The following is a 120,587-nucleotide window of genomic DNA, read 5'->3' as shown; positions in this document are numbered from 1 at the left end:
TCTGTAATATCTTCAAAAATATTCATAGAACTATACTAAATGCTTAATATATTTAAGGTACGTGATTCGATAAAGATTAATTTAATATTGCTTAAAATCGCTCCGGAAATAAACCATTATTTCTCGTAAAAAATTAAGTATAAAAATTGGATTTATTTACGACATCACCTCAGAAACTTCTAAAATAATCAGTATAAGATTTTAAATTAACATGGTTATTTTTATTACTGACAGTATTTAAAACGGGATATTTACCATGTTTTTGAAGCTCGATATTTCGACATTATCTACGAATGTCTTGTTCACGAGAAGAGCAAGGGCTCCAACATATGAAAATAAAAAAATATGGTAAATATCCCGTTTTAAATACTGTTAGTAAAATAATCAGTGTTTCTCCACTATATTATGCACGTAATCTTGACATAGTATAAAACAAAGTCGCTTTCTCTGTCCCTATGTCCCTTTGTATGCTTAAATCTTTAAAACTACGTAACGGATTTTGATGCAGTTTTTTTTAATAGATGGAGTAATTCGAGGGGAAGGTTTTTGTATATAATACATAGACAATATAGTTAAGTAACACTGATAATCTTAAAAGTTTCTAAAGTGATGTCGTAAATTTATACATTTTTTGCGCTTACATTGTAAACGCTGGCTGAACCCTACGAGATAAATCAAAATAATGTACTTCAGTATTGTACACCTTAAAAAAGTCTTCAAAAAAGGCCGCGATGGTATATGTCTCTTAGGGATTACCCACATTGCACCCGTGCGAAGCCGGGGCGGGTTAGTATACACATAAACCTTCCTCTTGAATAAATCTATCTATTACGAAAAACCGCATCAAAATCCGTTGTGTAATTTTAAAGATCTAAGCATACACAAGGACAGACAGACAGCGGTAAGCGACTTTGTTTTATACTATGTAATGGTGCATAGTACCATTATTTGCGTGTACTATAAAATAATATTGAATTAGTCATTTATATTAAGACCTTTTTCGAAATCGTTCCTTAATGCAACTTCTGTGTTTAGTGGAACGTCATCGTAATGGGGGGACTGGGGATGTTAAGTGGGTTGCTTATTTCACCTAAGTAAAGTGTTTCATAAAATCTAGCTCGATCAACATTTATGTACACTTACAGACTAGTCACGCGATATGGCTTCGCTTGTTTTGTTAGAAGATTTTTTTTACAATACGGTTCAGAAGTTTCGACGTACCGTCGGTAGATTCATAGATATGTAAGATCAGCAAAAGAAACAATTTTGTGGTTTTTTTTTTTTATTTTATATTTAATTATTAATTTATTTTATTGTTAAATTAAATTAATATGTATTATTTATTTGTCAATTATGTTCGATAGTCTGTATATAAATGTACACATCTACGTAGTTTAAAACGAAGTCGCTTCCCGTCTGTACGTTTGGATCTTTTGAACTACGCAATGGATTTTAATGCGGTTTCCATCAATAAACAGAGCGATTCAAGAGGAAGATTTGTGTGTATAAAAGCATATTATAGTAGCCGAGAATTACAACTTTCCTAGCCGGAAAAGATATACATTTTTTCTTTTTATATTTGTAATTTAGTATAAAATTTGTATATAGACACTCTCGACCTTTCTCGATGTTGACTTTCGTCATTCGGATTTCTAGAAATTTTGATAATTTTAAAGAGAAAAAGGATAAGTTTAAAGAGTCTGCTTGAATAAGGAATATTTTGATTTAGATTTTTTGAAAACTGTTTGCAGACGTCACGGCAGCCGCGAGTCATTTGCTGTTCGTTATTGAAGAGTTCCATCATCAGATCCTTAAACATTATACACTAAAAACGAAAATAGGCAATGAATGCCTAAAACACCATGGAGAATCAGTAGTTTTAGAACAAACGACATACATACGTACTAATCGAATGGATTACCTCCTTTTTTCAAGTCGGTTAAGAACAGAAGCCGAGTTGATTACTCCCAGTCACCCCCTCGACATGTCACCCCTCACACATTTCATCCCCTTAGCAATAAATATTAGCAGCACTATTATATTACACGATATGTAAACGACTTCGATTTAATTTCAAATTTCATCAAAATCGTTGAAATAGTGACAGACAGACCTACAGAGTTACTTTTGCATTATTAATATTAGTATATTTGCACTCGTACTATGAGTAATTGATTATGTTTAATCGTAAAACCACACATGAAAACAAAAACAAGATTATTATAATTCAACGAATATTTATGAGCCGAGATGGCCCAGTGGTTAGAACGCGTGCATCTTAACCGATGATTTCGGGTTCAAACCCAGGCCACTGAAATTTCATGTGCTTAATTTGTGTTTATAATTCATCTCGTGCTCGGCGGTGAAGGAAAACATCGTGAGGAAACCTGCATGTGTCTAATTTCAACGAAATTCTGCCACATGTGTATTCCGCCAACCCGCATTGGAGCAGCGTGGTGGAATATGCTCCAAACCTTCTCCTCAAAGGAGAGGAGGCCTTTATCCCAGCAGTGGGACATTTACGGGCTGCTAATGCTAAATTCTTTTCTTAGAAATACTTTTAACCTACAGCAGTTATCGTGGGCGAAGCCAAGCGCAAGAGTAGTATAAACATTTTTCAAACGCCAGTGTTTGTGGTAAGTGCGTTGGACAAGTGTTAAATTAAACATTTTTCAATCTCTCTATAAACTGCTTAAAACCACAAAACTTGATATGAATATTTTTCTAAAGCACCTATCGTATATTGATACTTAACTTTAACGATTAATAAATTAAACTTAATTAAAAAAAAAATTACATTAATAAATAGAGCATATTATTTAATACAAGATTATATTGATGATAAAAAAGCGTGGAGATAATACTTGTTGACTTCCAGGCAGGATGTATTATTACACAGTATAAAACAAAGTCGCTTACCGCTGTCTGTCTGTTTTTTAGATGGATTCAAGAGGAAGGTTTATATGTATAATACATGCACAATATAGTAGAGAAACAATGATAATTTTAGAGGTTTCAAACGCTGGCTGATATATCAAAATAATGTGTAACAGTATTATACACCTTAAAAAGGTCTTCAAAAAAGTCAAAGATGGTATATGTCTATCTCTTAGGGATAGCCCACAATAACCATTTTTTATCGTACATTTTTAACGAAAAATAACGACATTTTAAGCAAAACAGCATTAATCCTTATCCAATTAAGTGCCTTAAATACATTGTGCATTTAATATAGATCAATACGGCCCTTTAGAGCGTGTAATTTAATTACAGATTTAAAACGCAGAGACAAAGCGGCTTGTATTGTCTAACGACTGAAAAACTGTGAACGTTGTGAGACATTCTGCAGTATATTAGTATCACCTGCACCCGTGCGAAGCCGGGGCGGGTCGCTAGTTATATATATATAATTGTATTTAACTAACATAATGTATTTCAAATGGAAATGAGTACTGAGTTTGTTGCCGGTTCTTCTCGGTAGATTACATTGATCTATGTACTTAACATATTTCTGTAGTATGACGATTCTAAAGTACTCGTAACAGTATATCGTGATCTTACATAATACATCATATAACTTAACGAAATTTATGTTACTTTATATCTTATCTTCCAGTTAATACTTTGACGTTAAACTAGTAAAAGTTTCAATGAAAACAAAACCGTTAAACAGACACGGGTTTACGAGTTCAGAAATGCTGAGTGGAGTTATCGAAATTCGTTTCGTTTTTATCTACATACCCTTGAACATAAATTCCAGACAGATTATGTACGAACGCTAATCGTGGCGTCTTTGCTTGGACGCAATTAAAAAAAAAAGTGCGTGTGTTCGTCTTTGCTTGCATGAATAAAACAAAAATAAAGCGTGTATTTGTTTACGCGCGTGTAAAGTTCTACTTATCCGGCAGAATTGAAAACACTTTTGGTACCTATGTTAGTCCACAGCTGGACGTAGGCCGCCCCCAAGGCGCGCCACTGAGCCTGATCTTCGACCCTTCTCATCCATGTTCTACCAGCCGCCTTCCGTACATCGTCGCTCCACCGTACCGCAGTGCACAAACTGCCGTTTGTTTTTTTATACATTTACTTTAAAAAAAAACTAACCTAACCGATGTTGGTGCATTCGTAGTTTTTTTGTTATGCGGGGCGTTAAAATGTATAATTACCAATTTATAAACGAGCATAATCATACATTCTTTTTAATACATAATTGTTTACAGAATCGGAATTTCGATTTAACGGGGAAACGCAGCTGGCATTCTTGCCACCATACCACGCGGTCACGAATTTTAAAGTAACTATTTTTTAAGTACGGTAGCATGCGTAAGCGATCCCGTGGTGATCCCCCGTTAAGTCAGAGTGGGACTGGTTTTTTAGCGGGTATTCCGGCACCTTCAGCGCCGGCAAGCCCCACATGCCCCCCCCTCAAATCATGCGGGGGAAACTCGTAAAGCGTTTTTCCAGCGAAAAATTAAAGTTGCTGCTATTATTATATATATGTATACCTATATATATCGTTCATTAAGTAACAATAATATAAAATTTATATTAAATATATAATACAAAATCATTTTAAATATATATATATACGGGAGCCCCCTTTAATAGATATTTTATTCTGTTTTTTAAGTATTTCTTGTTACAGTGGAAACTATCACGGTTCATGAGATACAGCCCGGTGACAAACGGACAGCGGAGTCTTAGTAATAGGTTCCGTTTTATCATTTGCTTACGGAACCCTAAAAAACGAGCCGCGGTATTAATTGATTTAAATAAATATTATTATTATTCCCAAACAAATAAACCTAATCTAATTCCGTCCTTAAAAACTTCACGTAATGAACACCGCCGTCAAATCTCTTAAGAAGTACGTTTATACGATTTCGTTATTATATTTCATTAATATAGTATTGCTATCTGTTTTTTTATCATATTTATGTCTCGTTTGATATTTACATATATATACTAGCTGAACCAGCGGCTTTACCCGCGCGAAATTTGTAAATCACGAACTTCCTACCCCCGTTTAACACCCTTAGTGGTGAACTTTCGGAAAATCCGTTCTTAGCGGATGTCTACAGCCTATAAGGAACCTATCTGCCAAATTTCAGGTTTGTATTTGTAGTAATTTCTGAGATTTCGTGATTGAATCAGTGAGCGGTATTTCGCTTTTAATATATTTATATAGAAATGGTAACGTAATGTATGTCTGTCAGAACATAAATTAACTGTAAAAAAAAATGTATTTTTTTATATATACGCGGGCCGGTAAATGGGCCACCTGTCGTTAAGTGGACACCACCGCCCATAGACTTTGGAGCTGATAGAAATATCACCCACCACTTACTTCGCAAATGCGCCACCAACCTTTGGAACCCAGATGTTATGTCCCTCGTGCCTGTAGCTACACTGGCTAACTTCAATAGTCTTAAATACAGAGTATATTAGTAAACCACAAATAATCTTTAATATAATCTTGTATTGAGTAATATGCCTTATTTATATTATTTATATAGATGAGATAAAAAAGCCAGGGTCACGTCTTCCAAGAAGACGACAAGCTCGAAGTCCAGCGGAGATCTCCTGATGTTTTGTAAAAATATAAAACGCCAAAATTTATAAAAGCAAAATGTAAAATAAAGGCGTGGATGATGTAAATTAAATAAAAATAATTAAAAAAAAAATATGCCTTATTTGTCAATGATTGTTTTAATTTAATTTTTACACGTATAAGATATATCTGTACTAGTCAAACACAAAATACCTACACATACACATATTTAAAACGATTATAAACACAACTTAATATGAATATTCAGTGGTTACTCGGGTTTGAACCCGCTATCTTTAGTTAGAGCCGAGATGGCCCAGTGGTTAGAACTCGTGCATCGTGTAGATGTTTGTTTGTTTGGGTATAATAATAATATTTATTCAAAGCAATTAATACCGCGGCTCGTTTTTTAGGGTTCCGTACCCAAATGCCGAGATGGCCCAGTGGTTAGAACGCGTGCATCTTAACCGATGATTTCGGGTTCAAACCCAGGCAAAAACTACTGAATTTTCATGTGCTTAATTAGTGTTTATAATTCATCTCGTGCTCGGTGGTGAAGGAAAACATCGTAAGGAAACCTGCATGTGTCTAATTTCAACGAAATTCTGTCACATGTGTATCCACCAACCCGCATTCTAGCAGCGTGGTGGAATATGCTCCAAGCCTTCTCCTCAAAGGGAGAGGAGGCCTTAGCCCAGCAGTGGGAAATTTACAGGCTGTTAATGTAATGTAATGTAATCTTTAGTTATTGTTCATAGGTTCGGCACACTGAGCCTTCTCTCTGTACTAAAGGTAACCTGCGGCTTAACTCGTGTTAAATGTATAAAACTTTACCTATAGCCCACAAACCGTTACCAATTATAACCCATCGAGGGTTTAATTAAAAAAAAGTAGCTCATATCCTTCCCCGGGATTTAAGCTATATGCGTACCCAATTTCATCTGAATCGATTCAGCATTTTAAGTGTGAAGAGGTAGGACATGTGGGTAAAGCCGCCAGTGAGAGCAAGTCGTATTAGGTGCTGGACAACCTATTTGCCTGCCTCGTTGGTTAAGTGGCTAGATATATGAACACAGAACCTGACTCTGGGTTCAAACCCCAGAACGAACCGATTATATGTTATTGGGTTCTCTGGTAAAAAATCTCAGTACCAGTATGTTTGGAAGTTGGAAGTGTATACCGTGCCTCGGAAAGCACGTAAAGCCGTCGGTCCTGCGCCTGAACTCGAATCTTGCAGTCCCATCGAATCTTGAGAGTGGGAATATAAGGAGCATCTTTCATCACGCACTCCTGCACAATAATACGTCTATGTAGGCTGGTCTTCAGATTGATAACCCTGTCCGAAATCGGTCACGTCATCATCAGCGTACAAAATTCCGAAACGATCAGTTCGTTTGTTAAGATGTAAAAGTCTAACAGACAGACTCACTACTGTATATATAATATTAGCGAGGATAATGGAAGTTATTTGTCATCATCATTCACTCCTTAAATTTCGAGGAATGTTCCCGAATTTCAATAAAGGGGTAGTCGATCGGAAAATTGTTTCAATGCTGTGATAATATTATTTATGATTCGACTATCAACGCGTCCTTGATCCTTGATCTTGCTAACAGGACCCTACGTACCCTATTTGACACCAATGATTTGCTCGCTACGGTAACAATGACCACTCTAATAAAAAAAACTACCGAAAGCACCATTTTGGGTCACAGCCTTCAAAATTATCGAGTATTTTTCGTTTGCGATTATTCGAACAGCGATCACGTGGCGCCTGTCAAAGAGACAGAGAGGGTACCGCCGGTTTTTAGTGGATATTCTGGTGTACTAAGGCACGTGATAAGCATCTTGGGTACTGGCGAATCTCACATATCCTTACTTCATGTGAGAAGGGAAAGATAGGCGATTATTTGATAATTAGGATAAACAGACAAAGTTAGTTAGTTAAATATTAAAGAAGAAATATGACGTAGAGAGAAAGAGAAAGCTTTTATATCGACCATCTGATGGTAAGTGGTCACCACCTGTAGATATTGGCGCTACTAAAAATATTAATCATTCCTTACAATACTTATGCGCATCTAACATTAGGGGCTAATGTTTATTGTGCCTGTAGTTACACTGGCTCACTCACCCTTCAAACCGGAACACAACAGTAGTAAATATTGATGTTTGGTGGTAGAATATCTGCCCATCAGATTGTGGGCTAAGACGAAGAGGCTTCATATCGATCTTGTAAAAATTACAACAAGTCTAATGATTTAGATCCGTCTTATTGTTCACTTGAGACATTAAAAATATATTTAATTAAATTAGTTTGAATATTTATCCTAAATAAATGTTAGGGTTAATTTCTATGTATAAATTATACTGACAAAGATGTGAACAGCTCGAAAAAAACTAGTCTCCATCATCTGCTGAAAACAGGATTTTTGGAAAATTTCGGGTAGAAATTGGAAACTTAGATAGCTTTGATTTTTATTTTGTAGTGCGCTCTGTCTATATCTGAATTATTTATTATTTTAATAGATGTAACATAAAATAATTTATTAGGAAATTGACATTTAATCGTGAAAATCTTCATGAATAAATTGTTTCTTTGAATCAAATATTAATTTATACATTGGGCGTTGTGTTAACATCGAATTAGAGTCAATGAAGCAACAACGTCTTATCTAAATTCATATTATTTAAGGATAGACTCCCTAACTACACCGACACTTTATTTTAGTCAAATACTAGCTTCTCGTCCCGGATTCGCACGTATATAACTCTATTCCAACCGTAACAGGAAAAAAGCCAAACAAACAACATTTGACAGCAACATTGACGCGATATCATTGGTCGAGTGCTTGATTAGTCTATGATATTCACTATGGTTTTGTGAAAAATTGCGTTTTGAACGACGAAACCGTTATCGGAATTTTGGAAGTAAAACTAAAGTGGATATAAGTAGTTAAGTGTAATAGTGTCGTATTATAAATAAAGATATATTAATCATAAACTCTCAGTAGTGCACAATATAGCCGAGTTATTAGCGAATCGCATGAAATACGTAAATCTAAGGTTTGTTTATCTTTATTCCTACTTCCATTCAATACCATTTTTATTTTTAAACAGTTATATACAATTCGAGTTATATAATATATAGAATCTTACTTATGAGATGACGTCCGACAGAGATTACTTAGACTTACTTGGTGGTAGGGCTTTGTGCAAGCCCGTCTGGGTAGGTACCACCCACTCATCAGATATTTTTTCCGCCAAATAACAGTACACTGTATTGTCGTGTTCCGGTTAGAAGGGTGAGTGAGCCAGTGTAATCACAGGCACAAGGGACATAACATCTTAGTTCCCAAGGTTGGTGGCGCATAGGTGATGTAAGGAATGGTTAATATTTCTTACAGCGCCTTAGTCTATGGGCGGCTGTGACCAAAAAAAGAGATGTATGGAAGAAGACATGCTGCGCCGACCCCAAGTAAATTGGGATGAGGGCAGGAGGATGATGATGATGATGATACAATTTGTAGGCAGAGTGCAGAACCGTCTCAAGCTATGATTGGGGCCCTTGGTCTCCTTTTGGTAGATATTTACTACCATGTACAAATACTTTTTGTATGGCCAGGCCTTAAGTATAGTTTTAAATAAACGGTACGGTAATTTTCGTAAATTCGTAGGAATCTGATTGGTTGGACAATCTTATGGCTATTTTATAGTATATCTATTTCTATCATGAAGAGCACGTCTATCTTTTTTGCACTAAACAAAAAAGGTTGAAATTTTAATACAAGGTAAGTTATAACTATTTACACCTTCTGTCCAATTTTCAACCATCTAACAATTTCTTTCACAAAGTTATAAGCAAAAACGCTTTTCACCCTCTCAACCCCTCAGCGTTCACCCCAGAGGGTTGAACATTTTAATTTGTTATTATTCTAACGTCCCAAACCACATATCAAAAAATCAAAATGATACTAATTACTTGACCTTCACGGGCTTTATTGACTGGCCTAGTCGTCAATAGCCTTTTTTGATATATATATTAGTTATTTCTTACAAATATATACGAAAATTTACAGAGCATACAAGTTGTTGGGCCCTCTCAGGATGGGGTCCTGGGCACGTGCCCTATGTGCCCTTTGGTATGGTAATGGCAGAGTGTAGTCCCCCTGATGATTAGTAATAACTGGAGAGACATTTTCTGTTAATAGATAAAAACTAAACTTCTCGTTTGTTCAAAAGATTTTTTAGGAATTTGGAAACCTATGACAGGTTTTGTTTTGATTTCATCGTAGGCAAGTCACTCGTCTACATTTGGCGATGCATGAAACCTTATTAAATAAAAATTTTAAAGTAAAATATTTCAGTTAGAATTGGAGTTTGTCGATGGCAATTTACTTTAATTTTGTTCACGGTTTTCATTTTTTTTCTTATACAGCCGTAGCGCTCTCTACCCGGCTAGTAACTTATTCCGTTCTCTAAAATTAATTATTTGTTAAATCGTAACAATTCAGTAAATTGCAATCAAGCATCCTCTGTAATTTTCTGCACATACGGCTGGAGCTCTTCAAAATGAGACCATAATATTTTATGTGCAGCTATCGTCCCATAATCACTGGGACCAAAATCGGCCTACGCTATTAATATATGATATTTAATATATACAAACAATAAATAATTACCATACATATCACAAAATTGCCGTGCTGGTTATGACGTTCAACATCACACACATTTGCTAAATTTCCCACTGCTTGGCTAAGGCCTTCCTTTGAGGAGAAGGTTTGGAGCATACTCGACCACGCTGCTCCAATGCGGGTTGGTGGATTTTGGCAGAATCTCGTCGAAATTAGACACATGCAGGTTACCTCACGACGTTTTCCTTTACCGAGCACAAGATAAATTATAAAAACAAATTAAGCACATGAAAATTCAGTTGTACTTGTCCAGGTAACCCGCAGTCAAAATGTGTTAAGTGTCTAATAATTAGTGGTATTATACGCGGTATTTGCCCATCTACCTACATATATAATAAAAAAAAACAATGCTTCACCAACCGTAGGAATTTAATAAATGGCTTGGAGTTCAGTCCGCGCTACTACAAACCGGGTTGGTGGATTCATATACCCTATCAATATTTTTGCCGAGATAAATAAATAAATAAATATTGGACAATATCACATACATCACTCATACAGAGTGATGTATGTGATGTTGTAAGTAGCTAAAGCACTTGTGTTATGGAAAATCAGAAGTAACGACGGTACCACAATAATACAAAGCTGGCGGTAGAATATCTAATGAGTGGGAGTTAGGTACCTGCCCAGACGGGCTTGCACAAAGCCCTACCACCAAGACATAACATCTGTGTTTCCAAGATAAGTTTGCGATGAATTTCTTAGTTCTTATGGTTATATCAATGGCGACTTCCGTCACATAAAATATGGCAGAATTCATCCGACACATGCAGGTTCCCTCACGAGTCGTACACCTCGGTTTGAACCAACGTCCCTCGGTTGTGATGTAAATGTCTTTAGACAGATTACCTTTTCTAAATAAACTTATTTGTAAATATGAAAAAAAGCCATTTTGAATATGAATTGTTTGTTTTTTTTTTTACAGTCTTTTTCTCTTGTCTTTTGAATTGATTTTCGATTAAAATGTCTTTCCATGTTTAAAGTATTGTTGCTTAGCGGTAGAATTTCTAATGATTGCATTAGCATTAGCAGCCCGTAAATGTCCCACTGCTGGGATAAAGGCCTCCTCTCCCTTTGAGGAGAAGGTTTGGAGCATATTCCACCACGCTGCTCCAATGCGGGTTGGCGGAATACACACGTGGCAGAATTTCGTTGAAATTAAACACATGCAGGTTTCCTCACGATGTTTTCCTTCACCGCCGAGCACGAGATGTATTATAAACACAAATTAAGCACATGAAATTTCAGTGGTGCCTGCCTGGGTTTGAACCCGAAATCATCGGTTAATATGCACGCGTTCTAGCCACTGGGCCATTTCGGCTCATCTCATCTAATGATTGGGTGGTACATAATCAGGCCTACCAATGATGAGATATGTTTTCACATAGTAAGTTACGATTTAATTTTCATAGATAATAGAAGGCAATTTCTTGGCGAGTTTATGGTGCTGGACATGGAATAATTTATCACGTATAGCTTTCATCATTCTTAGCTTTGAAAATGAAGGAAAACCACACTCATTGACTTGTATTAAACGGGCAACGTGTACAAAAACAGCGGGACTTCGAACAGAGTCGGGGAGCCTCCGAATTAATAATACCGATATATGACTGCGTGCATTTAAAAATATATTATATGTTGTTGAGTAGCATACAATTTCGTATTTATATGTAATCAATTGAATTATGTAAACTGTTGCTATATACAAAAGTCTAAATCTAGTACTAAAATATATAGTTTTAAATTGTTTGTTTATTTTCTAAAACTTTTTCTATTTAATTATTAACAGGATAATTTTACAATTTAAAATAAGTATAAATTAAAATATGATGTAAAAATCTTTTAGTATCAAAGCGCCACTCCACGCATGCTCCTGTTCTTCAGAGTCCGCCCGCCCAGAGTTCGCTTATATACCGCGACTCAGCAGTCCCGCTGCATTCCGTGTTCGACTCCCGGACGAGGTAAGTCGATATTATAACTTTATTATAAATTAAAATAAGTCGTTTTTATTTTTATCAAGTCGATATAGCACACTGGTTAGAATACGTGAACTTAGTCGAAATTACGAGTTCAAATTCAGGCGACCGCTGCTGAATTTTCATGTGCCTAATTTGTGTTTATAATTCATCTCGGCAAAATATTGATAGGGTATATGAATCCACCAACCCGGTTTGTAGTAGCGCGGACTATACTCCAAGCCAATTATTAAATTCCTAAGGTTGCTATCAATATAAAAATAAATATTATATATTTATCAATAAAATATATAATATATACTATCAGAAGGTAGACAGTGTACAATTATTGGTATTTATAAGACGATTCATACCTCGCAGCAATCATATATGCAGTCAGTAACTCTAGTCGTGAATTTTAAACACAATACAGGATCCCGCAAAGCATTCAAAATCAAAATATTCTTGATTAAAGTAGGCTCATATAAGCTCTTTTATATCATGTTACTGTGTCGACCCAAATGTAAAGAACCGGCAAAAAACTCAGTAGTTACTCCTTTTCAACATTTAAAAATACAGTCGTGTTAGTTAAGTACAATTATATATGTATGACATGTCTCCTGCGTGGAAGTCGACAAGCATTAACTCCACGCTTTTTTATAATCAATATAATCTTGTATCGGATAATACGCCTTCTTTACCGATGTATTTTTTACAAACGATTTCAGTTTATGAAACGGCATACATTAAAAATGTCAAAAATACTTATGTTGGCAAATTCAAAATAATTGTTAAATATTGGTTGTGTGCGAAATGTTAGTATACGATTAGTGAGTTCGTGATATGATATCAATATTAATATTGATAGAATAGGGTTGGTATGTAACTTGCAGTTAACTTGGTGGTAGGCCTTTGTGCAAGTCCATCTGGGTAGGTAATCATCGTATATTCTACGGCCAAACAGCAGTACTCAGTATTGTTGTGTTCCGGTTTGAAGGGTGAGCCAGTGTAACTACAGGCACAAGGGACATAACGTCTTAGTTCCCAAGGTCGGTGGTGCATTGGCGATGTAAGGAATCGTTAATATTTCTTGTAGCGCCTTTGTCTATGGACGGTGACCTTTTACCATCAGGTCTTTGCTCATATGCCAACCTATAATATAAAAAAGTTCTAATTAACTCTACATCAGAAGTTTTGGTCAAAATAGTGAATGGTCTTTTCGAGAATAGATGTAATCATGCAATGCTTAAAATTTAACGTTCTGCACCATGAGCGTGACATTTTCTTGAATAGAAAAATCTCTCTACAATCTTTACATTGTATAAAACAAAGTCGCTTTTTCTATCCCTATGTCCCTTTGTATGCTTAAATCTTTAAAACTACGCAACGGATTTTGGTGCGGTTTTTTTAAATAGATAGAGTGATTCGAGAGGAAGGTTTTTGTATATAATACATAGACAATATAGTTAAGTAACACTGATAATTTTAAAAGTTTCTAATGTGATGTCGTAAATTTACATTGTAAACGCTGGCTGAACCCTACGAGATAGATCAAAATAATGTACTACAGTATTGTACACCTTAAAACGGTCTTCAAAAAAGTCCGCGATGGTATATGTCTATCTCTTAGGGATTACCCACATTGCACCCGTGCGAAGCCGGCGGGGCGGGTCGCTAGTAAATGATAAAATAAATATAACTTATTAAGCTTATGAAAATTTCTAATAATTAAATTTTATATACAAACAAGTATTACGTCTTTACAATAAAAATAAAGAAATATGACGTTTATTTTATTAATCAAATAAAATTATTCCGTTTCAATTTACGTAACGACTTACCTAGAATTTAAAACGACTTAATGTTGAACGCAATTAACGCATCAAGTTACTCTGCAGTGTTGAATATAATATCTTTTTGACGTGACAGGACTCCAGAGTCGAGATACGTCACGCTTCATTCTTTAACAGGTTAACTGACTATTCAGCTGATTGTGTGGTCAACCTAATTTAGGTTTAGGCTAATGATAATAATTTAGACGATATGTCAATTTTGGTAGTTTTTATGTTATCCTAGTGTTAGTACAATAAATAATACCAAAAAAATAAACTATGGACAACCATCACACCGTCAAAATGACACGGATATTATAAATCTATTCAATCGATAATCAAAATCAAAGTATACTTTATTCAAGTAGGCTTTTACAAGCACTTTTGGAATCGTCATTCAACAAACTATTTAAAGTGAAGCCACCTCCGGTTCGGAATGTAGATTCTACCGAGAAGAACCGCCATGAGAATCAGTAGTTACACTTTTTCAACGTTTAAAATACAGTCATGTTAATTAAATACAATTATATATGTATGTCATGTCTCCTGCCTGGAAGTCGACAAGTATTAACTCCACGCTTTTTTATCATCTATATAATCTTATATCGAATAATATGCCTTCTTTACCGATGTATTTTTTACAAATGATTTGTATTTATGAATCGGTAAAGTTAAAAATATCTACGGAATTTTATTATAAAAACGGATACCTTGCCCCAAGAAGGATTTATTGGTCTTGTCCTTTGTGCCTGTTACAATAATTCGTCAACAATATCTAGCTCAGTTTATTAATTTAACTTGTGCAAAACAAAAGAAGTAAGCCAAAGGAGCCGGGTTTATTATTTCGGAAAAAGCATACTGTCATGGCGCCGCGTACACCAATAAAGCTATATGCTGTATAAATGTTTTAGATACGTGCGAAGCCGGGACGGGGAGCTAGTATTAAAATAAAGTGTATTGGTATAGTTAGGCAGTCTATCTTTAAATAATATGAATTTATATAAGACGTTGTTGCTTCATTGACTCTAATTCGATGTTAACATAACGCCCAATGTATAAATTAATATTCGATACAAACAAATTTATTCATGAAGTTTTTCACGATTTTCTATTTCCTGATATATTATTTGATGTTACATCTATTAAAATAATAAATTATTCATACATTTGGATAGAACGAACAAAACAACTTAAACAAACAAACCAACTTAATTAATATATAAGAATATCTGATGAGTGGGTGGTGGTGAGTGGGCTTGCAGAAAGCCCTACCACAAAGTGAATACCTATAAATAATCAAAGCATTATCGATTACTATCTCTAAATATATAGATGATTTGATGACCAGAAGCGGGGTCCCCCTCCTGAAGCACTCACAGTACACAGTAGTGGGGGTGAAAGGTCTCTTAAAAGACTTTCATACTAAGTTAATCCTCCAAATTCTATCACAAAATTAAGAGGAATGAAGTTGAAATACCATTGGAGCTGTGACGACATCAATCCTCCAATTTTATGTTCTATCTGTCTGGTGGTCGGGAACCCTCAGTGCGTGAGTCCGAATCACACTTGCTCAATTTTTTTAGTATAGACATGTAACTGAGTATCTTTTTCCGTACTGAACTCAAATCAAATCGATTCCATAATCTTCAGTTAAAATCGTTATTAGGGTTCCGTAACCAAATGGTAAAAACGGGATCCTATTACTAAGAAATTGCTTTCTGTCCGTCCGTCTGTCAGTCACCAGGCTGTATCTCAATAACCGCGATAGGTACACAGTTGAAATTTTCAAAAATAATTTATTTTAACAAATACTAAAAACAACAATAAAATAAATATTTAAGGGGGGCCTATATAACAAACGCGATTTTGTTGCCTATATTTGCTCGATATCAATAAAAGTATACCTACCTCCCTGTTGTTTGCCTAGTCAATGGTACGGAACGCTTCCTACGCGAGTCTGACTCGCACTTAGCCGGTATTTTTCTATCCCCTGAGCAATATACAGTTTATAAGTAAGAGAAGCGGCAAGCGGCAATTAAAATTAACAATCGCAAGATTTTAAAACCGTCGTCGTTTTACGCGACACTGTTCAAAGAGAATGTCTTTCTCACGACAGACAGACGAAATACATTAAAAGTGACGTTTACAAGGGTTGATCTTGCCTACGAGGCAGAATTTATTTTAAATTATAACGTACTGTATCTTTGCTAATGTCAGGGAACTTTGACAACCCTAGTTTTATAACGATAGAAGTTGAATCCTTTATAATTATAAATATATAAAATTATATTTTGATACAATAAAAAAGGCTCTTGCCACCATCGACGTTCCCGCTCTTACAGAGCCTCGTGGAATTAGTCGTGATGATGGTAGGAGACCTGATGGATTGACATTAGTTCCCTGGGAACGAGGACGGGCCCTTGTGTGGGACGCTACATGCGGTGACACGTTGGCAATGTTAAGAGCTGTTGAAGCAAAAAAGATCTTGTCTTATGACAAATTACTTTTTTATTCCATTTGCTGTGGAAACACTTGGCCCTTGGAGTATCGGTGCAAAAAGCTTCATTAAAAGTATAACACCACGCTTATTGCCTCCACTGGTGACAGGAGGGCTGGTTCGTTTTTAGCCCAGAGGATCGGAATTGCGATTCAACGGGGAAATGCTGCTAGCATTCTTGCCACCATTCCACGCGGTCAAGATTTATACAGTTACCATTTTTAATTCATATTTGTATATATTTAAGCACTTAATGTTATCCATTCTTATGTTAATAAATTTAATTGTTATAGCACACAAACTTACAATTGGGTAACTTGTACCCCCTTGTAGGGAGTAAAAAATAATTACCCAATGGCCTTCCTTGGGGCTTAAACTTACTACGTAACTAAATTTAATCAGAAATTCTTCTTAACCGATGATTGCGGGTTTAAACCCAAGCACCGCTGAATTTTCATATGCTTAATTTGTGTTTATAATTCATCTCGTGCTCGTTGAAGGAAAACATCGTGAGGAAACCTGCTTGTGATTAATTTCAACGAAATTTGCGAACATCATATGTGAACCAAGCTCTCGACCAATGATATCTCGTCAATTTGCTGTCAAAATTTGTTTATTTAGCTTTTTTCCTGTTATGATTGGAATATAGTATATGTTCGTCTTCGGGACTAAAGCTATCTCTATAAAAAACGTCATATATAAGCGTGAAGAGGTAACATAGTTACTTAGACATTTATTATATTGATAAAGATGAAAATTACTCTTGTGGCGTCAATTTCAAAACGGATGTAACTGCGAAACGACGCTACTTATAATATTAAAACCTTTCTCCAAAAGGCGCTGTATCTTCTGATATCAGTTTTTATGTATTTTGGACTAGCGACCCGTCCCGGCTTCGCACGGAGGCAATGCTACAGAATGCCTTTATATACAACGTTCACAGTTTTTTCAGTCAGTTCAGGACCATATGGATCTATATTAAATGCACAATGTATTTAAGGTACTTAATTGGATAATGATTAATGCTGTATGGATTAAAATCGTTTCGCTAATAAGGCGTTATTTCTCGTGAATTATAAAGGATTAAAAATGGTTATTGTAGGCATACATCGCGAGCTATTCTGAAGACCATTTGAAGGTTTTCAATACTGTCGTACATTGTTACGATCTATCCCTTAGGGTTCAGTCGGCGTTTACAATGTAAGCGCAAAAAAATGTGTTTATTTACGACATCACATTAAAAACCTCTAAAATTATCAGCGTTTCTCTACTATATTGTGCATGTATTTAACATATAAACCTTCCTCTTGAATCACTTTGTCTATTAAAAACCGTTGCGTAGTGTTGAAGATCTAAGCATACACAGGGACAGACAGACAGCGGGAAGCGACTTTGTTTTATACTATGTATTCATTATAACATATACATATATGAGTAAGCATTACGAAAACACGTTACCTCGCTCATTATTACGGAATTACATATATTCAATATAGTTAAGTACGTTTAACGTTAACGGAATTGAATTTATGACAATTGCGATTATTATACGCACTTCAGTCATTACGATAATAGAATTATCGTGTAATAATACGAAAAGTCGTAAAGAGACAATTTCGTACACTAGACGACAATTTCGGGGAGGGGCGGGTAGTTTGGTGTAATCACACGGTACTTTTATAAATACGTACGTATCAATGACGCTTAAATAATAACATTATCGGGTGTGTCGCGTCGTGTGCTTAAGGCCACTGCTGGGATAGTTCCGTTGATTTTAAGCTTCTGGAGGCCTTTGGGCAACGAAGACATAGGTAATTTATAGTCCAAATAATTTACTTTAGTCGATGTTATCAATAATTTGTTGAACGGAACCAATTCGATTATTTCAATGAACATATCCTTAGCCTCTAATACGGTGTTTTGTCATATTTTAATAGTGTAAGCCGATTTTTGTCCCAGTGATATATACTCGTATATGGGACGATAGCTGCTCGTAAAGCATCAGTCACGGTCTCGTTTTGAAGAGCTCCAGCCGTATGCGCTGAAAATTAAAGAGCATTCATGATTGCACTTTACTGAATTGTTACTATTTAACAAAGAGTTAATTTTGGAGAACGAATTTAATGGCCAATTAGAGAGCGCTTACTACAGATGTAAATCGTGTGAACTGACGTCGTCGTACGATGAAATTAAATAAAAAAAAAAAAACACTGTCATAAGTTACGAAATTTGTAAAATTCTGTTGAATAAACGAGAGTTTCACTAGTACATACAATGATTAAAATCGAAACTATTAATTTTAATTAGTTCTTTAATAATTTGTTAAACTTTAATTGATATCATTTTATTTGGCATAGTATTTAAGACTTGACGCAAATAAGTATACGTATTTTTTTTTTATAGTTATCTGTGGCGCGTAATAATTCGTCGATTGCGAGTTATTGAGAAATATATTCGCTGGGGAATTGTTCATCAAGCTTTAATGAATTTATTTCGTCAACCTGATCAACTGAAATTACAATAATTATGTAAATATATAGAATTAGTTTTTAGTTGTAGCTCGCGGCTTTCTTTTATCGGGTTCGTAGATATGTGTTAAGCATAAAAAAGTAGCTTATATCAATCCTGAAGTTCAATAGAGAGAGAGATGGAGACAGACAGTCCCGGGACTGTAGGCAAGAATGCCTACTACACATACACTTTGGTTGTAAGGCTTTGTGCAAGCCCGTTGGGTACCACCCACTCATCAGATATTCTACCGCCAATCAACAGTATTGTTGTGTACCGGTTTGAAGGGTGAGTGAGACAGTGTAACTACCGCCAACCTATAACAAGGTTGACAAGCAAGCAAATTACACAGTGCTTACCCGGGTTTGAACTAGCAACCTTCCTTAGAATTAAAATTATCTTAACCCGTGTCATCTCGGCTTCATTTAAATCAAGATCTCATCTGCTTAACATTTATACACTAATATTATACATTTGTTATCTGTTTGTTTGTTGGTATTTCAAATAGTATTAATATATAATGGTTTACCTGGTGGTAAGTGGTCACCACCATGGACGCTGTAAGAAATATTAAAAGCTGGGGTTACCTATTTGGGAACCGATTACGGTTTTTGTAAGACATTCTTCTGAAAAATTAACTTTTTTTTCTTAGAAAATAAATAAAATGATATATACAGGGAAAGTCAAAGAGTCCCGTGAAATTAAGACGTCTTGGGTTACGAAGTTAAACACAAATATCACGAACTACAATTTGATTATAAAAGTAGAGGGAACGAGTTCGTTCATCTGTAACAGAACTGTCTTAACAAGTTGACCTTTGATTTCTGTAATTGTTAAGTGTTTAAATATATAGATATTTACTCTTGGACCCTTTTAAAAGATAAAAGTTAATTTAACTTCGTGATGTTGTTCAACATTTATAATGGGTTAGAGGTCTTCCAAAAGCATTTGAGAATTATTTCACAAGATATTTTTCTATTGTTTGAAAATCAAAGATCTAATGAGTCATACCAACAGAAACTCAGTAGTTACTAAGTTTTAAACGACTTTAAAAAAGGGGGAGGTTCTCAATCTGTTATTTATACTGTAATCCGTAATAGTCAGTATTATTGAGTACTGATTTAAAAGGTGCCTGAACTATAACACAAGGGATATCTCAGTTCCCAAGATTGGTGGCGCTTTAACGATGTTAATACTGCACAGATGTCTATGGGCGATGGTGACCATTTACCATCAGATGCCCTTTTCACCATAGCTAGGCCATAATAATATATTTAAATTTATTCTGAATGTTTTGGGAACAGTAAGATTTTATTAAGGCAATTTTTAGACGGATTTTTATTTTTTTAAATACACAGAAACAATTAGTTAAGTGTGTATTAATTATTTGTTGTTCACGGAAGTACTAGCGATCATAAATTGGTTTGTGTGTTTGTTTTTTTATCATAATATGTTGAAAACGTATTCATTTACTAGCAACATTTTCACTAAAACTGATTTTATGTATGGCAACAATATTTAAAATAATCTTTATGTTAATAAAAAAATAAGCTTTAAACATTTTTACATTACATTACATTACATTAGCAGCCTGTAAATTTCCCACTGTTGGGCTAAGGCCTCCTCTCCCTTTGAGGAGAAGGTTTGGAGCATATTCCACCACGCTACTCCAATGGTTGGTGGAATACACATGTGGCAGAATTTCATTGAAATTAGACACATGCAGGTTTCCTCACGATGTTTTCCTTCACCGCCGAGCACGAGATGAATTATAAACACAAATTAAGCACGTGAAAATTCAGTAGTGCCTGCCTGGGTTTGAACCCGAAATCATCGTTTAAGATACACGCGTTCTAACCACTGGGCCATCTCGGCTTTAAACACTCATAGTAAAATATACTAAATTTGAATACTAGCTGGATATGCGGGTTTACTCGCGTGAAAACTATACCTATAGGACACAGACCTTTACACAATTAAACCCCACGAGGAGTGCACTAAAAAAGGCCATGTCAAATTACATCTGAGCTCGTTTAACCGTGAAGAATTAACGGACAGATTTAATATTACTATAGATATGTCTCCGTTGTTATTTTAGTAAAATGCATTTCATAGACAAGGCATCACGCAGAGCGCTACGATTTTAAACTAAAGATACAAGACATAGTATTTAACAATGATATTAGTGTTGTGTTAGAAGGTATGTTTATGTTATACTAGCTCCCGACCCGGCTTCGTACGAGTACAATAAGCATAAAACATTTACATCGTAAAAATATTATATATTGACACGCAGGATATCTCATATACATATATAATTGTATTTAACTAACATAGCTACTGAGTTTCTTGTCGATTCTTCTCGGTAGAATCTGCATTTCGAACCGGTGGTAGTTTTACTTAATATAGTTTGTTAAATGACGATTCAAAATTTCTTGTTAAAGCCTTACTTGAATAATGTATATATTTTTTTGAACCGTAAAAAAATTATGAAATTGTAAGGACAGTTTGCATGAAGGAGCTGGTTTCTGAATCGCGCTAACGTTTGGTTCGCTCCGATATATATAGGGTCTCGACAGTTAAAATGGATAATGACATTTTTGGAGCTCTGTTGCAATTAAAAAGTTATATTAAATGTCAACCGGAAGTACGGAAGTGGTTTTTTGGAGGGTGAGTGTACGATTGGTGTACGCGGCGCCGGGAAAGCCCCCCAGTCATGGTATTACCGACACCTTAAACAAACATCGTTGTATTTCAGCTTTTTTTTTTTAATTTAAGTTTTCAAATATGACCATTTCAATGTAAACTTAAATAAATAACAGTCAGTTACAATGATAATTTTAAAAAAAAGAAGATATTTTATGTCTATAATATATGTATACAGTATTTATTTTAAATAGTTATTTTTTCCTTTTATTTCAGATTCGCCATTTTGATTTTCAACAGTCAAGCTATCAACTTTTCCCGCTATGTCCGTCTGCCGCGTTTCGTTAATGCTCTTAATCGCATTATGCGCCTTGGATTGCTGTCTTACAGCCACAGTATGTATACATTTTATTGTATCTTAAGAAATTAATATTATAAATTATTAAAGATTAGAAATTATTATTATTAATAATAAGAAATTAACGCTGGTCACGTCAATAGTCTAAATTTGAATGAAGTGAATCTATGAAGCGCCTACATTTAAATAATTATAATCGACCATTTATTAAAAAGGTCACTGTTTAACTAAGTTTTAGTTATATACCAAGAAAATATTATAAAATTCATCAAGAATGCAACTGACAGTTGAATTTTATTACCACCGTGATAACCAAGATGGTTGCCTCTTTCTTTTTGCACGTCATAAAAGTGACGTCATTTCCTTGATCACGTCACTCAGCTTTCGTTCTACGATACAATAATATCTTCAAATTAAATTAAGCCTGTAATCTCGTCCGCACCGATCAATCTCCATCGTGTCTTCTCCATCGCACGTGACATTGGCGAAATAATCTGTACCGTCTTGGCACAAATAAAAGTCAAAATTAAAAAAAAAATACAATTATATTATATTCTTAAAACTCTTTTATTATTAAAGATTAAAATTACAGCCGAGAGCGTAATGTATAGAATATTTGAACCTTATTAAAAGATGGCCAATTCAAATACAGATCGAAATTTAACGTTAAGTCTGTGTTTATAATACATATCTTGTTCAACGGTAAAGAAAAATATCGAGTGGAAACTGAGATGTGGAAATTCTGCCATACCACCACTATCCATCAACCCGTGGTTCAAAAGGCTCACCGTCAAAAAATGGCTACAACCCCATAATCATCTGCAACACCAGCCGATAGAAAGTTTAGGCTCTTTTTCTGAAGGTTCTCAAGTCTTATCGGTTACTATATTCAAGAAACGACTCGTTTTCTTTACGGACAGTATGCACTATGAGATCAAGTGAAGAAGACAAAGCAGGGTAAAAGTCTTAAGGTGACGTACTATAATACTAATAAATTTAGCAGTCTCTAAACTAGTTAGCCAATCACGCAAAAACGGCTGGATAGATTTGGATGAAATTTCGAACATAGATAGCTTAACACATAGGCTATCTAACATACTGCAAAGCTAGTATGCTAGATAGCCTATCCGTAAGCTAAACGAATCGTTTTGAATGTAGTAGTCGGATTAATAAATGACTTATAACTGCTCTCGTTTTTGTTTTGAATTTTTCGTAAAGTTAACATCGTAAGTCCGATATTATGAATTCGAATCATAATGGAAGCTACTATGACTCTTGGGATACCTCAATGACGTATTTGGTTTCGTGTTTCCAGATCCCCAGGTCTTACGACCCTCGGCTCAGTGATGATGTTATCCTGACAGCGAAGAAGAGGCCGTTCTGCAACGCTTTCACTGGTGACAATTTTACAATTGATTTGACAATTTGAAAGAAAGTTATATCGAATCAGCTCACATTGCCATAATACCAATATCCTAAAAGCCACCATATGTTAAGTGGTCACCACCCCCCATTGATATTGCCACTGTAAGAAATATTAACAAATTCTACAACGCCAATGCAACACCAATCTTGGGAACTAAGATGTTGATTTGACGACCTCCGTGGTCGAGTACACCGGTTTTCATGGGTACGCCACTCTGAGGTCCCGGGTTCGATTCTCGGCCTAGTCGATGTAGAAAAAGTTCATTAGTTTTCTATGTTGTCTTGGGTCTGGGTGTTTGTGGTACCATCGTTACTTCTGATTTCCATAACACAAGTGCTTTAGCTACTTACATTGGGATCAGAGTAATGTATGTGATGTTGTCCAATATTTATTTATTTATAAGATGTTATGTCCCTCGTGTGTGTCACTCACTCACAATTCAACTCAAAAGACAAACACATTATGTATTGCTGTTTGGCGACAGAGCACCATCACACGGGCTCACACAAAGCCCAAACACAACACACATGCACAGACAATCATCATGAACTTTATGTGCTTAATTTGTGTTTATATCTCTATTATATTTCTTCTGTTATATTAAATATATATAGTTAGAAGTGACATGAACTCGTTCTGGATTTTCTGGATGCCTCGGATTTTCCGTTCCACCAGATTATAAGACTTAAGATGGGCGGATCTCCCTTGTTGAAATCCGTGGCTGAATATCATCATTTGGCACTTGGCAGGTGAAAACGGCAGAGATTTGTTATTTAAATGTATATTTATATTTCCAGGCTGTGGACGCAAGCGTTCTCAGACCATCCCCGGAATGCCAGTCCAGGAACTATACAGGCAACGTCAGGTAAAACGAGTTTATTAATTAAGAAAAAAAAGCATAATTAAATATTTTTTCTATTACATAGATAGCGGTGGTGACTATTACCGTCCGTAATAGTCAGCACCGATCATAGACATTGACGCAAGTAAGAAAAATCATCTTGGAACTAAGATTTTACGTCCCTTGTAACTGCAGTTACACTGGCTTACTCAAACCAAAACACAAAAATACTGAGTATTACTGTTTGGCGACAGACTACCTGATGAATGGGTGGTACCTACCCACACACAAAGCCCTATCAATTAAATTGAATTCAAATTCATTTAAAAATTCTTATTTAGATTTTGGAATATATTCCGAAAATTATTCCGAGACCAAAAATTATGTCTCCGCGTCAGTTAGTGGTTTAGTTTTCACGAATATTGAAGTAGAATTTAAAAACGAAGTCACTTACCGTCTGGACGCTTGGATCTTTTAAAGTGCGCAACGGATTTTAATACGATTTTCACCAATGAACAGACAGATTCAAGAGGAATGTTTATATGTATAATACATACTATTATAACGAAAAGCACAGTATTTCAAGTTTCCTAGCAATAAAAACAAGCATTTTTGTGTTTATGTTTGTTATTCCTTATTTTTTATATTATCGGTGGATATTGACGATTATATACACGATTCAAACATTTTCTAGTTCGGAGACGACGACATGATCGCGCCCATGGACTCCGATGCGAACGCCATCGACGAACTGTCCCACCAGATATTAAACGAGGCGAGATTATTCGAAGCGATCCAAGAAGCCAGCGCCGAAATCGCGAGACGGAAACAAAAGGAACTGTTCAATTAAAGAGGCAAAGAAGAAACGAAATGGCCGAATTAAAAAAAAAATAACGAGTGTATTTAATGAAAAGAAAAGATGAACCGTAATGACTCTTATATTTTGTATGTTAAGGCTTATAATCAAGCGAAGTATTTTACTTACCGTAGCGTTTGATGACGTTTTAAGGCGCCATTTTGAATGTTTCGGCGCGTCAATTTTTTATGGAAAAATATGCGCTATCCGTTAAATAAAATATACTCAAATTTAGCCTAGGAGGTGACATTATTAATTATTGTATATATTTTTTAATTAATAGAATATAGTTACGTAATTATTTAATTTTAAAATCAATGAAAATTTTCACCAACGATTATTATTTAATATTTTTAATACATAATTAAATTACACCCGTAGTTTAAGAGCTATATTTGTTAATAATTGTTATTATTTTAAGAAATATTGATGTTTAAATCGAGATAATAAACCATTCTCTCATAAATTATTTATTTTTTATTAACACATACTCATTTAAAAAAAATAACATTTACAATTATAAGAACTTAATAAAACGATCTTAACTAGGTTTTCTTGTATCATTTTAAAATAATTTTAAACAATGTTTTACTCGATTCGTATAAAAATATATATCCGAGAATCAATTTTCCCGCCATGACGAGTATCTGTCAACGTTCATTTTACTGTTAATCTTAATGTTTTATAGACAAACTGACATATACTCGTCAGTAATATACAGATAATAATAATTAATATAATATTTAATTAAAAGTAATACATTCTAATTTAGTCGACGCCATCGTAAAAACATCGGTATGGCTGTATATTTACTACATTTGCCTTTAATATTTTGGTACCCAAAAAAAATATGTATGTCAACTTCAATATACCATTTAAAACGGCTGCTGTCATTGGTTTATTTACAAATTAAAGCTATTCGATGCATCAATTTCATTTGCTTGAATAAAATGTTCAAAGTCGCTCAGTATGAGTCCTGACAATTCATCTTCGATGAGCTTGGTTTTTGGTTTCCAATATTGAACGTTTTTAGACAAAAACTGCAAAACAAAACGATTTTTTACAAAACTTAGCATTAGCAGCCCGTAAATGTCCCACTGCTGGGATAAAGGCCTCCTCTCCTTTGAGGAGAAGGTTTGGAGCATATTCCACCACGCTGCTCCAATGCGGGTTGGCGGAATACACATGTGGCAGAATTTCGTTGAAATTAGACACATGCAGGTTTTCTCACGATGTTTTCCTTCACCGCCGAGCACGAGATGAATTATAAACACAAATTAAGCACATGAAAATTCAGTGGTGCCTGCCTGGGTTTGAACCCGAAATCATCGGTTAAGATGCACGCGTTCTAACCACTGGGCCATCTCGGTTCACCACCCACTCATCAGCAATATTTTGCATTGTCGTGTTCCGGTTTGAAGGGTGAGTGAGCTAGTGTAACTACAGGCACGAGGGACATAACATCTTAGTTCCCGAGGTTGGTGGCGCATTGGCGATGTAAGAGATGGTTAATATATCTAACAGCGCCAATGTCTATGGGCGGTGGTGACCACTTAATATCAGGTGGTCCATTTGCCGGTCCGTCTGCGTATTACATACATAAAAAAGTCACTGTTAATTTGTCTTCAAGCGTCAATAGCGCAATAGACTGCCTAGCGATGTAAAAGTCGCAGGATCGATCCTGACCCCTTGGGCTATTGTCCCCACTCCTAACACAAATGATAAGCTTAAAAGGAGAGGTAAATAGGAACATTAGTAATTATTTTATTAATTCGGGGCGTTGCTAGTATTCTTTAAAAAAAAAAACTCGACACGGAAACACAAAATGCCACACACCTGCACTGTGTCCGGACCCCTTTTCCTCCTCAGATAGTTGAAGCAGCAGGATCTGAAGTATCTCGTGCCGCACGCTGATGCACACTCGCTCCCACACGAATCGCATGTCAAACCAGCCGTTAGCAAACTTCCTATAAAAATAAAAAAATCATATACAGTTCCAAAATGGACTCACTGGCAACTTCCCAATCATTTTATTTATTACTAACTTAAAATAATAACTTTATTATAATTCTATATGTAATTCTAAAATAAAAGCCCAAAGTTACTCCTTATTACATCAGCTATTTGCCAGTGAAAGTCCCGTCGAAATCGGTCCAGCCGTTCCAGAGATTGGCCGTAACAGACAGACAGACAAAATTTTTATAAAATGTTATTTCGGTATATGTACCGTGTACATACATATGCATTTGTTTAAAACGTTTATTATAATATTACAAACAGACACTCCAATTTTATTATACGTATAGGAAAATTCCTGACCACAAATTTTTGGGGACATCTTGACCATTATTGTCTTGACGACCTCCGTGGTCGAGTAGTGTGTACACCGGTTTTCATGGGTACGCCACTCCGAGGTCCCGGGTTCGATTCCCGGCCGAGTCGATGTAGAAAAAATCATTAGTTTTCTATGTTGCCTTGGGTCTGGGTGTTTGTGGTACCGTCGTTACTTCTGATTTCCATAACACAAGTGCTTTAGCTACTTACATTGGGATCAGAGTAATGTATGTGATGGTTTCCAATATTTATTTATTTATTTATTTTATTTATTGCTTATTTAAACCGTTAAAATATTCATCTTGCTATTGACATGGTTTCCTTGTCCTGTAATTACATCGAACTGAGTGTTGAGATACGCAAAGCCGTAGGTTCAGCTAGTTAACTAATAAATACGAAAAATTGATTTTCGATTGCGTATCATCACGTGCAGACTAACTAAACGGAAAAATCTTACTTTTAATTATTTGTAATTACAATAAAACTAAAAAAAAGAAAAAACAAAAGTAATCTGTAATTTTAGTAAAACATCGACAGAATTCAAAATTATAAAAAAATAACGTTTATTGTAAATTGTAAAATAATGGCTCAATTAAATATATATTTTTTTTTAATAAACAAACGTAAATACGTTTTTTTTCTTTACTACAACTAAAAGGTTATATATCTAGGAAAATACGTGTAGTTTTAATTTCGTATCGCGATTTTTTTGTTAAAATTCAACAGTGACTTCATTAATAGTGACTTTGGTTTCGGTTTAACTAAGAGTGCGATGTGCTTGTTTATAATTAAAGTAATGTCGTTTAAGAGTTTAATAATTATTAAATAAATTTATTCAGTTTAAATTGATGTCACAACTTACCAAGAATTTAAAACGACTTAATGTTGAACGCAATTAACGCATTAAGTTACTGTTTGGTGTTGAATATAATATCGTTTTGACGTGACAGGCATCCAGAGTCGTGTGATACGACATAGTATATTATTTGTATGTAGGGATAAACTCCGGAACTTGAACGGAGCGTGGAGTTAATGCTTGTTGACTTCCAAACAGGAGACATGACATACTTATATAATTGTATTTAACTAACATGACTGCATTTTTAGCTGTTGAAAAAGAGTAACTACTGAGTTTCTTGCCGGTTCTTCTCGGTAGAATCTACATTCCGAACCGGTGGTAGCTTTACTTTAAATAATTTGTTAAATGACGATTCAAAAGTGCTTACGTAAAAGCGTACTTGAATAGTTAGTTAAATTTAATTATATATGTACATATACCTATAATACATCCTGCCTGGAAGTCAAAAAATATTAACTCCACGCTTTTTTATCATCTATATAATCTTGTATCGAATAATATGCCTTCTTTACCGATGTATTTTTTACAAATGTATTGTATTTATGAAACGGCAAAGTATCCATATTTATCCTTATAATTATGACACGATTCAGAATAGGAGACATAAATATTTTAGTTTCGGTATATCTTCGCTCGCTCGTCTAAGCATTATGTTACAATACCCACGACATGTACAATGAAAGTGACTAATTTAAAAAAAAATGACGTGTAATTGCCCATAAACAATGGCGAAGATGTTATGTCCCTTGTGCCTGTATTTACACTGAATCTATCATCCTTCAAACCGGAACATTATACTAACCAAAAGACAAAACTTACCAATCAAAATAAAAACAAAAACTGTTGTAAATTTAAACATGATAATGCAATAACAAAACGCAATACAAGATGGCCGTCCGACGCTCGTCCGCACAGTGAAGTTAACACGAAGTTTTCCGTTTTTATATTAAAGCTGTGTTTACTTTAAGTAGGAATAGAGACTAAAATGTTTATTTAGAGGTTTTATTTCACACTAGTGATCCGCCCCTGCTTCCAATACTAAATATACTACAGAATGTGTTTATATACAACGTTCACAGTTTTTTAAGTCAGTTCAGGGCCATATGGATCTATATTAAATGCACAATGTGTTTAAGGTACTTAATTAATGACGTATTGCTATAAGCCATTATTTTATTTCTAATTATCCCTAAGAGATGTAGCACCAAGAACTTTTTTGTAGTCTTTTTTAAGGTGTACAATACTGTAGTACATTATTTTGATCTATCTTGTAGAGTTCAGTCAGCGTTTGCAATGTAAGCGCATATATCACATTGGAAACCTCTAAAATTGTCAGTGTTTCTCTACTATATTGTGCATGTATTATACATATAAACCTCCCTCTTGAATCACTCTATCTATTAAAAACAACCGTTTCAAAATCCGTTGCGTAGTTTTAAAGATCTAAGCAAACAGACAGACAGCGGGAAGCGTCTTTGTTTTACACTATGTAATGATATCTAAGTGTCGCTTAAGAAAAATAATGCTTAAAATATTCGTAGTTTAAAATGGCTGGAATGGAAATCGTCGAAAGCGATTCGTTTTATAATACCTTTTAACACACAAACGATCCATGATTATATACGAATACAATTTAAAACATTTTGAATATTTTTGTCTAACCTTTAATCCTGTCGTATAACCGTATTGACCCACGAAATAATTATCAACTCTGTGTTAGATAACGTCTGAAAGTAACGGAACTCATTTCATCAATTTACGGTACTGTACGGAATTCAGTTTTTTTTTTTTTTATGGCATTGGTTTGTGGACGAGCATATGGGCCACCTGATGTTAAGTGGTCACCACCGCCCATAGACAAAGGCGCTGTAAGGAATATTAACCATTCCTTACATCACCTATGCGCCACCAACCTTGGGAACTAAGATGTTATGTCCCTTGTGCCTGTGATTACACTGGCTCACTCACCCTTCTAACCGGAACACAACAATACAGAGTACTGTTATTTGGCGGTAGAATATCTGATGAGTGGGTGGTACCTACCCAGACGGGCTTGCACAAAGCCCTACCACCGAGTATTCTAGAAGAAACTTGGCAGAATTCATAGTTACAAAATTTATGCTTGCAATATATTCTTGTATGGTGTAATGAGCTTTATCTTAATTGTTGTCATTTGCGACTTAGGTGTTGCCCACTCGCGTTTTAGGGGTTGGTCGTCAGATTTGCGTAAAAAGTAGCCTATGTACCTTAAGGTTCGAGCCACAGACATACAGACAGACATCAATTCAACTCCTATGTAACCATAATTTGTCATATGTATTTAATGGTATAAAACAAAGTCATTATCGTCTGTTCGTTTGTTTATTTTATGTCATATGGAGGAGGATCTACAAATGGGCTACCTGTTGTTAAGTGGTCACCACTGCCCATAGACACTGGCGTTGTTAGAAATATTAACTATGACATAGCTAATGCACCACAACTATTGGAGCTAAGATGTTATGTCCCTTGTGCCTGTTACACTGGCTCATCCTTCAAACCGGAACACAACAATACCAAGTACTGCTGCTTGGTGGAAGAGTATCTGATGAGTGGTACCTACTCAGATGGGCTTGCACAAAGCCCTACCACCAAGAAAAGTTTGTGTGTTACTTTTATAGGTCGAATCAAATTCCGTCAAACATTCAGTCAAGTCAAATTGCAGACTTCGATGGCCTGTGAAATGCTTTTTAAGGTAACATAATTGCCGTAGTCTTAACTATAAGATAAATATATGTACATGAAGGTACCAGCAAATCAGAGGTTCCAAACACTGTCTGTATATAATGCGTGACTAATGACAAAATACCTAAAATTATTACCACGACTGATTTACCAAAAAATTTACATTGAAATTATTTCGATACATAATATTCATTGTTAGTTGTCGCCCGGGGGCTAATGGCGGATAAGCAAATGGACCACCTGATGGTAAGCGATCACCACTGCCCATAAACAATAGCGCTGTAAAAAATATTAACCATTCCTTACATCACCAATGCGCCACCAACTATTGGAGCTAAGATGTTATGTCCGTCGTGCCTGTAGTTACACTGGCTCACTCACCCTTGAAACCGGAACACAACAATGCAAAATATCGCTGCACGGCGGCAGAATATCTGATGAGTGGGTGGTGGTGATTGTAAAATATTATCTTTTATTGGGCGATTATTTAGATTTTGGATACTGTATATATCTACGCGGAACTGTATTAATAATTTTATTTTCAGTAGGACAACCAACAGTATATACGATATCATATAAAAAAAAAACATTTAAAAATTAACTTGTCAAATGTTCTACCATTTACTACGACAAGGTTGTATATTTATTTATATATTTACGAAACAAATATCAAGATATTCAGGTTGACTATAAAGATGTATTAGTATAAGCTCAGTCAGTTGATTCTGTATGTCTGTCCGCATTTGTTGAGTGGGTGGTAACCTACCCAGACAGGCTAGCACAAAGCCCTACCATCACTTTGTCCATTTTGTTTTTTTAGTGTCAGCGTTATTAACCTTACTCGTTGATGGACCACGGCAGAACACCAACAACTTATTAGCAAAACTAAAGAACTGTTAAACGTAACCTCTTTAATTATACAAGTCACATTTTGTTTTTTATCTGAGGGTATATTCATGTTGAAGTGATAACTTCTTATCGAAGCGTAAATCGCTTCGTTACGTAACTTTTCTAATTGGAGTTATATGTATTACGATTTAACGTTGTGTGTAGAACCTTATTTTACCCTTGCAAAGCCGGGATTGTTAGCTAGTAACGACATAAGTTAAGCCGGACGATATATTGATTAATTTAATTAAATTAACATTAATAAATAAGACATATTATTTAAAACAAGATTATATAGATGACAAAAAGCGTGGAGCTAATACTTGTTGACTTCCAGGCAGGATGTATTCTATATATTTGTATTTAACTAACATAATTGAGCCGAGATGGCGGAGTAGTTAGAACGCGTGCATCTTAACCGATGATTTCGGGTTCAAACCCAGGCAGGCACCACTGAATTTTCATGTGCTTAATTTGTGTTTATAATTCATCTCGTGCTTGGCGGTGAAGGAAAACATCGCAAGGAAACCTACATGTGTCTAATTTCAACGAAATTCTGCCACATGTGTATTCCGCCAACCCGCATTGGAGCAGCGTGGTGGAATATGCTCCAAACCTTCTCCTCAAAGGGAGAGGAGGCCTTTAGCCCAGCAGTGGGAAAATTTACAGGCTGCTAATGCTAATGCTAAAATGATACTAAAAATGTACATACTCAAGAATTTTAACTAAGAATAATATATATTTTATAATTAATAATATAATTTATTAATAAATAACCTTTCCTTACATAATCATATTAATATACATAAAATACAAGTGATAACCGAAGATTTTCTCGAGTTAAATTTCAAATATTAAATAGTTCAACTTAGATTCGTTTAAGTTATCATCTATCGGATAACCCGAAACGCACACATATATTTTTTAAGCCGAAGAAAGAAAATATTAACAGCACCAACAGTGGTGCTAATATGGGTTTACGTCGTAAGTAGGTAGGTCACATAGCATGGCATATCGATAGACTAAAGAAAATTATATGTTAATTAACTGCTGCTAGTTTTTTGTACGGTATATTTATATAAATTGTATTTATCACTCTCGAAATTAATTAATAACGTTTTTCTTTATTGGTTAAGTTAAGAATTAAAGTAAAACAATACAGTAATGTTAGATAATGTTATAACAACGTTACCGGATCCAGCGTATCCAGAAGAGAGCTTAAATTTCCCACCAGTGTTATCTTTTTTTTTTTAATAATAAGATTTATTTAAAAAAACGCCTGGAATTAGACTCGGGTTCCATCACAAGACACTAATTGTGAAAAACAGCATTGTAAATCTGTTAGTTGAAACTAGCGACCCGCCCCGGCTTCGCACGGCTGCGATGCTGATACTAAATATACTACAGAATGTCTTACGACGTTCACAGTTTTTCAGTCGTTAGACAATACAAACCGCTATGTCCCTGCGTTTTAAATCTGTAATATCTTCGAAAATATTCATTTAAATTTATCTGTAAATAATATATCTGTAAAGTAAATATTGATCTATATTAAATGCGCAATGTATTTAAGGTACTTAATTGGATAAGGATTAATGCTGTATTGCTTAAAATCGTTTCGAAAATAAGCTATTAGGTATATCTCGTAAAAAGTAAAGGATAAAAAATGGTTGTTGTGCGTTATCCCTAAGAGAAAGGTCTATAACATTGCGAACTATTTTGAAGACCTATTTAAGGTGTACAATACTGTAGTACATTATTTTGATCTATCTCGTAGGGTCCAGCCATCGTTTGCAATGTACATTGTGCATGTATTATACATATAAACCTTCCTCTTGAATCTATCTAAGATAAAGATAAATATACTTTATTGTACACCGAAAAAAAAAAAAATACAAGAAGCAACACAACAAAATAGAAAACACTGTACAAAAGGTGTACTGGCGGTCTTATCGCTAAAAGAGCGATCTCTTCCAGACAATCTTTGGATAGAGGACATTGAATACTCTAATACAATATACACAAACATAACGTATCTACATAACATACATACATACGATTAATACATGTTTTATATAACATATAAATACGTGTATAAACAAAATAATACATATCTATCTATTAGAAAAAAACCGCATCAAAATCCGTTGTGTAATTTTGAAGATCTAAGCATACACACGGACAGGCGCGGGAAGCGACTTTGTTTTATATATGTAATGAATAGTATCGTAAGCTTACATCAATATTTATTCGGGAATTGGACATTGTTTTACACGAAATTACAATGAAATCATAAATTCTCATTAAAATTTATTAATAATATTCTATAATATAAATTATGACATGCTTTTAAATAGTTAAGATTTTATATCTCTCCAGCAGTGGCGTAGCTAGGTGGGTAAGGGCCCCGGTGCATAGAAAAAGAATCGGGCCCTCGCCCCCTCTTTAACGTATATTTGCATTCAAAATTATAGATAGTAATAAGAATGGGATACAGGATACAGTGAGTTGAACATATTAGTAAGTTAAATCCATACTTCATCTCTATTCAAAGCTCTTTTCGTAGCTTAGGTTAGAGGGCCCCCAGAGCTCAGGGGCCCTGGTGCACTGCACCACCTGGCCCTACGATAGCTACGCCACAGCTCTCCAGCCGTTTAAGATACAAAGTCTTTTAAAAGAACTAACAAAGTCAAAAATATACATTTCTAACTAAACTCTATATACAGTTTGAACATTATATTGCAGCCGGAGAGGACCATTTATGTTTCGTACGCTTGCAGTCTATTTTCAAACATATCTTCATAGGGATACGGCTTATAATCCCCTGGCATCATGCTCCATATATCAGGGACGTCATCGACGGCAAAAGACCTCGGCTTCAGATTATCAGTCCAGTCGTGGAAATTATGCGGCAGGAACTGTAAACCAAACACGTTATGAAATCTTTTGGTGCATTTGAAGTATGACCAGCTCGTACGCCTTGATACTTGCTAATGACGTCATGACTCACTTCCATTCCTTAACTGCACTTTACTTCCTAAAATAAACTTTCGAGCGAGCCCGTATCGGTTTGAAGGGTTAGTGAGCCAGTACAAGCACGAGGGACATCTTAGTTCCCAAGGTTGTTGGCACATTGCGGTACGGAATGGTTAATATATACAGCACCAAAGTCTTATTGGGGGTGATAAATATTAAGTGTCCCCTTTGCTCGTCCATTTATCTCTACATTAAAAAATGGACATGATTAGATTAATTCACCTTAAGGGAGTCAGGTCCTCGCTTCTTCCTCAGGTAGTTGAAGCAGCAGGATCGGAAATGTCGTGTACCGCACGCAGACGCACACTCGCTACCACAAGAGTCACAAGAAATACTCGCAGCCCATAGCGAACTACCTGCAGGAGACAATCAATATTAATAAACTTAAAGACGTCTAACGCTTCTGAATTATCATCTTACAGAATTACCTTAAAATCAAAATATACTTTATTCAAATAGGCTTTTACCACGTTTGCGTTTCATTTACCGGCAAACATCTCTTTTTCAACATTTGAGAAACATCATGTTACATTACTTTACATAAACAGCCTGTAAATTTCCCACTGCTGGGCTAAGCTCTCCCCTCTCTTTGAGGAGAAGGTATGGAGCATATTCCACCACGCTGCTCCAATGCGGGTTGGTGGATGGATGTGGCAGAATTTCGTTGAAATTAGACTCATGCAGTTTTCCTCACGTTTTCCTTCACAGCCTAGCTCGAGATGAAATTATAAACACAAATTAAGCACATGAAAATTCAGTGGTGCCTGCCTGGATTTGAACCCGAAATCATCGGTTAAGATGCACGCGTTCTAACCACTCCGCCATCACGGCTCCATTATGTTAGCTAAATACAAATATATAGAATACAGCCTGCCTGGAAGTCAACAAGTATTAGCTCCACGTTTTTTGTCATCTATATAATCTTGTTTTGAATAATATACCTTATTTATTAATGTTAATTAAATTAAATTAATCAATATCGTCCGGCTTATGTCGTTACTAGCTAACAATCCCGGCTTTGCAAGGGTAAAACAAGGTTCTACATAAAACGTTCAATCGTAATACATATAACTCCAATTAAAAGCCATTAAAGCTCTCAGTCGGCATGAATTTTTCGACATAATCAACAACCATCGCCATATTTGAAACGATTTAATCAAACCCACAGTTAATTATACAACTAAAGCTCGTGGAAATCAGGTGAATCTAAGTAGTTTTTGAGATTATCAAATCAAATAAAAAATGTACTTTATTCAAGTAGGCTTTTACAAGCACTTTTGAATCGTCATTTAACAAACTTTTTAAAGTAAAGCTACCACCGGAAAGTAGATTCTACCGAGACGAACCTGCAAGAAACTCAGTAGTTACTCTATCGCTTTTAGAAATACAAACAGACGCACGTACATCGTTTTGTAATATTTAGTGATTATTATAAGGAATAATAATATTCCTATTTGCCCTCCATTTAAGGTAAAAGCTTGTGTTAGGAGAGGGGACGAACATGGCCCAAGAGGTTGGGATCTTTCCTGTAACTTTTTACATCGCAAACCATTGAATTATTATTACACGCTTATTTTCTTGTTATTCTAAATTCTATGATAGTAATGCATGGCGCTGGAATAATGGGATGTACCATAAACACGGTCCCATCAGTGAAAACCACTGGTGTACTTTAAAATTAATAAAATCTCTTCCCTCTTCCCTCTTTTGTCTTAGTAATGATATTTACCTTACGTAGTCCATATAAACGATTTTTGGTAAACCAAATAAAAACAAAAGTAAAACTTTTATAATACGTTCAACGGTTTTTCTTCCAGCAAATATGGCTCTAATTTGGTTCCATTTTTAAATATAAGAACAGTGACAGTTACAAGATACTTAACACATATTAAATAGCTAATAATTGACATATTTGAAATGGATAACCACGTTGCAAAGCCGTGTTATACTAATAAATTTAATATCAAACATTTAATATGAACATGAAACAAACAGTACACCGCCTTAAATCGATCAACATGCACGCTAACATATTCATGCATATCTAGATTCTAGAACATTCCACTTTGGAATACCTGTGTCGGAGTCTCTGGACGAGGCGGCTTCTCTTTTATAACGCCTAGATTCAGCCTGCGACCATGTCGCTGGCACAAAATAATATTAATATCAATTTAATAACAATTAATGAACACAACGTCAAAATGTCCCACAGCTGGACGAATGCCACTTGATACAATAGAAATGCCATCACCGCAATACAAAATTATTAATATGGGCATTAAATACTTTTTGTACTGGGTTCCCAAATATGTGAGTTTATTTCTGAAACTGCCTGGGGGTAAATGTTTTAATTCTAGTTATAATTTTTTGGAAAGACGGACGGTCGTGTTTGCCGCCAGTTTGTAGTGGTCACCACCGCCCATAGACATTGGTGATTTAAGAAATATGAAACCTTGGGAACATAGATGTTATGTCGCGTGTGCCTGTAGTTATACTGGCTCACTCACTTTTCAAGCCGAAACAAAACAGTACTAAGTATTGTTGTTTAGCGGTTGATTATATGATGAGTGGGTAGTACCTACCCAGATGGGTGTACGAAAAATACGAAACTCTTTACAAACAAATGTTTAATTGTTTTTTTATAGCTAATTATAATAATTAAATATTGTTATTCTTACCAACGAGCATTAAAGATACAATTGCGGCTAACTTCAACATGATTCGAGCAATAACGAAACGCTTCACAAGATGGCTGAACCAGAGCCGCAGACGAAGTGACGGTTGGATAGAGATACCCCTTTTTATAAGAAAACTAAGTTTGTTTACTACGTAGGAGGGAGGACGCGTTTTAAATATTTATTCAACGATATTATTTCACCCCTATAGGGATGATATTTTTTTCAAATTATGATATATTGATATTTATACTTACATATAGCCTTTTCCAATGTAAGTAGGAAAAAAGGTAAGCAAACCGTAGATTTACGTATTTCATGCGATTTGCTAATTGTGTGCTAATAAGAGTTTATGTTTAATGTATATTTATTTTTTATACAATGTTATTACACTGAACCACATATTTATTAAATATATATATATATATATATATCCCGGTGAGTTTCTTTCGCGGGTTCTTCTCAGGTCCGAGGTGCTAAATTCCGAACCGGTGGTAGATTTTTGACTATCAATAAGCAAGTGTAAGCACTTCTATATTGAATAAAGATTTTTGACTTTTTTGACTTCGACTATTATTATTTCCACTTTAATTTTACTTCCAAAATTCGGGTAACCTGGTTTTAAAAACACAACTATCCATTAATATGCAAGCGTTCTAACCACCCTGCTATCTCGGCTGTATAAATTTCTATCAAGTATATTTTGTGTTTTTTTTTTTGTACACGCCAGTGTGCATGTCGTCAGCCAAGGGATAGACCAAGGCCCGCGCAGGCTAAGACCCGGCTGGTAAACATCACATGCATACTATAATAAATATAATGCCTCTTTATTAAATAAAGTATTTAAAGCAATTAATATTACTTATTAGTTTTGCTAGAGATTTTCATTCTTACATACATACACGGGTCAATTTAAAATAGGTCGCAGAAAAAGTGACAATAAATTTTGAATTCTGAAAAAAAAAAATAATGTTTGATTTAAGAGTTGAGGTAATGACATGATTTACACGGTTGCCCGCGATCTTTTGCGTATATTTTCAGGATTTTACGTGATTGAAACTAAAGTCAGGTGAAAATTAAAAAAACTCTGTTGCCATCATCATACAATTATAATATAACCTCACAGATTATCTAAAATCATTTAAAAGTAAACACTACACGCCAATTAAAATATTAAATACTGTTGCTTGCGAAAATAATAGTAAAAAAAAAAAAAACGAAAAATTAAAGTTTGTATATGTAACTTTACACTTTAAATATGAAGCTGATTTTTTTTTATATGATAGGTGGCAAACGAGCAGGAGTCTCAGATTAATAATAAAAGTTAAAGTAATTTAAAAATATATACTTAGATTTAAACGCAAAACAATCAATATAGAGACAAAAATAAAATCAAAACTCTATTTCGTAAGACATACATTCATTTAAGCTTAATTTTAATTTTATCTTTATTAAAATATTAAGCAAAAAGCTTAACCGCACAGACGGACAAAATCACATCTACTAGAATGTTTTACGTATAAAATATACAAATTAATTTTGCTAATATTGTATATCAAAGATTTATAATCTAACACTTTCAAAGTTTTTCGATGAATACGTTAAAAATTGATGGAATACGGAACATGTATCGAATTTATAATTACTTAATGTAACTTGCTGTTACGCTTTTAAACGTCGCAACGGTTTATTGCTGGGTAGTATTCGAACCTGTAAACCCCTTTAGGGTTTGATTACAGGTTCGAATCCCAATAGTAATAATACGGCCTCCGTGGTCGAGTAGTGTACACCGGTTTTCATGGGTACGCCACTCCGATGTCCCGGTCGATTCCCGGCCGAGTCGATGTAGAAATAGTTCCTTAGTTTTCTATGTTGTCTTGGGTCCGGGTGTATGTGGTACCGTCGTTACTTCTGATTTTCCATAACACAAGTCCTTTAGCTGCGCCGAGGGTCCATCGACACGGATCCGTGATATACAATGACAATATCATGTCATTGAATTTATTATCGAAATATCTCGATTATACGAATTTAGCGGATATATATGTATGTCGTCGAATAAAGAAAATCATATTTTTTTTAACGATCTCTAACTATGGATAGGGGTCTATTGTTACTCTAGACCTGCACGAAATTATTAATATATAGGTACATTAAATACGAGAATATTTAGCTTATTTGAAATAAAATCAAATCAAAATATACTTTATTCAAGTAGGCTTTTACAAGCACTTTTGAATTGTCATTTAAAAAACTATATTAAGTGAAGCTACCACCGGTTCGGAATGTAGATTACTAGATTCTACCGAGAAGAACCGGCAAGAACCTCAGTAGTTACTCTTTTTCAACATCTAATAATACAGTCGTGTTAGTTAAATACAATTATATATGTATGTCATGTCTCCTGCCTGAAAGTCAACAAGCATTAACTCCACGCCCTTTTATCATCTATATAATCTTGTATCGGATAATATGCCTTCTTTACCGATGTATTATTTACAAAGATAAAAATGTCTGCGGTATTTGTAATAATAATGTTAAAATTCTAAGTTTTCTTACCACTGAGATTTAATAGATGTTATATCTATGTTTTCATTGTGTAAATAAGGCAAGAGTTCTCTCTCAGTACTATTTGCTTGTGTATCGGTTTCCCTTTGTCTATACCAGCTAAGTGTTATGGGGTTGAAGTGCCTTGAAGTTATACCGACTATAACATGTTTGGAATGACTTACATTACATACATTCAACCTGTAAATTTCCCACTGCTGGGCTAAGGCATCCTCTCCCTTTGAGGAGAAGCTCTTTGAGCATATTCCACCACGGTGCTCCAATGTGGATCGGTGGAATAATCAAGGAAAAGTCAAGGAAAATATTGACATCACTGCGAGGGTTTGTTAAATATATTTGTTGGAGAATTATTATCCTGATTTATTGAAATTATACTCTATTCCAACCATTTGACAGCAAATTGACGCGACATCATTGGTCGAGAGCTTGATTAGTCTATGATATTCACTATGGATTTGCGAATTGACGTTTTGAACGTTGACGAAACTTATCAGGATTTCGGAAGTAACATTAAAGTGGATATAAGTAGTTAAGTGTAATAGTGTCGTATTATAAATAAAGATATATTAATCATAAACTCTCAGTAGTGCAGAATATAGCTGAGTTATTAGCGAACCGCATGAAATACGTAAATCTAAGGTTTGTTTATCTTTTTTCCCACTTCGATTGGAACAGACTATACAGTAATATTTATAAATAAAACAATTATATATTTATTATTATTTTATTAAAAAAAAAATATAAAAACAATAATGTCGTCTATACCTTATTTACTATTTTATATAAAACAACCTTTTATTGACTAATTCTAATCCGCTCAGCTATCCCACGCGTGGGACAAAGTCTTGGGAAGACGTGAAGCTTACTCTAAATTACTTGCATCTGGGTAACAACCAAGCATCAGATATCTACCGCCAAATAGCAATGCATAGTGTTGTTGTGTTCCGGTTTGAGGTGAGTGAGCCAGTGGAGGTGAGGTGAGGGACTTTTGTTTAATGATTTAGGTGGTAGGTAGAAAGGTAGTTCACCACCGTCCATAGACAATGGCGTTGTAAGAAATATTAACCATTCCTTACATCACCAATGCGCCACCGACCTTGGGAACTAAGATGTTATGTCCCTTGAGTTTATAGTTACACTGGCTCACTCACCCTTCAAACCGGAACACATCAATACTGAGCACTGATGTTTGGTGGTAGAATATCTGATGAGTGGGTGGTACCCAGTCATTAGTTTCCAAGATAAGTCTGCGATGAATTTCTTAGTTCTTATGGTTATATCAATGGCGACTTCCGTCACATAAAATATGGCAGAATTCATCCGACACATGCAGGTTCCCTCACGAGTCGTACACCTCGGTTTGAACCAACGTCTTTCCGTTGTGATGTAAATGTCTTTAGACAGATTACCTTTTCTAAATAAACTTATTTGTAAATATGAAGAATAAAGCCATTTTGAATATGAATTGTTTGTTTTTTTTTTTACAGTCTTAATCTCTTGTCTTATATAAAATAATTTTAGTCACAATTGAGCTATTTTTTTACATATTTTTGTGGCAAATTAAATTAAAATATTCAGAAACGAAACTATTTTTTTTTAATTTATGAATTAACATCGAATATACAATCTGTGGCGCGTTCAGGGCCACACGATGGACTCTATCCACGGCACGTAGGCCGCCACGCGCGAGTAGATCCCCGGCTCGCCCGCCACGCCGCACGCGCGCCCGTACGACGTCACCCCCACCACCGTGTACATGCAGTGGATCTGTTTGTGCTTCAGCTGGAGGGGGCCCCCGCTGTCCCCCTGGCGATTCAAATCATCTCATTAGGGACTGTCAAAGCTGAGTCGAATAAAATAGTGACCGACTGTTGGCCAGTAAGTACACACTAGTAAAGTATGACGTTCGGCGTGTGTCAGCCGTAGCTGTCACACACCAAGATAATAAAGCTGGCTCGTTCATTTTAGTTTTTTTGTAGTGCGTCACTATCTTTTTTTTTTAAATTTATTTATCCATTTAAAATGACAGTACAATATTTAATATAATGATAGCAGCTAAAAAACCACTAAGGTTTATACGTGTGCCATCAATAGTCTACACTATAAATTTACACATTTAAATACTATCGCTATACTACAGATCTAAATACGTACATACACACTTAAAGTAAATCTAAAAAATATTGCTTCAGTTTATACCTAATGTTTTTATTTGAAATATTATAACATAGATCTGAAGGTAGTTTGTTAATTAGTCTGGGAACAATATACTCGGTAGTCCGCTTGCCATACATATTGTTTGCACGCTGAGTGTGAATCCGATTCGATATCTAGTATCTATATATAAATAATCTTAGTAGGAAACCCTCTTAAACATAAAAATATTTTTTCAAATCGGTTCATAAATGGAATTCTAAAGTAACAAACGTAAAGAAAGATATAATTACGAATTGAGAGAAAAAAAACTTGCCAATCCAAACAAATGTCCTTATCATGTTGTTATTTCTTTTTTAAATTAAATCATCACAAAATGTTACCAGTTAAATAAAATTGAAAATTATATTAAAACCCATCAATAGATCAAACATATTTCTCTCTTATGAAATTCTCATGTGCTTAATACTATTATATCTAGACATAGAAACAATGTAAATGAATTAACTTTGTACATTTTCACCAAAAAATCGTTCACCAATGAATCTAAATATTCATTCGTCAAGTCGACTCATGAGAGGAAATGAATCGTTACGTTACAGAGTTGAATTAAATTTAAATCTACCATCAGAGAAGAACCGGCAAGAAACTCAGTAGTTACTCTTATCCACCATTATAATTACAGAGTATGTCAGTAAGTAAAGAGAAATCTAGAAACGCGGTAGCGTGTCAGCCAAGTTCTAGTATTAGTCTTTATGTTCTTTATATTAATAGCGTAAGCCGATTTTTGTCCCAGTGATTATGGGACGAAAGCTGCACAAGAAGATCGGTTATGGTCTCATTTTGAAGAGCTCCGAGGATTCTTGATTGAAATTTACTAAATTGGCTATTTGATTGATTTTTAAAATCCATTTTATATTATTTAGTAGAGTTTAAGGAACCTAGTAAAAGTTGTTTTTTTTTTAAATTCTGGTACAGATATCCTGAAAATATCAAATTATAAATTCCACATTTAAATAGCGCGCAAAAACGCTACTACTTTGACAATATGACGCTGCAATAGGGTCGGTGACATCACTAGCCTGTAATTTGTGGCACATATAATCCACATATAGTAGGCAAACGAGGTTAACAAGCAACTGACGTCATCGTAAGCCCGACCAATCAGGAGAGTATTGTGTCACGTGACAAACGTTTAAAAAAATGCATTTGTATTTACGGATTTTTGAATAAATTAATTATTGTTTAACTTTCGTTAATAAATAACCATTTTTAAACTCATAATATATACTGATTACAATAATTGACACTTTATTTTGGAACTGTCAAATAGCGTATTGTTACGATTTAATTATTTAATTTTAGAGAGTTGAAATAAATTACTGGACGGGTAGAGAACGGTAGAGAACGGTAGAGAACGGGTAGAGAACGGACGGGTAGTATAACCTGTCAAAATTTTGAAATTCCTTAAAATCTGTTGGATAAACACGAAGTATCGCGGGCGACCCACTGGTATGTTAAGAATAAAGGAAATACTTTGAGGTGCTCGACGAAACAATGATTTAAATACAACTATTAAACATCGCCCCCTACCGGTTAAAACTATATCAATGAAATATCCAAGATGAACTCTTGATTCTTGATTGATTCTGTATTACTAGAATAGTATTCAGAACAAATAATTTGTGTTTATAATTCATCTCGTGCTCGGCGGTGAAGGAAAACATCGTGAGGAAACCTGTATGTGTCTAATTTCAACGAAATTCTGCCACATGTGTATTCCGCCAACCCGCATTGGAGCAGCGTGGTGGAATATGCTCCAAAACCTTCTCCTCAAAGGAGAGGAGGCCTTTATCCCAGCAGTGGGACATTTACGGGCTGCTAATGCTAAAATTCAGAACAAATAATACAAAATTATATAGATGATAGAAAGACGTAGAACTAATACTTGTTGACTTCCAGGCTGGATATATTTATATATGTCACCGTAGAATTATAAATACCGTTAGATTATAATCTATCTCGCGAGATTGTGAACCGTAACATACTGCTTATAATTTAACGCATTACTTTTCGTTAGATTATAATCTATCGAAGTGCGTTATTTCAATTAAATTATAAACAACAAGGTAACCTAACCGAAATATCATAAACTATGAAAATATTTGACGTTTTCGTTAAGTTCACAATATTTCGGCAGTTTACAATCTCGCGAGATAGATTATAATCTAACGGTATTTATAATTCTACGGTGATATATACATGTATAATTTTATTATTTATTAACTGTGTATTTTAAATATTGAAAAAGAATAACTACTGAGTTTCTTGTCGGTTCTTCGCGGTAGAATCTACATTCCGAAACCGGTGGTAGCTTCACTTTAAATAGTTTGTTAAATGACGATTCAAAAGTGCTTGTAAAAGCCTACTTGAATAAAGTATATTTTGATTTTAATTATCGGTATGTCTTTTGACTACTTAGTGTTGTGTGTGTCATGACTAAAAATTTCTCATTTATCAGATTTCCCTGGAAATAATTACCTGACAAGTGTCCTTGGACATGTTCTTGTCGCCGTAGCATATTTGCGTGTTCTCATCGAAGCCGTTGCGCAGCTTGCGCTCCGGTGGGAACATCTCTGCGCATTCTGGTGTCGAGAACTTCTCCAGAATTACCTGAAACGCACAATTTGAGGGCTGAAACACATACAAAGACGAGATGGTGCGGTGGAACGACGAAAATAAGTTCAAAACTTAAGGCAGTCGTGTAAATGATCTTATCGCCTTGGGAACCGCCAAATTGCAATGCTTGGTTTCGTTGTGTTCCGGTTTGAAGTGATTAAATATATAAGCGAATGGATGAGCGGAAGAGCGAATGAGGCACCTTCTGCAGCTGGTCGGCGGTGGCGCCGCGGTTCTGCGTGGCGCCCCAGCCCGCCGCCTGCGCGCGCCCGTACGCGTTGGGCGCGCCCACGTCCAGGCACGCCGGCACCGCCAGCTCGTCCAGCTGCATGCTGCGCACACACACACACCTACATACGCCTGCCTCTGTCTGTCTGCCTACTACTGTCTCCCTCGCACATTAAGTCTCACTCACGCCCACACGTACACATTTATTCTATTTGATTTTTAATCGTTCTATAAAAGATGGAGTATTTCCAGACCATTGGAAAAAAGCTTTGGTGCTCCCAATCCGTAATTACAGGCCAATTTCATTACTTTCAAGAATAGGCAAAGATTTCGAAAAGTTAAAAAAGGCACGTGCTTTCCGAGGCACGGGAGTGCACAAACTTTCAACTTCAAACTTGTTACTGAAATTTTCGACGGAGATTCCCATCATTTTAGTTATGTATCCAAAATGGTTTTTAAGCCCTGGACCTCATGATCTTATAACTAGTTACTTTACCGACGAGACACTAAAAATCTTAAAAACAATGAGCCCAATCCACACATACAAGCCTCGTCTCACGAGCTTCGACGCGAGTTTGCCGCTGACGTCACCGCTGGCAGCGGACCAAACGTCTTTTAAATCCAAAAGGTCGCGCTATATATTCTAATCACACAGCTTACTTGCATATTGGTAATGAGACTCTTCGATTTGTAACGACATCGGTATACATGACACTAATTTCGCCGCAATTATTTCAAAGTCATAAATAACAGGGGGGGGGGGTCTCTCAAGGCACGGTAGGCAGACGTCCGGATAAAGCCGGACATAGTTATGCTTTTTGCGTGTCCGGACAAAGTAAACGGTGTCCGGTTGTTAAATATATAATGAGATACAAAATCTTCAATAATGTAGGGTTTCCTGCCAAACTAAATAGTTGGCCTGTCCGGTTATTAGATTTGACGACCTGGCAACCTTAGCTGGAGGTAAAATTTCGTGTCCCAAATCCTGATAAGCTCATCACACTTACTCTCTATCCGTCTCCAGTAGAGCGATATCGTTGTACTTCACCGGTGGAAGGTACTCTGGGTGCTTGATGACGTTTCGGATCTTGTAGAAGCGGCTCGGATCCAACGGATCGGTTCGTCTCAGGACGCCTGTTCTGGCGTATTTCACTTTACCGCTGAAATTAAAAAAATAAACATGTATATCAAACTCAAACTATTAACATATTATTCGATACAAGATTATATAGATGATAAAAAGGCGTGGAGTTAATGCTTGTTGACTTCCAGGCAGGAGACATTACATGGATATATAATTGTATTTAACTAACATGACTGTATTTTTAAACGTTGACAAAGAGTAACTACTGAGTTTCTTGCTGGTTATTCTCGGTAGAATCTACATTCCGAACCGGTGGTACCTTTACGTCTATAAAATGACTATTTGAACGTGCTTATAGAGGCCTTTGCTTGAATAAAGTTTATTTTTGATTTTTACGGAGGACTCTGTGCAATTCAGACGTACTTCGCATGACTCAGATATACTTGGCGGTAGGGGTTTGTGCAAGTCCGTCTAAGTACCACTCACTCATCACATGTAGATGTCGATGTAGAAAAACTTCATTAGTTTTCTATATTGTCTCGGGTCTGGGTGTTTGTGGTACCGTCGTTACTTCTGATTTTCCATAACACAAGTGCTTTAGCTACTTACATTGGGATCAGAGTAATGTATGTGATGTTGTCCAATATTTATTTATTAAATGGATATACTGAAATATGTCGACGCTACCCAACGGGCGAACCAAGTTGGTCAAGGGGGCGTCATTGACGCGCAGGTTACGTACCCTCAACGTCATAGCCGACAGGGTAGATTTGTTTTGTTGCAGCCTGAGTGAACTCACAACTATAGCCACTTGGACTATGTCATATATAACGTAGATACTTATTTTAAATATTGTTAAACCTGCTGTAATGTCGAATTAGGACAAAAATGTCCTGTAATGATATGTATAGTTTTGTATTTGTAAATAAATAAATTATGTTAATTTTATTAGCATTAGCAGCCTGTAAATTTTCCCACTGCCGGGCTAAAGGCCTCCTCTCCCTTTGAGGAGAAGGTTTGGAGCATATTCCACCACGCTGCTTCATTGCGGGTTGGCAGAATACACATGTGGCAGAATTTCGTTGAAATTAGACACATGCAGGTTTCCTCACGATGTTTTCCTTCACCGCCGAGCATGAGATGAATTATAAACACAAATTAAGCACATGAAAATTCAGTCGTGCCTGGGTTTGAACCCGAAATCATCGGTTAAGATGTTTTATTCTATGTTAATTTGAGAAATTATAATTCTGTACGGTGGTTTTAAAAATGTATACATATAATAAATCTAATTTGTGTTTGTTACGTGTGGTGTTATATGGTGACCATTTACCATTATGTAATTCAACAGTCTGACAAATTAAAAAAAAAATGGGCATATCCCAAATCGTAGGAAAACTCACTATTCCCTGCTGGAAGTGCAGTGTCCCGCTGTCAGGATGAACCGTTCGCTCAATAACGTCCCCCCACACAGCCAAACCATCACATCCTCCTTTTCGTAGCCCAACAGTACCTGGAATGAGAAATTTATCCCCAATCATTCTTCTGAAATAAAATTGGCCTACTGTAAGCGCTTGTTTTAAATGAACGATCTCTATTAAATGGGAATTTTTTATGTAGATATTTCAACTTGAATCTTAGATTATTTATATTAGTAGATAGAGTGTGGTACTACAAAAGAACTAAAACAAACGAGATCTATCTTGGTGTGTGACGGTTGACACTCGCCGAACGTCATACTACTTTACTAGTGTACGTGTACCAATCATTGGACATTATTTTTTAACGATGCGTTCTCAGCTTTGAAAGTCTATTTACACACACAAATATATTTAAGTGAACGCTAATAATTTGAAGTATAAATCTCTTTGCTATCATACGTACCATATGAGGAAATTCCTTATATGCAGCAGGAACACCACCAACGATGAGGTCGATGGCGTTGTGCTTGCACTTGTTACCTCTACCCATTGAGCCAATTAGGGCCACCCCCTTTTCGCAAGGGTAGACTAACTTATGCTGGTACTCAATGCACTCTGAAAAGATTAATTCGTTATTGTCATTACAGAAAAAAACACTTAGAACTTCTAAGTTAGGTACCGTTTTATAGCTACGAAAAGTAAATTTTTCGGACTATAAGATTAAGGATTCTTACTTGGTGGTAGGGCTTTGTGCAAATCTGAGTAGGTACCACCCACTCATCAGATATTACACCGCCAAACAGCAGTACTCAGTATGTATTGTTGTGTTCTGATTTAAAGGGTGAGTCAGCCAGTGTAACTACAGGCACAAGGGACATAACATCTTAGTACAAAGGTTGGTGGCGCATTAGTGATGTAAGGAATGGTTAATACTGCTTACAGCGCCATAGTCTGTGGGCGGCGGTAACCACTTACCATCAGGTTGCCTATATACAGTCCGCGTACCGACATCATAAAAAAGGACAGACATCGTGAGGATACTTAAATGAATCAGATAAATTTTGCTTCGCATGTATTCTTCACGTACTGGAGAACCTCGGTGGAATTAATTCTTCTTAAATAAGAGAGAGAGGATTTGCCTAATCAATGTCCTTCTCAAAGATACAGACGAGACGTTGAAAAAATAAAACAAATTAGAAGATCATTGGGGGAAGGTCGATAACGTAACGTCACTTATACATCGTGATTTTACACGATTAAACGATTGAGAGCCGAGATGGCCCAGTGGTTAGAACGCGTGCATCTTAACCGATGATTTCGGGTTCAAACCCAGGCAGGCACCACTGAAATTTCATGTGCTTAATTTGTGTTTATAATTCATCTCGTGCTCGGCGATGAAGGAAAACATCGTGAGGAGACCTGCATGTGTCTAATTTCAACGAAATTCAGCCACATGTGTATTCCGCCAACCCGCATTGGAGCAGCGTGGTGGAATATGCTCCAAACCCCCTCCAAACCCTCTCCTCAAAGGGAGAGGAGGCCTTTATCCCAGCAGTGGGACATTTACGGGCTGCTTGTGTTATGTTATGTAAACGAATTGTACCGTAGACCGTTTGCACATTATTCAATTGCATAATTCAGAACAATACCTATTTCGAACAGATAAAAATATTCTTTGTAAAATAATTTTGAGCAATAAAATTTGCTGCTCCTCCACGTACCCCGAGATCATCATGATCATTCATTTTGGTCCAAACGCGTGACAAAAATGTTCCCATACTATGTTTGACATTGACGTTTGACGTTTGGCGATTGTCAAGCGTAGCTGTCACGCACACTTATTTAATAGACGGTTGTTTTTTTTCGCTTGCGTTAGCTTTGGTTAACACACGTGTTAGTGAGATATCTGTGTTTTCCCAATAACTTTGTGTGATTCTTTCATTAATTTTCAGTGCAAATAGTTCGATTTTATGGTTTTTGGGTTTTACTAACATAATTCGGTTACGGTAAGTGTTATTTTTTAGTTTTTTATTATAGATAAAGTATATTAGTTTAGTTACAGTAGTTAGTTTATAATGGATGTCGATCCTCCTCCTGAACCTCCCGATCCTGGGGGCTCAGAATTACAAACTGACCTCTCATCATCCTCCTCTCGCAAACGTTCCGGGGATAATTCCTCATGTTCTCTTGTTTCCTCCTCTAAGAAAACAGTAGTCCACCCTACTACCGCAAGTCCTTCTATTCAAACTGTGTATGTAAATCCATCCTTCATCGATGGCCCTAAAAGTTATACAGATGACGATAAAGGTCCCTTCATAGTTCACGTCTCTCGGGAAGTTGCTGATCCAGCTGCTGGTATTTCGATACGAGCCATTAAATTCGGACAATTCTTACATAATCACAAGATTGGCTCAATTGTTAATGATGGTGTTAAAAATGTTGGTCGCAATAAAATAGAAATACAATTTTCATCAGCACAAGCGGCAAATAATTTTATTAAAAACCCAATATTAGATCTCTGCAAGTATAAGGCTAGTTTACCCACATATAACGTTACCAGAATGGGTCTAATAAAAGGCATACCAGTGGATTGGTCTATGGAGGATCTCTTGGAGTCAATTGAGCTCCCTCATGGATGTGGGGATATAATCAAATTGAGACGTCTAAACCGCAAGACTTTTAATGAAGGAGTTGTGTCCTGGATTCCAACTCAATCGGTTGTTATAACTTTTAAAGGTCAAACCCTTCCTGGTAAAATCTTTTCCTACCATACATCCCTCCCTGTCGAAACCTATAATCTCCCCACTATAATATGCTTGAACTGTTGTCGTTATGGCCACATTAAGACTCAGTGTAGATCCACTCCCAGGTGTTTTAAATGTTCCCAATCTCATACAGGTGAGTTGTGTGAGGTTGTTAAAGATAATGCTACATGCCTACACTGCTCTGGCAAACACTTTGCCACAGATAAAGATTGCCCGGAGTTTTCGCGACAGCACTCTATTAAAATTGTAATGTCTCAGGATAATGTTTCTTACATGGAAGCTGCCTCTCGCTTTCCTAGTGTCCGTAGATCCTATGCAGAGGTAGCAAAAGAGTTGTTCTCTGTTCCCACGTACATCCCAACTAACCCTGGTCCTTCTAAGTCCACCCCCTGTCCTAGTAAATCATACAGACAAACCATTGTCCGCTCTCCCTCCCCTAGACTTCCTCAAGGGAAGGGGTATGATAAACATGCCCATCAAGCCATAGTTGGCAATTGCCCCTCCTCCTCTCCTAATGGTTGTGCCTTAAATGTTGCTAACCCGTCCCCTCCTAATAATAATCCTAACTTATTGGAACTACTCACAAAAATCCTCTTAAATATCCTCAGTACATGCAATGAAATCCCTTTACCGTCCAACGTTGCCAATGACCTAAATCAATTATTTAACATCCTCCACAATGGCCCCAATCAGATTCCTTCAATGGAACTGCAAAAGCGTCCGTCCTAAGAAACCTGAACTCCTCTCACTTATTAATTTGTATAAACCTGTCATTATTGCCATCTCTGAGACATGGTTGATTCCCGGTTCTCGATTTCGGATTCCAGGTTTCACCTGTTTGAGGGATGACAGAAGTGATGGGTATGCAGGTAGTGCCATCTTGATCAGGCACTCCATTCCCTTCTCCCAAATCCCCTTACCTCCTTTTAGCCAGCACATCAATGCTGTAGCTATAAAAGCCTTCAACATTTCCTTTTTATCTATTTACATTCCCCGTCCTACTCCTTCACTTGCTCCTGAGTTACATTCCATTTTATCTTCTCTCCCAAGCCCTGTTCTTGTTATGGGGGATTTTAATGCCCACCATACATTATGGGGTTCCTATTTCTGTGATGGATTTGCTCCCTTGTTGGTGGATATCGCTGATGATGTAAATTTTTGCATTCTCAATGATGGTTCGCCTACTCGTAGAGTTTATCCTAATCAGAATCCTAATTCTCCTGTTGATTTATCCCTAGCATCTCCCTCCCTATCCTCGCAAATATGTTGGAACATCCTTCCATCGACATTTGGAAGTGACCATTTCCCTATCCTTCTCTCATTAAACAACAGATCCATTGCTCCTACCAAATCATCCCCTCTCCTAAAATATAGACTTAAGAACGTTAACTGGTTAGCATATTCTAACTCTGTTGATGTCATGTTGAACTCCTCCCTGATTTTGTAAATGGTGAAAATGCTGTTGCATACTACGAACTTTTCCTTAATATTATCAAATCCTCCGCTGATACCCATTTTCCACAAAAAAATATTAATAAAAAGATTTGTTTCTCCCCACCTTGGTGGGATGAAGAATGTAATGCCTTGGTCCAACAGAGATCTGAAGCCGAAGAGTCATATACTGCATCTATGACTACACAGAATTTCATCAAATATCAGCGTATAGATGCCAAAATTAAAAAACTATTTTCTAAAAAGAAAAAGCAGGGTTGGATCAATTTCTGTGAATCCCTTAGTCCTCGGTCTCCCCCTCAAACAGTTTGGAGAAATCTTAAGAGATTTCGCCGCTCCCTCAATTCAGAAAACCTAAACGCCTATAATCCGTCCGAATGGCTTAATGATTTTACTACCAAACTTGCTCCTCCCTTTGTACCATGCCAAGATAGTTTTATAAACTTTACTCCAACCTCAGTCTCAGATGATATGGATAGTCCGTTTACACTCTCTGAGCTACACACAGCTCTAAATGGACTTAAGGACTCGTCACCAGGGGAAGATGGCGTGCCCTACTCCTTTATAATAAACCTCAGTGATAAAGCTAAATGCGTCTATCTGAATATAATTAATGCTTTTTTCTTAACAGGAATCGTCCCGGAATCTTGGAAGTCGCAAATTATTATTCCCATACTCAAACCAGGAAAAAGCCCTTTGGATCCAAATTCCTATAGACCCATTGCTTTATCGTCTACATTAGTGAAAGTTACTGAACATCTCCTAAAAAACCGTTTGGAATGGATAATGGAAAGCAGGAATATTCTCTCACCCTCTCAATTCGGCTTTCGAAAGGGTTTGAGCACTCTTGATAGTCTCAGCATTCTCACGACAGACATTCGAATAGCCTTCTCTAACGGAGAGTACCTTGTGGGTGTTTTTCTAGATATTTCTTCGGCATATGATAATGTTCTTCTTCCGGTACTCAGGCAGAAACTGCAACAGCTGAGTATCCCTCCGAGGATTACTCATTTCATATGTAATCTGCTATTTTGCAGATCAATTACAGTTAAACATCAAAATTGTATTCTCCCCCCCAGATTTGTCTGGAAAGGTCTCCCGCAAGGTTCAGTCCTCAGCCCTCTGCTTTACAGCATTTATACCCATGATCTCGAATTGTCTGTTAACAACTTTTGTAACATTCTTCAATATGCCGATGACATTGTTTTATATCTTAAATCTTCTTCTATTCAAAATTTAACTTTGCGATTAAACTCTGCTTTGCATTATCTTGACCTATGGCTCTCTGACCATGGCTTATCTTTATCAATAGATAAGACCCAGGCAGTTGTTTTTACTCGGAAAAGACTAATTCCTGTCTTTGACTTGGTTTGTGGGGATCAACGAATCAACTTTGTCAACAAGACGAAATTTCTAGGCATAATACTCGACAACAAACTGAACGGAATTTATCACTCTGAGCATATTATTAAAAAATGTGAAAAGGGCATTAACGTCCTTAGAGCAGTCTCAGGAGTCTGGTGGGGAGCTCACCCCTATTCTCTTAAACTACTGTACAATGCAATAGTTCGTAGTCATTTAGACTATGGACTGTTTGTCTTAGAACCCCTAAATAAAGCCGTTTCTGATAAGATTAATAAAATTCAATACAAATGCCTTAGGATAATGATAGGAGCTATGAAAACTTCTCCCACTAACGCTCTGCAAGTTGAATGTGTTGATCCTCCACTCCAACTGAGAAGACAATTTTTATGCGACCGTTTTGTGGTAAAATCATTACAGTTATCCTCTCATCCTCTCTGGTCCCGTTTAAGCGAATTGTCCCAACTCTGCGTTGGGGCGAACGCCAAAAGTCCATCCTTACTATTAGACAGTTTTTTAAAATTTACGAAACTCCCACATCCTATCTTAAGGTTCCAGTCAAATCCTCTTTTTTCCACTCCATTTAGAGCTCTAGTCTATAATCCATCTATTATCACAGATCTTGGTCTTATTAAAGGGGCCCCTGATTCAAATTCTAAATTTCAAAGATTTTTTAATCAAAATTGGTCAAATCATTTACTTATATTTACTGATGCCTCAAAACTATCCCCTGATAGCTGCGTCGGCTCAGCCTGTTGGATCCCTAAATTCAAAATTGTCCTTCAATTTAAATCCCCTCCTGAAACTTCCATCTTTTCTGGTGAAGCGATTGCGATTTTGGAAGCCATCCTTTTTGCCCACTCCCATGACCTCAGAAATACGGTAATTCTGACAGATTCTTTGAGTTGTCTGTTGGCAATTAAGGAAAATCCGTTTCGTAGTAGGCGAAAATTTTTTATCATCTTTAAGATCAGGGAGGCATTGTTTTCCTGTCATCAAAAAGGGCTGGAAATATCGCTTGCCTGGATACCAAGCCACTCTGGTATATCCGATAATGATGCAGCAGACTCGTTCGCTAGAGCTGCTATTACAACTGGCTCTCTTGAACATTTTAAAAATTCATCTCAGGACTTTTGTGCTCTAGCGAAAACTTATCTGGATAAATCCTGGAACTCTATTTGGAAAGTTTCATCAAAATCTAAAGGTAGATTTTACGCATCTCTACAACCAGATATTCCAAGGCGACCTTGGTTTTCTCTTCACAGGCAAGCTAATCGTTGGGTCACCACAACTATCTGCCGACTACGCCTTGGACATGCATGTACTCCCATACATCTTTGTAAAATTAGAGTCAGAGATCACTCTTTGTGTGAATGTGGCCTAGACGAAGGTTCCTTATCCCATATACTGTTTTCTTGCCCCAAACTCCTCCATCCCTTATATGACGTTCTCCCTCCTAAAGCTCCTCGCCCTATTAATGTTCAATGTTTGTTAATGTTTGTGTTCAGTCCATTTTGTAAATTTTTATGTAAATATATTGAGCGTAATAACATTAAGTTGTAAATATTTTTGTGTTTGTTCATATATGTTATCTTAATAATAATTTATGTTTATCTAATTATTTATTATTGTGTTGTTTTAGGTTATGGGCTAACAGAGAGTCAACTTCTATTATGCCTTCAAATTAAATTAAGCCTGTAATCTCGACCGCACCGATCAATCTCCATCGTGTCTTCTCCATCGCACGTGACATTGGCGAAATAATCTGTGCCCTCTTGGCATAAATAAAAGCCAAAATTAAAAAAAAAAAAAAAAAAAAAAAAAAAAAAAAAAAAAAAAAAAATAGACGGTTCTTTGCATCAGTTATTTTGTAATGTACACTATATAGATATTAAAACAATTCAAGGATGTCTCATGTACTTACTGTCCCACGCCTTTTGACCGGTCTTTTTTGCCGTCATGTTGGCAGGTATCGCTTCGCATCCGTCTTGTGAAGCGTCTGCATCACCATTCATTACATAGTCATAGACCGGTGGTACATATTCTGTAGACGGATTTGGTCTGTAATGGAAAATAATCATTGAGACTTCTTTTTTGGCGTATTGGGGAGGGGGGGGGCCGTCATTTATAGTATATGCTCCGTTGCTATGTATTATTATAATAACAGGAAAACACACTTGGTGGAAGAGCTTTGTGTAAGGCTGCGTAGGTACCACCCACTCATCGGATATTCTAATACCAAAGAGCAATACTTAGCAGGGATAGTATGATGTCATTTCGGTTCTGGGTGTTTATACGGATACGAAATTAAACGGATAGTTTCGGTTACGGATATTAAAAGAAAACATTCTATATAAGATATTATATAGTCTTAGTTATAATCACAGAAAAAACGAATAGCTTGAAAATACAATTACAGTGGACTGGCAGTGTCGGGCTATCGAATTTGTCGGATTATAGAGTGCTGCTTTAACCTATAGTCCTGAATTTTTTTACAAAAGATTACTTTGTAATCCGGCAAATTACAGATCCAATGATTCAGATCAAATTATTTGTGTTACACTCTAAAGTAATAATCTATATCCGCTTTCGCATGTCAAAATAAGCAATCAGAAACAAAACAAAAAACGCGTCGAGCACAATAGTGGTGCCGCGTACAAGTTGTAACCTTGAGCTGGTCATGAATAACGGACAGTCCTCGACTTACGACGTTTTAAGACTTACAATGTTATGGCACTATTCCTCCGCAACAAGTATTTGATAGCAACAGTTGCTATGGTATAACCGTAAAAGCCCCACTGTTGGCCTATTTCAAATCAAATCAAATCAAAACGTACTTTATTCAAGTAGGCTTTTACAAGCACTTTTGAATCGTCATTTAACAAACTATTTAAAGTGAAGCTACCACCGGTTCGGAATGTAGATTCCACCGAGAAGAACCGGCAAGAAACTCAGTAGTACTTTTGCCTATATATGTTATAAAAACCTGGATCTATAGGTTTCCATATGATATAACTCACCTCTTAGTACTCGTAGTGGCAACAGGTGGTCGGTAAGTAGTTGGGTTACGCTTTTCCATACAGCACACAATGGTTTCGAGGCCTAAGAACGAACATACCTTCAACAAGAACAAACATACAATAAATAAGTTTTGCATGAGATAAATTAATACTTAAATATAATTGAAAACGCTAATTTAATAATAATGATACATTCCATTTTGAAAATATCATTGTACCTTCATTAAAGAACAACACCTCGCCTTATTGCCTCCACTGGTGACAGGAGGGCTGGTTCAATATTTGCCCAGAGGATCCGTATTGCGATTCAACGGAATTCTGCTAGCATTCTTGCTTCCATTCCAAGGTCATGATGTACAGTAAATATTTTTAATTCTTATTTGTTTATAGTTAAGGCCTTAATAATTATTTTGAATAAAGGATTCAATGTAGTGTACAAGTGCGTTAACAAACATGCACTTTCTTAATCCGGGATGGCATCCCGACATGTTTGGGGAGTTCTCAGGCAGAGTATCATCAGATTTACGACCTTCCCGAGACTCGAGCTCAACGAGAAGAACCGCATGAGTATTATATGCATAAAGGTACCACCAGCTCGGAATGTAAATTCTACCGAGAAGAACCGGCAATAATCTCAGTAGTTTGAACGGACTTGACCATGTGAGGCGCTTAGTCGTCACGAACGACGCTTCTCGCTTAAAATCGCCTTAGAACGCAATGCAACGCACCTTAGCAAGTCGATTTATTTCGTTTTAAGAAACACACTCGAATGATGTTTATCAAAAAACCGGTTAAGGAGATACGACCTTCTAAATGTAATAAGTTTTATCAACGAATGTTTTAAAGCGCCTCGCCTCAAATTGAAATAAGAAATGGCATCGATGGAATCAAAATAAACTTTATTCGAGAAGACTTTATGAGCAGTTTTGTGTGCTGTAAATAAGGTAGTAAGTATCCATCAACCCATACACAATGGCGCTGTAAGAAATATTAACCATTCCTTATATCGCCAGTGCGCCACCGACCCTGGGAACTGAGATGTTATGTCTCTTGTTCCTGTAGTTACACTGGCTCGCTCACCCTTCAAACCGAAACACAACAATACCGAGTACTGCTGTTTGGCGGTAGAATATCTGATGAGTGGGTGGTACCTACCCAGGCGGACTTAGACATAGCCCTACCACCAAGTAACCAAACCTAACCTATGTACATCCAAATTCCCAACCTCTTCACAAGAACGATTGCGCAAGAATTCCCAATGGATGGAGTCTACCTGCCTACCTTTAAGTTCAGCTATATTGCAATACACATGACCTAAGGCTCCAACTATTAAATTGTTTAATAGGATTAATTCTGAATATATATTCTACATTGAGAGCTGGTAGGAAAACTTTGTATAGCTAAAATAAACAAACCATAGATTTAAGTATTAGATTTAAGTGTGTACACCGGTTTTCATTGGTAGGCCAATCCGAGTTCGATTCCCGGCCGAGTCGGTATAGAAAAAAAAGTTCTTGTATGTTGTCTTGGGTCTGGGTGTTTGTGGTACCGTCGTTACTTCTGATTTTCCATAACACAAGTGCTTTAGCTACCTACATTGGGATCAGAGTAATGTATGTGATGTTGTCCAATATTTATAAAAAAGAAGTTATCCATGCGATTTGCTAAGGGACCATTTATTTATTACGTAAGACGATTAAGGGGGGGGGGGGGGGTCGACCATGCCTTATGTTTTCTTTCAAGGGGGTGGGAAGGAGTCTCGATAGTTCTTACGTAAGATCAAAAAAATGCGCAAAGTTAAAAACATTAAAATTATACGAAAAAGGTTCGATTGTCGAGGTTCGCTCGGATTTTCGCTCGGAGTTTGGATAGATTTCGTAATAAGCGAAAATAGTCTTACATAATACATGAAGGGTCCCTAATAGCTCAGCTATATTGTGCAATACTACCGGTTCTTGATTAATATCTTTATTTATAACTAGTAACCTGCCCCGTCTTCGCACTGGTGCAATTTATTAATAAAGAAAATGATATTCTTTAAATATAATGTATACCCGAAAACCCGCAGGATTAATTTAGATTTGTACCAGTGATTTTGTTATGATTGGTTTAATTTTTACGGAGTATACACCTTGCATACAAACAAACAAATAACTCTTTACAATATTGATATTTCAATACATTTTTTTTTTTAGAAATCATCGGTTAAGATGCACGCGTTCTAACCACTGGGCCATCTCGGCTCCAATACATACTGTTGAATTATTATTTTTCCTGTATATCAACGAAGTGGTATTTTGCGTTTATAAATTACATAGATGTTACACGCACACATAGGAAACTGGAGGGGGATCATGAGAGTGTATGAAGGTATCATGCGTTATCGGTCACAGTATACGAATCGGTCTTAGGGAAGGGCAAAACATATCGATACCGTTTTTTAGAAAATAATCCTTAGATATATGTCAATATTTTTTAACTCAAATGATAGTATTTGATAATTTTATACAAATTCTTTTATGTTTTGTATTATTTATGTTACGTTTAATTAAATATTTGACTCGTACTAAAGATATTTAAATCAAATCAAATAAATCTTTATTTGGACATACACGTTGTACAAATCATTAACAAAATAATATAAAGTAACAAAAGACAAAAATAATGTGATGGTAAACCAAATTGGTAAACCACTCAGCTTGTGTTGAAACCATTGAAATGCGTATTATAATGTATAAATAAAACTAATCAAACTACGACATAACGGTTTTAATAAACACCGAAAGCGACTTCGTTTCAAGGAGGTGTGAGATCTTTTTTTCATTTTAATAAAAAATAGATCTGTTATCATTTCCATTATAAAATAGTTCTTAGAAGTCGTGAAGTATCAAGGCCATACGCTATGTACGTCTGATTCACACGACGTGTCCAGACTATACTGAACGAGACAACGATACATTCACCCAAGTGCGAGCGAGACAAAATTCTGTAGTAAGTACTAAATGCAGTTACGCTGGTAAAACCGTTCATTAAAAAAAAAACCATACTTTATTAATTGAGGTAAATTATCGTATTGTTTTACTCGACTATGACTTCAATTATTGTTTAAGTTTTAAATTTAATTAGGAATTACACTTGAGATTAATTTTAATTAATATTGTAAGGATAAATTAAGCGTATATTACTGATACATCTCAACAAGAACCTTAGTAATATATTATATTTAACAAATATATATACATTCCGACTTTATACGTACAATAAAAACAAAAATCATTCTTTTTAACGACTAGGTAAGTTGAAATTCTCAGTATTTCTGTACTATAACATACATTATACATATAAACCTTCCTCTTGAATCAATCTGTTTATTGATAGAAACCGCATCAAAATCCGTTGCGTAGTTTAAAAGATCTAAGCGTACAGATGGGAAGCGACTTTATTTTATACTATGTAGTTAAACCATGAAGTCCTGAATGCTATTGGAATATTCTGTGATTTGTCTAAAGCATTTGATTGAGTAGAACACGAGACGCTTCTTTATAAGCTCAAATACTAAGGTATTAAAGGTAAAGCTCTTGATCTCATTGCTTCATATTTAAGTCAAAGAGTCCAGCAAGTTTTTACTAATGGTATAAAGTCTTCTGGATCTACGTTAAATGTGGGAGTTCCACAAGGATCAATTTTGGGTCCCTTTATATTTCTAGTATATATAAATGATCTTCCTATCTATGTTAAAGGTATTTTTTATATAGTGTTATTTGCTGACGATGTGAACGGTGCATTATCACGGATGGTATACAGTAAATAATTTAGTTTTGAATGCTCAAAAAACAAAATATGTATTTTTTAGATGTTAGAAAGCAAAATTTTAGTATATATGTACATATCTTTAAGCGGTGGCCGTCTTGATGTAGCCGATACTACGGTGTTTTTAGAAATAGCATTGGATTGCAAACTTCAGTAGAGTCCTCATGTATCGTCTCTGACAGGAAGACTCAGCTCCGCTGCATATGCGGTTAGAAAAGTTAGACAACTAACTGATATTGATACCGCTCGTCTAGTATATTTGGTTATTTTCACAGTATTATGTCATATGGCATATTACTTTGGGCTAATGCTGCAGACATTGAATCTGTTTTTATTTTACAAGAGAGCAATCCCGTCTATTTATAACCTTGGAGCTAGAGACTCACTTCGAGATGATTTTAACAAAGTAGGAATACTCACTATTGCGTCACAATATATTTACAACAATATTATGTATAGTCACAGTAACATCGATCACTTTGATAAAATCAGTGATAATCATTGTATGTGCACAAGAAGTAAGGATAAGCTTATAACGCCAAGTTTTCGACTCCGCAAAGTCAATAAATCCTTCTTGGGGCAAGGTATCCGTTTCTATAATAAATTCTGCAGACATTTTTAACTTTGCCGAAGATACATTGGAAGAAGAAAAGAAATTATTTGATACAAGATTATATAGATGATAAAGACTTCCAGGCAGGATATATAACATACATATACAATTGAATTTAACTAACATGACTGTATTTTTAGATGTTGAAACAGAGTAACTACGGAGTTTCTTGCCGGTTCTTCTCGGTAGAATCTGCATTCCGAACCGGTGGTAGCTTCGCTTAATATAGTTTGTTAAATGAGGATTCAAAAGTACTTCTAAAAGCCTACTTGAATAAAGTATATTTTTATTTGATTTGAAACGCGAGGTTTCGCGGGTGACCTTAATTATAACAAACACTTTAACAAACATATTATATAAACATATATATGAGGAAAACATAAAATGATTAGTTTGTAAACCGTTTTAAATGCTATACAAGTTGTTAATTATATAGTTGTCTGAATGTCATTGGTAAAACCCACAACCCACATCCCAACGGTGATTCATTCCTTTAAAGCCAACAGGCATAGCTGACGTTTTTCAACTAACAAAAAAATAATAAATTTATTATAATTACTTGGTAGGTTTTGTATAAGTGCGTCTCGGTAAGGTATCATTCATTAACAGCCTGTAAATTTCCCACTGCTGGGCTAAGGCCTCCTCTCCCTTTGAGGAAAAGATTTGGATCACTTTAAACCACACTGCTCCAATGCGGGTTGGTGGAATACACATATGGCAGAATTTCGTTGAAATTAGACACACGCAGATTTCCTCACGATATTTTCCTTCACCGCCGAGCATGAGATGAATTATAAACACAAATTGAGCACATGAAAATTCAGTGGTGCTTGTCTGGGTTTGAACCGGAAATCATCGGTTAAGATGTTCGCGTACGCGTACTCATTCAATTAACAGATATTCTACCGGCAAATAGTATTACTTAATAGTAATGTGTTGCGGTGAGTGAGCTAGTGTAAAATTCACAAGGGGCATAACATTTTAGTCTACAAGTTTAGTGGCGGAATGGCTAATAGGCGGTAGTGAGAACTTACCACCGACCTGATTTTTTTTTTATCTATTAACTTAATATAAGACCACTCATTGAACCTAGCAGTGAGATTCTGTATGAATTCGCTTCGTATTTCACTCGTGAAACGTTGACAGACCTCAGTGATACGTGATGATACGCGTGATTTGTAATGTGAGAAGTATATTTGAAGCGCTAATAGCTCTTAGGGCTAATAAGTCGGCAGCAATTCATTGTAAAGAGCCCACGAATGAACTAAGACTGATACTTTTTGTGGTTCGGAGCAGACTACACCACATTGCTTTATGCGGGTTTGTGGATACAAGTGATACTATATTACCACTTGCTTTTCTTCACCGCCGAACACAAGATTTGTTTTTATGTTATAGGTAGGCCGACCGGCAAATGGGCCACCTGATTTTACGTGGTCACCACCGCCCATAGACGTTGGTGCTGTTACAAATATTAACCATCCCTTATTTCGCCAATGTGCCACCAACCTTGGAAAATATGATATTATGTCCCTTGTGCCTGTAATTACACTGACTCACCCACCCTTCAAACCGGAATACAACAATACCAAGTATGGCTGCTTGGCTGCAGAATATCTGATGAGTAGGTGTTACCTTGCAGAAAGCCCTACCACCAAGTAAATGGGATGAATTATAAACACGAATTAAGCACGTGTAAGTTCAAATCACATTCATGAGGTATTTTATACTATAGTAGTTATACTAAGTATTAAGTCAGGTTATGTGAACAACTAAATATTATGAATAAAAAAAAAAATTTTAATTTTTAAGTTAGGCCATTTTGGTTTCAGACGTTGACTTTACAAGTGCAATTCTGTTGATAATACCTTAATGGTACAAGTTTTGTTAACGGGACAGTTGTCGTTCAAGTTTCGAAAACGCGTTTATGTAAAATGTCCATTAACATTTGACGGGAAAATATTTTTAACAGGGAACTCATATATCTTATATATTAATAGCGTAAGCCGATTTTTATGTTCGTTACGTTCTACTCATACTCATACTCCAGGTCGGGACGATAAAAGTCTTTTAGACGATAACCAGAACACAACATAACATAACAGTCTATTCTAGGAATTTTCTTAAATTTAATGATTGGGCGACTGTCGGAATTCACAAGAGTAGGCAGAGGTTGTATGAACTTTATAGTGAAAGATCATACAACCGGTCTTTTTCATTTATCAGTTATGTTAGTGCCTACTCTAAACTATTCAAACGTGTATGTCATACAGCTAAATCATTGCATATAAAAAAAAAAATTATTGAGGCACCTGATAAAATTAAAATGACATGGAAAATTATTAATTGTGAAACTGGAAGAGTCAAAAATAACATCTCCGACTTTAGCTTATCTATTGACAATTTATTTTCCTCAGATCGGGATGTTGCAAATGTTTTGAAAATTTTTTTGCTGACATTCCATTTTCGACAACTAACTCATTAAATTCCTCTCCTACCGTTGCTGAATCATTATTAAAAAACCATGTGGAAGAATGTAATATTAGCTTTAAATTTAATACAGTAAGTGTAAGTGATGTAATAAGTTCCTTCAGATCACTAGATATTAAGAAAACGGCCGATCTGTGGGGGATCTCTGTCAAGGTAGTCAATTCAATAATTGATGTAATCGCACCCTACCTTGTCACTATATTTAATAAATGTGTCCTTAGTGGCGTGTTTCCTGACCTCATGAAACATAGTAGAGTATTACCAATATTTAAATCAGGTAGTACATCAGACCCCAACAACTATAGGCCCATCTCTGTACTACCAACTCTTAGCAAGATCTTTGAAAAGTTGTTACTAAATCAAATGCTAGTACATTTTAACAATAACAAGTTGCTACACAAGAAACAATTTGGATTTACAAGGGGTCGCTCGACAACTGACGCTGGTGTTGAGCTCGTTAAAAATATTTACAGGGCCTGGGAGGAGTCACAGGATGCCTTAGGGATATTTTGTGATTTATCTAAGGCCTTTGATTGTGTGCAACACGAAACTTTGGTCAGGAAGCTACGTCATTATGGAATTAGGGACACTGCACTCAGTCTTCTGATTTCGTATCTGAGCAATCGCATTCAGAGGGTTGATGTAAATGGAAAGAGATCTCCCGGGTCTCCAGTTACTGTGGGGGTCCCTCAAGGATCAATTCTTGGACCATTTCTCTTCCTTGTTTATATAAATGACCTGCCACATCTCCTAGGTGATAAACTCGAGATAGTATTGTTTGCTGATGATACTTCTTTAATTTTTAAAATAAAAAGACGTCTTTCAATATATGACGATGTGAACAATACTCTCTCTGAAATAGTAAATTGGTTTAGTGTTAATAATTTAATGTTAAATAGTAAAAAGACTAAATGTATTAAATTCACTACTCCCAATGTAAGATGTGTCAAAACGAGTGTACGTTTAAACGGGGAAGCATTAGATGTTTTAGAATCAACAGAGTTCCTTGGTATGACAATAGACTCTAAGCTCCAATGGGGCCCCCATATAGATAAATTGGCGAATAGACTTAGCTCTGCAGCCTATGCGGTAAAAAAAAATAGACTTTTGACTGATGTGGATACGGCACGCCTTGTGTACTTCAGTTATTTCCATAGTATAATGTCGTATGGCATCCTACTCTGGGGTAATGCAGCTGACATTAATACTATTTTTGTACTGCAGAAGAGGGCTATTCGTGCAATTTATAACCTGGTCCCAAAAGATTCGTTAAGAGGTAAATTTAAAGAAATTAAAATAATGACTGTCGCTTCTCAATTTGTTTTTGATAATGTTATGTATGTACGCAAAAACATAAATGATTTTCCCAGAAATTGTGACGTACATTCTATTAACACTAGGAACAAGAATAAACTTGTTACTCCAAGTACCCGATTACACAGGGTTAGTAACTCTTTTTTGGGGCAATGTATACGTTTTTACAACAGGATCCCAGAAAACGTTCAAAATTATTCAATTATAAAATTCAAAAGAGTCGTTAAAGAGCGTTTGTGTGCTAAAGGATATTACAACACTAATGACTTTTTAGTTGACTGCACACCTTGGGAATGAAATGATCGCCTCCAGGCTGTTTTAAACAACTAATATATACTTATCATTGTACCTACATGGAAAATGGTTAAAAAAAATGAAAAAAAATATATCCCGCTGAGTTTCTTTCGCCGGTTCTTCTCAGGTCCGAGGTGCTAAATTCCGAACCGGTGGTAGATTTTTGACAATCAATAAGCAAGTGCAAACACTTCTATATTGAATAAAGATTTTTGACTTTGACTTTGACTTGACAACAATACTGAGTATTGTTATTTAGCGGCGGAATATCTCATGAGTGGGTGGTACTACCCAAATGGGTTCGCACAAAGCCCTAACCAAGTAAAAGGGAGAGCGACTGAATAGAGAATGTACCTGTGCTTGTGCACACACTTGTGCTCTAGTTGGTTGATTTGCCATGAGATGACGTCATCATCATGTATATTTGGATGTCCGCGCTTTATTAAAAACCACTGATTCGTCTTGGATGGGCTTTTCGTTATAAATTGCATATGTTATCAATTAATGCAGTAAATCATTTTTAATTAGACGAATTATATTTAACTGACGCTAAGATATCAATAATGTAGATTTAATTGATATAATGATTAATAATAGGTATTTAATGAAATAGTTTTAGGAAGAACATTGAAATCACGCTTCTCAGGTTAATAGTCTAAATTGAAAGCGGGTTAAACTGAGAAACGAAACGAGTTGTTTAATAATTAATAATACTACAGTGGAATTATTTTACGGGGGGGGGGGGGGGGGATTTCTTACATGTAATCCGACTATCGAAATTATCGGATTACAGAGTACCCTACTGCCTAAGAGTGAGACCCCAATAGTCCGGAATTTCTTACAAAAGACTACCTTGTCATCCAATTACATATCCAATGATAAGATTCTATATTTTATACTCTGAAGTACAAAGAAGTGATAGCTATCACTGGTAGTCAAATTCAAACTAAGCGATCAGAATCAAAACACAAAAACGCGTCAAGCACAATAGAAGATATTCAATAATAATAGACGTGTCGGTATACAGGGGTGCCGGTTTAGCCCGGGGCTGGATAACCGGGATACCACTGCATATACTAAAACCTTCCCCGAAACACGCTGCTTATGTTATAAATTGTATGTATATTGGTTTGATTGAAAGTATTTCATTAAGTTATAACAAAAAAACCATCATTTATTAAGAATAGATTTTTTTGGTATTAGTTGGCGGACGGATCACCGCTGACCATAGGCGCTGTTAATTTTAAATATTGCCCATACGGAACCAAGTTTGGGAATTACAATGTTAAAACTCTTGTAGTTTTTTTTAATGTCATAGGAAGGCTAACGGTTAGCCCGTAAATAAACAATGAGAGTGTGTTCCTTTGTTGAGTGAGGCTCTTGATCTCTCGGTCTTGGTATAGACTGAATTAGTAAAATAAACATGTCGGACGACAATAGTGATCGTTTAGATGGCTTTCCATTATACATATATATTTTATACCCGCATATTTGACATCGCAATTTAAGACCAATCATCATAATACAGATGTCAATTTTCATACGATTGTTTTTATGCATTGGTGCGAAGCGGAAGGGGCTACTTACGCAATTAATTTTTATCATATCAATTCCTTCATTAACAAACTGAAGACGAACGAAGCCGGGCGGCCGGCTAGTCTTTATACATAAAAGAGATTACTGTGCGTCTGTTAAGATATGTTTTAAGTTACTTACACCAGGATTTCCTCTGCGATTCTTGATGTCATCAACAGCGGACTTGCAGTTCCGTAAGTTCGTACATACACCCACAGAGCCTTTATGTGTACATCTTTCACCTGGAAAAATACACAAATAATAAAATGTCGTATAACTTTTTTTTGTAAATATGAATCTATATAATTCCAACCTATAACCCAAAAAGACGCCGTTTGACCATTGAATTCTTTTACTTTCCGTACTGACGAGGTTACGTTACGTTGCATGTTTCACGTCTCGCTCGTATGCCTTAATAACTCGAAATTTAAAGCATTGAAAATTTAATAAAATGCTTATACTTTTATGAATATCGTTATATTCATATTAGAAACTATTATTCCCGTATTAAAGGGGGAGGAGGGGTCGGTTGTTGGTTTTAGGTATAAAAAAGTATAAAGCCTTTCCAATGGAAGTAAGAAAAAAGATAAACAAACCATAGATTTACGTACATCGACATACCTACTTAAATTCTACTTCCAAAATTTCGGTAAAAATTCCGTAAATCCATAGTGAATATCATCGACTAATCAAGCTCTCGACCAATGATATCGCGTCAATTTGCTGTCAAATGTTGTTTATATGGCTGTTTTCCTGTTATGGTTGGAATAGAGTATACGTAATTGTCTTCCTTTGAGGTTAAAGCTTGCTTCATACAAAAGTTCATCAAATTCTTTGTGTGGTTTAGAGAGTTACTTATTCGTAGTATCAGTGGAAACTTAGCTGATGTATTTATAAAATAAAGTTAACATAACATAACAGAAACAGCCTGTAAATTTTCTATTGCTAGGCTAATTTGAGAAGAAGGTATCCACCACGCTGCTCCAATGCGGGTTGGTGGAATACACATGTGGCAGAATTTCGTTGAAATTAGACACATGTAGGTTTCCTCGCGATGTATTCTTTCACCGCCGAGCACGCTTATTTTATTTTTAATTAGATGAGGATTAATGCTGTATAGCTTAAAATCGCTTCGAAAATAAGCCATTATTTCTCGTAAAAAGTAAAGAATAAAAAATAGTTATTGTGGGTTATCCCCAAGAGATAGACCTTTTTAAGGTGTACAGTACTGTAGGACATTATTTTGAGGATTGAGCTAGCATTTGCAATGGAGGCGCAAAAAATGTGTTTATTTACGACATCACTTCAGAAACCTCTACAATTATCATAGTTTCTCTACTATATTGTGCATGTAATATACATATAAACCTTCCTCTTGAAACAATCTATCTATTTAAAAAAACCGCATCAAAATCCGTTGTATAATTTTAAAGATCTAAGCATACGCAGGGACAGACAGCGGTAAGCGACTTTGTTTTATACTGTGTCATGATTTCGAGCTGAGATTGCCCCGTGGTTAGAACGCGTGCATCTTAACCGATGATTTCGGGTTCAAATAATTGTAAAAGAAAAAATTACAGTATATTAATAAGACTCTTTTCAGTATTATGATAAGTAGTATTATCATTATTATTCCATTATTATTCCTGCAAAAACTTTTCTTTTTCGGTCTCAGTTACGGTTACGAATAATAGAAGAATAAAATTCATCCCTGGTAGTTACAGTAATAGAGGAAAATTATCTTATTAAACTTATTAATCATTTGACCGATCTTTGAATTAATAGATGTATTTGTTTTTTTTTATATTAGTTTAAAAATTGCTTAAAAAACACATTACGTACCTTCATATTGTCCGTTCGTTTGTATAACAAACAAGAAAATATAACTTATGAACACTTTACAATGCATACTATATATAAATATAAATACTCTGTAATTTTCTTGTACTAATTTGCAAAAACAAACTAAATATTGTTAGTTAACACATTTGACAAGCACTTTTCGCGCGAACTAATTAGCACAGATAAAATACTAATTTTTAATACTTGAAATCGTACTGCCACAGGTATGTAATCGACTTAAATGTTTTTTTTTTTAAATAAAAAAGTACAACAGGAAAATACGTGCAACCTACACAGTGATTGTCACTAAACTAAATAATAAGCCCGTAGTGAGGAACTGCGAAAACATAGCTGCAGTAATAATGCCTCCATATAAATACTAGCAGCCAGTCCGGACTTCGTATGAAGATTTTATAACTTGTATTTTTAACCAATAAGAAATTAACAAATCGTGAAAAAAAGTTAAAAATCAATTATTATTAACAGTTATAATATTTTATACATAGATTATATATCTACTTGCTTTCGACTCGTTAGTGAATTGGTTAGTTTGTAAGATTGTACATCCTGCAGTTCTAGATTAATACTCCGAGTGGAACAAAATAAAGATATTACCTATTGCGTTTCTCAGAAAAAATAATAATTATAAGATGCTTCGAAAAGCTTGTGGTCCTAGACCAGGAGTCTTAACCAAGAGTTGCAAAAAACCCATGTACCACGCGTTGGTGGTTGCCTTGTTGAATATACTAAGGGCATCCTGTGCTTGTACACACACTTGTGCACGATAATATGTCCCTGCGTAGTTGACTGGTTTAACTTAAGTTCTTTCGCCGGTTCTTCTCAGGTCCGAGGTGCTAAATTCCGAACCGGTGGTAGATTTTTGACAATCAATAAGTAAGTGCAAACACTTCTATATTGAATAAAGATTTTTGACTTTGACTTTTGACTTTGAATGCGGAGATGAAAGCAACTGCTTCACGTAAATTATAGTGTAATCAGTAACAAATGATAATGTATCTATAATTAATTTAAATTCCACCTAAATTCACATTCAAACACTTTATCAAGAAATATATATACATTTAGTAAACTCATTTGTATTATTTAAAAAAAAAAGTCATTAGGGGCATTCTGCTCGTTGGCTTGGTACAGAGCGGTAGCTGTCGATACGATTTGTAAGTGGTTGCAATTTTAACTTGATATTGATAAAAGTATTTTTGTGTGTATAGCTGATTGGTGTTTTATTTAGGCATTGTTTTGTTATAAAATGTTTTAATAAAGTGTAAGATAATTTTAGATACGATTTTTTTTTCAGTAATTTCTGCTTCGAACTCCTAAATATACAATAAAGGAAGCCAGTTAGTCGGCTTTACCGACTAGTCGAAACATCTTTCATTTTAATGTAACTTAACAATAGTGTAGCTTACATGTACATCAGAATAACACATAGGTTATAATGCTTACCTACCTGATAATCAGCACCTAAAATGGAAGCGTGGCCGCGGGCGAACATTAGTAAAATCTGTTTCCTCATATTCTATTTTAAATTGAGGAAAATTGACTATTATATTATTGTGGTTTGCGATAGACTTTTGTCTGAAGTTGTAGTGTGGAATCCAGTTGTTTTTAACTGGACTTATAAAAAAATAAGTATATCAAAATCAAAATATTCTTAAATATTTCTTATATCTTATAATTATTCTTAAATATTATATAAAATATTCTTATTAAAGTAGTGTCGAATTTAATGTAAAGCTAAGATTTTACCGAGATTCTTCCGAGAAGTTCAAGCTAAAAACTTCAGTAGGTACTCTTTTCCACCATTTAAATTAGAGAATTTATCAATAAAGTACACTTAATAGTTTTAATATCCTACCTACGAGACGAGTTAGCGACGGTGGCAAGTCAGGAATGGATGGTTGCTGCCAGAGAGTAAGGTGTAATTCCTTGAAGGAGGCTTTTACCCGCCGGGAGTCTATACGACAAATCAATAGCACTCGGATTGTTCAATTAAATCCAATTGTTTTTATTTGGTTAATCTGATTGTTGGTGAAATAAAACTAGTTTTTTAACGGATTTAATCGGGTATATTAATTATTTTATTTTAACATCCCGACGTTTCGAGCACTTTGCAGTGTTCGTGGTCACGGGCAGACTGCAGTCTGACGCGATTAAATCCGTTAAAAAACTAGTTTTATTTCAATGTGTAATAATCGCGAAAATCTAAGACAACATTACTGATTGTTGTTTTTTTGTGTTGTATTATAATTTTGTGTGGAATTAAATAAAGCTGTAATAATAATAATAATAATATCCTGCCTAGAAATCAATGTGTACTAAGTCAACGCTTTTTTATCTTGAATATTATCTAGAAACTAGGATATTTTGATTTTGACCCTTGTGTCAGTAATTATACTGACTCACTCAAACCAGTACACGGCAATACATAGTACTGATATCTGCAGTGCCGGATCTACCATATTATGCCTTTTTGGGCTTCAGCCCAGGGCCCCGTGGATTCAAGGGGACCCAGCTATGTCAAGTCAAAGATAGACGATAATGCGAAAAAATCCATAACTTTATTAAATTAAACAGGTCGTATGGTTTCAAGTCTACGTTCAGATATGTTTTAAGTGGGCCTCTAAGTAGTGTTAGCCCAGGGCCCCTAAACTAACGGTCCGGCCCTGGATGTCTGGCGGTGAAATTGATGACTGTGTGGTGATTAGACCCAGAGTAACCTCCGAGAATTAATAAGGTATTTGATATTTCTGTGATTCCCAAATAAATAGATTCACTTGGTGGACAAACTGCAGTTCAGGAGTATTGTTGTGTTCCGATTTGATAGGTAAGTGAGCCAGTATAACAGGCACAAGTGACACATTTTAGGTCCCAAGTTTAGTTGGCAATGTAAGCAATGGTTAAGATTTACAGCGCCATTGTCTATGGGCGGTGATGACCACTTACCATCAGGTGACCCATTTGTCTGTTCGCCTACCAATATCGAATAAAAACTGACAATGTTTTACTTTTTGAGATTTCGTTTATTTGCGAATTATATGTATTTGTATCACAGTACTAATACTAGTCTGTTTATTTATATGTGAGGGTTAATCTCAGGAACTAATGTTCCAGATCCAGAGTATATTTTTCAATAGTAGAAAGCCACATTATTAAATGCTATTTATTGGGTTTAAATTAAATGTATATCATATCATTTTCTGTAGTAAATTGCATATTTTATAAAGTAGAAGTCAAGTCACGGCCTATTAACTTCCCACAGCTGGACTTAAACTAGGACGATTAGGACTATCAGGTAACCCAATTGCTATAAACGATATCATAAAAAAAGGTACAAAATAAAATAACCAATAACAATAAAACATTATTCATATTTATTAACAACAACCGATTTCATATTATTAACAATAATATCTATTATTACAAACTACTTAAAATTAATAAAAAACAAACGTTACATCACTACTTTAACGTAAACATTAGTTGGACAGCCCTTTTGAACTACAACGTACGACGCGCAATATAACTTTGCCGGTCTGAACTTAGACTCATTATAATTACCGACTTCAATGTTGATCATGTCAATAATCTTAATTTAGCTACCTTAATAGTAATATTATATACTTAAACCTTCTCCGGAACGTGACGCATCTTCTAGTATAATTTTTATCTATATTGGTTTAGCAGTTTTGTATATATGTATTTAAAAAAAGGCTAATTTTTTACGTTATAACGTCGCATATATAGATGAAGGCCTGTACGAAAAATCATGATTCATTGTCGCGTTCCACCTGAGCAGGCCGTGCGAAAGAGAGCGCGGAACAAGCGATAGAGAGGCACGATCGGCTTGACCGATGCGTCCGATCACGTAAAATTATCGCCCGTAAATCGACTTTACAGACAACCGATTTTTTATTAGTATATATTTATGTTATGTTCGTTAACAGTTTTGTTTAATTTAATCAATTAGATGTTTAATTCTGCGTTTCAATATCATTCCAAGATCCTATCTCAATTTCACTGGTAAGTATGAAATGGATTTGGTAATGAATGGGTAATGGATTTGGAGTATGGTAAGTTTATGAAGTCGTTATAATCTTCTAACCCGCTTTATTTTCTTAAAAACTACATCAGCCCACTTATGCCTAACTTCAGACCGGCCGGGTTATATCGCGCTTATTATAAACACACTCACTGACTTGACTGAAAGGATTGATACATCTGTTCACTCACGAAAGCCCACGTTAAATTATTGAGTATGGGTGACGTTCGTGTTCGTGTTTACTGTGTCTTAGTGTGCGTGGAACGACTAAGAGTACCGACAGCAATACAATACAAATTTAAAGCAAATGTTGTGCCTAACCTGCTACCCTTACAGCCCTAACGTATTCGACGACGTCCATTGCGGTTTGCTCTTGATACTTTAGTTAATAATTTTAAAATATAGTAAAAGACCAAAATTTTGTTTGTTCCTCAACTCCTGCGATACGAAGTGAAATGTTTAATCATCATTTCCCATATTGTGTTCAATTGAGTGTTTTTAACTTAGTCAAAACAGCAACAAGTCAGATAGTGTTGCCTACAACATTGCGATAAATTTGTTTTATTTTATTAAAACCTTCGTGAGTGAAGAGACAATACTTCAATTTTGGAAGGAAAATAGGTAAACGAACCTTTGGTATATTTATATTACAGTTCTTGATTAAAATTATATAACGTAAAAACGTATAATATTAACTAAACTAATCCAGTCTAATTTCATTTGACAATACATCGCAGCCATTTTGTTTTCGCCATCTGTCAATTAGCACAGATTATAAAATGAACAACAAAAAAACAAAATTTAATTTAATTTTATCGGATTGCACCGAATTATATATTAATTTTATTCAATTCATAATATTCATCGCAATAAGTATCTTAAATATACAATAAAAACATAACTATGCATATAACATATGTTCTAATATATTTATGAAGAGAAATATATGAAAACGTCAGAAAATCAAACACATTTACATCGTGTATGCGCTCTCAACTACGGGAATTAAGTTATGTCCCTTGTGCCTGTTATACTGGCTCACTCCTTCCAACCGGAACACAGATGTATTTCTGTTGAATATGTGTTGAGTGTAAATCACCAGACCACCCGACCACTACCACCGAGTAAACTATTTCACTCCAAGTTGTAACAGGCAGGATTTTCGAATCGACAACATATAAAAAAGTATATAGTCCAACGAAACAAACGTCATAAATTAATCATATATTTTTTAATGATAATAATATATCTGTATATAGGTCCGATAGACTTCAAATCGAGCACAGTACCTTTCTCGACGTAGACGCTCACTATAAAAGGATTTTGGAAAGTTCAACTTTGGAGGAAATGGGAGGGTGTTACTTTGTATATACGACTATTATACTTTTATCTACTTACTTCTGGAAACAGGCTGTCATGGTATGAGAAATGAGGACCATGTTGTGAGAAAGGTTTTGAGAATGAATGTGGATAAAGAGGTAGGGAACGACCCAAGAAACGATGGATGGATTGTGTGAAAGACGATATGGTTAGAAAGAATGTTACTTGTAAGATGATGTCCGACAGAGAAGTATGGAAGAAGAAGACACGCTGCGCCGACCTCGAGTGAAATTGGGATAAGGGCAGGAGGATGATGATGATGACTTCAATATCGCACCATTTATTCGATCGCAAAACTCGTTACCTCAACAGACGATCTAGTTATAATCTAATATAATCTCAAGGTCAAGTTGTTTACCCTTTTTCCTTCTACGATTTATCCCGCAGTTAGTTGAAATGTTCCAAAATATAAACACAAATTAAATGTATTCTGATTTAAAAGAGAAAGGTTCATAGTTACAGTAACTTTGAGTTTATATATAACTTATTCCAACGGAGTAAAGATATAGAAAAACCTTAGGTTTACATATTTCATGAGAACAGTTTATGATTGATATATCTTTAATTTTTATATACTAGCGACCCGCCCCAGCTTCGCGCGGGTGTGATGCTGATACTAAATATACTACAGAATGTCTTACAACGTTCACAGTTTTTCAGTCGTAAGACAATACAAACCGCTACGTCCCTGCGTTTTAAATCTGTAATATCTTAGAAAATATTCATTTAAATTACACGCTGTAAAGGGCCGCATTGATCTATATTAAATGCACAATGTATTTAAGGTACTTGATTGGATAAGGATTAATGCTGTATTGCTTAAAATCGCTTCGAAAATAAGCCATTATTTCTCGTAAAAAGTAAAGGATAAGAAATTGTTATTGTGGGTTATCTCTGTGAGATAAACATATACCATCACGGACTTTTTTGTAGACCTTTTTAAGGTGTACAACACTGTAGTACAATGTTTTTATCTATCTCGTAGGGTTCAGCCAGCGTTTGCAATGTAAGCGCAAAATAATGTGTTTATTTACGACATCACATTAGAAACCTCTAAAGTTATCAGTGTTTCTCTACTATATTGTGCATGTATTATACATATAAACCTTCCTCTTGAATCAATCTATCTACTAAAAGACGCCGCATCAAAATCATAGACAGGGACAGACAGCGGGAAGCGACTTTGTTTTAAAATAGGTAGTGATACTTATATTTATTTAAAAGTTCCGATAACAACTTCGTCCACATTCAAAACATAGATCATTAAATATTTTGACCGCAGACTTGGACTAGGAGGCTAACCCTCCGACCAAGCGTACGTACCAGTTTAGTTTGGGTTCGTATAAAAATGCCGTTACGAACTCTAAAAAATCTTCTGGGGAAGTAAATCGTATCAACGGAGGACTTACTATCGATAAGTAATATTGTTGCTCAAACAGCTGTTTTAAGATTTCATGACGTTGAAGTATGATTTGGGTGACGTCATCGATTTTCAAACTAACCAATGAACGAGCGGTATCTAGTACGGAGCTATGATATCAACCAATGGCATCACGTCAATTCAAGCTGAAAGCTTTTTTATTTTATTTATCTGTAGTGGTCCTGTGGTTGGATTAGTCTTTTTATTTATTATTTATTCAATTGTTTTAAGCATTTCATAACATTTTGTATCAGGTGTGGTTGTAGGGGTTTGTGCAAGCCCAAGGGTAAGGTAACTCACACTCATCAGATATTCCAACGTTAAGCAGCGGTATTGTTGTATTCCGGTTTGAAGGGTGAGCCAGTGTAATTACATGCACAAGGGACATGACGTCTTAGCTCCCTTAGCCTTAGGTTGGTAGCGCAATGACGATGAAAGGAATGGTTTGGGCGGTGGTGATCACTTACCATCAGGTGGCCCATTTGCTACCGCCTACCCATACAGGTACTGTAACTATAAAAACTTTCTCTTCTAAATTCTAATCACAACGGATCCAATTTTAATGACCATCAACGCGTCCTATCTATGCGTTCCTGGTTTTCTATTCACGAGACAATCTATCAAGCGATCAATAAATATCTCTACAATAGTTACATTAAAGAAATAATAATTTTAGATACATTTAATGTTATGTAATGTGGATTCTAGTACATCTCACTGGTGTAATGTTACAAATTGTAACATTACACCAGTGAGATTCCCTTGAGACTGACCGCCGTGACCTAAATCAGACTGGACGATATCATCATTCGTATTGCCTAGTTCGCCTAGATAGGCTAAACAGATTCATCTTAAATGCATAGTCGAGCCCGTACTGTTTTGTCAAAACCCTTTCAGTGGTTAGTAATAGATTGCCAAAAAAAAAAGAAATAGTCCCGCTGAGTTTCTTTCGCCGGTTCTTCTCAGGTCAGGGTGTTTCGTTTTCCGGACCGGTGGTAGTGTTTAATTTGACCATCAATAAGTAAGTGTAATGCTTCTATATTGAATAAAGGAATTTGATTTTGAGCATTGAGACTCCCGACGCTCGGAGTTACCATTATTTTAATTAGTAATGTCTCGTATATGACATTGAGTCTCATATTATACCAGTGATATCAAAATCACCCTGTATATTGTTTTTAAATTATATATATCGAGACTATCTGTATTAACTTTGCCGTTTCATAGATTCAAGACATTTGTAAAAAATACATTGGTAGAGACGGCATATTATTCGATACAAGATTATATTGATGTTAAAAAAGCGTGGAGTTAATGCTCGTTGACTTCCAGGCAGGAGACATGACATACATATATAATTGTATTTAACTAACATGACTGTATTTTTAAATGTTGAAAAAGAGTAACTACTGAGTTTCTTGCTGGTTCTACTCAGTAGAATCTACATTCAGAACCGGTGGTAGATTTACTTTAAATAGTTCGTTAAATGACGATTCAAAAGTGCTTGTAAAAGCCTACTCGATTAAAGTATATTTTGATTTTGATTTCGAGGTGTTAATATGTTATATAACCCGTGCCAATAAAGAATATATTTATAAACGGCGGCCGATCTCGTTATCTCGCGCTATTTAGTCATAACTGATGGTTGTGATGTGATGATGTCAACACTGATGGTTTGGAAAACTGAAACCTCTTCAAACTAATTGAAATCAAACAACATAAAATTAATTAATAATCGACTTATTTTCATTGTATTTATTATTAATATGTGTAATATTTAATAGCCATTCGGGGTCCTAACCCCTAGGGCAGGGCCGGATCTACCATATGGCTTTTTGGCAAGTCAAAGTCAAAAATAGACGATAATGCGAAATAATCCATAACTTTATTAAATTAAACAGGTCGTATGGATTCAAGTCTACGTTCAGATATGTCTTAGGCGGGCCCCTAAGTAGTGCTAGCCCAGGGTCCTCTAAACTTACGGTCCGGCCCTGCCCTAGGGCCAGTGCATGCCCTTATAGTAAAGATACACTCCGTAAAAAAACTCATTACGTAATCTACGGTGATACGCCATTTTGTCGCGCGTATCATATGTATGTCAATTATTATATTTTCCCAATATCACTATCAGACAACTCACTCTCACTCAACTGTAGTTTAGAGTGTAATCTCATAGAATAGTGCCGCAGTTCTCAATGACTAATGTGACCACGCGTCCCGTTTTAAGTGCGGGAATTCCTGTTTTCAAACTACGTGCCCCACTAAGATTTGCCTAACTCCTACGCGTACGATACCAACCGTAGAAATTTAACTTTAAAAGAAATGCCGTTATAAATAAATACTCCATGACCTTGAAAACGAAGACTACCAAATGCTCAATTAGTACCAGGGATCCTATTTACCGGATTTAAAAAAAAATATAATTTTATTTTCAGACTTTTTGGTATTAAATATAATCACGGTAAACTCTCTTCAAGTATGACGCTATGCCAAATAAAATCATAATATTATTTGATATCGGATGCGGTTGCGGTTTCGGATAGATTTTTAATTCGGACAACATCCCTGGTTAGTAGTACTAGCCATAACGGTGCTTCGTTATCTTGCCATCCAATCTTGATATTTATTCTCTAACACATAAGGTAGTTAGTTCAAAACCTTCCGTCTTCTCACACATCGCGCATGCGTTAATAAAAACGTCGAATCTGTGCATTTAATTTATATTAAACAATATAATTAACGATATTATTATAAATCTCGATATTTAGCGTCGTAAATTAAAGCTATATTTAAACTTACGCTTAAATCAACTACGTTTAACGGATGACTCATCGTGATCCAAACATTAAAACTGTCTCATATAATGAGCCACTGGTTAATTGACTTCGGATCAAACGAAATAGTAGAACGGGTACAGGTATCGCCACCATCCACCGTTGTTCTCTTCCTCGGGTGCTTTGTCGCTGTCTCCCTCTTGCACGCCTGACGAATTCTGAAAGAAAGAGATGAATATTGATCCAACGTCTCGTTTTCGATTGGACAAACATTATCTACGGACGCTAATAATTATAATCGACTAGCTGTGGACTTTCAAACAAAGATCGAAGCCCCGTTTTACCCCCATACGGGTGTAGTTTCGTAAAATCATGGATTAATCAAGCTCCTTTGTCTATGGGCGGTGGTGACCACTTACCATCAGGTAGCCCATATGCTCGTCCGCTAACCAATGCCATAAAAAAAACCTTGAAATTTGCCTGGTAGGTTTCTTATAGGTTGTAGACATCCGCAAAAAACGAATTTCTAAATCATTTTATGAAATTCCCTAAGGGAGTAAAACGGGGGTTCCGACCCCCGTTTTACTCCCTTAGTAAGTTCCTCCCTTAGTTTGTGTTTAATAAATTTCTCGCATGTAAAGCAGGTTCAAATAGTCACGTTATAAATTACCAAAAAGCCACGTTAGCCTACCTTATCACTCCTCGACGTATCCTCCCCCCCATTCGTCTGAACGCTGACTTCACGCTTCGCGGGTACTTTATTGACTTTATCGTCAACATCATCTTTGATCGCGTTGCTGTTTATACAATAGTTTTTTATTAGGTACTCTTCAGTCTGCGACCCCTGGTCTTGAGTTGTAACGCCATTCTCCATTTCCGGTCCTTGTTTTGAAGACTGGAACAGAATATATTAACCAAAATCAAAATAACACTTATGTGGTAACGGTACGGTACGGTATGCTGAAGAATCGGAGAGGGTACCGCTGTTTTTTTAGTAGGTATTTCGGTGTAATTGGGTGGACAAGTCGTCCGGCGAGTCCCATACGTATTTAATTGGGGGGGGGGGCACTTTACGTGGGGAAAACACGTAATGCGTTTTTTCTATTGAATAAAGATAATTTTGATTTGGTTTCCATGTATATGTATATTTCTCTACATATAACTTTCATACGCTATGGAACTTTATATTGGTACAAATATTCCACCATCTTTGGTCGTTTTCCTATTCTCACCTCCATATCTTGCTCTTTGATTTGAACAGCTTGCTCGTTGTTGACTTGATCTGGACCGAAAGGTACGAAGTCTGGGATGTCCTGGAAAAATAATTATATGTGTTTAAATCTGTACTTCTTAACGCTGAAGTATTATTGAAGGAGCTAACGTGTTTTCTACAGCTCTAAATACAATTTTATTTGATTGGTTTACATATATTATCGTTATATATAGTATATATACTCAATTCCAACCGTAAGAGGAAAAAGCTTAATAAACAAAATTTGACAGCAATTTGACGCGATATCATTGGTTTAGAGCTTAATTAGTCTATGATATTCATTATGGATTTGCGAAAAAATTGCGTTTTGAACGTCGACGAGACTGATATAGAAATTTTGGAAGTCAAATTTAAGTGGATATGAGTAGTTAAGTGTAATAGTGTTGTATTATAAATAAAGATATATTAATCATAAACTCTCAGTAGTGCACAATATAGCCGAGTTATTAGCGAACCGCATGAAATACGTAAATCTAAGGTTTGTTTATCTTTTTTCCTACTTACATTGGAATAGGCTATAGGTATGGAACTCCGTAACCGTATGCGAAGCTATCGGATATCCGAAACAAAAAAAAATCAAAAATGCAAACGCAACCAATACAAAAAAAATGTTTATCATAATTTTATTTTTGCACAGTTTGACACTTGTTTACTCTTAATGTTTTTTTACTATACCAAGTTATAGCCCAGAAATAAAGTCGAACTGTTAAATTGTAATATTATCTTTAACAAGTTCCTATAATAGAAAACATGAGCTGTGAGCGCAGATGGGCAGTAGTGGGGGGGGGGCAACGAGCGAGAGGCACCTGCGCGGGGCGGCGCGCGGCCCAGGCGCGGTAGTCGGCGGCGGCGCGGCGCATGCGCTGCAGGTAGGCGGGCGCGGCGCGGCTGGAGGCCCACGCCGCCACGCCGCCCGGCATGCCGCCCACGCCCGGCTCGTCGTAGTACGTCAGCACGAACTCCATGCCCGGCTGGAAGATGCGCGTCGATTGTTTATAACACTAATACTTTTTTGTTACCAACACTTTGGGAGCTGAGAAGTTATGTCCCTTGTGCCCGTGACAAAACAATACTATACTTACTTGGTGGTAGTGGTACCACCCACTCAACATATTCTACCGCCAAACGACAGTACTGAGTATTGTTCCGATTTGAAGGTTGAGTTAGCCAGTGTAACTACAGGCACAAGGACATAACATCTTAGTTCCCGAGGTTGGTGGCGTGTTGGCGGTGTAAGGAATGGTTAATATTTCCAACCTCCATCAGGTGACCCATTTACCGGTCGGCGTACCAATTTACCTATACACACCAAAACCAAAAAGTATTCGGCGATACAATGAGTACTTAAAGTAACGACCAAATAAAAATATACGTAAAGGTAAAAATTTAATTTTTCCAAGAGTTATGAGTCGGTAATGGCAATTAATAAAATATAATAAAATCTTAGTTCTCATGTCTAATATTATCCGGAGTACCTATTACACTTACGCTATCAGAATGACATGGGACCTGTCAAAGTTAATCGAAAATGACAGCTCTCAAAGGAAGGAGCGTTAGCAAAAAAAAATGTTCTAAACAATAAAACGACTCAAATAAAGCCTGTAACAGGTTATCGTTTTAACAGATTATGTTTATTAATTATGTATTTTAGGAACTGTTTATATGTGTATGCGATTGTCTGTTCCAAAAATTCGCATGGGTTCTATCAACTAAGGTAAAAAGGCAATGACTACCTTTTCAGTACCATCCACGCTCTTGACCACCATGTGGCTCCAGTACTCCGCAACACGTATCGCGTGCTTCGTCTCCGGCACGTCAGGGTGTTCGCACGACTTCGATACGATTATATAAACTTTATTTTGTACATCTCCGGTCTTTTCTTTCGCGTTGCCCTCTAATGATTTCCTTTTCGCTTTCGCGAGCACGTTCTTCTCGAACGTCGGTAACGCTTCGGGCGTTTTCGTTTTATCTTTTGTCGTGATGTCGAATTCCTTGTGACGTCTTATGTAAACATAATCTCGGTTCGCGAACAGTCGCTGAAATTTCATTAATAATAACACAATTTAGTTCAAGCGATGTCAAAACAGTTACATTAAAAGCAGAAAAAAATAATGTTAAGAATTATGATGTTGTCGCTATTAGTACCGATAACTTAAACATGTAAGAGAAGTCGAGTTCAAAGATCCTGAATATTGTGACGTATTTAATGATTAATTTAATAACAATTTTTGGAATTAAATTTTAAGTAATTGTTAGTTTAAATAAAGCTTAAACACAGAAATATTGAAACTTTAAGCTAGTTAAACCCCATGGGATTCGAACCCGGGTTCTCGAATCTTCAACCGTACAAGCTAGCATTAGACGAGTCACTCACCGGCCACAGCACCTCCCAGTGCAGCACCGCTTGTCCGGGTACGCCACGGGCGTCACGTTGCACCACAGCCAGAGCCGCGACCGCCGAGTCCCACGCGCGACGATAAGCGCCATCTATTTGCACAGCTGCGAAATCACTGGCCGCCACTTCCGGATAACGACCGTAAACTGGAAAAAAAAATTATACATTCATTTCATTCATTAACTACCAGCAATTACTACCAGCAAATATTTACCAGCTGTAAATTTCCCACTGCTGGGCTAAGGCCTCCTCTCCCTTTGAGGAGAAGGTTTGGAGCATATTCCACCACGCTGCTCCAATGCGATTTGGTGGAATACACATGTGGCAGAATTTCGTTGAAATTAGACTATTAGACTAATTAGAATATTCTTATTAATTAATTAATACCTCGTTAAAATAATATTATTTGCCCAGGCGAGCACCACGGAATCTTTCTATGACCTTAATTTGTGTTTATAACTCACAAATTACAGAAATCCAGAAGTTCTGCCACGTGTGTACGTGATGGAATAATCTCCAAACCATCTCCTCAGAGGGTAAAGAAGGACTTGGCCCAGCAGTGGGGAATTTATAGCCTTTATAATATATCTAGCCTAGAAAGTCAACAAGCATTAACTCCACGCTTTTTTATCATCTATTTAATCTTGTATCGAATAATATGCCTTCTTTTTTAATATACTCTTTACAAATGATTTGAATTTATGAATGTAAATAAAAAACATATTTCTTGGTGGTAGGGCTTTGTGTAAGTCCGTAGGGGTACCACCGACTCATCAGATATTCTGCCGCCAAGCAATACTCGGTATTGTTGTGTTCCGATTTGAAGGATGAGCGAGCCAGTGTAACTACAGGCACAAGGGACATAACATCTTAGTTCCCAAGGGTGGTGGCGCATTGAAGCAAGAGATGGTTAATATATCCAACAGCGCCAATGTCTATGGACGGTGGTGATCACGTAACATCAGTTGGTCCAATACCGGTCCGCCTACATATTACATAAAAAAAAAACATTGAAAAACTAACAAGAACAGTTTCCCGCGCTTTTGTTTTGACATTTCACGTCACAGATAACGAATTACGTAAGTATTTAAGTATGTCACGCTCGTGTTATGATTAATATGTTAATAGATAAGGTAATTACATAATCTAGTGGAAATTCATACATAAACTAACTGAACGCCCCGGCTTTATCCGAAATTTATATAACACAAATTACCAAACCCCGTTTTACCCCCATAGCGTCTCATTAAATCCTTTCTTAGCGGATATCTACAGCCTTTAAAGATACCTGCCAAAATTCAAGTTTGTAGATGTAATAGTTTCTGCGATTTTGTATATGTAGATAAATCAGCTGTTAATATATTTAAAACTCATGTCAAATAAAAAAATGATTAAGAAAAAAAACCCGATAAAATGATTATTATATGTGGATATGTAGTTTGTAATGATAACACTTCACCCCCTCCCCCTCCTTACCCCAATTATTACTAATCATCAGGTGGTCTATAGCTGTGTTGCAGAACTATCGATAGCTTGACTATCGATAGTTGATCCCGAAAACTATTCAGGATATCGATAGTATCGTTTTGACCAATACTATCGATAGTATCGATGGCTTTCCGTGAGCAATACTATTGATAACGGCGATACTATCGATAGTATCGATAGTTTTGGACTATCGATAAACAGTGAATGAATTTGGGAAAAGGATAATGACGAAGTCATCGACGAAGAAGGACATCGACGGTCGTATGCAATTATGTAAATTTTACACTTCTATATTGTCGTTACATGGCTTACTAAATAACTTATCTTGAGAAAGTAATACTATCGTAAAATAACTGGCTATCGATAGTACAAAACTATCGATAGTATCAATAGTACCAATACTATCGATAGTATTGCCACGTGACAATATCGCTACTAACGCTAACACCTTCACTATAGATAGACCACTAGATAGATAGTCCACTATCGATTGTCTATCGATAGTGGACTATCGATATGCAACACTAGTCTATAGTCTGAATAATCTAATGCTTAAACATAAAAATATTAAATAATGCGAGTCATTGCGACCGTGAGTTTAGAGTCTCGCTTAACGTTAACAACTACGTGGGCCATTCATTTATTACGTAAGACTATTTGCACTTATTTCTGATTCCCCCCCCCCTCCCTATTATAAGAAAAAGTAAGAATAGGCCGACCCCCTGCCCCCCTGTTCAATATATTTTACGTAAGTATCTAAAGGAAAAAATGAATACAAGTTTGGTTTATTTTAATGTTTATGTTTCAAAGAATCCATTTTTTTTTAAATATTTATTTGTTATTTCAAAGGTACTAATTATATTTATTTTTTGGCGCGCCCGTTGCCATGGAAATGGAAACATTGCTTTATACCTGTACGCATCCGAGCGAACCTCGACAATCAAACCTTTTTCAATTAATTTTAACATTGCGCATTTTTTTTATCTTACGTTAAAACTATCGAGACTCCTTCCCACCCCACAAGAAAACATAAGACATGGTCGGTCCCCTCCCCCAAAAATCGTCTTACGTTATGAATGAATGGCCCCCGTATCATAAAACAAAGCCGCTGCCCTTCGTCTGTCCGTTTGTCTGTAGACCGCGATAAACTCAAAAACAATTTTCAACAACGGAGTGATTCACGAGGAAGGTTTATAATTATTGTGTAATTCTTGAATGTCAAAGGATTAAAAAATTGATAAATACATATTACTCAATACAAGATTATATTAAAGAAAAAAGAGTGGAATTAGTATTTATTGATTTCTAGGCAGTATATATTAAAATATGATTAAACTCAAACTCAAATTCCTTTATTCAACATAGAAGCATTACACCTACTTATTCATGGTCAAATTAAACACTACCACCGGTTCGGAAAAAGGAACACCCTGACCTGAGAAGAACCGGCGAAAGAAACTCAGCGGTCAAATTAATTATATACATAATTGTATATGAATAGAAACAGCCAGGAGGCGATCGTTTCATTCCCAAGGTGTGCTATCAAACATAAACTCACTAATTGTATAGTAACCTTTCGCACACAAACGTTCCTTAACATTTTTTTTTTAATTTGGCAATTGAAGCATTTTGAACGCTTTCTGGTATCCTGTTGTAGAAGCGTACACATTGCCCCACAAAAGAGTTACTGACTCTATGCAGTCGAGTAGCAGGAGTAACAAGATTGTGTTTGTTCCTTGTACCAATGTTATGAGAATCACATTTTCTCATAAAAACATAAATATTTTTCCGTAAATACAAAACATTACAGAATATATATTGAGAAGCAACAGTTAATATCTTAATTTCTTTAAATTTATACGTTAATGTTTCTTGATGATTATACATTACTGACATACACTGTAATTAAAATAGTGGAAAGGATTAACTACTGAGTTTCGTGACGGTGCTTCTCGGTAGAATTTACATTAACCCGGTAGTAACTTTGCATTCAATTGAACATTGTACCATGACGATTCAAACGTACTTTTATGAGACTACTTGAATTTGACTTATGGCTGGTAGCAATGGAATTCTTCCTTCCTTCATAAAATTGTATGTTTCCAAAAGCATTTCTTCTTCAGGGGATAGGACCTTCTAGTACAAATTAATTACTATGTCGTTTAAGAGACCCTATGTCGTTTTAGGGACCCCCAACGTCTATCAAATAAATTATGATGATCTCTTATGCACAAATAAACAAACTCACATTCGAATTTATAATATTAAGTTAGGATTTCCTTTCGAGTTACTCCTCCTGCCATTAAAATAAATATTGGACAACATCACAAACATCACTCTGATCCCAATGTAAGTAGCTAAAGCACTTGAGTTATGGAAAATCAGAAGTAACGACGGTACCACAAACACCGAGAGCCAAGACAACATAGAAAACTAATGGACTTTTTCTTCATCGACTCGGCCGAGAATCGAGCCCGGGACCTCGGCGTGGCGTACCCATGAAAACCGGTGTACGCACTACTCGACCACGGAGGTCGTCATATCGCCGTCGTCAGGTCGAAATGTACAATCTATTAAAGCAACTCATACTGAATATAAAATTATACCTTTGTAAGCGTATAATCCTTTCCCTGGTTTGTACTCCTTCCTCCATATGATGACGTCATCCGTCTCCATATACGGAACCCACCCCTCGGATGAGTCCTTTTTCGCCGTTGGTTCTTTACATCTTAAAATAAAAATTAAATACCTTTGTTTATGTATGTTGTTTTTATGGTGATAACAGTCGGACTGTCAAATGGGCTACCTGATCGTGTTTTTATGGGGAAAGCTACGATAATAGGAATTAATAAAATTTCATAACCCTCACGATGGCCGTTCTCGATTCCAATCTTTGCCGTTATCATAGCACAGTAGAGGCCATCTTGACTTTATGTCGTTTATTATATGACCACTTCTCCGCTAATTGGAAAATCGCCCCAAATTTTTTTTATATAATAGGCCTTGTCATTACTGAATTATGTTTGTGTATTTATAACGACAATATGTTACCTATTCTTGGTCTACCATCGCTCATTTAGTATAATATTCAATTGAAAGCCCGTTTTAGTAGGTACCACCTACGCATCAGATATTCTACTGTCAAATAGCAACGCATAAATACTGTTGTGTTCCGATTTGAAGGGTGAGTGAGCCAGAGTAAGCACAAGCACAAGGGACATAACATCTTAGTGCCCAAGGTTGCTGGCAAATAGTTGACGTAAGGAATGGTTAATATTTCTTACCGTCAGGTGGCCCATATGCTCGTCCGCCAGCCAATGCCATAAATATATATATATACATATAAAAATATTTTTATTTTATCATATTCTTACCCACAATATGTTACGCCAGCCTGTTTCCTGTCGATCGCGAGACGCTTCCCGCACCTCGTGCAGTACAGCGTCATCTGGACGAGATTCTGGGCATTATCTAATTCCAGTAATAAATCCTGTCGACGAAAAAAAGATACATGTATAGTATATAACTCTTCTGTTAGTCCACTTCTGCGAAATCGCCGAATTGATTTTGATGATTTTTCTTGTATCTGGTGGCGCTGCAGTTGGAGTTACAATTTTATTTATGGGTGAGTAAAGTCTGGGCTGGCATCTTGTATTAGAAAATATTTATCATGCTGTCATATATATTTTACTTTGATATACTTCGATAGATTTGAATTGGTGATCATTTGGAGACTAATCATCTGTTTTTAATTAAGAACCCACAACAGTAATACGCCTGATTATTACATCCTTGGTCATATATTGGACTCATGCATGATCAGGGAACCAACTTTCAGTTGCTCAAGTAAAGGTAGATGGAGGGGGGCGAAAATGATAAAAACTGTTATATATATAATGTAGCCAGCGAGCATAGGCAGCATAGCTGGCACTTGGACCTGGCTCTTTTTTTGAGGGTTCCCAGGTCATATTGATTCAGAAAAATTTAAGGCCTAAGTCAGTTTCACATAGTGTGTCTAGAAATTGGCACTCATGGGGACTATAGAACAGGTTTAGAGATATTTTTTTATGTTATAGGGGGTAAACGAGCAGGAGGCTCACCCGATGGAAAGTGATTACCCCCGCCCATGGACATCTGCAAGACCAGGGGGTTACAGGTGCGTTGCCAGCCTTTAAGAAATAAGTACGCTCTTTTCTTGAAGGTTCCCAAGTCGTATCGGTTCGGAAAAACCGTCGGGGAAAGCTGGTTCCACAGAGTGGTTGTGCGAGGCAGAAAATGCCTTAAAAATTGCGCTGTTGTGGATTTACGTACATCTAAGTGGTGCGGGTGAAATTTAGAATTTTGACGAGATGTCCGAAGGTGAAATTCAGCTGCCGGGATTAATCCAAACAATTCCTCGGAACACTCCCCGTGGAAAAATCGGTAGAAGATGCAGAGTGATCCAACGTCTCTACGCAAAGCCAAAGGATCGAGCAGATCAGAAAGGGCTTGATCGTCGATAATTCGAGCTGCTCCACGTTGGATACGGTCAAATGGAAGGAGCTGGTACTGGGGAGCACCCGCCCAGTGGTGAGAGCAGTACTCCATGTGAGGCCAAATTTGCGCCTTGTATAGTCTTAGGCGATGGGCCGACGTGAAATACTGTCTTGCCTTGCTGAGCACACCAAGCTTTTTTGATGCCAATTTGGCTTTGCCTTCCAATTGAAGGAACTAAACGAGACTCGAAATATCAACGCCAAGTATTCCGATACTAGCTGGCAGCTATCGGAATGTTCTCGAATCGTTGAGATACGAAGAATGGTGTTTTTTTGGCGATTAACGCGCAAACTTGCGTGTTTTTGGGGTTGAAATGGACTAGATTTAGCCAGCCCCAGTTCGAGACTTCGTTTAACGAAGACTATCAACGTATGAGGTATCAACGGTACTGTCGTCTGCATAGCAGTGAATGTTCCTGATTTGCAACAAGTCATTGATATGCAGAAGAAACAGAGTGGGTGACAGAACGCAGCCTTGTGGAACACCAGCGTTGACGAATTTTTGGTCGGAGCATGCACCGTCGACAACGTTGATGCTCCGATCTGCCAAAAAGCTGGTAATCCAATTGCATAATTTCCCGGGAAGCCCATAGGAAGGAAGCTTCGAAAGAACGCTTTGTGCCACACACGATCGAAGGCCTTCGCTATGTCCCCCTTGCTCTCAACTGCTACCGCCCATTTATGAGTAATGTAAACTAGAAGATCACCGGCTGAGCGACCACACTGCTCTAATGCAGGTTGTATACCTGTAGTAGATTCTTATCTTTAACATGTAAGTTTCCTTACAATGTTTTCCATCAACAACCAGCATAAGATGAATTGAACGTAAGTGAATAATTGAATTTAAGTGAATATATCAGTGGTACGCCAGTTGGAACTCAAAATCATCGGTTAGGATGCACATCTTCTATCATCGTCATAATGATTTATTTTAAATTGATTTCATACTGTTAATATGTTATTTCTGTTATCTCACAATATTTTTAGGAATATTCTGTGTCTATTTTTTTAATTAAATTAAATAGTAACACTTTAATTCAAGATTTTTTGTAAAAATATTTATTGGTTTTCGTGTGAATATTCAAATTAAAAAACTTTATTAATATTATAAATGGATAAATAACTCTGTCGGTCTGTTTGTCTGTCAGTTATCACCGCCAAATCTCTGAACTAAACTCAATGAAATTTGTTACGAAACAAGCTCAAACCCTATAGAAGGATATAGGCTACTTTCTTATACCTCGACGACAATCTAAAACGCGAGTAAAGGCACTTGCAATTAGTATTTAATAATGAAATGACAAATAACAGGAGGTTTTTATAACACAAAAACATACATTAAAAATTTATAATGTATATATGTTATGATAATAAATAACATTGTTGCAATCAGTTGTTTTTTCGACAAACACTGAAGCCAGTATTAACAGGATATTTTTTTTTTTTTTTAACTTCTTATAAAACTATTCGACAACTGTAAAGTTTAAATTTTTCTTGTTTCAACATACACTACTATATCTTTTATATACGACACGAATATAATAATATATTTATCACCTGTAATTCACCGTCCGATATCCCTTGATCGCAGCTAAACGAACCGTCATGACTTTTATAAGCCGCTGTCGCGGACAACAACAACGTCCGTTTTGGACGTAATATCGTGTGTCTGAAACGTTGAATCACTTCTCGAACACCACGATCACGTATACACCTTCTCACAACAGTACTGAATATGTATTTATGCGTCCACGCACTCCATAGTCTCATCACCCCCAAGTCTCTCAATATGAATCTAAATTTTGTCGTAGACATGCTAACTCGCTTATGCAGACACCGGTTTTGTTAAATAACTTTATTTAGTGTCGGAATTACATCGTACATTCTACATTTGACTATATTTGTTTCTCATTTAGATAAAAATGTATGAACGTGAGTTAAGGACGATTGCGAAATATAACCTCTGGAGTGTCAATCATATTTGTTGACAGCTGTTCATGATGTTGCCATTACACATTATTTAACCCTTTTTTGTATAAAATCTACAACATAGATTTAGATTTTATGATTATAAGAAAATACCTATTTATATCTTTACAGGCTACATCATTAAATTATTTGTTACTAACTTAAAAGACTGCAGATCCTTAAGTCTAAATATATTTTCAATAAAAGTCCAAAGGACTGACCTTTGGACAAGTGGGCAACGTTAACTCTCTCGTGCCTCGGCAAGACGTTGGCTCTGCAACCTCATCCTGTACGTGTTCGCTCTATCCTGGATAGCTATCCCATCGGATTATGGATATACAAAGGTGACCAGGTAGTTTAATGAATCCTCGATGGCTATCGAAGTTAGTCACATTAGACTTTATCTGTAAATTTTTATTTGTAAGATTGCATTGATTGTTGTGCCACTTGTAAATCGAATATGTTAAGAATATTGTTATTATAATAATAAATAACATATATAAGAAGTGTTTTTAGCTTAAACATAAGCGGTTTTCTAATTTATTAAATAGGAGAAAAACTTCAATATTTTCAGAAAGTTGAAGCTTTAAGTCTTTCTTGTTGATTCTCTTTGTTAGAATCTATTTTTTTTAAATCAAATAATTTTATCACATTTTAGTCAACTTGTATATATATCTAAGTAAGTTAATAAACTATGAGTTGATATTTTTTTCATTACTCTATAAACTTAATACATTAATTTGATTACATCGTCTAAAAGTATTACTTAATCTTGCTTTTGTATCTAGTTGTATCCTATCATTATCTTAGGTCATTGGTTCACCTAGTTGAAGGACATCCTCCAGTGTATTTGCTGATTCGTATCGGTGGATTTGATAACAACAGTGTAGTAAATTACATAATTACATAACATATTACTAGTTAACGTTAATTAAACTTTTTTATTTTGATACGCTATTCAAGTTCAATGTAATCTTTCGTAAATTATAAACTATTTCAGCGTACATAAAGTTGTAAATATTTAATTTTAATAAAACATAACTATTCCTTATAGGAACGTGTATTTCTGATATTATTTATGGAATGTGGGATATTATAATATTAACATATACAATATTATTTTTCAATATATTTTTAAGTAAAACCAATAAAAAAAGCTGAAATATTATCATACCCGCATTTAAATTATCCTTTATAATAATATCAATTGGACTTTTATTTTCAATAAATACTTGGTGTATATTTTTAATGGCAATACTGAATTTTTTTCTTTCATTTCCTCGATCGACTACGAGTGGTGGCGTTAGTTCGATCGCTTAGCTACGTTCACGTCATCTCTTTTAATTTCTAATGTCTGAATTTTGTATCACACATGCTTAGGGGTAACCGAATTAAGAAGAAATCCAAGAATCCCCGAACAAGAAGAAAAGTACGAGTTAGAGTTGTAAAGTTAAATGTGAACTAGAAAGTGTGTGAACGAAGTCGCGAGGTGTCTCGTCCGTCCGGTTCGATCTGGATTTGAGCAGTTTGAACCAAGAGCCGGGCTCCCTTTCCCTTGCTTTCTTTATTAGAAAAGTTTAGTGGTGTGTTATAGATATTAAACAGTTTATTTACTGTTATTTGTAAACTTTTTTTGTTGTAAAAGTCAAGTTTATCCGTTCCAAAATGTCTGAGGAGTCGTCAGCAGATCGCAATGTCGAAATATGGAAGATCAAAAAGCTGATCAAGAGCTTGGAAATGGCGAGGGGGTGAGTTATTGTTGGGTAATTTATTCACACTTTCGTATCATTTTTGATTCGAATTAGTAAGGCGCGAAGTTTTTTGGCCACATGATTGGGCGAAATTGCCAACAAGGCTGCGTCATTAGACATCGACACATGCGCAAGTTGCATGCGCGTTAAATAACCTCAGAATAACGCAATGGCTAGAAAAATGCGCACTGTCGAATTTCGCTTCCATTGTTCGCATTCGACATTTAAATTTATGTACACGTTAAGACTATATTTGCATATATTGCAGTCAAGCTTAGACAGCAATGAGGCGAACTACTTTGAACTCTATTGACGTTTGGTCGAGTCGAACAAAAGACAATACGGTATTTGTTGATTAATTTTTATTAGGCATTAAAATTTTTACTCTAGTCACTAATAAAAAAAAAAACCTAATTTAAAATGGATGCTTATTGTATGTTGTGTTATGTTAAATATAAACCAATGTGAAGATGAATGTTCAAATTCTATTGCAGAGCAAATAGTAAATTGTAAAAATCAACCCTTGTTTTTGTGATATTAATAATATATTCAGGCCCTTTTTTCTTAAACAATCTCTCTAATCTCAGTGCCTCATAGCACAGGCTTTCCACTGTCTGTTATATCCTCATTCCATGTATAGTCTACCACAGTTCCCTTTTTTCTGTCTCTGGAATACCATAAGTGCTAACTTCGCCTTATTTCCCTCTGTTTTTATATGACACAGCCACCAGTATTTCTTTGATCAGTTATGCTCTTATTACGATACTTTTGTGTGTTGTTGTTGAACCTATTATATTCTTTATATTCTTTAAATGAATGTAATACTCAATATTAATTTAATATGCTTTGAATTATTATAACGTATACATTACAAACGAGTGTCTGTCATTATGTTGATCAATCATTATAATATATTTTTAATCTGTCAACATGAACATCGACAGACTGCTCGTCATGATGGGAAAGTTGATACACTTTTTTTATAGGGTATTGAATATCACAATGACTATTATTAGCCACCTGATACATATACACAGACATTGGATCTATAAGAAACATTAACCATTCCTTACTTGACCAATGGACCGCCGTCCTTAGGAACTAAGATGTGATGTCCCTCGTGTAGTTACCTGGCTCATTACTCTTCAAACGGGTATTCAACAATACTACGTATTGCTGTTTGGTAGTAGACTACATGATAATTGATATTGTATGGTATGTATACCTTTGTATGAAGACCTGCACAAATCCTATTACCAAGTATTTCTTTAAGATTCCCGGGTACTGAGTCGGTCCTCTACACGATTTATCCGTGAATTGATAGTCTTAGTTTTCTCTGAGACTTTCTTTGTCTGTTCGTTTTTATTTTACAGAGTTGAAATTTTACATCAAATTTTATGCATTTTGATGGAACTCATGACTTGATTCAATACATTGACCCCAGATGAAAGAACTCCACAAGTGTAGACACAACATTTTCTAAATTATTGCCTGTTTTTAAAGATGCGTGCTTACTATGAATTTATTTTCTGATTTTTTTATAACTTGTGAATTTACATCTACATTAAAAAATTTAAACTAATTTAATTAGTACATACTCTGAAATTGTATACAATTTATTGTTTTATTTCCTTATGTATATTTTGAGTTACTATACATGTTGTTTTTCACAAATTAATAAAATGTGGCCTCAGATTTATTTATTTGTTTAATTTACGATTCTCCAAAGTTTGCAGATTAGTTAAAATCAGTATTGAAAAATGTATATCAAATCACTGGTTGTCAGTTGAGAAAGACCTCTCTTGCCTATTTTACATAGATATACTTTTTTGTGTATTCTGCGGTATGGCTATCTGTCATGATGACGATAGACTACATCTTTGGCTGATTTTCCTTAATTATCTGTTTAATATATCAGTAACTCGGATGGACACAAAGCTCCGGTGCCTCACACTTTATAGAATCTATATAATAGGTTGGGAATACCATGTCTTTGAAGCCTTTTGTGTTGTGAGCAAAAGTCTTTATCTATAATCACATAATGTATTAAGAACATGATAATATCCATACAGAAATGCATAAGTACTTAGCATAATACTAATACTTGTACAATAACGTATGGCACGATTAGAAACTTGCAATATGTGAGATAATACTTCTTCGTTAATATAATCTCGTTACAAGATTTGAAAAAGTTCTTTTTTCAATTGATAGTTCTTGACGAATGTTATAGGTTATAGCCCAAGGGGATAGAGTAATGTATGATGTAAATCAAACAGCCGAGCAGCTGCTAGTTAGTATATTCCTGTGAATGATATCGAATTATATAAAATTTTTAGTAACAAGTTTTCCTAATGTTCAGCATGTGTGATGGATGAATGAACAGATCACTCGAGTATGTCATGAATGTGTTCAATGTCAACATACAAACAAGATAAAGGTCTTCTGTTTGTTGTTATATATTTGATGCTAATTTATCTTATTTTGTCTTTATTTTTCATACAACAGATAAGTACCGGTACAGTTTCTACCGGCGTTCTCGTGTTCGTAATATATTTTAGAAGCTATTAATTTATTGACAAATTTCTTATTTTAAAAATAGTGCAAATGTATCGAAAGCAAACTAGGTTACGATTGCGTGTTGGGGGGGGGCATGTGTCGTAAGTTTTAGGTATAAAAGGTCCTAAGTCCTTCCTTGGGGTTTAAGCTTGTTTGACCGATCTGTATGGTTACCCACTTACCAGCAATTGGATTTTTAAATAGCCATTTTTTGTGCTGTGGTACTCCAATTTGAATGGTGAATTTGCAGGACTAGATTTAGGGGAGGGCAACCAGGGCTGTCTTCCAAAATTGAATTCTGCCTTTAACCTTTTCGTATGAGCCAGCTAGTTTCCTTTAAGAATTACCGCCAAGGCCTTTTTATTCAGGGAGTCATTGATAAATAAATAATAATTTAATTGTGTTTAATTATTATACCTACCTGTGTAAATTGTTGGAAAAGTATAACGACTGAGATTCTTGCTGGTTTTTTCCTATCCAGTTGTATCTTAACATGTATCAGGACAATTCAAAGGTCCCTATATTATAGTAGTTCAGTTTCGAGCATTTCATGAGTGAGAAAGGATAGAGAATAAAAATAGAGCGATCATAGAGTAGATCGTCAGAACCTGCATGTGTCTAATTTCATCGAAATTCTGCCACATTTGTATCCACTCTGTATTAGAATAAGCACCAAAACCTTCTCCACAAAGGGAAAGGAGACTTCAGCCCAGAAGGGGGACAACAGGCTGTTACTTCTTCGACTACAGTGTAAAATCAACAAACTCTACTGCCAAATCTTACCTTAGATATATTACAGACGAATCTTCGTCTGTCAGTGATATACTCCTGTAATGTAATCCTCAAAATCGAATCTCTGATTGTTGATTTACTTGCATTAAGAATATATTGTTTATACCAAAATTACGGTAACAAAAAATCGTATTGGTAGGGCTTTACAAATCCGTCTGGGAAGGTACCCACTCATCAGATATTCTAATAGGTGTGTTACGGCTTGAAGAGTGGGTCAGCCAGTGTAACTACAGGCACAAGGAACATAACATCTTAGCTCCCAAGGTTGGTGGCGTGTTGGTGTGATATGACGACTCCTTATCGTTTTATTCTTTATTTTATATTATTCTTACAGCGTCAATGTCTATGGACGGTGTTGACCACTTATCGTTAAGTTCATTTGCCTGTCCGCCTAGCTATTGCATTAAAAAAAAAACCGTCGATCAATCTAAAAAGTTTTTTTTTTTCATTGCAGTAATGGTACGTCGATGATATCGCTGATAATACCACCAAAAGATCAGATCTCTCGAGTATCGAAAATGTTGGCTGATGAATTCGGTACAGCTTCCAACATCAAGTCTCGAGTGAACCGTCTCTCCGTGCTCGGGGCCATCACGTCGGTACAGCATCGACTGAAATTATACACTAAAGGTAATTGAAAAGGGGGGGGGGGGATGTCTTAAGTGAAACTTGTCGCTCGTGTTTTACGGGTTCTTCGGCATAAAAAAGTAAGCTATGTCCTTTGAGCTCAAGCTGGCTTTATATCAAATTTCATCAATCAGTGGTTTGGACGTGAAAGAGCAACAGGCAGACAGTTTCTTTCGCATTTATAATATCGGTAGAGATATTTGCATACAACATCTTGTTAATGGTGCTTGTCACGTCGATAGTCTTAATTTAAAGCGGGCGGAACTGGGAAGCGTAGCTACATATAATATTCGTATATTTTTTCCGGTATAAGGTTTGTTATGCGACGCTTAATCCACAATTAGGTAGGGCTTTGTGCAAGCCCGCCTGGATAGGTACCTCACGCTCATCAGGTATTCTGCCGACGAACAGCCATCCTCGGTATCGTTGTGTTCGAGTTTGAAGGGCGAGTGAATTAGTCAACACAGACAAGGGATATAACGTCTTAGTTACCAATTTTGGTGGCGCATTGGCGATATAAAGAATAACAGCGCATATGTCTATGGGCGGTGATGACCACTTAACGGCAGGTGGCACATTACGTCTACCTATTACATAAAAAAGAAAATGTTATTAGATTGAAAAAAAAAATAATTTTTAAAAATTAATAAAACATGTAGCTCACTGGCCAGGTGTAAGAGCTGAACACAAATGATACGTGAAGTGTCGAATCGTGACGTGATGTTTTGAGGAGTTGTTGGCTATCGCTGTTACACTGCTCGCATCCGGTCGCTTGTTATGGTTAAGACGGTGCTGCATCGTGATGTAAATAATAAGTTTACCTCGTTTGTCTAGTGGCTTATATTCAATAATATCGAAGTTTTAGTCTCATATAACGGATCGGATCATTATTAAACAAATCAGAAGCGGCACCCTGGAAGTTGAATGTGTGTATGCCGTGCCTCATGAAGCACGTACGTCGTTAATCTTCATCAGTTCCGTAAGATGGATTTTTTCGCCCCGGGCGACATCGGTCAGGAATTGCCTCATGATATTACGAGATCTATCCCTACTTTACTTGTTTCTCGTGCTTATAGCATGCTCTTGAGCATGCTCTATCTACCCGCACATTAGCGCTACTACTTACTACTAAAACGTGACAAATTATTTACATGCAAACCGATATTGAATGACTTGCCGTTTCATAAATTCAAATCATTTGTAAAAAATACATTGGTAAAGAAGGGATATTATTCGATACAAGATTATATAGATGATAAAAAAGCGTGGAGCTAATACTTGTCGACTTCGACAATTGTATTTAACTAACATGATTGTATTTTTAGATGTTGAAAAATAGTAACTACTGAGTTTCTTGCCGGTTCTTCTCGGTAGAATCTACATTCTGAGCCGGCGGTAGCTTCACTTAATATAGTTTGTTAAATGACGATTCAAAAGCCTACTTGAATAAAGTATATTTGATTTTGACCATCTACATTACAACTGAACTTTATAAAACTAGTTTTGCATTTCGTTAGTTGTCTTAACCGATCGACTGAATTGTTGCCCGTACGCTGCGTTCCATTATATTATACAAGCAGCTCGTCCCGACTTCGCTCGGCTATATTACAGATTCTGTCATTCATGGTCTTTGTTGAACTAACCGTTTGCGCAATGCACGTAACGGAAGTTCTCAAAAAGAATATTTTTCCTCTGTTTTCGCTAGTTATCATCATTTACTTGGAGGTAGGGCTTTGTGCAAGCCCGTCTGGGTAGGTAACACCCACTCATCATGTATTCTACCGCCAAATAACAGTACTCTGTATTGTTTAGAAGGGTGAGTGAGCCAGTGTAATCACAGGCACAAGGGACATAACATCTTAGTTCCCTAGGTTGGTGGCGCATAGGTGATGTAAGGAATGGTTAATATTTCTTACAGCGCCTTTGTCTATGGGTGGTGGTGACAACTTACCAACAGGTGGTCCATATGCTCGTCCGCCGACAAATGCCATAAAAAAGATGATAATCTTTTTAGGCCGTAGCGCAATTGTATACACCCTATACTTCCTTTATAAATGGGTTACCTAAAACAGAAAAAAAAAAAAACATTTAAACCTGACCAGTAATTCCTGAGATTCGCTCGTCACAACAATTCATATACCTATGTACAAAGTTTTAATTTTAATCATACTATAAGTAAATGATCGTTTTTTTTTTATTTTCTTACCACAGTACCACCGAACGGCCTCGTCATCTACTGCGGTACCATCGTCACCGAAGAGGGCAAGGAGAAGAAGGTCAACATTGATTTTGAACCGTTCAAACCCATCAATACTTCACTCTATCTCTGTGATAATAAGTTCCACACGGAAGCCCTGACAGCGTTGCTGGCCGATGACAATAAATTCGGTTTCATCGTGATGGACGGTAACGGAGCCCTGTTCGGTACACTGCAGGGTAACACTAGAGAGGTGAGTTTGAGTTTTTTTTTTATAATTTATCAGCTCGAACATTTATGTAATTGAAAATGTCTGATGAATTTTTGAAATTGGATTAATTATTAAATATATATATATATATATATATATATAGCTATGTCCGTTCCTCACAGTGATGTTAAATGTTATCCCTTTGAGTGTTTTTGTTTTTGAATTAAAAAACGATAATCATTGTTCGGAATTTATTTATACATACATATATATATATAATTATTTTTTTTCAATCGAGAAGAACTAGAAAAAACTCAGTTATTACTGTTTTTCTATAATGAAATCCATAGTCCATTAAAATTTATGACTTGTACGAGAATAAACGAATATTTATGAAATTAAAATATTCGTGATTTAAGGACATTTTAATATCAAATATTATAACAAAAATAAATCCACCACCGGTTCTGAATGTAGATTCTACCGAGAGTCCCTGCAAGAAATTCAGTAGTTTATCTAACATATTAATTGTAAAGATATAAACTCAAATCAAATCGAATTCCTATTTTCAATATAGAATTTCATTTGATTAGTTGTCAAATTAAACACTAGGACGGGTTCGGGGAAGAAAATACTCTGACCTGAGAAGAACCGGCATAAGAAACTATACAACAACAAAAAACTACAATAGTTATTATTGTAGTTTGTTTTTACTGCCTTAGTACACAATAAATTGACTATTTATTTACTAAAATTACTTGGCTGATCATTATTTTGGTCCCTAGGAAGATGATATCAAATCAAGGAAATCCCAATGACGGCTATCCTGCCTCATATATCAATTACGTACATTGTAAGGCGTCCCCTATGTTTTAAACGACGTTAAAAACGTGTGTCGATCCACCCGTGTAGGCTATGCTCAATGTTTCAGCGACCACGATATCGAGGTCTATAGCTATAGTATACCAACCGTCATCCCCAATTTTACTCCTTTAGGGGTGAATTAAAAAAGTAGCTCATGTTCCTTGGGACTCGAAATTATACCATAACAAATTTTATTTAATCGGTTCAAGTGTAGAGGTAACAGACAGAGTTAGTTTCGAATTTATAATATACATATAAAGCCTATTCAAATGGAAGTAGGAATAAAACTAAACAAACCTTAGGTTTCATGTGATTTGCTAATAACTCAGCTATATTGTGCACTACTGAGAGTTTATGATTAATATATATTTATTTATAATACAACAATACCCGCTTTAATTTTACTTCCAAAATTCCGATAACAGTTTTATCGATGTTCATTTTTTCGCAAATCCATAGTGAATATCATAGATTAATCAAGCTCTCGACCAATAATGTCGCACCAATTTGTCTAATGTTGTCTATTTTTTCTCGTATGGTTGAGAATATAAATAAACCATAGACCAACTTACGTAATAAAATACACTTAAATGCATTTAATAAAAAAAATAAACATCTCAATTCCAGGTCCTCCACAAGTTCACCGTGGATCTGCCAAAGAAGCACGGTCGTGGTGGTCAGTCTGCTCTTCGTTTCGCTCGTCTGCGTATGGAGAAGCGTCACAACTACGTGCGAAAGGTGGCGGAGGTGGCCACTCAGCTGTTCATCAGCGCTGACCGACCGAACGTCGCTGGGCTCATCCTGGCCGGTTCGGCAGACTTCAAGACTGAACTGAGTCAGTCGGATATGTTCGACCCGGTATGTGCTTAGTTTTGTTTAAAAGAGCTTCGTCCGCGAATGGTCTTTATGTGGTCTATCCATGTTCAACGAGTGTAATGAGAATGTATGCCTTTATATCAGGGATGCTATGGATATGTCATTTCGTATCTGAATATAGATATTATAATAATAATATTATACCGGTTTCAGATACGGTTACGGATCAGAAATTATTACGGATTATTCGATTGTTTCGGACTGTTTCGGTTACGGATATAACCTTATTTAGAAATTTTAAGAGAAAAAAATTACAGGATGTCTCTATATGTGTAGGCTTTTATTTAGTATTATGTATAATCGCCAAAAAATCTAATAACTTTGAGACATAATTATTTACTCCCTTTAAGTATATAAGTATACTTTCTTGGTGGTAGGGCTTTGTACAAATCTGTCTGGGTAGGTTAACCACTCATCAGATATTCTACCTCCAAACAGCAGTACTCAATATTATTGTGTTCCGGTTTGAAGTATGAGTAACTACAGGCACAAGAGACATATCATAGTTTCAAGGTAGGTGGCGCATTGGTGATGTAAGGAATGGTTATTATTTCTTACATTGTCTATGAGCGGTGGGTGACCACATAACATCAGTTGGCCCAATTGTTCGTCCGCCTACCTATTATTAAAAAAAAAAAAAAACTATACAAAAATATATATAAACATGTTTTAATTGGTTTCAGTTACGGTTAAAAATAGATTTTTAATTCGGATATCCAATAGTTTACGGCTATGGAGCTCCATAACGTTCCTGCTTTATATTGTTCGAACTACTAAATCCTCAAGACGATACAATGTCCGTCGTCTACCATGACACAGATAACTATAAAAGATAACTTTGGGAATTGAACTACATATAATAATAAAAAGCTTTATTGCACACAGAAAATAAACAAAATACAAGAAAAAAGCTTAAAATCAAAATCACTACAAAAGTATGCAAAGGGCGGCATTATCACTAAGTGATAACTATATAAGTGATTGTAACATATTTCACTGAAATATATCATCATTAAATCATTGCTCGTATATTCCAGCGTCTCCAAACGAAAATCATCAAGCTGGTGGACGTATCATATGGCGGTGAGAATGGTTTCAACCAAGCTATAGAGTTGGCTGCTGAATCGTTGCAGAACGTCAAGTTCATCCAAGAGAAGAAACTCATTGGGAGATACTTTGATGAGATCTCACAGGTATGTCTCTCTTTATTATCAATTGAAGTGACGGCACATAACTAGCCATTTGGGGCCCTTTCGGTAGATATTTACTACCGTGTACCAATAATTTGTACCAAGTATAGTTTGCAATAAAAGATGCAGTAATTTTCGTAAATTCGTAGGAATCTGATTGGTTATTCAATCTTATGGCTATTTTATAGCATTTTTTGATAAATATTTGAGCTATTTCTTACAAATATGTAAGGAAATTGTTGGTTGGTTCTTCAAGGCCCTCTCAGGAAGGCCCTGAGCAAGTGCCCCATGTGCCCTATGGTAAAGATGGTAATGCCAATATTATACCTTTTTTTTTGTATCATGACTAACTTATTTGGCTCAAATCATAAATTCGAATCTACAGTTAAAATTTTAATAAAATTCATACTGTTATTATTCCTTACCATTGGACATCTCGAGGTTGGAAATAATGAAAGCAAATAGGGTCAAAATTATATGCTAGTATTGTCATTTAATATTATCTTGTAATGTTTCAGGATACTGGAAAGTATTGCTTCGGTGTGGATGACACGTTGCGGGCGCTCGAGCTGGGTGCCGTGGAGACGCTCATCTGCTGGGAAAATCTCGATATACAGAGGTGACCGAAGTTACCCCCCATTCTCTTTGGATTATCTTATCTTTGGCCGTCCATAGAATTGTCTTGTAAATTTACGTTATAAAAGATTTCGGTCATTTGTTTTTGTGAGTTACTATGGACACATTTTTACCCCCATTTTGAATCCCTAGAGGTTTGAGCTCACTCGGCCAATAGGGTAATCCTCCCTGCTATTGGTTGAGTGACTGGCATATAAAACTATGCAACCTTAAAGTTCGGAACCGAAAATGTTTTCTGAAAAAAAAACTCGATAGCAGCTTTGACAATGTTGTTTCTAGTATGAACTCTTGCCGGTGTTGTCAGCTTAGCCATCCAAAAAGTTTCGAGGCTGAGTGAAAAGAGAGTCGGCATGCCTTAACTATCAAATTTGTTAATGTTATTTTGATATTGTCCGAATTATTTGGAAAAAAACTGTCTCCTGACAAGTTACAGAACATGCACTTCTTAAATTAATTCATTTAATTTTGAAAATAGTAATCCTCTGACTGATTTTGTTCTATATAGTGCTTGAGTGTATTCACAGACACACTCTATTCCCCTAACTCTTATAACCTGGTGGAAGGACAATCCAACATTACCGAAGACAGTTCAGACAGAGGAACAACATACTCAAAGAGACCTAGTAGATACTTCAATATCAACTTGGTGTTTCCTTAGTTAAAGCTTCAATGACCCTTTCCTACTGTGAACAATAACCGATACTTTATTCTACTCTGTACTGTTTTCAGATATGTTTTGAAATCACACGCTACCAACCAAGAAACCATTCTGCATTTGACGCCCGAGCAGGAGAAGGATAAGTCACATTTCACCGATAAAGAGGTGAGAAGTCAATTTAAAGTATCCAGCTATTACAATAGCAAAGGAATATATATATAAATAAACTGAAGATTTACATATTCCATGGTATTTGATGAAACTTGGTATACGAAGAAAACTTAAAGAACGGCAGACACTTGCAAGCCTTCCTTTGTTGCAGATGTCCAGAGATAGTGGTAGTCTCGTTTTCGCTTTCTATCAGTTTGTCCGTGGCTACGCTTGCTTTTTCCAAGCAAACCAAAGTTTTTACCGAACACCTAAAAACCGAGATTGGTTTTTAGGTGTTCGGTAAAAACAACATCCGATTCAAACTTTATACCAAGTTGCGTCAAATTCGATTCATCGGTTTGACCTTGTAAGGGCACCAGACAGAGAGAGTTGCCTTCATTACATTTTTACATTACATTAGCAGCCTGTAAATTTCCCACTGCTGGGCTAAGGCCTCCTCTCCCTTTGAGGAGAAGGTTTGGAGCATATTCCACCACGCTGCTCCAATGCGGGTTGATGGAATACACATGTGGCAGAATTTCGTGGAAATTAGACACATGCAGGTTTCCTCACGATGTTTTCCTTCACCGCCGAGCACGAGATGAATTACAAACACAAATGAATTAAGCACATGGAAATTCAGTAGTTTTTGCCTGGGCTTCAACCCGAATTCATCGGTTAAGATGCACGCGTTCTAACCACTGGGTCATCTCGGCTCTCGCCTTCGCTTTAATAATATTAGTATAGCATATATTATTGAAAAGTACTAACATGTATATTGATGTGACTCAGACCGGGGTGGAGCTGGAGCTGGTGGAGTGTCAGCCGCTGCTGGAGTGGCTCGCGAACAACTACAAGTCATTCGGTGCGACATTGGAGATCATTACAGACAAGAGTCAGGAGGGCAGTCAGTTTGTACGAGGATTCGGTGGAATTGGCGGTAAGTTGGATTTGAACGATTTACATTTCAACCCGTATATAGAGAATATAATATCTCCCAACTAGAGGGTAGTGTTTGTATTGATCGTAAGGGTTGTATAGTTTCGAACTGTACAAATATTAAGGATTTTTTATATTTTTTATGATATAATAACTAATGAACTAATTCTATAATGATATATATATATATATATATATATAGTTAATTCCTATATATATGTTGCAGTCAGATCTTTTCGCTGATATAATTATTTTTGACTGGCAACACATTTGATAATACTTTTGACTTGTGACATAGATTATGTTATTGTTCAATAAATTGTCAACTAAAATTTTCTCATAAAACAAAATGATCTTTGAAAATATATTCCATAGTGGTGTTGAATAGGAGGGGGGGGGGTTAAGTTCGAAATATGAACGTCTGTAAGTAAATGTTGTTTGTCGGTTGAGTGGATAAGAAATTGAGTGGGATTCATTTTGCTTGGAAATAAATAAAACTAACCCGACTATATCGTCTATGTCTCAAGTTTAAAGTAGTTTTAAATAATCCTAAAAGTCAAACCGTTGACTGTAATATATGTGATTGATAACGTTACTTTTGAACACTGCTTTGAAGGGTGCAGATTCAATTCCCGCTTTGAAACATTTGATATGATTTGAAGTTGTAGGGCCTTGTAAGTCCAATCTGGGTAGGTACGACCAGATCGTATAGTCTACCTCCGATCAGCAATACTTAGCACTGTTGTGTTCTGGTTTAAAGGATAGAAGTCAGTGCTATTAAGGGTTAGGAGACATCATCTTAGTTCCCGTGGTTGATTGTGCTTTGCTTATGTAAGGAATGGGTAATATTTCTTACAGTAATTTAAACAGGCAGGGGTTTGGGGCTTAACATCAAATGGCTAAATGTGTTGTTTGTATATCAATAAAAAAAATATGTATTTAAAGTTTTAAATAAATCTTGAAGTGCATTTATATATAAGCAACTTTATCACTTACTATTAGGGGGGGGGGGGGTCTGTATGTGATTTTATAGTGCCTATAAAGTACTTCAGGAATTAGATAAGCAAATACAACTGGTAGTCTTAGATATAAATGTGTTCAAACAAACCAACTCGTCACCTTTATTATATATTAGTATGTATGTATTACATTTGAAAATCATATCAAAATGTTACAGCGGTAATCGAATCTTGTACTCTTGGTATCGTGGTTTGATTAATGTATCGTCAATGTTTTTGACAATGGACGAGTTAACGTATAATCAACACTAAATAACATTTCTTTAGCGTGTTTGTATTTAAAGGGATTTTTGAGAAGTGTTTTCAATTTGCAATATCTATGTTGGACGTGATATCAACACACAAACAGACAGAGTTATTATATCTGACCGCTGAGATGTACCTGTTGATCTCTATTTGACTTTCTAACGTGTAATATCATTGATACACTAAAATTAATGTTTTAAAATTGTGTTAGGTTACATTTTAAATATGTTAGATGTCATTATTTATTAAAATCTATACAGTGCTGTTATAATTTCATGTCAGCGGTCTATATTAGTGTTTCACTCGTGAACAGATAGACATTGAGGAAGCAATGTAGAGGCAATAAATACTTATTGATTGTTAAATTAAATATCAACAACGGTTTGTAGAAAATAAAGCTGAGAAGATGAGCGATAGGAACTCGGTGGTTCTTTTGTCTGCTTGTGATGGTTTATGAAGATATAGTCAGGAGGTCAACTCATAGTTATTCACTAATTCTACATAATATAATAACCTTTAACACATAATATTCTTTAATATATTTTTTGAATTTTTTTAAGTAAATTGAATTCACTTCTATAATGCACTTTGATTGTGAATGTTTTCTATATTCACTGTCTTAGTTTACTGAAAATGTTTTAACCTATATACAATTTGTTTGAACCAAACGATAGCGCGATTCAGAAATGTTCCTATTGTATATTTTTAAATAAATGTTAAATAAATGTATATTTTTAAATTCGTCCCATTGAAAACATTGATGATATATTCTGTATAAAATGTAATAATAATGTTTTTTGGTGTAAGCTAGACGTGTTCTGGGATCTGTATTTTTGTATGTATTTTTGGAAACACTTGCCAGTAAATAATTGCTAATTTCAACCCTATATAAAAGCTACTAAGACCCAATATCCTACAAGGACCTTGCATAATAAAACTTTAATTTAGTTTAAGTACTGTATATAATGGTATTATGGTGATTTTTTTAAAAATGTTTTATATTTAAATTGTACGACGTTTCGTCATAAAACTATACATCAACAATATGTATGAATAAAAGGCAGAGAAACGAAAAAGTTTGACGTAGAAATTTAATAGATTAATATCCAAGAGCGTTGCGTTATGTAACGATACTGAAAATAACTATATAAGTGTAAGTGTACACTTGTAATGTTAGAATAGATTATTGTATATTCCAGTGGCAGGAGGGGTTACGATAAACGAACCTATATCCATGTATCATGCGACTTGCTGATAGCTCTGCTGTGTTGTGCACTACAGACGGTTCTTGATTAATGTATGTCTCTGTTTACAACTAGTTACACGCCCTGGATTCGCATAAGTCCAATTTGATGTAATATTTTATAAATATTGGCCAACGGATTATTAGAAAGCCCATTTCACTGCTAATACTGCTGTTCTTTAAGTTTTATGAAAATTACCAATTTTTAGCGTCGAAATTCTTTCCGTAAGAATCTTTTACAAAGTATTAGCATAGTTAAAAAAAAATCAGTAAAGTAATAGGGCTTAAACAACAGTATTCAACGAGAACCTGTATCTATGTACTTTTGTATATTTTTCACGAAACCATAATACCACAGATTATTGATGTCTCGAATGTCACGTCGATTCAAGGTTAAATTTGGTTAATTATCATCTCCTGCCATTGGGATCGTTTATCGATGTTCTTTGGGATATTAATAAACGCCATTAATAGTTAACATGTCCTCGCTAACGTTTACGTTAAAGTTTCACTTAACACGTAACCGCTCTTAATAAGTAGATACACGAAGCGTGCAAGTCTTGTGTAGATGTTTTTAGGGTTAAAAGTATCGATTGCGTTTCGAATAAAGAGTTAATCTGAATACATATTATATAAGTCTATATCTGTGACGATATTGATTCCAAAATGGCGGCCGATCGATTGCCATCTCATGATAAATTTTACATATTTAATAAAGGTTATATATATATATTAATTTTAGGTACTCATATAATATTTAATTACATAACATTATATAATAAAATATCAACCAATGACGTCGCGTCAATTCAAGGTCATATTTATCTGCTCGTCCTTCCATTGAAATCGACTTAAATTTGAATTCAAAATCGGCAAGTGTTGTTCCAAAATGAAATTACAAACGATAAAATCCCAAAGCACGTTAAATCAATAAAGCGACCTGTACTAATGTATTATTTCTCCCATTTCTCCGCTGCTCGGACGCCGCTGGATCAATCGAAATATATTTATATCTATATATATTAAAATCGATTATATAATCGATAGGTATATTGCGGTACAAAGTGGACTTTCAATCGCTTCAGCTGGACGAACCGCTGGACGATGTAGACCTCGACGACTATTAGAACGTTTACGAAATACGTTAAACGAAATGCACTCTAGTCTTAAGCGAAACGCTTGCATGGATAATTTAAGCGGGGATCACTTAGAGCGGGCTACGGGCGGGTGGAATGTTACGGTTTTTTTTTCTCAACGTGTTTTGAAGGTTTTTTTTTTTTGATAATTGTCTGAAGCGACAGAGAATGTTGTGATTTTTTTTATTCTTGTGACTAACTTAGTTTCGTTTTGCGTGTTTTTAGTTTGGTTTTAATATTAAATATTATTTTTTGTAATAGCGCAGATTGTCCAATAAGTGAATTAAAAAAAAAATTAGGCTTTCCACCCGCCCGTACGAACCCCCCACTTTCGTCTAACATCTTTTCATATCTAACTCTATCTTATCTATCTTTTATTTGTTTTTTATTTGAATCTGTAACTAACAACCTCTTTCGTATTCCAAAATCGTTTCACTCTTGCACCAATTTTTTTACCTCGGGGGGGTTAGAAGTTCTGGGGGTAATTTGATTTCAAGTGTCATTCTCTCCCTACAAGGGGGATGCCCCAAATACGCGGAATGAAAGTTGTAATGTAGATTCCACAGAGAAAATGTAATCATATTTATCTATCCTGAATGAAAATCAACGAAAACCCAACTTAAATAAAAAAAATTACCCTTATAATGCGTCTAACATCACGGAGGCGTCTCCTTGATTTTGTCATCTAATAATTATCTAACCCCCTCTTTCTTATTAACAAACCCCATTAATCCTTTCTCCATTATCATTTCCGCGTCGAACCACCAATAATGCCTTTCACAATAGTTCTTGGCGGAACAAGAATAATTTCGAACGTTGACCCGTCGCGTGTCTCTATCGCTCGCGTATGAATCTATAGTGCCATCGCATTCGCACGGATCCTTTGAGCGTTAATTTAGTGCTACGAATTAATGATGGAATGATGCACATACATACACCTACACACATCGACATGCTATACAATACCGGTGTAATTGAAACGACAAAGTTGTACGGAAATGTTGATGTATATATACACTCGCTTAAAACGAAACGTAAGCGCGATTCAGAAAGGAGTGTTTACCTTTAAACATATAGAGGCCACTCTCTTATGTTCGTGATCAGTTAAATTAAATTTTGATTGATAGTGTTTTAAAATGTTTGTAATGGATTTTGACTGTTTTTTTCTCCTAAATAGTGCAGATATTTGCGCCGAAGTTGTTTTTTTTTTGCTTGTAATAGAAAGCCATGCCAAATTCATGATTAGTAATGCTGGTTGATCCGTCAAGTTAATTAATATAATTTAAGGGGGGGGGGGGGGTGAATTGTTTTTTTTTTTTAATCTGGCTGTTTAACATCTAAATATATAAATCGAGGCATCATTCCATCATTATAAACGTCATATAGGCTTAATAATATGAAACGACTGTGGTCATAATATTGTAGACATATATTGAAAATTAAATCGTGTCTGGAAATATGAACATATTATACGTCTCATAACTAACGAATGTTTAAATGGATTGTAAATGGATTAGGATGTGACGTCACTACGCTGTATTTCAGGTGAGGTTAGCGTGAGCCACGGCCTACGGCCTCGTGATTACGAGAAGACCTATCATTGATACTAAAGGCATATAAATCCATTTGTACTTTTTAAGAGCCGAGATAGCCCAGTAGTTGGGACGCGTCCATCTTAAACGATTAATTTCGCGTCCAAACCCAGTATTGACGATGTAAGGAATGGTTAAAATTACTTACAGCGCCGATGTCTATGGGTCGTGGGAATCATACCATCAGATGGCCCATTCTTAACGCCTAATTGATAAAAAAAAAAAACTTATCAAACAATAGTAGTATCATTAGAATTTGCGTGACAAGCGTGTTTGCTATGACGTAGTTGATATTTGTTAGTTATGGGATTTGACGACAAACAAATTATTGTTTTTTTGTTTTTTTAAATAGAAAACGTATTTTATATAGTGTTCCCCTTAATATGTAAATTGATTAAACGATGATTATAATAAAAGTGCCTCCAAACGTACTAAAAATATAATAAAATCAGTCTCATTTTAATGTCGATACTTATTAAATATAGATATACATTTATAAAGGTAAACAGTACGAATGTTATCCTATTCGAATAATCGATTGTCTCGTCTGGTCTTTAGATCGATTAATGGAGATTTGAATGGAGTTATGCAAAATATTATTCTCGTGTGAACTGTTAAATATATTTTGCATAACTAGGTCCAGTATCGATAGAATAATGCATCAAGTTCTTTGATTAATATATAAAGTTTGATATAATACACCGATTTTTAGTATATCTGAACGTAGCTTAATGTTACCCCGTACCTCTTGTTCGGGAGTCGAAATGTTGTTTGTACTAAAGTCCGTTCCACGGAACGAGTTTGAAAGGAAATTGCCGCGGCGTATGATTGGTCAACGCGCGTGACCTTCACCGGTCGAATCATTTCATTCGCTTCGCTCGTTCGTGGCCGAGCGCGTTGACCAATGACGTGCAATTAATTCGTAGCTTTGGAGTTCGACCCGTGGTATGAACTGTATATCGTCTTCAGCAAAAGCCTCGTGATCTCGCCTCGTTATTTTTCAAGAGACAAAAATATTTTTTCGTTTGAAATTTTAATTTAATGTGCTTCTGTAAGTACAGTGTTACCAAAAAAAAAATATTTACATAAGGATTATAAACAATAAAACATCAAGTGTATACGAATAAAAGTTAAAAATAGTTAGTTACCAAATCATGACTTATTCTGCTTCCAAACAGCAACACTCGAGGTCGTTATGTTTCGGTTTTGCGACTAACGAGGCTTCCGTTGCAGTATACAGTATGGTTACTATATAAAAAAGTATTAGACTGAAATATGATAAATATCAAATTATTCAATTTACTTCAAATATAACGAAATTATGTCATAAGGCCGTAGTTTCGTTCAACGACTTAGAGAACTAGACGTATGTAATTTATATTGTAAATCAATTCATTCTAGTTTAAGGGGCCTTTTAATATCTTTCTTAAGCAGAGTTAGTAATTTTATAAATGACCCTCCTGTCAGCGGATATAAACAAAGTTCTTAACGTTAGTGCTTACCACGTGAAGGCTAGTAGGCAATGATCAATTGTTGCGGGGAATCCCTGAACATAGTTTTCGCTTTCGAGCATAGACAAGTAAGGTAGTAAGTAAGTATGTATTCCAATCGGGATTATTAAATTTAATAAAATGACAAATGTAAAGATTACTGACGTAGAAGATAAAATCCAACCATGTTATTAAAAATAAGCAAAAACAAAAGGCCCCTTTTGGTGCTTACGTAATACTCGAATAGCCCCCATTATTGTAATGATTTTAGACTATTTAGGAGGCCCCGGCGGATTAAATACGATAAGGAATTAACCAAACTATGCAACGTATTAGTGAAATTAAATAAATATAAAGGTAATATTTGTATTAATGAAGTTAGTTCGCACAAAATAAATATAGTATACAGCTTATAAAAGGTAACGATTGTCACGTCGTAAGGGCTTTATGTAATCGATCCAGGGAGGAGTAACGATAAAAAACTATAGATTTATATTTACATATATATAGTATAACACTATTACATTTAACTACTGACATCCACTTTAATTTTACGTCCAAAGCTCCGATAGCAATTTCTCCGACATTCATAACGCCAATCAAATCGATTGGTCGAGATCTCGACCAATGAAATCGCGTCATTTCAAGGTCAAAGTTGTTTAACTTAGCTTAAGTTGTTTAACTTGTTGTTTAACTTTACTCCTCCTGCGGTTGAAATAAACAAGTAGCTTGGTAATGTATTCTGCGTTTCGTAGCTTTTGGTTTACACCTCTCCTTCTAATTAGAGTTAGTCCTTCGCCCAGCTTTGGGGCGTTACGTCCTTTTCATTTCGATGAAAAAATATTGAACGATTTTTTAATTGAAATTGCGATTAATCTAGTCGAAGTTAATATACCCTTAAATTATGTATACGTGTGTGTTTTATTATGTATAGCATATAATAATTTATATAATTTTTACATGACAATTGTTTTTTTCAAGTTTCATATACATTGTAAGTTACTCGCCAGTTGATAAATTAAATTGACAGCTTAATTACCATTGCGCAGAAGTTTCTATGTATTTTAAACTATGTGTGTGCATTTCAATGTCGTAAAGTTATATTACGAATCATTTAGCATTGCATCGAAATTAAATTTTGCGTGCTACGATCTTGCAATGTATCTTCGTAATTGCGCAAACTTGTTTGCTCAACTGCGCGCGAAGTTATACTCGAGTAAACGCTTCATTTTTATCTCTTATGTGAATTGTGTTAAAATAAAAACATGTAACTTTCAGTTTTAATATATAAACGTAGATTTATTTATATATGAATGTTTATTCCCGTGTTCATATTTATTAATATATTATGTTTTTATCGAAAAGTACATAACGTATCGATATGACACTATGATTAATGATCACTGGATGTTTATACACTATTGATATTTTGATTCCCTATCCCCTTCTTTTATTGAATATTTAGTTGAATCATATTAATAAGTTATCTGTTTGTATTCTATCAATATAAATAATAATAATAATACATAATAATCGCTTCATAAAAAAAAAATGATTCAACTTTATTATAAAAAGCAATAAAAATATGCCTTAATGAAATGTTCTATGACCTAAAGTACGTCTATATTAATGTAAGTATTATATACATGTATACATAAACCGCTCACGTAAGTCGCATCAAAATAACCAATCGAAATTGTGCTTTTTAATAACCATTTCCTGTCCATCTGCCAATGGTTGACACGGAATAGTCCGGTCGATCGACATATCATATATTTTAAAAGACATGCTAAAGTTTTAAAGCTTTTGATTCGTCACATTAGAAATCAATTCATTGTATTTGTGAAGTCAATTTCTCGGAACGGTTATGCAGAAAGTTCATTGGTTGTCCATTGCGGTATCGAATGTTACCGACCAATGACCAATCACTTGGAAATGTTATGGTTTAAAGATTGACGCATATCATCTCATCATCCCTTCTCGTAAAGAGTGACGTCGACGACAGTCAATAATGGACGTTGGTCTCTTCCAAGATGATCCAAAGTTCGCTGTTCTCTACCTTCCGCATCCAGTCGGATTCCGCCCTTGCATCTTGTCATGGTTTTGATTATATGTAATATGTTTAAAACACAAATGTGTTTGAAGATTTCAATTTTTAAAGTCGTTTGTTTGTTTCGTATTCCACAGACAGACGGACGTACGTGTGCATAAGCGAGTATGCTAAACTGTAATAAATATAACGCAGGTAGAAGTCACCAAAATTTCATTGTCAATTAAAAATGAGAAAAAAACGGAATATTGACAGTTACTTCTAAATCAGTTGCAAACGCACTTTCATAAACATACATATATGCACTTCAAACATAGACATATCATTTTAAGTCATAATATATTTTTGAAAGTAAAAAATATATATATAAATACAACTTTTATCGTAAAGTAATGGTACCTGATAGATTTTCGATGAATTTTCGTGCCTTTATTTATATTTAATTATACATATGGTATTTGGCAACGATCCCTGATTTTACGAATAACTTGGCACTATAGGGCAGGTGACATTGGCAATATAGAGTACTCTATGGCTCTCGTTGTATTCGTAATGCGACTTATGTGCGCGGTCTCCGTAGACAATGATAGACTGCGCAAAACGTACTAAGCTATGGGAACGAATAACTTTATTACATGTTCTAGAATATTCTTATTCTTCTTAAAAAATAATTCTTAAGTCTGCGGCACTAACATTTCATGTTTGGTGAAAGGCAACTAATGGTTAGTTTAACAACATTGTCGCTTACTCGAGTTTACGCTAGCGAAATCGTGCGAACTCGCTCGAAGCTGCGCAAACACGCTCTGCGCTCCGCTTCGCCGTTTTGATGCATATTTGAAAATTTTTGAACAAAAATTAATCTCATTACATAATTAATAAAAATAAGAAAAATCGTTCATTCGGCTTGAGTCTTAATACTCTCCCATCCCGCCATGTCGCTTTCAAGGACAGTGGGGTCAAATACAGATTGCAAAAAAAGCAAAAGGAAATTTTTTTGTGGTCGGTACTTATTTAGTATCCATATTGTAATGCCTTGTAGGAACCGTTTAACGTAATATATAATTAATTTTATAGACTAAGCATCGGTTTCTTTAGCGTTCTAATAAATACTAAACGCTCATTGGTCGTCCGTTGCGTCATCGTTTGCCACCAACCAATGACCATTCAGATTGATGTTTTAATAATTAAACTGGATTTGATTAGCAAAGATATTGTTGTAGAGAACTAAATTGCGCAGTCTTTCAAGTGGTCTATCGACATGTTCATATTTCCAGACGATTTAAAAAAAAAAAAAGAAAAAAAAAAACAAGTGATACTATACACGGTACGTATATCTCGTGAAACGAAGCGTTACGGCTTTGAGTGAAATGTGAGATTTTTTGTTTTTTTTTTTTAAATAATTATTTTACGCTAACCGGCGTATTCGTTATGTTTTTGAGTGATACTGGAAATTAATTAAGTTTTTTTTTCTTTTTTTTAATTTTAATGTTTTAAAATTTTAGGTATAAGTTTAAACGAAATATTAATTCATAGTTTTTAGGTATCATAGAAATGTAATTGGATTGAAATTGTATGCTTTTCCGATATATAAAGAAAATGTTAGCAATGCAATCAATGGAGTTGGTTATTTACATTTTTTTTTTGTTTCTTAAATCGCTGACTATCTGGTCGCGGTTAGTTTTTTTTTTATTTCAACCCAACCCTTTCATTGACATATACCCCTACTTAGCATCGAACTAAATATAACGTAAATATAAAAGCGTTATAAAAACTAAATTGATAACAATTCGATGTTTAAATTTTTTCGCAATGAGTGTTTCGTGACAGAAGCACAATCGGATAAGTGTAGTGAAATAAAAGCAAATTCTCCGACATTCATAACGCCAATCAAATCGATTGGTCAAGGCATCGACCAATGAAATCGCGTCATTTCAAGGTCAAAGTTGTTTAACTTAGCTTTACTCCTCCCGCGGTTGAAATAAACAAGTAGCTTGGTAATGTATTCTGCGTTTCGTAGCTTTTGGTTTACACCTCTCCTTCTCATTAGAGTTAGTCCTTCGCCCAGCTTTGGGGCGTTACGTCCTTTTCATTTCGATGAAAAAATATTGAATGATTTTTTAATTGAAATTGCGATTAATCTAGTCGAAGTGAATGACAGAAGAACGATCGGATAAGTGTAATGAAATAAATAAATAAATAAATACATTTATTTGGATAAAAAAAAGACAAAGCTTAACCTGGTATCTTCATTCATTTAATAAGTCGGACGAAGAATATATTTCTAATAATATAAGATAGAAGTATAAATCAAGTAGCGATAACAAAACAATGACCAGTAACTGTTTTTCCATTTAAAACATAAACAAGTAAATTTTTAAACAAGATTGTTGCCGTAAATACAGTTCAGCTGCATGAAACAATGACGAATAATATGCAAAATTTTACTCATACGTATATTAGACTCATAACTCACGTTTCTTCTAACGGTACACCAGATGTTATAATCCTGATCACGAATACATTACACGAGTATTTATCGACACATTTGTCAAAAATGTAAACCTTAATAAACATAAAAATAAATTACATCAATTGTTTCGCTGCTAACGCTACTAACAGACGTCAAAACCGCTACCGGATGGTACCGTCAGCAATTCATTTCAAATATCAGTTTAGAATTATCAAGTTAAATTATATATTAATGATTTGTTTGAGATTAGTTATTTATTGGTTTAAAAAAGGGATGTTTGGATACCCGCTTGGAACGAAGTTGCTTTCGCTGAAGTAATTAAAACGAAAATGACAAAATTCTTATTAAAAAAAATCCGTGTGGGTTAAAACTATGACTTTAATAAATAATATTATACAAAACAGTATATAGAGAAAGAGAAAAAGAGGGAGAGGTCGTCTGGAGGGAGGGAAACGTGACGTTTTATCCTTACGTATTTCTGCCAGTCTCTTTAAGCCTTGTAAAAGAGCTAACGCATAAAACGCCTAACGTGACGATCTATGCCAGTTGACTCCGTGTAAAAGAACTTCGTTCCAAAAACAAGCATATTTTAATATTGTATTTAATTAATTAATAAAATATTATCGTTTAAATTTAAGTTCATGTCATACGTGTAACGTTAAACGGTCAACTTTGAAAGTCTAGCTATGAAATTTCTCTTCCAAGCGTATCCGGGATATAAGGTAAATCTAACATTTCCTGTGCATGGTCCTTTTTAGCTTTGTGCTTTTTGTTTCTCTAGTTAGAATAATGTTTTGTTTTTTTTTTTTTTTAAATAATATGCGCTCGGTGGTCGAGCTTTTGTGCAAGCCTTTGTCTGACTAACATCCACTGGTCGTATATTCTACCGCCGAACATGAATGGTTCGACGCACGCACATAAAATCTTAGTTTCCGAGGTCGGTGGTGCATTGGTGTTGTAAGGATTGGTTGATGTTTCTTACAGCGCCAATGTCTGGGAACGGCAGTGACCACTACTCATCAGGTTACTGATTTGCTTCTCTGTTTTATAAGAAGAAAATATATTCATCGAATTTAAGTATTTGGGTAGCTGCGTAAATTTTGTAGTCTCAGTTCTCAACAATATATGGACTAACTGAAGCAAAAAAATTTAACTTATAGACCCTGATTCCTGATATTAGAGCCTTCGAATAAACATATTATTCGACTTTATACAGGGTTATTGGTATTTCGACGTATTCCCGTGAGGAGGTGATAGGGGTGACTATTTGTGAGAATTTATCCCCCCCCCCATACGCATGATACAAAAGTGAATCGTTTTTGAGTTATCACGTTTTTAAGCTTTTTTTTTTTCAATACAAGTCAAAAATGTATTTAAATCTCATTTTTTCAACGATAAACGAATTTAAAACGGAAAACGATATTAAACGTGTCGCATTTTTCAATTTTGATCTATAATTATTGTTTTAATATTTGTAAATAACCAGTGTTTAATCGTTTTATAAAATCAGAAAAAATGATATTTAAACTAATAACTTTTTTTTTTTTAAATAAATTTTGAAGTTGCATTTTTGACTTATCTTTTGAAAAGGGGTAAAAAACGCGATAACTCAAAAATGGGTAACTTTTGCATCATGCGTATAGGGGTTAATATTATTGCAAATAGTCATCCCTACCACCTCCTAACGAGAAAACGTCGAATTACCAATAGCCATGTATATCAGCATGAATACAATGTTTTTTATTTGGCTTTTCCTTTTATGGTTTGAATAGAGTATATATTATCTATGTTACTTATATATGTCACTGTATAAGCTCGAACTACGGTAAATCTTAAGATTAACCAGTAAAACCTAAGATTTACCGATTACGTATGGTAAATTTCCATAAAACTTTGGGTTAGGTTGGAATGGTAAAAGTCCGAAAAAGTCGTCGATTTATAATAAATACTTACATTTATAAACTCATGTCGGTTAATCTTAGGTTTTACTGGAAAATCTTAAGATTTACCTCAGTTCGAGCTTTTACATTAACATATATATTTGTTATATTTACAAGTCTTGCAGTGTATTTAGTATTTATTATTTTGTCGACAATTTTTCATGTCGTGTGTGTAACTTAGTCAGCAATTATTTCTGTTTTATTTTAATTGTTAATTTTTTTTTTTTTTTTTTCGTCATACCGCCTAGCATATTTTTGTTCGTGTTTTTTTATTCTCGTTTTCAAGCATGTTCCGTGTATTTTTAAAGAATCTGTAGTCTTTGATTTTTTTTTTTAAATTGAATTTATGTAGTTTCGCAGATATTGAAATATTTTTTATTTTTTTTTGGAATGATGATAATTTTAATTTTCCAATAGGTAGTACTTGATGGTATCTGTTCGTTGTTGTCCATAGACTATGTACTCGCACTGCTAATTATCGCTGATGTAATATAAAAAAAAATCACGCGTATTCGCTTGCATTGCGGTTTTTAACAAACAACAGTGCATATTATTGTTGAATAAATTAAATATGTATAAGAAAAACTCATAACAACAGTGTTGCCGTTGTATGAGAACGATATCCTTGAAATGCTAATTTTTTTTTTTTTTATGATTGACATACGTGCTGTGGAAAAGGAGCAAATGTCCTTAATAAAAATTATTCGATAAGAAATAACGATAAAGGTTTATTTAAACAAAGTAAAAAAAAATAATAAAGAATACGAATAATAAAATTAGTGGCCATTAAAAAAGAGATCAGAAATAAAAATTCGGCGTAAAAAAAAAAGAAGGTAACACCGAGTTCTCGAATCATTGATATTATTATGAAAATATATACGTACAGGAAGTACTTTTAATTTTATAATTATCAAGATATAAGCATTCGATGATAAAAAAAATCGCTTTGGATAATTTGCCGTCTTTTTTTTTGTTTTTTTTTTTTTTAAATTGCTTTTTTTGTTTGTTTGTTAAACTAATCTTTTTTTTTTATTGTCAAAACCGATTCAAGGATTTCCAGTGAAATTATAATTGAAAATATATATATATATTTTTTTTTTATCAATTAGCCTTAATTAGTAGCGACGTCGAGTACTCGAGTTTCAAAATTATAATCGAAGATCTCAACTCGATTATCGATCTCGAAACGATTATTATTTTTTTTAATTTATATCGTATCGAAAATCTTTGTTAATCCGTGCTGAGCTGTGTATGTAATAAATTGTATGAATTACATACGTCGTAATATTAAAACACTCGTTTTTTTTTTGATATAAGTAAGGAAATTAATATCGAGCGTTTCGGGTGTTTTTTTTTAAAGGAGGGCTTAGACTAGACGAACATAGAAATACATAGATCGTCATTAATAGTGCTTCGTTTGATATGTACAGTCAGAGTAAGAAAACCTTCGTCAGTTTTCAAATTCATTCCTTTATCAAGTCGTAAACTCTTAGAACATTTTGAAACTAAAGCATTAAACAGAAAACATATAATTGAACTAACACGATATGATAACTAGGTTCAAAATAGTGTACATTGCGACGCAATATGTCATACTCAATCGGTAAGGCAGATTATCGCTCATACTGAGCACACGAAAATAGACCTTAAGGTGACGAACCTTTTCTTACCTCGACTGTAAATGAAACGTCAATAGCGCGATGGTTTAAAGGCCTAGCGATGTAAAAAGTCGCAGGACCGATCCTGACCCCTTGGACTATTGTCGTCCCCACTCCTAACACGAGCTCTACGCTTAAAATGGGGGATGAATAGTGTATACAGTAATTCCTTAATTAACATACATATGTTTGTATTTAACTAACATGACTGTATTTTTAGATGTTGAAAAGGAGTAGCTACTGAGTCTCTTGCCGGTTCTTCTCGGTAGAATCTACTTTCCGGTGGTAGCTTTACTTTAAATAGTTTGTTAAATGACGATTCGAAAGTGCTTGTAAAAGCCTACTTGAATAAAGGACATTTTGATTTTGATTTAAAATAATTCACATTCCCTCGTGTGGTCTAAGCCTACCTTAACGAGTAAATACGCTAAACAGATATTATCGACGGTTAAGTCCTTTTACATTTGTAACATAATTATATATGTATATAAATCTAATGACGTAATCCGTGATGTTACAGGTCTGCTGCGTTATAAGGTGGACTTCCAATCAATGCAGCTGGACGACGAGGAGATAGACAATTTGTACGACATTGATGATTATTAGAAACAAACCGGCGCCGGGTGATCCGTAAACGAGCTTATGCAATAAAAAAAATTGTTAATTAAATATAAAAAAAAAACAAAACTGTTTAATTTTTTTTTTGGTTCTTGCTCTGTTCTCTTCCAAAGTGAATGTATTAAAAGAGTCGTCAGTTTTTGTATTTTATTTTTATTTATTTATTTATTTATAAGTAATACTTTTGTTGGAATGAGGATAGTACACGATGATGGTCACAATAAACTAGTTGTTGGTGATATAATTTTATTGATTTAATAATATTTTATAGTAAAGTTTCATGAGTTAACACGGTCAGGTCAGTCGCAAGAGGAGCGAAGACAGACAAACAACTTTGACCTTGAAATGACGCGATATCATTGGTCGAGATCTGTCTGTAGTACAGTAACTCTGTTCGAATACGGAGACCGTGAATATGGAGTGGTAATTTGTATGGGGTTATAGTTGATACGTTCCTAGGAGACGAAATGAAAAGTCTTAAAAATAAGACTTCATTCCATAGATGGAACAGTTTTCATAAAGAAATCACGTCCTTTTCAATTCCAAGTCCAATCTTAAACCTTCACTAAGATTTTTCAAATCAAATGTCAAGTTTCCAGTGCTTTTTTGAAGCCTCTTCTATGGGTTGTGAATTTAACATTTTAAAGTCGTCCCGTTTCCGTAGCTTTAATAAGATCTGTTTTTTCTTTATTGCGCTGATGGATTGACAAATGATACCGAATGCTTTATATTTAGGTATGTATGTGCCCAACCGATGTACCGATTCGGTGCGTGAATAAAGAAATCTTACATTACATACATTAGCAGCCTGTAAACTTCCCACTGCTGGGCTAAGGCCTCCTCTCCCTTTGAGGAGAAGGTTTGGACCATATTCCACCATGCTGCTCCAATGCGCGTTGGTAGAACACACGTGGCAGAATTTCCTTGAAATTAGACACATGCAGGTTTCCTCACGATGTTTTCCTTCACCGCCGAGCACGAGATGAATTATAAACACAAATTAAGCACATGAAAATTCAGTGGTGCTTACCTGTGTTTGAACCCGAAATCATCGGTTAAGATGCACGCGTTCTAACCATCTCGGCCAACCGGTCCATTTCTATTATGAATGCAAAAGAAAGAATTGGTGGAAAAAGAAAGAAATTTTAGTTAAAGTAAAGAAAGTATTTTTTTTTTTAAATCGGCAAATAGTGAAAACGTTAATAAAGGAAGCGGTAATAAGGTGCCTTATTTTTTATATATTAATTTTGTCTATATTATTTGGGAGGGAAAATATTTGCGGCTTAAATGTTGGGGGTTTTTTACAATAAATTACTAATACTTTTTATTTCTTTTTAAGCTTATCACTTGTGTTAGGAGTGGGTACAATATCCCTAGGGGTAGGATCGACCTTTGCCCTATTGACGCCAAGTTGTTACAGAATTGAATCTTTTAAGTTAAATTAAAGGGGATCGGAATTGGCTTCTGATTAATCAATATTAATATTCTAAATGCGAAAATAATTGGTCCAATGTCAATGTACAGGGAAGGACATTTTTTTTTTATTTAATCCTCGAGGGGGTAAAATTGAAGGTCTGTAGATTTTTATAAATATCTCGCGAGTAAAGCTCCGGGCTTAGTTATATAGTTATTTTTTTGCATTAACAGCCTGTAAACTTCTCACTAGCTCAGCAGCTATGGCCTGCTCTCCTTTTTTGAGGCGAAGTTTTGGAGCACACTCCAATGCGGGTTGGTGGAATTCACATGTTGCAGAATTTCATTGTATTGAGATACAAGCAGGTTTCTCACGATTTTTTGATTCGATTGCGATAAAATGGCAATTTTTAAGTAGAATTGCTCCCCCAGTTCACGAGAAACATGCAAAGCACTTGATTTTCTTGGCAGCCGTGGGACATTGTTTTTAAAATTTCATTTGTAATGGTGTGGCTTATACCAGTGTTCAGCTATAAGAATTAATATAAATGATTTGGCTAATAAAAGAATACTCTTTTTTATTGCATTGGTTGGCGAACGAGCATATGGGCCACC

General features: G+C 35.5%; 5 protein-coding genes across 6 annotated transcripts; 2 read left to right on the top strand and 3 right to left on the bottom strand.

Moving 5' to 3' along the window:
• The first annotated feature begins 12,100 nt into the window (after positions 1 to 12,100).
• LOC125074706 (cardioactive peptide) lies at positions 12,101 to 25,382 on the top strand. Its single transcript, XM_047686106.1, has 5 exons — positions 12,101 to 12,209; positions 21,963 to 22,081; positions 23,360 to 23,441; positions 24,268 to 24,335; positions 25,006 to 25,382. Exons 2-5 carry the CDS (start codon positions 22,010 to 22,012, stop codon positions 25,159 to 25,161), a joined length of 378 nt encoding a protein of 125 aa, XP_047542062.1. The 5' UTR covers positions 12,101 to 12,209; positions 21,963 to 22,009; the 3' UTR covers positions 25,162 to 25,382.
• Positions 25,383 to 34,572: 9,190 nt separating this feature from the next.
• Positions 34,573 to 37,798, bottom strand: LOC125074707. The gene is made up of 3 exons (XM_047686107.1): positions 37,687 to 37,798; positions 35,231 to 35,364; positions 34,573 to 34,890 (listed from the first exon to the last, which is right to left on the bottom strand). The coding sequence occupies exons 1-3, from the start codon at positions 37,724 to 37,726 to the stop codon at positions 34,732 to 34,734; spliced, it is 333 nt and encodes a 110-aa protein (XP_047542063.1). The 5' UTR covers positions 37,727 to 37,798; the 3' UTR covers positions 34,573 to 34,731.
• Positions 37,799 to 40,990: 3,192 nt separating this feature from the next.
• On the bottom strand, positions 40,991 to 68,657 carry LOC125074699 (serine protease snake-like). Its single transcript, XM_047686096.1, has 10 exons — positions 68,355 to 68,657; positions 66,654 to 66,754; positions 56,417 to 56,514; positions 55,321 to 55,457; positions 48,281 to 48,432; positions 47,800 to 47,909; positions 46,320 to 46,472; positions 45,287 to 45,416; positions 44,947 to 45,078; positions 40,991 to 42,057 (listed from the first exon to the last, which is right to left on the bottom strand). The coding sequence occupies exons 1-10, from the start codon at positions 68,419 to 68,421 to the stop codon at positions 41,890 to 41,892; spliced, it is 1,248 nt and encodes a 415-aa protein (XP_047542052.1). The 5' UTR covers positions 68,422 to 68,657; the 3' UTR covers positions 40,991 to 41,889.
• Positions 68,658 to 77,977: 9,320 nt separating this feature from the next.
• LOC125074690 lies at positions 77,978 to 89,641 on the bottom strand. Its single transcript, XM_047686077.1, has 9 exons — positions 89,237 to 89,641; positions 86,519 to 86,634; positions 85,751 to 85,872; positions 81,636 to 81,802; positions 80,995 to 81,297; positions 80,068 to 80,232; positions 79,221 to 79,301; positions 78,680 to 78,883; positions 77,978 to 78,206 (listed from the first exon to the last, which is right to left on the bottom strand). Exons 1-9 carry the CDS (start codon positions 89,492 to 89,494, stop codon positions 78,105 to 78,107), a joined length of 1,518 nt encoding a protein of 505 aa, XP_047542033.1. The 5' UTR covers positions 89,495 to 89,641; the 3' UTR covers positions 77,978 to 78,104.
• Positions 89,642 to 90,921: 1,280 nt separating this feature from the next.
• On the top strand, positions 90,922 to 118,704 carry LOC125074696 (eukaryotic peptide chain release factor subunit 1). Of its 2 annotated transcripts, none has more exons than XM_047686092.1 (9): positions 90,922 to 91,395; positions 95,204 to 95,379; positions 97,588 to 97,826; positions 99,276 to 99,506; positions 100,562 to 100,717; positions 101,233 to 101,333; positions 102,080 to 102,173; positions 102,951 to 103,098; positions 118,462 to 118,704. In XM_047686092.1, the coding sequence occupies exons 1-9, from the start codon at positions 91,313 to 91,315 to the stop codon at positions 118,545 to 118,547; spliced, it is 1,314 nt and encodes a 437-aa protein (XP_047542048.1). In that variant the 5' UTR covers positions 90,922 to 91,312; the 3' UTR covers positions 118,548 to 118,704. The 2 variants fall into 2 exon arrangements, with proteins under 2 accessions (XP_047542048.1, XP_047542049.1); XM_047686093.1 differs by lacking the exon at positions 118,462 to 118,704 and adding an exon at positions 106,653 to 106,853.
• The last annotated feature ends 1,883 nt before the right edge of the window (positions 118,705 to 120,587 follow it).

This window comes from Vanessa atalanta, chromosome 28 (genome assembly GCF_905147765.1).
Source record: "Vanessa atalanta chromosome 28, ilVanAtal1.2, whole genome shotgun sequence".
NCBI lineage: Eukaryota > Metazoa > Arthropoda > Insecta > Lepidoptera > Nymphalidae > Vanessa > Vanessa atalanta.
Note: the sequence above shows the minus strand (reverse complement) of the source record. Positions and strands in the feature narration are given on the sequence as shown.

Coding starts and splice junctions, on each gene's coding strand:
- LOC125074706 (XM_047686106.1), top strand. CDS start 22,010: ATGTCCGTCTGCCGCGTTTCGTTAATGCTCTTAATCGCATTATGCGCC. Junction 22,082..23,359: donor ATTGCTGTCTTACAGCCACA/GTATGTATACAT, acceptor TCGTGTTTCCAG/ATCCCCAGGTCTTACGACCC. Junction 24,336..25,005: donor AACTATACAGGCAACGTCAG/GTAAAACGAGTT, acceptor AACATTTTCTAG/TTCGGAGACGACGACATGAT.
- LOC125074707 (XM_047686107.1), bottom strand. CDS start 37,726: ATGTTGAAGTTAGCCGCAATTGTATCTTTAATGCTCGTTG. Junction 35,365..37,686: donor TGTATCTTTAATGCTCGTTG/GTAAGAATAACA, acceptor TGTCTCCTGCAG/GTAGTTCGCTATGGGCTGCG. Junction 34,891..35,230: donor GAGGACCTGACTCCCTTAAG/GTGAATTAATCT, acceptor TTTGGTTTACAG/TTCCTGCCGCATAATTTCCA.
- LOC125074699 (XM_047686096.1), bottom strand. CDS start 68,421: ATGCATTGTAAAGTGTTCATAAGTTATATTTTCTTGTTTGTTATACAA. Junction 48,433..55,320: donor CGGTCAAAAGGCGTGGGACA/GTAAGTACATGA, acceptor TAATCTTTTCAG/AGTGCATTGAGTACCAGCAT. Junction 47,910..48,280: donor ATAAGGAATTTCCTCATATG/GTACGTATGATA, acceptor TTCTCATTCCAG/GTACTGTTGGGCTACGAAAA.
- LOC125074690 (XM_047686077.1), bottom strand. CDS start 89,494: ATGTCTACGACAAAATTTAGATTCATATTGAGAGACTTGGGGGTGATG. Junction 80,233..80,994: donor GCGTGGATGGTACTGAAAAG/GTAGTCATTGCC, acceptor CGCATCTTCCAG/CCGGGCATGGAGTTCGTGCT. Junction 79,302..80,067: donor CCGCGCGCCGCCCCGCGCAG/GTGCCTCTCGCT, acceptor TTATTTTTCCAG/GACATCCCAGACTTCGTACC.
- LOC125074696 (XM_047686092.1), top strand. CDS start 91,313: ATGTCTGAGGAGTCGTCAGCAGATCGCAATGTCGAAATATGGAAGATC. Junction 101,334..102,079: donor GAAAATCTCGATATACAGAG/GTGACCGAAGTT, acceptor TACTGTTTTCAG/ATATGTTTTGAAATCACACG. Junction 103,099..118,461: donor AGGATTCGGTGGAATTGGCG/GTAAGTTGGATT, acceptor GTGATGTTACAG/GTCTGCTGCGTTATAAGGTG.